This window comes from Colossoma macropomum, unplaced genomic scaffold, assembly GCF_904425465.1.
Source record: "Colossoma macropomum unplaced genomic scaffold, Colossoma_macropomum, whole genome shotgun sequence".
Taxonomy (NCBI): Eukaryota; Metazoa; Chordata; class Actinopteri; order Characiformes; family Serrasalmidae; genus Colossoma; species Colossoma macropomum.
Window position 1 is genome coordinate 36623752 of NW_023494805.1, and position 144179 is coordinate 36767930.

Consider the following 144179-nt stretch of genomic DNA (forward strand, 5'->3'; position numbering starts at 1 on the left):
CATCCATTCTTCCAAACTCTGTCCATTTTTCTGCTCTGAAAAACTACTTGTCCCCCACATCTGACTTTCTGCTTTATCTGCTTTTTGTAAACTTTCAGTTGGCTCGGTTCTCTTTGGGACTTGCAGTGGTAAGCAGAGAATGTCTGAGAGCGAGGGGGAAAAAAACAGTCGTCACATTGTTGTAGAAAAATGAAAAAGCAATTTTCCACAGCAGCCTGTTCAGCTCTAGCTCCATTCCAGTGAACATTCGCTTGACTTAAAATCTACTTGGAGATATCAGGGGATGAAGCTATTTGTTCTATAATGTTCTTGCTATTAGGTAGCGTGAAGCATGTAAAACCAAAGTAGGTCTTGTTTTATGTCTGATTTGTGATTAATTATTCACTTTCCGTGCTCACTCAGGTTCAGATAACAGCGTCTAATAGTTTTGATGAAAATTCTCTCAGAATTGTCACTTCAGCGTCTCCAACTAACCTTTCCCCCACCTCGATCTGTGTTCACTTAACACATCCATCTCAATCTCACCACCTCCCACTCAACCCCCAACCGCAATCTCTCTGTTCAGGTACGGCGCGATCATCACCTTGCCCACGTCTCCAGAGAGGATCAGGCCTACAGGTTTCTTGCAGCTAATGGTGCACTTATGCACAGTTAGCATAACACTGTACCACAAAACAACAAAAAAAAGTATTGTTATGATGCAACTAGCATTGAAAACACTACTGAAACTTTACCAAATGATTAATCCAGGTTAAGGTACTCAGAGCTGTGATTTATCCAGGTTTCCGATACTCAGTGCTGTGGTTAATCCAGGTTTAGATACTAAATGCTGTGATTAATCCAGGTTTAGATACTCGGTGCTGTGATTAATCCAGGTTTAGATACTCAGTGCTGTGGTTAGTCCAGGATTAGATGATAAGTGCTGTGATTAATCCAGGTTTTGATATTCAGGCTGTGATTAATCCAGGTTTAGAAACTCAGTATTGTGATTAATCCAGGTGTAGACACTCAGTGCTGTAAATAATCCAGGTTTAGAAACTCAGTATTGTGATTAATCCAGGTTTACATACTCAGTGCTGTAAATGATCCATGTTTAGATACTCAGTATTGTGATGAATCCAGGTTCAGATACTCATTGTTGTGAATAATCCAGGTTTAGATATTCAGGCTGTGATTAATCTGGGTTTAGATACTCAGTATTGTGATTAATCCAGATTTAGATACTCAGTATCTTGATTAATCCAGGTTTAGTTACTCAGGCTGTGATTAATCCAGGTTCAGATACTCATTGTTGTGAATAATCCAGGTTCAGATACGCATTGTTGTGAATAATCCAGGTTTAGAATTTATTAGACCCCAAAATAAGCATCCAATTAGAAATACGCAATTGGCCCGTTATAAATGTAGGTAATCTAGACAGCTTGTGGTAGTCAGTTATTAGTTACCTCTAATTTTACAGTGGAACAGCTAGCAAAATGGGTGACCTCCAAAAACATTAGGGCCCCCAAAAGCCTAGAGCCAGCCCCTGGATGCTGTTGTGAAATATAGCACGTTAAGTTTGCTGATTTTGCCCCTATTTAGTCAACAAGTGCATCATTACTACACCAACCAAAGTGGATATGTGACTATAGTCTGACCAAATAAATCCAATTTGCTCAGCAATGTGAACAAAGCCTAGTCTTCCTCCTTGTGGCTGATTTTGCTGTGTTTGGAGAAGTTGTGCTGGGTGAAGTGTTTACCCTCTGGTTTCTAATTAGCCCCTTGTGTAATTCCAGCAGCCCCTGTCATGTGCTGTCTCGCTCCCATAGGTACGCTGTATACAACGTACTGCAATCACTAATGAGACACATCACACTTTCTGAGCAGTGACAGGCTAGCTGAGAAATTCAGGTTACACCTCCAGGCTGCAGGTTAACACCCAGGGAATGAGAGATTCCTACAGATCCATTAAGCCATGTGCCCCCACCAATAAAAGTCTTTCTGCAGCAGAAATAGTAAGACTGGCTGACATACCTTGCACGTGCCAATTATTGGTCATGTCCCTGAAATACTGATTAAGAGTGCAATGTTAATTTTTACCAAAAAAAAAGATACCTCCTTGTTTCTACGCTCATTGTCCATTATTACTGCCGCCTGAGCAACTCTACATTGCAGCTACAAGGCTTTCCGGGCCAGCTGCCTGACTGACACTACGCTAAAGCTATGAAGCTTCATAGGCCAGTCACCTGAGGGATGCTACACTGCAGCCACCTGAGGGACGTTACAATTCAGCGGTGTGAGCAAACTATACTGCATCTACGAGGCTTCCCAGGCCGGCTGCCTATGCAGCACTACATTAAAGCAACAAGGCTTCCCAAATTGGCCACCTGAGCAACGCTACGTTGCAGCTACCAGGCGTACTGGGCCAGTCACCTGAGGGACAATGCAGCTATGAGGCTTCTCAGGCTGACCTCCTGAGGGGCACTACATTACCACTGCCTGAGCAACTCTACATTGCAACTATGAGACTTTCAGGGCCAGCTGATTGAGTGACATTACGCTAAAGATATGAAGCTTCATAGGCCTGCCGTCTGTGGGACACTACACTGCATGTTCGAGGCTTTCCAGGTCAGCTGCCTGAGCAGCACTACATTGCGGCTATGAGTCAGGTGCAGAGTGGGAGCAGAGCAACCTGATTTTGCTCGGAGCACGGAGCAGCTTTTCAGAAAGTCGGCACTTTGCACTAATATCGCTCCATCCCTCAAACTAGACAGTCCTTGTTTTCACTTGATATGAGTGATGCGGCTGTGTCTGCTACAGCTTACACACGATGGCCATTCATACACAGTGTCTGCACTGCGGAGCTGGGCAGCAGCTGGAAATTCTCACCAGTCGCAACAAAGATCTACAGACATTACACAGAGTTAGTCTTGTGTCATCCATTTAGCTGCACGAGTGATAAAGAAGACGGCGTTAGAAGCACATATGTTTGTTTACCCTTGGCAGTTTTCAAGCTTGTAATTGGGCCATCGCTTCAAGACTGTACCTTCCAAAAAAAGGTCGTGCAGTACAGAATGTTTAACTCGTTTTTCATTTAGTAACGGCCATAAATACGAGGAGCGAGGAGCGGAAACGTCTGCTGCTCCACTGCACTCACATGCTCTGATGAGAATGCCATTCAGATAAGTAACTAAGGTGACTGGATATATACTGCCTGTCAAAAGTCTGGGGACTTTTTTTCTTAGAAAAGTTTCTTAGGCTCTTGTGCGCCCCCTCTGGTGCAATACTACCAAAAATACAGCACTGATAATGTTATTAAGAGAGCACGCAATTGATTTATATGTTATTCTAAAATGTTGGCAGTAAAGGGTGCTAATAACATACTAAACCAAGTTTTTGTTTTTGTGAGACTCCAAACTTTCTGCATAAGACCCGGAGACCGGGTCATCGAGCTGTGACATCAGCTTAGTGAGCAATTCAGCTCGGAAAATGACCTAAAATCTTGATATTATTGCTCTGCTGTTTGGCCTTCAAATTCCAACAAAAGGTTAAAACAGCAACATGATTCACACATCAGTTCACTCAGCAGACTCTGTCCCTTACAATCCAGAGTGATTTCATCCACCTGTGACCATCCATCAGCCAGCAACCCAGCTCCAAAATCACCCACAACCCACTCGCTACTGTTATATTACATCTCTGCTTTTAGCTTTCATATTTTCATATTATAAACAAAGGGCTTTGAGTTTACATTGATTTTGAGTATTAAAAATATCTGATTTTTACTCATAATAACCAATAGAATGAATCACCATCAAAATTCTTGCACTTTCAGCTCACAGACACTCCAGACTAACCATTTCTGAAAAAGGTAACTACTATTCCACTTGTTATCAAGATCTCTATAATTAAAAAAATACATAATTTTGCAAGCGCTAGATAGTTTTTTATCAGAAATGACCCAAATTCATAAAGATATCAAATTTCTTTTAGCACTTACATGTCAAACAATGGCATATCTGAGTAGCCCGAGGGTCTCCTGAAAATAACAGCATATGGCATGTGTGACTGTCTCAGGTAAATACTTTATAATTGCACTTGTAACTGTAATTGACCCAAAAAATACCAACAAAAATTCCAAAAAATTTTAGGTTTCTAAGGGTTAAAACAATAAAATGTAAACAAGGCCATTCAGAATGGTTTAGAAACTTAGAAACTAACTGACTCTTTACAGTGATTTCTTTACAGAGGCGGTGATAGGAACCAGACATCTGAACAGTTTAATGCCTCTAAAAGCTCAATTACAGACAGTTATTATACAAAATGATTATGAATACACTGCCTGCTGCCTGAGACATTGTTACACATCAGTTTTGAGTTAAGATTTCATCCTGAAACATTCATTTTAATAATACATCCAAAGTGGACAGGTACATGCAGGGCTTTGAAAGGCAAGGAAATACCCAAAGGAAACATATTTTTTCAGATTTAACAGTATTTTACCATCATCGACATTACATATAAAAAGTCAGTAGGCACATGAAGGTTGACTGGACATTTTGGAGAATATATAAGATATGTATTTACTATAGCCACTGCAACCCCTGCGTTTTATCACCACCATTGTAAAGAGATACACGCCTGGGCCTGGTTGAAAGCACATATTGAAATTTTTCTGACCCAAAGCTTCATGCCAAATTGAAAAGCAATCAGTAAAGTAAAAAAACATTAAGTGCAGTGCACACAAGAGATTACTTTTCCATAGAGATATGCAGAATATGTGCCAAAAAGAAAAACAAAACCTCTATTACATTGTTTTTGCATCACTTGACCTCTTTACTGAGAAACAACACAAGAGGATTTGCATTTTAAAAATGAAACGCTGGATTAATGTCAAAATCCAATGCAATAAACCTTGAAATGAAATGAAGCCACAGCTATTGCTTTGCACTGTACAGTACTTCAGCGTTAATTGATACTTTACTCTTTATTTTGGCATGTTTTCCGTATGTTACTCTTTAAATGCAATCTCAAGTGTGCACTATATACATACTATAAGAGCATGTATGTCCTCATGAATCAGAATTTTCAAACAAATATTGCATATGATACCATGATATAAGAACATAAGTACTCAAATCGACATTCCAGTTCAAAACGAAACACAAACACACAGCTCGATATTGGAATATGTGTCCGAAATCAGTCCCTGGCTGCCCACAAACAGGTTGTACTTCTCTACAATTTACATAAAAGGTCAAGTTCAGTTTGACCCGTGTACTGTTTACTCTGAGCTATTCCACCCCAAACTACAAGCCAAGGTACTTAAACTTCATGTGCAAGGCAAAAACACTCAATTATACCTTTCTTAAGTATATCTCGATCAAATACTTAAGTACAAATATACACCTATCAGGCATTTTGAGCATTATGACTTGTTTCTACGCTCATTGTCCATTTTATCAGCTCCACTTACTATATAGGTGCACTTTGTAGTTCTACAGTTACAGACTGTAGTCCATCTGTTTCTCTGCATACTTTGTTAGCCCCCTTTTACCCTGTTCTTCCGTGGTCAGGACCCCATGGACCCTCACAGAGAAGGTAGTATTTGGGTGGTGGATCATTCTCAGCACTGCAGTAACACTGACGTGGTGGTGGTGTGTTAGTGTGTGTTGTGCTGGTATGAGTGGATCAGACACAGCAGTGCTGCTGGAGTTTTTAAACACCTCAGTGTCACTGCTGGACTGAGAATAGTCCACCAACCAAAAATATCCAGCCGACAGCGTCCTGTGAGCAGCGTCCTGTGACCACTGATGAAGGACTAGAGGATGACTAACACAAACTGTGCAGCAGCAGATGAGCTATCGTCTCTGACTTTACATCTACAAAGTGGACTGACAAGGTAGGAGTGTCTAATAGAGTGGACAGTGAGTGAACACAGTGTTTAAAAACTCCACTCAGACCAGCGCAACACACACTAACACACCACCACCACATCAGTGTTACTGCAGTGCTGAGAATGATCCACCACCCAAATAGTACCTGCTCTGTGAGGGTCCATGGGGGTCCTGACCACTGAAGAAAGGGGGCTAACAAAGTATGCAGAGAAACAGATGGACTACAGTCTGTAATTGTAGAACTACAAAGTGCACCTATATAGTAAGTGGAGCTGATAAAATGGACAATGAGCATAGAAACAAGGAGGTGGTCATAATGTTATGCCTGATCGGTGTAAGTCAAGTATATTCAAGTGTAATTTTATTTAGTACATTTCTGATAAGTGCATAACAAGTAAACTGAATGCATACTCACTTATTTTTTAGTTTAACAGAAGTATATTAATAGCACACTTAAATAAACTTCTTTTTTTTCTAAGGGAGCCAATCGATCCTTCCATCTCTACCGTTTAAAGAACTGCATGGTGGAAACAATACAGCCATGCATTCATTATATTTTAAAGAGGACTGTTTTCAACCCCGACACAAATAGAGTTCACGAAGTCTTGGCCACTGAATCATTCTTTGTGGTAGCTGCTGAGAGTCATGTGAATGATAGCACCAAGTGGCATGTTTATTGAAAGTGATAAAAGCAGTCCAGGGGTGAGCCCTTCAGCTGGCTGGCAGGCTCAACTCCCAGTTGACCAAGGCCTTGTCCCTCCAGGAGAGAAATATGCTGGCATGCCTGCGTCCCTTGTCACTAAGTGACACTCCAGCCAGTTGGTTGTCTGCATTGCAGAAGCGAACAGTTAGCACTCTGAGCTCACTGCGTGGGCAGTTGCTCGAGAAAACGGGGTGACAGCCTTCAGGCTTCATTCGTGCTGGAGAAGGCATGTGCAGCCAAAAGTGATGTGAGTAGCTGCAACCCTCATGGGAAAGGAAATCAGATGCTGTTAGCTTTTAAGGTAGATAAAGTCCTGTTTTATGGCTATTCGTTCCTCCCCAGATCAGAAATGTGGTAAATTATTTATCTAGAAAAGTTAGTGGATAAAGAGCTACCACTTCCCTAATGGCTCTGGATTTTCTCAAGATGTTTTGAAACATGTTGGAATTCGTATTTTGATGGGCAGAGCAATAGCGTAAAATATTTAAATGCTCTAAATGGTTTGTTTCACCTACTGATTTGTACTACAGGCAAGTATAATAGCAGTAGAAGTAAAGCTAAAGGTCTTTAAAGTGGAACTCGAGCCACCATTGATTCCTCTTTTGTGAACAGGCCTACTCACTTACTACCCTGCTGACAAAGCCCATAGAAACCATGAAGTGTTTATGTTGATTTCCGATGGTTTTGTAATGTCTTTTGGCCTTTTTGATGGCTTATTATCACAATGTAAAGGATCCTAATGGTTAAACCAGGAAACTAGTGGTCTCTATTAAAAATCATTAAGCCAATTCCCATCAGAAAACATAACTATTAGGTTTTAACAGTCTAATCGTCCTTTCTTAGCAGGGTACAGTGGTGCACCAACAGACTCTAGTGAGACTTTCTGGTTAAAAACTACAAAAACCATCTTTCGGCTGATGTATCTTGAAAGTGGGAGGAACTTTTGAAAGACTAGAACGAAACCAGATACCTTTACAACTGCATTCATTTGCGTCTTCATCCGTGGCCATGCTAGCGGTAGGATTTCTTTATGGCCATTAGAGGATTCCCAATGGTTTTGCGACATATTTGTGCAATGAATGCTGGGTATTGTAGTGAGAGAATATCAATGGACAAATACACAAAAAGGATAAAAAACACTACAAAAAAATAAGAGCATACCTCAGTTTTATAGAGTAAACAGTAAACTGCATGCATAACATAAATGAATAGCTGCATTTCTTTCGATATGCATAAAGATCTCTCTTTATACTGTGTATATAGCCTTGAACTCAACCAAGGTGGTCCTGACCACAGCCCTACATTTTGATCTATACACCAAGTGTATGTATATATTCCAATATCCTTGCACATTTGCATGCTTTAAACATATTTGTCTTGGTCTATACTGCCTATATACCCAAAATATTCAATTTACAATCTGTTTATAATATACAGTCAGCAGTTATTGGCACCCCTCAAAAAACTGGGCAAAAAAGATCATGTAAAATAAACAATATACATAATGACTCAAATGTTAGAAAGCATTTCTACAAGAATATTGTTTTATTTTAAGAATAGCATGTTCTTCCAAAAACATATAAGGCAACATTATTGGCACCCCTAAAATCATTTAAATAAAACCAAGGAAATTTACATCTTTTGGGGGGGAAATCTTTCTTTCAGTGCCCCTAGTCTGCAGGAGCCTATTGTCTATATGAGATTGCACAGATGTAAAATCTTTACTTCATCAACATGAGTAAAACCAAAGAGCTTTCAACTCAAACAAGACAGGAGGTTGTGGAGCTGTGCAGATTACGAAATGGATGTAAATAAAATGAGTAGTTGAAATGATCATTAAGCACAATCAAGATGAAAACAAAATGATTGAAATGCTGGGAACACTTGACAATTTGCCAGGAAGAGGATGCATGAGCATACTGCCCTCAGGGATGCGAGAGCGACAACAAGGAACCCAAAAATCGCAGTTTCAGAACTGCACAGTTTAAGCCACCGTCAGACGCCACCTCCATGACCAGAAGCTAAATGTTGTAGGAACTGCAAATGGAATTGTGTGGGCAGAACTTTTTGGTCATGCAAACCATTGTGTTGTTTGGCAAAAAAAAGGACTGCATGCAATGAAAACTCCTGACACCCGCTGTTAAATATGGTGATGGATCATTGATGCTTTAGGGCTGTTTTGCTGCTAGAGGTCCAGGAGCTCTTGAAACTCAGTGGCATAGTGGATTCCACTGAAGAACAATAGTTCAAAATCTGTCTGCCTCTGCCACACGGCTGAAACTTGGCCATGTGGGGATCTTTCAGCATGATAATGACCCTAAACACACATCAAAATCAACACAGAAATGGTTGCAGGAACACAAAATCAAAGCTTCCATATCTCTAGATTTAAACCAAACTGAAAACCTGTGCTGTTTGTTGAAGGGGGCTGTCCACAAGTGGAGACCCAAAAATATAAAGGAACTGGAGATGTTCTGTATGAAGGAGGGGTCCAAGCATTGATGAAAACAGTTCAGTTATTCTTGTCAGGTGAAAAGAAAGTGTTACTAAAGACAAACTTCCAAAAGACAATGTAAAAATAAAAAATTCAGCTTGCCTGAAATTTGTATATTTAATATATTGATTTTAGCTCATTTTCATGAATATGCCAAACATTCTGGAATTGACTATATAGCTGTGACACCTCATGTGCTTCTAATTGGGATTTATTTGTATTGTTTTATTAATAATTCTAATCTGTCCATTTATGTATGCACCAATTCCACCTCAACAATGAACACCAATAAAATGATTCTGAAGCCGGTCCTGATGCAAAAGTTTTGGCGCCCCTGGTCAAATCACATGTTTTGTTGATTTTCAAAGTGAAAATAAGTGAACACATCCTCTACAAAGAACTGCACATTTTAATATGCAATTAGTGTTTGTTTACTGACTTTAACATATTGAAAAGAAAAAAAAACATAAAATGTGGCCTGTGCAAAGTTTATACTGTATTTTTATACTGTATGATTTAAATTGTGCACTAAAAATTTCACGAAAAAATGCCAAATTTAAGTTTGCTCACTGTAGAGGACGTGTTAAATGAACAACACATGTAATTTGACCAGGAGGGTTCAAACTTTTCCATCATAACTCCAAATACTGTAAATACAAAGTAACCAGTAGAAGTAAGAACCCAGAGATGTAGTGTAAGAAGCAAACAATGTGTTTCGAATTCATCAAGTCTGGATAAAGGAAGATGTTGCTCTGCATCTGCATCTGACCTTTAAATCACACATCAGCAGTCTCAGCAACGCGGCTTCCTTTTATCTTAGGCCTTGCAAAACTTAACCTTTGCCTCATGGTGCTCTTTCATGTGTACAACGCCTTTGACTGGATTACTAAAAACACAGGCTGCAGATTTTCCAGACGATTAAGACAGACTATTAGGGGGAACTAGAAAAGGAGAGCATACCACATGCCAATCTTTGTGCTTTTACTTGCCCTGTTCTGCAGCGTTTGAGTTACCGCTGCCCATAAATGGCCAAGAGGGCTTAGAAAAGAAGGCCCCGGTTCTCCTTGCAGTACAGCTTTGCATTAAATTTTCATGGCCGAGCCATGATGGACTTACTGGGGTCCATCCCTCAGGAATGACATCTAATAATGCCACCGTGCAACATTTATCACGTCACAACCGTTCATTAAATCTGCGAGGCGATGTCCTCCCTCTCTCTCTCTCTCTCTCTCTCTCTCTCTCACTCGACCCCAGGTGGGACAGGGATTATTAAAGTGGCTAAAAACAGCCGGGCACAGAGTGGCCTGGATGTGTGCGAGCTCTTCGAAAGGCAGTACTGGAAGCTACAGTATCAAAAAAAAGGAACGAGATCTGAGCTATGTAGGCCACTCGCTGCTTTTATGTCATTTGTAATTGCGGATCTGAGCATCAACATGGCCACCGAATCCCTGGGCGGCGCTCAGTTGGAATCGGGAGGGGGTTGTTGTGACAGAATTTATAGAGTATATCAACAGAAATCATTGGGAGATGTGTCAGAGTTGTGTTTTAAAGGAAGCAATCTTGTCCTTCAGGTCTGACAGAGAGAATCTAGAAGTTTAAGGGCTTTTAGCAAAGATTTTTTCAGATATCTTGTAGTTAGCCAACTGCATTCTAAAACCATGGCAGCATTTGATGAAGTTTTCATGGTCAAGACTCAAAAGCACAGAGCCTAGAACCACAGTGGTGAGCCCTGAATGATAGAGCCAGGCCTACAGTTCAGGCCATAAAAGACAACCCTCGGTTAACCAAACAAGAACAAAGCTAATCTCTACCATAATGCTAATGATTGCTGGCATCCTGTTGGGGGTTTTAATATTATGTCCCAACTTGGTCCTCAGGGACCCCCAGGTGGTCCACATTTTTTCTTCATCCCTATGTGTTGTGAGTTAGGTTGGAGCCAAAATGTGGCCCTGAGGACCGGGTTGGGAAACACTATGCTAAGCTTATGCTGATGCCAGAGATGGGACCTCAAGTCAGCAACTTGATGCAGACTCATGCTTAACTTACTTGTGTCTTGACTCGGATTTACACTTAACTGACCTAGACTTGACTCAGACTCATGCTTAACTGACACATGGCTTGACTGGGATTTACATATAACTGACTCTTCACTTGACTCGGACTTGCTCCCACAGATGCTAAATTCAGACTCGCACCTCAGAGACTCAGGACTCAACTTGGACTCGCACCTCAGAGACCCAAGACTCAACTTGGGCTTACAACTCAGAGACCCAACTTGGTCCTTCGAGACTTGGAGTCACACCTCAGAGACTCAAGACTCAAATCAGACTCACACTGCAGAGACTCGAGGCTCAACTCAAACTCTTACCTTAGAGACTCGACTCAGACTCACACCTCAGAGACTCGGTTTAGACCTCAGAGACTCAAGACTTGACCCAAATTTGCACCTTAGATTCGACTTGCACTCCAGAAACTCAATTTGGACACCCCAGACACTTGAGACTCAACACAGATTCATATCTCGGAGACTCTTGAGAACTTGCACCCTACAGACTCAAGATTTGACTCAAGCTCACACCTTGATTGGGACTCCCACCCCAGATATTTGAGACTCGACTTAGGCTTCCATCCCTGAAGCTTGATTTAGACTCACACTCCAGAGACTTGAGTCAGACTTGCACACCAGAGACTCAAACAAGCACCCCAGACACTTGACTTGGCCTCACACTCCACAGGCTCAAGACTCAACTCATGCCCCAGAGGCTCAACTCAAGGCCCATACCCCAGAAACGCAATTCAGACTCGCATGCCAGTGGCTTGAGACTCGACTCGGACTTGAAATAATCATATTACTACAATATTTACAGACTTTAAATGATGATTCTATTAAACAAAATTGAACTACAAATTACAGACATGTATTTTTAGCTCATGAAAATCATTAGGCCTTCAGGGTTCCCAACTAGCCAAATGTCCTCAGTCCACAAATCTATGATTCCTGTACTTTTACCTCTGCGATTCTTGGGCCCAAGAGTTGTAGTGGAATGTTCTTGGTTGTATCAAATTCAGGATGTTCATCCAGTAGCAATGTACAGAGTCTGTGTCCACATTCTACTGCTTTTTTAAGACAAATTCACATCAAGAATCACTGGTGATTTTATAAAGCAGGGAAAATTCTTCCTAGACTGGATGGTTGAGAGTTTCAGCAGAGAAACTGTTGTCAAATGCATTGGACCTATTTCATTTTGGCATTAGCATATGGTTGTAGGATAATGGCAAAGTAAAATATTACATATTGGACAAAAAACCAATAATACTTTCATTTTATACACCTGTTAAGACCTGGAACTACAGATGTTCTTTGGCATGTCTTATCTATCAATAACACAAAAGGCTTTAGCTCAGGTGCGCGGACTCAAATAAATCAGCAGTTTTATTCCGCTTATCAATCCGCAAATTAGCAGATGTAATCGCTGTAATTGAATTTCGCCGTGATAAAAAACGCCTGGGGAGAAATAACTTTCCACCATTCAATTATTTATTATCTCATTACCTTAGATTTCCACTATCTTAAGTTGAGGCATTGATGACCAAAAGGAAACCCAAAGATTCATTTATCTCCTATATTGAGAGATAAACTCCATATCCACTTTCACCTGCCGCAATTAATCATGGCTCAGAAGATCTCTCTCTCATAGTTTCATTATTGCTCTTGCCTTTACAGCTGTTGAGGACTTCTTGACCACAACAAAAGGCTCCAAACTGTTTTATGAACTCAGGAACTTAGATGTATGATTATTTCATGATTACTTGGCCATTTGAAACTCTCTATGTTAATCTATGTGTGGTGCATTCAGATATTATGGGTATATGGGAGAGTGGGTTAGGCCATATTGAACATTCCTGTCCTGAAAGATAAAGCCATTCTTTATTGAATTTCCCACTAAATAATACTACTAATACTTTACAGTATTTTCTTTTGCTAATTTGGAAAGTTCACACCATCCATTGATTTAATTTCCAGTCAAAAAGGCTAATAAGTACAAATTATTCATTCTTCAATCTCAGGAGAAAAACAGTTGTTTATCAGGTGTAAAGAGCTGTTTATCTGGGCTGTATGTGATTATTTGCTCAGAATATTAAAATAAATATTGTTAATATTAGAATACATATACACATATTAGAATATACACATATTAGAATAAACACATGTAATATTAACATAGTACGTGATTCTTTGTGTGTCAAAATATTTGCTTAACCATTTCCAAACCTCTCCTGGATGAAGCTCAGTATGATTTATAGTTGTCATCCAATACCTGGTTTTTAATAATCCATACTTCATCATATTAAATTAGGTGTGCTTCAGATGGAATTGAAGAAATCCACGCACTGTAAAAAAATATTTAGTGTTTTAACTTGAAAAGTAAGAAACCTGGTTGTCTTAAATTTTGAGGTTACTAAACTTCAAATAAGTTAACAGAACGAAAAACAGAATATTGTTCTGCTAACTTACTATTAAAAGTTCCACTAACTTAAAATTTTAAGGCAACCAGGTCATTTACTTTTTTAATTTAAAACAATGAATCATTTTTATAGTGTTAATGGCCTGGAGCATTGAGAAGAAAGTCTAGAACCCAATTTTGTTTTTCAAACAGCTCACAATAATTCTTGAACACAAGAAATTCTTGCTACTTTTCACTTCATTCATATTTATTTGCATCTAATCTAATGATATGTGGTGTTTTCACAAGCAAATACACATTTACTCCCAAGATAAATGGTTTAAAACATTGTGCTTAAGAGCCTATTGAGCAATATTTTATTCCACAAAAAATACCCAACAATTTGACATAATACCATAGTTTTGTGTCCCGTTTGCCTTTATTACAGCTGTTACATCTATTCTTTTCAGGAAACCTGCTTTTAGTTTTCGATGAAATCTGCATAGAGATTTTTCCACACCTCCAAAGTTCAGTCTTAGAAGTTTGTTGCGTTTTCTGCCTCTCACAATCCGAGTGGTGAGTCCATCAGTTTTTGTCTTTCTTGTTCATTTCTTTCTCTCAGTGAGATTCTTCTTGACAGCTACAGATCCTTTCAGACCCATAGCATTTAGTTGTCTTCTCACAGTGGATGGACAGAAACAAAGAGTAGAGCTTGATTTTCTCCTCTCTCTCTTCATTAAAGATGAAAGCTTTAAGTGCTGTTTATCTGATGGGGACAGTTTTGGTGTCTAACGGGTCTTGCAGGTGGTTGTTAGGAAGCCTATTTTCTCTGTACCTTTTAATCATTTTTGAATTCCGCATTTGGAAACTCCTGCTTTTTCCACTTATTTACCTTTGACTTTCCCCTTATGCAAGTAGATTATCTTAAATCCAATCTCCTACATCCAGGGACAGGGACTGTGCTGGCCACTGAAGAAATGAAAACTCAACGCATGTTCTTAGAGTCATTCAGTGACAATACTTAGCTGGTGATGTGGTGAATTATTATACTGGAAACGTACCTGAGTAAACTGAAGCAATTCAGATGTGCCAGAAAAGCAATATCTACTCCACACTCATACCACTGCCATATAATATTCACAACACGATGACGTACAAAATCATATTGGTTGAGTCAAAAGATTTTTTCACCAGCATAGCAAGGAACCCAGATTTGTTTGGCCAGGTAACTTTGTCCATTCCACAAGGGTCCAGGTGACATCCTTGTGCCCACTAGAGATGCACTTTCTTGTTCTTTCAGGATGAAATCAGCACCCAACATAGTCTTTGTCTATTGCAATCCATTCGAGAAAAAATGAGATAATTTGTTGATTTCTGAGATAACTTGTAAGGACTCCTGCAACCGTCTAAGTCAGGGGTGTCCAATCTCTTGCTGTGGTTTCAGGTTTGCATTCCTGTCAAGCAGAATTACACCTAATTCCACTTGTTTAATCAGTTAGTCTCAGTCTTCAAACAATTGATTACATGAGTTATCCTCCTTTTTGGTTGGAATGAATACGTGCAGCCACACAAGCCCTTTAAGGATAAGATTGGTGACCTCTGGTCCAAGCATTGGCCTATCAATTCAGGAGATCACGAGTCTGATCCCCTGCATTGCCACAGTTATCCATGGCCAGGAGTCCAACAGAGCATAATTGGCTTTGTTCTCTCTGGGTGTGTAGGATGGTCCCCTCAGTGCAATTCTAGCCAATGTGGGCTGATGTAACAGTGAATGTTTTCCCTAGCACATGGTAGCCTTCATCCTGCCAGCATCATGGGATAAGGGAAGACCTATATAGTGAGGCAACTGGACATGGCTAAATTGGGGAGAAAATTGGGTGTGTAAAAAATAATTTGCCTTGTTGTGGCCTATTTGTTTGCTTGCATGATTCTTGCCATTCTTCTTTGACCTCTCTGATCCACCAGCTGTCTTTGACCATGTGACCACAAAACTACCACTGGTAGTTTTTGCTTTCCATACCATTTTTGGCAAACCCTTGAAACTGCTATGTGGAAAAAGCCCATGAATCATTAGGGATAGACAATTAATCTATCATTTCCTGTATATTCTGTAACACTTTACTTGAACCCTGCTAAATAACATTGACATAACCATGGCATAAACATGTCGTAGCAGATATCATAGGTTATATATAAGTTGTTCAAATTTAGTACAGGAAAGGACTTTTAGGTATTAAATATGTATTTTAACATTACCTAAATTATATAATTTAAATAAATGAAGTATACATAAGTTGTATTTAGTTATTCTAAGATGATGAATTTAAAAGAATGCTTAATTATGCTTTATAAAAGTACACTTAAGTGCATTTTTATTGGTTAAATGTATCTTTCATTTAGTGATATTTAAGATATTTAAGGTATATATATATATATGGCAGCACGGTGGTGCAGTGGGTAGCACTGTTGCCTCACAACAAGAATGGCCTGGGTTCGATTGCCGGGCGACCAGGGTCGTTTCTGTGTGGAGTTTGATTGGACTTGCTAAATTGCCCCTAGGTGTGAATGTGTATGTCTGTCCATCTGCCCTGCAATGGACTGGAGACCTGTCCAGGGTGTATCCTACCTTCCGCCCAATGACAGCTTGGATAGGCTCCAGCACCCCACCGCAACCCAGAAGGATAAGCGGTTTAGATGATGTATGTATGTATGTATATACACATATATGTATGTATATAGTCCATTCCAATTGTAAGTTATCTCTACAAGTTATGTATTTAAAACTAATTAAGTGCAAATTTATTTGTTCAGTGCCATTCTAGCCAACATAGGCTGATGTAACAGAATTGGCAGTTAATGTTTTCCCCCAAGCATATCTCAGAAAAGGCATGTGGTAGCCTTCATCCTGCCAGCTTGGTTGCACTGTGGGATCAGGGAGGACCTATATAGTGGGGGAATTGGACATGGCTAAATTGGGGAGAAAATTGGGCATATAAAAAATCATTTGCCCTGTTGTGGCCCATTTGTTAGCTTGCCATTCTTTTTCTTCACATTTTATTTGCAGTATAACTCAATAAAAAGCGATGAAGTTTCAAAAAAGCACTCAAAAGTACCACTAAATGTATAAACTATCCATATACCACTAAATGTATAAACATAAAATATATCTACTTTTATATTGAATACCTGTTTGAAAAGTACACTTAAATGCATTTTTCTTTCACAAAGGAAACTGTTACCATATATTCAAACCATAATGTGCTCACCCTGTTGATGTCTTGAACCCCAACAGCGATGACTTATTACAGCACTCCTTTACCCAAGTGTATACAGTCCAAGATGGAATGCAGTCCGATCAAAAATGATCAGCAACATCTCTCTGACAGCCACAGTGCGATCAATATCCCCCTGGCACTACTGTAACTCCTTCCAGTCAGCCCACATTACAAAATGGATCATTTCCTCTGCAGCCCAGAGGAACATGAGAGAGAAATTCACATCTGGAGAACCAGCTAAAACCCAGCCAGCTGTTTTTCTCACTGGAACATGTGGAATGGGCTCATTTTAACAAAGACGCACTGTGGTCCCTCAACAAGCCGCATTATTTTTTTACCTAAATGTTCCTGCTTAAGGCAAAAGAGGTCCACTGCCTGCCGCTTGATGAATCATTCAAAGATGAGCGTGGATGGGGCACAGCAATACCAACTGCTGTAATTGGCCTTGAGTTTGGGCATATATGAAAGAATTCATGTTTTTATAACCTTAGAAACATTTTTGTTTAAGGGCCTCATGATAAAATGCTTGAAATTCCTATTTTAAATCTATTGTGGATGCCTAAGTAAAGTACTGTGCAAAAGCCAATCTACATTTATTTAATATCCAGTCAAAACACCCATTAAGTATAAATTATTTTTCAGCATCAGGAAAAAAGACAAAAACATATTTAACACAGAATTACACAGAAGACTAATATTTTTGGTATTTATTGTGTCCATCTTTTGCCTTTATTACAGCTCCTGAATGGAAGCTGTAATAAAGGCAAAAGATGGACACAAGAAATACCAAAAATATTAGTATTAGTATTACTTGGTATTACTTGGTTTCAGTTTTCAAAAAAAGGGATATTTTTCCAAGCGTCCAAAGTTCAGTGTTAGAAGTTGGTTGCATCCCAAATACATTTAATGACAGTGAGGTCTGGACTGTCCTGTTGAGGTTTGGATTGAGAACACCAGTAGCTTCTTCATTTGATTTACAAGTTTTCCTCTCCTCTTTCTTAGTAATGGCATCTTGACAGCTACACATCCTTTCAGACCCATAGCATTTGTCTTCTAATAGTAGGGTGGACGAAACAGTGGACAGTGATTCCAGCCAATGCAGACATCTGTTAGCTGATGTGGCAGGTTTGGCAGTTATCATTTTCTCCTATCCCTCAAAGATGAAAGGTTTAAGTATTGTTACGGAGTTTTTCCTTTTGAGTATTGGTTCACCTCAGTGGTTCTTTCTGTCTTCCTGCTGCTTCCTCATTGCAAGGTGTAGGCCTGCATTTTTGGAAAGCTGCTTTGGGACAATAGCCACGTTTACATGCTGCAATAATCCGTTAATAATCCGACTAATAGGTCGGGTCAGTCATAATCAGTCGGAATAGAATACGTCCAAGTAAACACCTCAATCAAAATAGACTAGTCCAACTGAGGCCATTTGGCCAATTCTGATTGTGGGTAATCCTGTAAATAATCAGTTAAATAGAATAATAATATCCATGTAAACACCTGTATCTGATTACATTCCCTATCAGAAAGTTTAAGTACGTTCTGATCATGTTCGTCACGTCATAGTGAAAGTGTATAATGTTCAACATGGCGAAGCAGAAACTGGTCTGCAGAGGAGACGAAGTTTATGCTCTGCTCTTTAAAAGACGGCGGTGGGACGGAAGTCCAGCTTATGTGTCTCAGAACACGACGTCTTCCTCTCGGCCTTCTTTAATAAGGACATGTGAAGGATGTTTTCCTGAGTCTGACATCATTCTAAAGCAATTAAAAACAAAAGCACTGCTCACTGCTGCTCATCTCACTTTGACTGGACTCACATGATGCTCGCTGTCGTGGTAACATCTACGGTAAGTGGTACTCTACACATGTGCGCAAGTTTGGATCAGATTACTTGAAGTGAGCATGTAAACAGAGATTTTCCATCAGACTGTTGAGCAGAGTGAGCATAAACACCTCAGTCTTAATCTATAATCGGAATGTGTTCAATCAGTTTGGCAAACATCTTTGCATGTAAACACAGACACTGACTGTTGTAAAAATAGATTCATCTGATCTGAGTACTGTTCTTGTTGCTTGAGACAGCACATGAGACTGACCATAAGCCAAGGAATGGAAATATCACTGCAGAAAATATTCAGATAAGAAAAGCAGTTTAAGTTTCAGCCATTATGAACTGTGTAAAATATCATATCTCCCACCATTAGCTGATTGCCAGTTGTCTCTCAGCGGCACACAAAATAATGACTTCATCATGGTCTAAAATTTCATCATTCTTTTTGTGTGCATGTGTGTGTGTGAACATTTTCATTGATGTCCTGCTTACTTCATCTCCTCAGGGGGTTGCAGGTCATGCCAGGCCATGTTACAATCAAAGTCAGACTGCCCAGTTGGAGAACACTCAGCAGTTCTCCAGTCAAACGATGGGATGCCAGACCTCACATCTGAATTCATGTATCTCGATATTCGTTAGCAACATTGATACTGTGAAATGGACAGCATGCAAATGTGTATGGATGTGAAGATTTTGCAAAGCCTGACTGGCAGATTTTTACATGAGTGTCAAAACAGCTACAGTTAATCTTTTACACTCACTGGCCACTGTATTAGAAACACCTACCCTGTAGCTCTTCTGCTGTTGTGCAATCCTTGTGTCCTCTAGTCCTATATTAAGGGTTTCTGACCACTGATCACTGGTAGCCAGGTACCTAGCACAGATATGCCAGTCTGAGTCAAGTCTCGAGTCCCTAAGGTGCGAGTCTGAGTCTTGAGTCTCTATGGTGCGAGTTGAGTCTCGAGTCTCTGAGGTGCAGGTATGAGTCGAGTCTCAAGTCTCTGAGGTGTAAGTTCAAGTTGGGTCTCTGAGGTGTGAGTGTGAGCCATGAGTCTCTGAGGTGTGAGTCTGAGTTGAGTCTCCGAAGTGTGAGTCTGAGTTGAGTCTCAAGTCTCTGAGGTGCAAATCGAATCTCAAATCTCTGAGGTGTGGGTTTGTGTCAAGTCTTAAGTCTCTAAAGTGTGAGTCTGAGTCAAGTCTCAAGTCTGTGAGGTACGAGTCTAAGTTGAGTCTCGAATCTCTGAGATGTGAGTCTGAGTCTTCAGTCTCTGAGGTGTGGGTTCAAGTCGAGTCTGGAATCTCTGAAGTGTGAGTCTGAGTTGAATCTCAAGTCTCTGAGGTGTGGGTCTGAGTCAAGTCTTGAGTCTCTGATTTGTGAGTCTGAGTCAAGTCTGAGTCTCTGAGGTGCAAGTCTGAGTCGAGTCTTAAATCTCTGACTTGTGAGTCTGAGTCAAGTCTTAAGGCTCTGCAGTGCAAGTCTCAGTTTCGAGTCTCTAAGTTGTGAGTTTGAGTCTCTGAGGTGTGAGTCGAGTCTCAAGTCTCTGATTTGCGATTCTGAGTCTTAAGTCTCTGAGGTGCTTCTCTTGTCCTTTTCACGCATTCTTGGTAGCTCCCTCCCTTTCTGGTTTTACATTCTGTTGGATTTTGATTTGCTAGTAATTTGGCAATTGATGATTTGTGCCTGAATTTACAATAAGCCTGATTTAAAAATAAAAAATTAAAAAAGAAGTAATGCAACCGTCTAAGCGTTGGCCCTATCATCAGGAGATCGCGAGTTTCGATCCCTGGTGATGCTACAGCCGTCCGTAGCCGGGAGTCCGAGAGAGCACAATTGGCCTCGCTCTCTCTGGGTGGGTAGGATGGCCCCTCCTTCTCCCCCCATCACTCAGCGCGATGCTAGTCAGCGCAGGCGTCTGTTAGCTGACGTAACAGATCTGGCGGTTGGCGCTTTCCTCCGAGCGCGTTCAGCTGTCCAGTGACGTTGCGTGAGCAGCAGTTCGAAAAGAAGCGGTGGCGCTTCACAGGTCTCGGAGGAAGCCTGTGTTAGCCTTCACCCTCCTAGCGTTGATAGTATCGTGTGATTGGGGGAGTCCTAACTAGCGGGTGGAATTGGAGATGACTAAATTGGGGAGAAAAATCGGGTAATAATTAGAAGTAACAAGCTTGGTTTGAAAATATAGTGAGCAGAATATACGGATTTTTCTTTTGAAATGTAGTGAGAAAAAATTCAAAAGAACTGAGTGACAGCAAGACTGGTAAACTACCTAAGATACCTAAACTTTTGCAGATTTCTACTTTGTTACTTCCCACCCCTGGTACAGTGGTCTTATATGTTTATTCCATGGTACAATGCTGCAAATAAAATCTTAGCCAAACTCCACATCAGACTCTGCAAATTCAGTTATGCTGCTTTTATGAAAATGATGTTCTGGTAATAGATTTACAGTGCAAGAAAGTGATGGCATTCTGCGTGTGTTTTCTTCTTTTGCCAAAAAAGGAGAGCCACGCTAACAAAAATTGCTAAAAATATAGCTAAAAAAATGCTTTACTGCAAGCTGTGATTGGCTGCAGAGGCAGCAAATCAGTCAACATGGAGCATGCCTTATTAAACATTCACAAAACACTGATTTAAAAAAAAAATTTAAAAGAATTTCTTCACGATTTGAGATTTTTGCCTGTGACAGCATGATTGTGATGTGTATCGCACAGTAAACTTAGTGTTTAAAGGAACATAAATAAGTTAATTAATCTGTAGTTTGTATAGCATAATAGCTAATCTAACTGAAGCCTTAGGAAGTTTTAATGGACTGCATTCTGTAACTTAGTACAACTTCAGCTAGATTGGCTATTGGCACTAGCTTGCAAACTTGCTGTCGAAAGTGCTTGCTAGCTGCAAAGTCCCAGATGTAAGGTTTTAAAACTAAAGGCTTTTTTCCTCGTACTTCATTAAGGTTGACAGTCTTAATCAGTTTTTTTCGTGTTTTTTCTCACGCTAAAAATGCACGCGTCGTAAGTCTCAAGCCAAGTCGAGTCACGAGTTAAGGCCAGGTCTGACTTGAGTCCCCATCTCTGGTGCCAACATGCCTCATACACTCATACCAGCAAGATGATATATTAAAAGAAAATTACAGCCAAAAATACTATGAAAGCTAGTAGAGATGCATTTACAAATAAACCACAATATATTGTTGGATAAAGTGTTCATTTATAGTTCAGTCCATTAAAGCATTTGTAATGGCCATTTGAATCTGGCTGACCAATTCACTGCCTCCATGACTGAAGGACAGAAGCTCTCTTCTTTCAAACCTACATAAATTATTTACTCCCTAAGAAACTGTTCTAAACGACGATGCACCTATCCCAGAATCATATAAGACTGACTTCAAAAAGGCAGAAAAAGATACCAGCTTACTGTTCACATGGGCAAAGGTAGTGCATTGCAACATTTTCAGTCAGGAAACTAGAAAAAAAACATCACAGAACGGTAACCTTGAGCTTGGCGCTGAGTTTAGAGACAGCGCCCGAGGCCGTCCCTCTTCACCGGGGCGATCGCTTAAACCAAATGATGGACCAGGAGTCGCTTCATTAGGCCTGTCTCTGTCCCTTGATGCCACACACATCTTTGGATAATCAGAGCCACACGCATGGACAGATTTTTTCTGGATAGCGAATGGCGTTGCCAATTCATGCATCCACTGTTAAGAGTTTTAGGCATGTCCAAACGTGAATTATAAGGATAGAGATGGATGGAATGAGCTGCAATAGCCACAACTGGCTATTGTCTAGCAAGCATTCCCCCAAAATGTAACAGGAAAGGCCAAATTAGCCTGAATCTCATCTCCCTTTAGAGGGAATTGACATTATTGGGCCTATTTCTTTTGGACGCTTTATCCCTCACCTTGTTAAATGGAGATAACAGTCATGCCTGGCTCTTAAAACCGATACAAATGAGAACTGTAATCCTTCATGGCTGCGGCCAAGCAGATGCGCAATAATATGGTAAAATTAGCCAAATGTTGTGTCCAGTTCTTTTTTTTAATTTACCTTTTCATGTTTTGCTATAGGTTGACGTTGTGACAGGACGCCAGTAAGAACATTCAAGCCACTGGGACAAACTACAGCAAGTAGCAGCTGTGATTTTATTTCCAAAGAAGGTCATTGGAACGTCAATGCAGCATGTTATGATGGTCAGGTTCAGGCTTGTGTCACCAAAACAAGCACGATCCCAATCAAGCCCATGCAAAGACAGGCAACAGCTCAGAGTAAAAATACAAGGCACCTTCCTTGCCTGACGGCCCCTGACGGGAGCCATTCTTGGTTGGATATTTTCGGTTGGTGGACCACTCTCAGTGACATTGATGTGTGTAAAACGCCCAGCAATGCCACTGTGCCATGTCTCTACCATGATAGTGTCATTGCTGTCCTGAAAATGGTCCATCACCCAAATAATATCTGGTCAGCATTAGGGTTGGGCAGTCTACACTTGTTTCGTACCCTTAGATCATCTCAAAATATTACCACTGGATATGGTACTACTGGATGGGGTGTACAAGCATAAAAGCATTGTAAGTGACATAAAAGCATACATGTCGCTATTCTCATCCTGCGTTACACCAAAATCGAAAATAATCAAAAAGTTGAGTTCACTTTCACTTATAGGTCACCAAATAAGTGAACCCAGTTGAAGATTTTCAAACAATTGTTCATTAAATGTCAAACCATTTATCTATCAATAGCTACATTTTAAGCAGTGCTGCCTACTACGAGAGAGGAATTGGTTAGCATTAGCTTAGCATGATATCAGCTAGTTAAGTAGAGGACTGACACAAACTTAGACCATAACAATTCAAATCTGAGGGAGTAAAGTCAAGCAACTGGCAATGAAGTGACAGGAAGGTGAAATTAAACCTGTTTCATGGTGTTTGGATGTGTAGCCTTAACATTAGCTTAGCGACCAGCCTACAGATGTAAACAGTGACACACACCAAAGTACAGGCTAGCTTCTGACTAACTGCTGCTCTGCTGGAACAAGTGTAGATGATAAAGACTAATTTCTGAGACAGTAAATGTCACATGACTGGTGTTGGAGTGGCAGAACGATGAAATCAAAACTGTTCTGAGGTGTTTCGGACTGTAGCATTTTGGCGACGCTAACAATAGCTTGGTTAGGGGACGTGCGAAACACCACAGCACAGGTTCAGTTCCAACTCACATCCGTTTAGATGATATCTGAGAGTGCAAAGTCGAGTGACTGGTGTTAGAGTGCAAGCTGAAATCGAATGTGTTTATATATTGAATGTAGATCTTAGCGATCGCTGTGCCGCTATCATGCTACCAGGCCCTGATTTTTCCTCTCTTTCTATCAGCTCCACTTATTGCTGTACTCCCATACCACCAATCAGTGACCCCTCTAAATTACAAATGAGTGAAATCAGTGAGTGTTTATTTAGGTTTTCAGACATGCAGAAATTTGATGGATGATAAATTTGAAATATCGTCATCATTTTTGAACATCGCCATATACCTTATTACTGTCATACCACCCGACCCTAGTCGAAATAGTGCAAACAGTCCTATGTAATGGACTTATAAGGTAGCTCTGACCCCTCTGCACTGGCCTTATGAAGAATTATGTAAATAATTACATGAATTCTCATGACAATACTGGAATATATTATCACTGTCCAGACAAAACTTCTCCATTTTGTTTTTTTTTTGGCCATTTACAGTGTTTTAAAATGTCATTGCTAATCTTGTGTTCTTTTAGAATTTTTTCCATTTTATTGCTTTAGAACAGGGGTTCCCAGCCTTTTTCATGGCAAGAACCACTTGTAGGAGTACTGTTTGTCCCAATAACCACCCAAAATTTTATAAAGTGGAATAAGACACAATCAGAAAAGTCCTTAAAAGTTCAGTTTAATTTTATATATATCTCATTAATATTGTTCTTTCCATTAGTGCAATAGCATACCATGATGAAAGAAGGAAACATGTATGAGCCTACAATGTTGCATGCTTAGTGCAATAATGAATATATAAATTAAAAAAAAATAATAAATTAATTAATTAAATTAAATTTAAAAATCACAAATTTAAAAATCCAAGATTTTTGGCTGCTTTTCCACCACAATATGCAAAGAACAGGATTCATCAAAAATTGTGAATGTTTGTTTTACTGGAATATTTAAAATGAATAGGCCTCTGTCTTTGCATTACACTTAATTACTAATGTGGTTAGCTTACTGTTAGCCTACTACAAGCTGTCATTCAGCATAAAACATGAACAGCACACATACTGGCTAAAGCAAGCTTGATTTATTCCAGAAGTGATGCAGTACAGTTTCTCTGAAGTGACAAATGGGAGAGTCCGGACTCCTAGCCTTGCAGAAAAACAGTACAGACCAGCATGCCATGCTGGTCTAAGCTGGTTTATGTTAGTTTTTTCCTGGTCTGGTGCTGGTTTAACTGGTCATGCCAGATAGTCAGCATCCAACAAGCATCCAAAACGCAATATATTCTGGTTTTGCTGGTGACCAAGCGTGCTGATCTATACTGGTCTTTCTAGGAGGGAGTAGCCTGCAGCCAGCGGCAAACACCATAGCTTTGAAGCATTTTTGCTGTTTACATGACACTTGCAACTGCTTTTTGTGCACACAGGAGAGCCTTCGAAGTAGCAGCATTCTAAACTAAACTGACCTTCTGAACTAAACTGACCTTCATTTAGCTCTGATCTTGTGGAACACCCAAAATAAAAAAAAAGGTTTCTTGCCATCCGTCTCCACTCTGTGTTTTAGTAAATCACGGCCCTTTAAGAAACCCAAAGCTGTCGCTAATTTAATGAGCATGCAGTTGTATGTAAAAGTCTGGCCACTCCCAGTGAATTCATGTTTTGTTGATTTTCTAAGTGCACTGCAAAAAATGGCATCTTGTCCAGAGAAATGATCTTAAATCTAGACAAAACATCTAATATTTCCAATTTTGAGATGGTGGTGCTCTAAGTGTAAGATTATCTAATTTATTTATAGATACGTTTACTTGTTTTAGGTAATTTTACGAAGTGAAATCTTCTCACTATACTGGCAGGTAATTTTGCTGGTTTCAAGCACATTTCTCAAAACAAGCAAAACTATCTGCCAACATAGTGAGATCATTTTACTTGATAAAATGACTTAAAACAAGTAAATAAAGTCCAGAAATAAGGCAAATAATAAAATTATGCTTACAACAGTCTCAACAGGGGAAATATAAGATTTATCAACTATATTTATTTATATAAATACATTTTTATATATTTATATAAAAAGATAATTTTACTTGACAAGACACACAAGGTAAGACACCCTCTACAGGAAACTTAAATATGGCATTTTTCTGTACATTTTAGTGTACAATTTCTTTTTAAACATGGAAAATAACCACAGGATGCATTTATTATTTTGTCTTCTCAGTATGTTAAATATAGCATGAACAAAAAAGTCATTTGACTAGGGTACCCAAACTTTTGCAAAGAACTGTATGGTAATGATCTAGGCAAAATAATGGGAAGCTAATTAGGCAATAAATGTAGTGAAACCCTTTCTGTAAGGCGAATATGAACGTAATTACTCGGGTAGTTTTTCAATAATACACTTATTTCTGCTCACGTGGGTGTTTTTAACTACTTTCAGGCCACTGTGTATCGTCACTACAGTAGTATTAGCAGTGCTCTTACCTAAAGAGGGATTTTCTGCACTCCTTCCACCTCACCTTGACAAATTGCTGAAGGGATGTTTACAATTCTCCTAACAAAGCTGCTTCCGAGATTTAGATTTATATGCTCTCTCCCTCTCTCTCCCTTTCCTATAGTAATGATCGGGCAGGTGGAGAGGGTGAAGGAATGATGAATGCCGGCCGGTCGGCTGCCTCCCATCCCCTCTATGACGGAGCACAAAAAGTCAGCGTTCGCCCGCGGATTGAGCTGCGGGTGATTAAATAGTCCAGTTAGTCTACAAAGTCGTTAAAAACATTAAGTGTTGGGTAATTAATCAGAGGCGCCGCGCAAATGAGTAATTGATTTGCCATTAAAAAGGAAGGGGGGGGAGGGAGGGCCTCCTTCCAGTCGCTTCGCCCAGGCTGCCATCGTTTGGCATGCTCAGCCCACATACTGCTGCCCGCTAATTCCACATCAATTAAGGCATCTGTCATCGCCGAAAATATCCGCCGCTTATTTGCTGATGGGCACTGCTGGTTTCCTCCAGTTTGGAGCTGTGAGAGTAATTATTAAGATTAGTTTTGAGTTGAGGCCGTGGTCCAGTCGTGAGTTTGTTAGCGAAATGGGAAGGTGATCAAAAAAATGGGGTCTCATTTCAAATGGATGGGCGTCTATAGGTAATAGACAGTTGCTCTGCTATATAGGTGTACAATGAACTGTAGCCCATCTCTTGTCATGCACAATTTATCAGCCTTCCTCTACCCCATTCATCATTGACCAGTTTCTGACCACAGAACAGGTATTATTTGGGTGGTGGGCCATTCTTAACACCCAAAATATCCAATCAAGAGCGGCTCTGGGGTCAGAAACTGACCAATCATGAAAGACAAGAGGGTTAACCCAAACTGTGGATCAGCAAGGAGGAGCTACAATGGAATCTGAAGTGGAACTAAACACGAAAGAGTAGACTACCTAAAGAGGCACTAATTACAGATGGTCTACAGACAGTTTGCACTGGTCAGGGTGGCCACGTTGTACTACGAACCGTCATGGAAATGAAGACAGTACTACTTTGTAGCAAGCATACGAACAACGCAACAGAAAACTTTTTTGTGTATGTTCTATTTGGTATAAAGCCCATTTCTGCCATGGAGAACAAAAAAAATATTGTTTGTGGTTGTTGTTTTTTTTCCATCACTGTTTCTAGCAGAAGGATGTCCATATTTTGATATATTGTCAAAAGTCATTATTTCAACATACAATGTTAAAATATCAAGAAACTATGACATCCTAAAATACTCAGAATTTATTTTAACATATTAAGTCAAAATATAGACAATGTAAGTAATTTCTATGATATACTAAGTCAAAATACAAAGACAATAAGTCAAAACATTGAGAAAATTAGTCAATTTTTTGACATGCTAAGAAAAATATCAATACAATAAGTCATTATTGTGGCATATTATGTCAAAATATCATGTAAATTAGTTATTATGACATTCTAAGTCAAAATATTGAGACAATAAGTTCAATCATTAATATGACATTAAATCAAAATATTGAGAAAATAAGTTGTTATGACATGCTAAGTCAAATTATCAAGAAAATAGGTCATTATTTCAAAATACCAGTCAAAATGGTGAGAAAATAGGTTTAAACATTATTATGACATATGGCATCAAAATATCTAGAAAATGAGTTATTATGACATAACTCAGCAAAATATTGGTAATTATCATGACATATTAAGTCAAAATATTTAGAAAAAATCATTATTCCAACATACAAAGTCCAAATGTTGAGAAAATGAGTAATTACTATGACATGCTAAGTCAAAAGGTTGAGAAAATATGACACTGTTATGACATACTGTGTCAAAATATACGGAAAGTAATTATTATGACATGCTAAGTCAAAATATTGGGGAATAAGTCATTATTTCAACATAGTAAGTCAAAATGTTGAGAAATTATGACGCTGTTATGACACACTATGTCAAAATATTCCGAAAGTAATTCTTATGACATGCTAAGTCAAAATATTAAGGAACTGAGTAATTATTTTCATCATCATCAGCCAAAATTTGACATACTGCTGCCAAAAATGAGGGAAAACATTTCTGCCTTGTCCTCTTAAGTTATTATTTTAGAGATACCTTTTTGTTTGTTTGGGTTTTTTTGGACAGAGATGATGCAATGAGGCAAAAACGCACAATAGCAGCAACACCCCACACACACACACACACACACCACCACCACCACTTGATCTTATTATGTGCACTGATGGGCAGTTACTACACAGTAAATCACATAATAAGTTACTTTTTAAAAACAGGGTTTTCAACAATGCCAAACGTTAGAAGATCTGCTCCAAACACTGAAACAGCATTTGACCAGCAGGAACCAAATCAGACAGTTTAAACTCAGTTAGGGCCGAGCGGACAGCCAGTGGTCTTGGTAATGACCGGGAGAGGTTGGGTTTGGGTAAAGGACTGTGACAGTTTAGGCCTGCGCACAAAAGGAAGGAAGATCAATTACGACAATTCCTTTCATTCGAGAACTAAGCCGAGCCTGGCGGAACGGCTGTGGGATTTTCGAGTCCTTATTACCTCCCTGTCCGCGCTTGGTTTGATCTGCAGCGCATGATAATCATGTTCAAGCGGCAGGGTCCGGCGCCTCCGAGCCCGATTGATCCTCTCATTTGGGGCGAGCGTGTCTTATATTGATTATGCAAATGGGCACACGGCGCAGATTAGTCTCCTCGTCGGGCCGAACGGATGTATGTCCCTGTAATTTAGAGCCGTGGAATGTAAAACCTTTCACGGAGTGGAAGGCGGCCAGCGTGAACATGATTACCTTCAAATAATACGCTCTGTCTTTTGTGTCCTTTACTGTGGAACATGGTGTGTATTTATGTGTGCGTGTGAGGAGGCGTGTATTTAGCTCTTTGTGGGTACCATCATTCTACCATTGTGGGGGCAAACTATAAAGCCATGAAAATGAGCTCAAAATAAGCATAAACCACAGCTGATGTCTGTGTATTCTATGTTCTATTCCTCAATGAGCCAGCAAAAAGCTATGGTAAATCTGGTAGTATTTTATTTTATAAATTGGTAATAAAGAGGTAATTATATGGTAATAATCTGGTAACAAGTTCTACTAACCTATAAACGACATGCTAATTTTGTAGTTGCTATTAAATAATAAGTTAGTAATTGTAGTGGTAACAAGTTAGTAATAAAATGGTAAAGTAATGGCAGCAAGTTATTCTAACCTAAAAAATTACATGAAAATTGTCTAGTTGATGACAAATAATAAATTAGTAATTGTAGTTGTAACAAATTGGCAACAAAACATAAAAATATTGTTAACATGTTATACTAAATTAAAAAAATTACAGGATATTCTTCTAATTGTTAATAAATAATAAATCGGAAATAATAAGTGGTAAGTAGTTGGTAATAAAATGGAAAAATAATGGTAATTATCATTACAAACCTGCTTGCTGTTGCTACACAAGAACAGATTAGGTAAATACACTGAGATTATTTAGAATCAGGGCTGGGAAATGTATCACATGTTTCTTTTATGTTGCCTGTTAACAAAACACTGTTACTCTTCTCTCTATATATATTTTTATACAACATATTTATCTTTCTTTATCTTAATTTATTATTTGTTAACAGCTACAAGATTGGCATAGAATTTTTGACCTTTTTATTATCGACCTGTTACTGTTTCAGTAACTTAGCTTGTCATTTTTTGCTGAGTACTGCTTGTTACCATAATATTACCATGTTATTATACTGTTGTTACTGATCTGTAGCATAAAATGCATAAATCTTCTTTTTACTTTTTTTGTGATTTTTGATCATGTTATGTATAAAAATTATCAGTCACATACACAATGACTTCACAGATGCCCAAGTATTATTTATGTGAAACAACTATTTTGATGCTTGTTTTTTAATGCAAATTGTAAAAATGCATTAAAATTATTGTCTAATTATTGTTTTATTTTTAATATACTTTAAATATATAAATATTGTGTTATTTAACAAAAATCTTGCCCCAATATTTTTTATCAGCAAGGTTACAGAAACGAAAATGTCATTTTAAAAAGTAATATTAAAAAAAAAACAAGATCTTTTTTAATTTGATCTTATAGATATTCTCATCGTATGGATCTCTCCTAGATAGAAGAAAGACTAAGTCAACAGGTCTAAAATACTGACAGATTCATGTGCTAAAAAATTATTGTGTCAGTGGTGTAACTCATGAAACATTAAGAGATTTCAAAATAGAACAAAATGGAACATCAATGCCATATTTGTAATATATTGTCCAAAAATGTAACAGATTTTAGTCATTTTGTCAGTGGTGTTGCATTCAGTGGTGTTACAGTTCACTGAAGTTCAATACCATGCAATGTAAACAACATATCAACACCCCATTTGTCAATGACCTGGACTACAAGAAATTGTGTGACATAGGCTCAAAGTTAGTTAGAGCTCAAAGATTTCCTTTTCATTGCAGAGGTCAAAGCCATAATTCATAACTCATAATTTGTACTTAATTATAATTTCCTCCTCACCCCAAATGTTGTAGAACTGTTGCTTCTTTAGTTGTGCACTTAGCTATGTGACACACTTTTGTCCATTTTACAACAGCACATCATACATTCTTTTGTTTAGAACTGTAGCTGCGAGGCTAATATTGCTAACAAACACTAGAAGTCAATAGTCACCCAAACAGACCAAATCATTTCTGTAAAAATATTTCATCATAAATTTTCTCAAAACTCAGGTCTTCATTTAGGTAACATAGATGTGGATTAGAGTGCAGTATGACTTACTGTGAACTATAAAATAAACAGAACATCACCTGTAGCTGAATAATGCAGGCAACCATTTTAGAGAAAAGTAATTAAAAATCTGTATTCAAAAATCTCAGGAGTAGGAATACTGATCTAATGAAGGTCATAAACACAGAGGGGTAACACTTTCTATGAATGTTGCATTTGTAAGCATCTATAAACACATTTATAACATGTTATAATGTATTCATAAGGCATTATAAACGTGGTTATAAATATTTATAAAAAAGAATTACACTGAATTACACTTTATAGCCATGCTTATTATACATTATGAATTGTTAGTATAATGCATTATAAATAGTGTTAATAACATGTTATAATGTCAGTGCCAAAGAAGTCAGTCCCAGCTTACAGAGCGTAAAGTAAAGACAAATACCAAGCTAACGGTGGTGTACATTACCTTTCCCACATTGGGTAAAACACTGATAACAGCACTAGTTTAAACTCTGACATTTGGAGCCTGTAATGTGCTTTACTGTGTATGTTTTACTGTTTCAGTAAATCCTTCAGTAAATACTTCAACTTGAAGCCTCACTCTGAACACTGGAGGAGGCTTTAGTACAGTACGCTTCACTTTACTTAGAGTGGACAAATACAACTTATGAGCTCTTATAACTTGTTATGATCAGTACTTATAATGTATTATGTTAACAATTCATAATGCATAATAAGCATGGCTATAACGTGTAATGCATTTTTATAAATATTTATAGCTATGCTTATAATGTCTTATGAATGCATTATAACATGTTATGAATGTGCTTATAGATGCTTACAAAGGTGACATTCATAGAAAGTGTTTCCCACAGAGGAAAAACCGAACAGCAGAGTCTCTCGCGGTCTTCAAACGCAGACTGAAGACACATCTCTGTATACAGCACTTAAATGAGCACTGAGTTAAATAACTAATTGTAATGTATTGTACTGCACTTATTGAAATGTATTGTATTGTATTGCACTGCACTGTGTTTAACTCTGTTTCTTTTCTCTGGATATCAACATGGACTTTTGTTTCTAGCAGTATCTGAACTCAGGACTGGTTTTCTCACTAACCTATTTGTAACTAGTAAAGATACTTTCTCTAGATAGACAAAGCACTTTTTGTAAGTCGCTCTGGATAAGAGCGTCTGCTAAATGCTGTAACTGTAAATGTGGGAATATGATCCAAGACCTGTCTTGCTTCCTGAATACCAGCCTTGTTGTTGTCTAAAATTGCTGTCTGTAGTTTTGTTCATTTTCATAGCTCACAATAAATTATACAGTGTCCTAAAAACATCAACAAGTCTGGACAGCCTTAAGGAAGAATTGGATAGGGTTTGAGCAGATTGAGAGACATTTTGGTAAAGGTATTTACAGAAAAGATTGGGTTCTAATGTTTGTTAGCAACATTAGCCTTGCATATGCAAACCTAAACTAAAGAAGTAAACTTTAGACACTCAACATGTCTCAACTGATTGACTGTATTTGAGTACATTGTAAATTGTGTATATTAGATTCCTTTAAGGGTTGATGGGTTAGGTGGAGCACAGTTACATACATGCAAACTTGTTGCCTTATGGCAAAATGTCATTTACATGAATAGAAAGAGAGCCATTTTTTTCAGGATCAGCCAAGTTGGCTTCATTTTCACATATTTGGATTTCTTTCTTCAGTAACTTTGGATGGAAAGAGTTAATATGTGTTAATTAGCTTTGTCAGCAACCAAGACAACCAGTTTTCTTTTTTGTTTGCACCTGAAATTGATGTAGAGCATGGTGATTTCTATAGACTGTAGACACAATAAAAACTAAACGGCCATCTACGTATTGCATTGTAAGTGGCAATCATCAGGGGTCCAAGCACTCCAAACACTTATGAGGCCAATAGAACACAAATGATGGACAATGTTTTAGAATGGCCTCTATTTATAATAGATGTGGGGCCACAAAAGAAGATAACTGCCAAATTTTGTATATATTGATCATGTAATCTTGACAGTAAACAGCAGATTGTAATAACTCAAAATTTGAAATTTGTCCTGTAGTTGTATAGTTATTGAACATCTCATTGTGTTCAATAACTATACAACTACAGGACAAATTTCAAATTTGTATATATACAGCAGTTAGCTATGTATTTTAGCTTCAGTGTGTAAATGTACAAATACAAATCATCATATTGTTCTCCTAGGAATGATGCCACCAGATTCTGCTGAAGAGGGTTACGGGTCATTTTTTCACTGATTATTAGTTTTCATGTTTGCAGTTAGCTACATTTATAAATAAGGCAGTGGAAATTCCTTACAAAGATAGGAATACAAACTTATGTTTGTGTGTGAGAGAGAGACAGAGAAAAAGAGAGAGAGAGGGAGAGAGAGAGTAATCAGCAGTGGGACTGGTTTCGGCCTGCCTACTTGGTTCTGCAAGCATTCTGTACAGGCTCCAGAGATGCAGCACAAAGGCTGGCAGTCTCACACTTCGTTTACTGTCTCATCACACACACACACACACACACACACACACAATAGCCAAGCCAGACAAACACACGCACACACACACCCTTCACACACATCCACAAAAGGCTGCAGATGATAAATTCCACACACTGTATGTGGACCCAAATGTTTACATTTGCACACATACGCTCACACACCTACACACACTGTCACACACACACTGTTCAAGGCAGTAACAAGGAGGCCAGCAGCACAGCCGCTCCAACTGGTCAGACAGCGGGAGGCTGTTGCCCTTTACTGAATCTCCCCTCTGCTGTTGTCCACATGACCTACTAATCACCATTAACACTCAAATCCTTAAAGCCATAGTTTGAGAAAAAATCTTACCTCAGATGTAATCGATCTGCCAAGACTCTGATATGACAGTCTCTGAAACTAGAGCTACAAGGCTAATGTAGCTAACATGTTGAACTTGAAATACACTATATTGCCAAAAGTATTCGCTCGTCTGCCTTCACACGCATATGAACTTGAGTGTCATTTCATTCTTAATCCATAGGGTTTAATATGATGTCGGCCCACGCTTTGCAGCTACAACAGTTTCAACTCTTCTGGAAAGGCTTTCCACAAGGTTTAGGAGTGTTTATGGGAATTTTTGACCATTCTTCCAGAAGCGCATTTGTGAGTTCAGACACTGATGTTGGACGAGTCGGCCTGGCTCGCAGTCTCCACTCTAATTCATCCCAAAGGTGTTCTATCGGGTTGAGGTCAGGACTCTGTGCAGGCCAGTCAAGTTCTTCCACACCAAAAGTCGCTCATCCATGTCTTTATGGACCTTGCTTTGTGCACTGGTGCGCAGTCATGTTGGAACAGGAAGGGGCCGTCCCCAAACTGTTCCCACAAAGTTGGGAGCATGAAATTGTCCAAAATCTCTTGGTCTGCTGAAGCATTAGGAGTTCCTTTCACTGGAACTAAGGGGCCGAGCCCAACTCCTGAAAAACAACCCCACACCATAATCCCCCCTCCACCAAACTTTACACTTGTCACAATGCAGTCAGACAAGTACTGTTCTCCTGGCAACTGCCAAACCCAGACTCGTCCTTTGGCTTGCCAGATGGAAAAACGTGATTGGTCACTCCAGAGAACAAGTCTCCACTGCTCTAGAGTCCAGTGGAGGCACTTTATACCACTGCATTCGACGCTTTGCATTGCGCTTGGTGATGTAAGGCTTGGATGCAGCTGCTCGGCCATGGAAACCCATTCCATGAAGCTCTCTACGCTGTTCTTGAGCTAATCTGAAGGCCACATGAAGTTTGGAGGTCTGTAGCGATTGACTCTGCAGAAAGTTGGTGACCTCTGCTTCAATGATTCAATGATTTGGATGGATGAGTGAATACTTTTGGCAATATAGTGTATCTGTCTGAATCTGATGGCACCTGACCGCTCATGTTGGGTTCGGTCTTAATTTCTTACATGTTTAAAAAAAATTCACTTTCATATTCTCACAGCTTCCCACTTTTAATAGCAGTTCCCCCTGCTTTAGTCTTACTCTTTACTGTATTCTTCACTGTTTTGACCACCTTAGATTGTTTTTCAAACTAGAATACTGGAGTCACATGCTCAGCAATAAGCTCCATGAGACCCACACTCAAGAGAAAATAAAATATAAACAGTCAATTCAGGAAAGTACAGTTTAGTGCAGCCCAGGAATGTTTGGGCAAAAAGCATTATATATGTGCAAAATGTTCTATGTGCAGAAATAGAGTGACAGGTGAAGCGAACATCTCACTAGATCAGCATTGCACAGTGCATGAACAGCACAGTTTATCCAGACTATATTTGTTAAAGCAGAATTGAAATTTAAAATTGTTTTGTATGAAATTTTGTATTGTTCTGCATGGAAACTGATATCCTGTGATGCAGGTCACTTTCAGACTCAAAATGCAATGCTGTGTATCAAGTCAGGTCAAGCTCGGAGAGAAAATTCTGAACTTGCATTTGGGTTCAGACTGAAATTTCAGAATTTCAAGACCTATTAAAGCTCTACTTGCAAGCTTAAGCTTAATTAAAGCTCTACTTGCAAGCTTGTATCTTCAAAATGGTAACTTTACAGGAGAAGGAAAAAACCTTCCTTACTTTTAATGTAAGTCAGTGGAACCAGACTTTTTTGAAAAATGACAAAAATGGAGATACAAGGTTTTGTGTATATATATATATATATATATATATATATATATATATATATATATATATATATATGCAGCCTAAGGACATTGTTTACAACCACTTATCTTGGCAGTAATGTGTTTTGCCCATAAAAACACCATATATCATTAGAATGGTTACAAATAAACATTAATACAGTAAAATGTAACAAGAATTTTGTATTTTGAATATATATATGAAAGGCTCCTTATAACATGAGTGTGAATGGGCAGGGCTTAACTGCTGTAGATGTGGATATACATAAATGTACCAGTTGTGACATCAGAAAAATTCAAATGGGGTTGTTAGCTCCCACATATGGACTGTATAGATTGGGGGATGAACAGTATGTTTTGAAGCTTCAACACATTTTATATACCAAATCAAACTCTTTTTAAATCTTAGTTTTTTCATTTTAGGGGCCACTTAAACTGTAGAGAGCGAGCATATTTTGGCTGATGAACTACATTTGCAGGAAGGGGAAAGTTGAGCTCCTCTTTCATCTCCTTTCCTGTAGTCAATACGGAGGCAATATTACACTGTCTCTCTGACATTTGACTGATTTTCCTGCAGGACGACGCTGGTGGCCATGTAGTTAGGGACTACCTGACACCGGACAGAACAGAGGGATGGTCTACGAGCTGACTGATTGGACACACCGATTTGTCTTCAATTGTCTGAGGCGTGTAGCACTGAAAGTCTGCTGGAGAGGTGAGCCAGATTCCTGCTGTGAAGCAAAATGGCAAGCTAGCGCCATCTACTGAGGAAACATGCAGTCAAATGATGGACAGAACACTGGTTAATCGGTTTGACACAGGCATGTGACTGTTTTTATAATGTGCACTACTAATACTGTTATTATAGTAGTGATTTTGGGCTGTTTTCTAATATACAGATGTTAGTAGGAGTGAAATGATAGTGATGTCCATCTAGTAAGTGGTACAGATCATTAACTAGTCAGCTGAGGGGGGGTGCATGTGGTCAAATTAAGATACTATCCCCCCTATTCTTCACCTGGCAGTTCTTTCAGGATGATATCCAGTACACTGTTCATATTTCATCATTTATAAATTAATTATTTGGGTTTTTTTCTGATTCAGGGTTCAATATGCTCAACTCATATTAGCATCTCTTCACATATTCATGTTTATTACTTGCTGAAATTCCTTTGTGTGTATATTCAGTCCAAAAATACACTGCAGTTGAGCGGTTAAAGGGCTCATATCATGGAAAACCAAATTTTCCCCACATTTTTAACATAATATGTTACTATTAATGTCTCAAAATGTACCCTCCGCTCCTCACTCCAAACAGTCCATATATGGAAACAAGCCTCCCAAAACAGCACGGTTTTAATTCACTGTTGTGACATCACAAAAACCATGAATTTGCATATACCCATCTATTCAACCTGCTGTAGTTTAACTCTGTCCACTGAAGCTCAGGAGTGTTTCAGGCTGGAATGCTTTTTGAATGAGGCACAATATAGGACTGCCAATCAGAACAGAGCTCATTTACATATTTCAGTCTCAAAGATACAGCCTATTTAATTCTAAGAGATAAAAAGAGGTTGAAAAATGGTCATGTAAAAATGAATTATCACTCTTTGGAACATAAACCCACACAAATATTCAAATATTATGAGAGGAAAAAATGAAATGCAAAAAAACTGTAATATATGGGCCTCTTAAATTCTGTTATTAATCTTTAAGGGTCCATTTACTGGAAAAACACATTTTTCTTATTTTTTGTTTCTCTGCATACTTTGTTACCCTGTTCTTCAATGGTCAGGACCCCCCCCCGAAGGAGGTTATTTGGGTGGTGGATCATTCTCACACATTATTTGGGTGGTGGATCATTCTCAGCTTTGCAGTGACACTGTTGTAGTGATGGGGTGTTATTGTGTGTTGTGCTGGTACGAGTGGATCAGACACAGCAGTGCTGCTGGAGTTCTTAAACACTGTGTCCACTCACTGTCCACTCTATTAGACACTCCTACCTTGTCGGTCCACCTTGGAGATGTAAAGTCAGAGACAGTACGTCATCTGTTGCATCTCTTTGTGTTGTCACTTGATGCTGCACCCCGGACGCTGTTGGCTGGATATTTTTTCCACTCAGATCCCAGCGCAACACACACTAACATGCCAGCCAGATTTAGAGATAAATTATAAGCTGTTCTGTGGGCCAGACATGGCCTACAGGCTGGTAGTTAGAGATCCCTGGTCCAGAGCATGGCTAACAAAAACTGTGCATCAGTTCATCAGGTTGAGGCACATAGTAGAGGTTTCTAATAAAGTGGCCATCGACTGGAGTCATCCAGCTCTATGTGGCTGTGAATCACTGGGGCAAAAATGACCGATGTAGCTCAAGAAGAAGGGCTGATTCCACAGTGGTGGTTCTGTAAATCAAGCCAATATAACAAGACCAGCAATTTGAGGCCATATGTCAACTGACCCATAACTGGTTAATTGCAGCTAATTGATTGTGGGCAAGACTCACACCAGATTACAAGAAGCTGTGCATTTGAACACGTTGAGACGCAACAGTGCACCATTTATCCCACCATTCACCCCTCCAAGCTGCATCTATTGCTTGGATGTAGGAACGTTTGATGGATGGTATCACTGCCAGAAGCTGTCATCTGCCAATTGGCATCTCTGGGAGCGGGTAATAGGTCTGAAAGAAGTTGTGTACCTCGGCTTATTTTTTATAGCGCAGCACGATTCATGACGGGATTTGTCACTTTTAGTCAAAGGCAATCTGTATCACCGAGTTGGGACACGGTTCCCGTCTTTATTCTTCCCTCCATCGTCCATTCAGAACATACAGCGTCCACTTTGCTCTCCTGATCCTTATCTCGTTCATTCTTTCATACACTTGGGACTCAAGTGGATACCCTTGTCATGTTTATTTCAATGGAGAGATGATAAGCAAAATTAAAACAAAAAGAACATTATGAACTATAATGAACTATAGAGTGTTACATCATTGATCAGCATCTGAGCTCAACATCTGGGTGTCTGTAATAATTATGTAGTTACACATTAACAATAACTGCAACAACAATGTAATTACATGTACCGTATTCACTGTTACACATGGATTACAGTAGTACATCTTAAGGAAGTATACATAGGTATCAAATTCAGTTTAGCAAGCTGTAGCAATATTTGCTCACTGTAGTAGTATATTAACTAGCTGTAGTAGTACATTAGCTATCTGTAGTAGTACATTAACTAGCTGTAATAGTATATTAACCAGCTGTAATAGTATATTAACTAGCTGTAATAGTATATTAACCAGCTGTAATAGTATATTAACTAGCTGTAATAGTATATTAACTAGCTGTAATAGTGCATTAGCTATCTGTAGTAGTACAATAACCAGCTGTAATAGTATATTAACTAGTTGTAATAGTATATTAACTAGCTGTAATAGTGCATTAGTTATCTGAAGTAGTACATTAACTAGCTGTAATAGTATATTAACTAGCTGTAATAGTATATTAGCTATAGTGTATATTAGCATAATAGTGTATTGTCTTGCTGTGGTTGTACATAAGCTAACTGTAGTAGCATATTAGCTGTAGTAGTATATGAGCTGTATGTTAGCTAGCTGTTGTAGTACATTATCTAGCTAAAGTAGTGCATAGCTACATCAGCTAGCTGTGGTAGCATTTATTATCTAACTAAAGTAGTATATTAGTTAGCTGTAGTAGTTTATCATCTAGCTAAAGTGGTACATTAGCAGCTGTGATAGCTTATTATCTAGCTGAAATAGTACTTTAGCTAGCTGTAGTTCTTGTGTTGTGACATGGCAACCAAAGTTCAAACTATTCTGTAATGTGACTTGATCAGGTTACCCTGTATTACCCCAAATATTTCACAGTATTTATGTAAAAATTGCATTTTAAAATAAGTAGACCGTTTTCCATGTAGTTGTTAAGTAGGTACAATAAATACTCTCAGCATAATGGGTTCTATGTAGTATTGAAAGAGGGTTCTTTGACTTGTAACAATAGTGGAACCCTTTTTTGGTGCTATATAGAGTCATTTTAAAAGGGTTTTTTTTCAAGAACCACATACAACTAGTTTTCAATCATAGGGAAGAACCATTTCACCATGCAAAGAAGCATTTTTCACACAAATTTAATTACTCCTATTGTATTGCACATGTGTAATTACATAAGAGAAATGGTATTGTTTCTATCAAGATATATGTGTGTAATTACATCAGTAAAAGCTGAAGTTGATACACAGTGTATTTACTGTAATACATCTGTTACAGGGAATGAATCATTAGTAGTTACATTGCTGTTGCATGTATTGTTAATATGTAACTGGACAGGTATTACAGACACTATAAATTGGCTATGTCCTTACTTGGATACATTTCTACCTCTTTCTGTGTCTTTTTCTTTTTCTCTACTATAGCAAAAGGAAATTCTATTGTTTTCTTGCATAATTCAGTTGTTTAGATTGTTAAATGTGAAATGGTTAATTGCAGAGAAACTTACTGACTCTGATTTCTTTACAGTGGTGCTGGTAGAAACCAGTGATAACAATGTCCACAACACAAATATAGCCATTTTATTTACTATCCAAAACTCTGAAAAATTCCTATTTAAGCACTAAGGCCAGGACAAAATAAGCAGGTAAGAGGGAGTGGAGTCTGTAGCATCTATAGCAGTTGTGCTAACAGGTTAAAAACATTCAGTAGCATAGTGCATTTTAAAATATTCTATAACTTAATCTTTAATTATTTAAACTGGATTTTCCATGCTGACATTGGGAAATATGTATGTGCACCAATGTAAATGCCACAGGACATTAACATGGCAGGTTTACATGTGGGATGGCTTCAGATGAGCTACAATGCTGCAGCTCAAAGATGCAATGTCATGCTGAAGATGACAATTTTGTACACAAAGTTGCAATGAAACCTCAATGATAGCAAGAAATGACATGCATATAAGTGCATTAATATGTATCACTGCATAATAATGCTTTTTAATGGCAAATACAAGGACTGTACAGTCATGTTTAATGAGACTAATTGTCTATATAATCTAGCTGTCAATGGCCAGTTAGCATGCTATCTGATATTACTGCACTAGCTGTGTTTTGTATCATGTTTTTGGGCAGAGTCAGTAGTATAAAACAAAAGCACAGTGTAATATGTTATTGATATGTTATTGATAGACAATATTGATAAATGTTTTGGTTAGTTAACCACATATCAATCATTTTTCCAGGTTGTTAAACTACTATGCTTGAATTTACACCAGACATAAGTTTGATTATTCAAAAACACCAAAGATGAAACTGATGAATAACAAAACTGTTGGTGAAATTTACATGCACTCATTTTACAATCAGATTTGACCGTATACAACTTTGAAGAATAAGTGCCGTTGAGAGCAAACACTATCCTAATTGGGTTGGTTTCCATTAGGCCATTGGACAGGCCAGGGCCTCCTCTACCCAACTCCAAAGTATGGTGATGGTACAAGCTTCCCTTGCCAAGTTAGGAGGCTCATAATCAATAGGAAATGTGGCCCTTTATCTCAGGTTCCCCAGGGGATAGAGGGTCAGGTTGGTCTTGCTTTAAAGCCCAGAGCTTTCTCTATCTAACCCTAAAGTTTGGTGTTGGTACAAGCTTTATTTGCTGAGGAACAAGGATCAGAGCAAGTGGAGCAAGAGGGCCTACATAAAAAGAGGCCACAGTATTGCAACAAATATTTACACAAAAGGATCATACAACAATGTCTGAAACATCATTCATCATATTCATCTTCCTGTGAGGTAGCTTTCACAGACATCAAAGGCTTCAGTCATCCTTTCACTGCCACTGTGGTCTCTCTATAATGGTACATTTCACATATAACCACTCTGAATGACTGTTTACGTTATAACCATTAAATTATGCAGAAACTTTGAAAAAAATCTGTAGAGTTCCCCTTTAACCAGCCTGTGTGTGGCCCCTATAGCTGATATGCAGTGTGAGTATGTTCTCAGGGTCAGGTGCAGTCACGTGTACAGACTCTTTGTGCCGTAACTGATACCCTTCAGGTCCAACAAGAGCCCTTTGATAAGCAGCCGGATGAAGCGAATCCCGCGCCAGTCATTTTCCCAGCGCATATATCCCTTATCAAGCCCTGTACTTCTGCTGGATGGATGTGTGAGAGAGAGACCTATCACCCGTTCTCTTATGTAACATGCAGTACATGATAGTTCTGAGCCTGTTATCAGAGGGTAAGACTCCGCTGAGGGTTATACATGGAACCGCAGCCTGGTGGAGGTAACTGAAAGCCCAGTAAGCCAGTAGGGCAAGGCTTTTCTCCCACAGAGATGGGAAGTAGGTCTCAAAGGTGTACTGAGCAGAGTGGTTTAGGGTGTGGGGTGCCAATGAGATGACCCCCCCCCACCACAATCCCTTCTACACAGAGATGGCTTTGTGTCAGTGTAACCCGTCCAGCCATGAGGGACTTAATTGCAAATCTACAAGCTCAAGAGGTTGCTTCTGTAAGAAAGTCAAAGACAGCAATGTCCTTGGGACTTGAATTAACATTGAGAATAAACATTCTAGATTTTAGTAATGTTACATTTTCAGGCTTATTTTTGTCCTGACCATCGCAAATCCACAATATATTTCCCCATTTTAAACTAGGACTGCAATAAATAGTTGACAGAAGTACTATTTGGACAAGGTTTTACATGAGACAGTGGAGTAATGGCATTATGACCATTTGTTAACATTCATAAAATATTACACACAATCTCCATTTCCCCCCCAAATCTTTTTAATGTTGACATCAATTCAAGCAAAAAAAGTTTTTTTAATGTATTGAATTTGACAAACAATTGACAAAAAGTGCAAAGTGCACTAATTCTTGATCAATCCTTGCAGGCACTCAAACAAAAAGGTGCCACAAAGGGTTTTTTTGAGCGATGCCACAGAAGGACAAATTTTGGTTCCTTAAAGAACCACATCCGAAAAAAGAGATTCATGAAAAGTTTAAAGAACCTTCACAAAAGGTAATGGTTCTATGCCAATTTCCAAGTTCTTCCTAAAATCTTTACAACACGGGTGCCCAATCCTGATCCTGGAGATCCACTCACTGCAAAGTTTAGTTTTACACCTATTCAAACACACCTGGTCAAGATATCGAAGGCCTTCAGGAGCATCAGATTATTATGTATTGGATCTGAATTCTCCATGGTGGTAGATTCCAGGATTGGGCACCCTGGTTGTATTTTATGTGAAGGTTCTTAAAAACTTCAGAAATGGCCCTGCTTTTACCTTTGGATATGCAACAAGAAAGGTAAGAACAGGCCCCTGCTGTCCTTCCTACCCAAGGACACCAAGGTCAGCTGTGTTCTCATGGAGTCCTGGCCACAGACAGCACAAGGCACAATAGGGATTGCGAGCTCCAGGGCACAACAATCAACTGCTAAGTAGAGTTTCAGATGGTTGCACCTGTCAGGGACTTTCATCTCTGTAGCATGAGCACAGTTCAGCATGATTCTTTCAACGTTGGGCCTCTGCGATATCAAAGAGGCACTGAATAATGACAGCACAGACCTCAAATGGATAGCTTGTCACTCCACTGTCCTCGTGTTCTCTGTCACTGTCAGTTTGTTGCGAATCTCGTGCAACAACTCGGCTTACGATGTATGTCTTTATCTGTAGTTGCAGTGTGGCCCAGTTTTGTTGACATTGATCATTTTTCTTTCACAAAGCACTTAGGAGGAGCTCAAGTAAAAGGCTTGATGTGGATTATTTCTAAATTTTTGGGACAAATGTTGCTAAGCCTCCAAATGATATGGCAAGTAGTTATATTTGATTGTATTTCGAGTGTTGAGATGGGGTTGGCTTTGCCCTCCGGAGCACTGTTATCAACTGGGCATAGTCTGTAATTCTACTACCAAACTCCAGGGGAGCTAAATAGAGCCTGGATGGTGATACCTAGGGCTGGGTTTCATTCACATTTTTCAATACTAATCCCTTGACTCTGATATAGATTCCAAAACAGGGATGATTTTAGTCTAAATTCCAAGTGAGTTAAAGCATGAAATGTGTTGGTTTCTGATTTTGAACCAATTAAATGATCTGTATATGATAAATTACAAGCCATTTAGCAACTCAGCAGCAGTTCCTGCTATAGGCAGTATAGTCCATTAGGCTACACCAGTGCTTCAGAAATAGTCTTGGTTATAAGTTACTGCTTTTTGGTTACTGTCCCTGACTCTCCAATAAGTTCTTAACATGCATTGTGCACGTTACTGGCTAGTCGTTGAATGAATCTTCCTTTTCTATCAACTTTCCTTGATTTTGTCTGATCTGTAGCTCATGATCTCACTATTATGGGCAGAGCTGACCAATATGGGGATCCACATGGCTACCAAATCAGGCGAAATCAAAGAAAGCAGATCATAAAGGGAAAGTTTCAGAAACTGATGCAGCCCTTGTCAAGGTTGAGAGAAACATGGCTTTGGCCACAACCAACCTCCCTGAGTCTTTTCCATTTTAACTCAAGACAAAGAGAAATGAGGTCATTTAAAATTGCTAGTAATGTAATCAAAACCTTGACTGGACACAATAAAACAACAATCACATGTTATCAGGACTGGTAAATGTAGACAAAGTATGATTCACCACCCACAAATACAGGCATTCTACCCCGCATATATTTAATAATCTTTAATAATAGTGAACAGTTCAACTTATTTGGGTAATAAATAATTGTGATGCCTCAGTTTGCCAAAAATAGGTAGGAACACAAATTAAACACTTTTAAGTGATTTATTCATTATGCTTCAAGCATTATTCATTATAACTTGTATTAGCTCATAACTGGAGGTCTTATATCTTTATATGACAGTCACTAATAATTCCATTATTAATTGAAAAACATTTTTTATGCATCTTCTTAGTATGCAATTGGTAGAATTCAATTCCTATAAATTTTAGGTGGTGTCAAGTGACTTATAAACAATATCATGAATAAGTACTGAATTTGTGATGCAAATTTATATGTTAAAAACTAGTTTTACTTGATGCTACCAAAAATTATTATACACTAATGTTCTAATTTAGGTGATTAATTCATTCTCAATAATATGCCTAACAATGTCTTACAGTGTTTTTGTACATTATTACAACTGATAATGAAATTACTATTGATTTTTACAAAACAGACGTCCAATTATGTACTAAAACAAGTTATAGAAAGTGTAATGAAAAGCATAGTGAATATTTGGGTCTTACTGAACAAAGAATTAGACCTTAATAAACCCTCAATATGTGTTAAAATTAAGTGTTACCGAAAGATGGTCTCTGCATTGGTGAGATGCTTCTGGTGTTGGGTTTTCTTCTTTTTCAATTACACACACAAAAGCTTTTTTCAAGCTAATAGCACCCCTTGTGGAGAATCTTCAGCCTGCTAAATATAAGCATGTTTTAAATCAAGGTCCATGTGGTTTGCTAGATTAGATGCAAATTAATTTTATTTGCACAACTGCACTGATCTGAATCAATGGGACACTTAATGCTATAGTGAAAATGCTTTAAATTCTGATCAGATAACAAGTAATTTTCTCGAAAAAGCAGACAATAGGGAATATGGATTGTAGGTGCCAAATTGTTTATGGCTGCCACTGTAACAACAGACTGTAATAATAATAAATAATAAGCAGCCTAGATTTGGAGCACGCATGCTTTTGGCTCTCTGATGCTGATAATACTAATTAGGTGTTGAAATTTGGTACTAAATGACACTGAATTGTTCACTAATCTGTATTATAGAAATAATTCGGTTGGTACCAAAGAAATATAGAATTTCAGTACCCAGTATTGGAGAATACTTCCAATACTCCAAAATGCGAACATGACTAAGAATGAGCGAGAGCTGGTGGTCCCCAGTCAGCATGATCTCGCGATGATGAATGGCCTCTACTGACTTTCATTTATTGCTACCAATGTAAGAATTTCTGGTTGAAAGATTCTTTTGAAGTATGTCTCCTACCCTCGGGGAACGTCAACATTGAGACTCTCCTGCAATAAGAGGTGAGGAATGTGCCAGCGTCTGCTAAGGATTCATGAATCTATTCAAATTTGCAGAGATTTGGGGGAAGATGGAGGTCAGTCCACATTTAAAACCTCCCTCAGAGCAGCATCAGTCAAGTTTTAATCCCTGTTAAAAAAGAATCCCTCTCCCCTCTTCCCACAGTGCTGCCACTATGCTGACATTTCCTAAGAACAGGTGACAGAAAGACATATTAAGACCAGCAAATATTCTCCAAGAGCATGGACGTCTAGTAAAAGAAATGACAACTGCATCGTTTATGCTAGGCACAATATAATTTTCTGTTATCTGTTCAAGAGATGACTATTAGTGCAGATGACCAGGGAACATCCTTGACAAATATGTTTAGCAACAGGAAGAAAAAGATTAGAGATGCATCATATGGCCCAAAGTATGTGGACACTCCTTCTATTTATTGAGTTCAGGTGTTTCAGCTTCACTCATTGCTCACAGGTGTATGAAATCAAGCACATAGCCATGCAATCTCCATAGGCAAATACTGGCAGTAGAATGGATTGTACTGATGAGCTCAGTGACTTTAAACAAGGCATTGTCATAGGAAGCCACCTCTGCCACAAGTTCCTGAAATGTATGCCATTCTAGATCTGCCTCAATCAATTGTAAGAGCTATTATTGTGAAATGGAAGCATCTAGAAGCAACAACAGCTCAGCCAGAAGTGCTAGACCATGCAAACTCATAGAGTAGGGTCACCGAGTGCTGATACACATAGTACATAAAATTGGCCTATCCTCTGTTGCATCACTAACTGAGTTCCAAAATGCCTCTGGAAGCAACATCAGCACAAGAACTTTGTGTCAGGAGCTTCATGAAATGGGTATCCATGGCCGAGCAGCTGCACACAAGTTCAGGTGTTCAGACACACTAAAAAGTGTATAAAATTAAGCATTCTTAATAGATAAACATTGGCAGTAGAATGGGTGATACTGAAGAGCACTTTAAATGTGGCACTCTCATAGGATGACACCTTTCCACAAGTCACTTTGTCAAATTTCTGCTCTGCTAGATCTGCCCTGGTCAACTGTAAGTGCTATTTGTGTGAAATGAAAGCATCTATAAGCAACAACAGCTCAGCCGTGAAGGGGTAGACCACGCAAAACTTGAGCAGAGCTGGCGAGTGCTGAAGTAGATAGAACATAAAAACCACCCATCTTCTGTTGCATTGTTTGCTATAAAGTTCCAAACTGCTCCTGGAAGCAAAATCAGCACAAGAGAACCAGGAGAACGCTACCTACTGGAATGCATAGTGCAAACAGTAAAGTTTGTTGGAGGAGGGATAATGGGCTGGGGCTGTTTTTAGGGTTCGCGCCCCTTAGTTCCAGTGAAGAGTGATGCTTCCAACTTTGTGGCAACGGTTTAGGGAAGGCCCTTTCCTGTTCCAGCATGACTGAACACTGCACACTGAACACCTTTGGGATGAATTGGAACGTCGATTGTGAGGCAGGCCTTCTCGTCCAACATCAGTGCCTGGCCTCACAAATGCTCTTTTGACAGAATGGACACCAATTCCCACAGACACACTCCAAAAGCTTCACTCTTGTGGGAGGCTGTTATAGCTGCAAAGTGGCCAACCCCATATTTTTGGATTGAAATATAAAGAAACTACAAAATTTGAAAGTAAATAAGATTAAGAACCCCGATTTAATATGTATAAACAATCTTATCCTAAACAAAATAGAATGGAACCTAAGCCCTTAAATTATATCACGGTTCACATAATAATAATTCATAATGTGTATTGTTATGTTTGTAGAAAAAGAGTTGAAAAACACTCTACCCACATTAAAGTATAAAGGTGGGAGCATTATAATGTGGGGCTGCTTCTCTGCTAATGGTACTGGAGCATTACAAGCCATCAAAGGAAACACAAATGAAAAGATGTACTGGGAGATATTACATGAGAATATAAACTAATCAGCCAAGAAAGGGGACATTTCAGCAAGACAACCCCAAACATCCAGCCAAAATACCTCAAGGCAGGTTTCTAAAGAAGGAAAGGAGATGTAGGTGCTGGCACAGCCTTGACTATCCCTTGGCTTGAATACCTTTGAAAGTTTATGGAGGATTTTGAAATTGTGGGTCCACCAGAGGGATCCTCGTAACCTTGGAGAACTGAAGACAGTTTGCCATAACTAAGAGGCCAAACATTCAACCACAATCCTGCAAAAAGCGAATGATTGCCAAAAAAGTGTCTGCATGCTTTTCCCAATGAATAAAGGTTTTAAAATACATTTTTGTTTATGCTTACGAATATATACCTTTTGTGCATATTTATAGTATGAAAAATACACATTGCATACAGCAGTTGAGTATAATGTGAGATGCCTTCTTATTTATTTATTCATTTTTTTTGTTTCTGTGGAAAAGAGGTATTGAGACATTTGTATCAGCCCTTGCATTTCAACGTACTTGAAAAGCCTGGATCCATCATGGATCACTGGATGCTGTACACTGGAAGTCTTGTAATAATTTGCAACTTCAAAGGTAACGTCAGCTGTCAGACAGGCATATGTGGGGATACATGGGCGTTAACAATTCTGGGGTGCAATTTATAGTAGGTTACCATGCCTTTGCTGTCCATCAGAGCTCTCACTACAGTGGCAGCTTCTGTCACACTGCAGTCAAAGATACCATCATTACAGCATGTCATCTCTCTCGCTCGCTCTCCCACTACTGTCAAGCCATATATTCACTGGAAATCCTGACAAATAGCATACATTTCACAGACCCGGACGTGGATCAAAATAGTTCAGTCAAAGGCACATCAGTATGACAGTAATGATTTGCAAATGCTTTTTGACCTGTATTCACTTGAAAGGAATACAAAGACAAGATATTTAATGTTTCAAATAATGAAATGTATTGTTTTTTTTTTCAAATATACATATATGCTTATGTAACCCACCCATAAAGTGGCTTTATTTTATTATTATTTCTTATTATTTTATTATTGTCTCTTTTATTTGTACAGGACTTTTAATTTATTTTCCGACATATACTTAGGCCAAATTCTCTCCACATACTGTTTTGCAGTTCCTTAAGATGAACCACAGCGCCCTCTCTGGGTCATATGTGTAACGCAGTTTGGCGTCAGGAGGGTAGAAAGGTCTGGTGGCTGCTCGTAAAGACTCACGTCCAGCATGAAAGTTATGTTCACTGCTTTCTTCAGCAAGCCTACTCATTGTGTCTGAAATCGTATAATTCTTTATATTAGGTAAGAAAACCGAAGTTATTTTTTTGTAAATCTACACTTTATTCTTCATATAAGAAAGTCATTTCGTCAAACTGCCACCGTCCATCGCACAACTGGACTTGCCTTCTGCTCCAGCGTGGTCCCTTACCTCCAAAGGGACCTCAGCTAGCTTACATCTCCACAGTAAGACTGTTCTGTACTGCAAACTGATTCAGGATGCAATTCGAACTAAATACACTTGCTCAACTTTAAACCAAGAAGCTTAAGCTGCAGCAATTTGTTTTTTCTTTTTTTTGAATGGCCATTCATACATCTATTGTTTATATTCGTGTTGCCACAGTTAGTGAGTAATAGTACTGTTTGGTACATTGAGGGTAACGGATTCAGGAGTGAGAAATACTTACCTTGAAAAAAAAAATGGAAAATGGAGGTATGACCTGTTATTATTGATCTCTTAATAATAATAAGTTTACAAAATTCATGCTGTGTGCTATTGTGCAAATTAGGACTTCTCCATCAGTCGTGAAAGAAATACCAGAGCCAAATAAGTTATTTATTGTGTCTTTAATTTAATTTCTTTTGGTGAGTACGAACCCGGGCTGCCTAATTAAATGGTAGTGAGCCTAGACCCTGAAGATTACTTTTCTAATAGCATGCTACCTATGGTTAATTATACTGTGTTACACTAAATTTGATGCATGTAACATGTTCCAAAAAAGCTGGGACAAGGGCATGTTTACCACTGTGTTACTTTGCCTTTCCTTACAACAATGTTCAGTAGTTGCTGCTTGATATAACACTTCAGCTGCTGAACAGTCCAGGGTCTCCATTGTTGTATATTGCTCTTCAGAATACAGCACACATTTTCAATGGGAGACAGATCTGTACTGCAGGCAGGCCATCTACATCTAGCATCTACATTCTCTTATGATGAAGCCATGCTGTTGTAACACGTGCAGAATGTGACTTGACATTGTCTTGCTGAAACAAGCAAGGGACGTCCCTGAAAAAGACGTCATCTAGATGGCAGAATATGTTGCTCCATAATGCATATGTACCTCTCAGCATTAATGTTGCTTTCACAGATGTGAAAGTTACCCACTAACACACCCCATACCATGTCACATGCTAGCTTTTAAACTTTATGTTGGTGAAATCAGGATGGTCCTTTTCCTTTTTGGCCAGGAAAGTATGACATCAATTATTTCCAAAATAATTTGAAAGTTAGACTCATTACACCACAGCACATGTTTCCACTTTCCATCAATCCATCTCAGAGGAGGCTCAGCCCAGAGAAGTCGGTGGCATTTCTGCATGTTGTTGATATACGGCTTTTTTTTTTGCACAGTAGAGTCTTAACTTGCATTTTTAAATGCACCCACAAACTGTGTTTATTGACAAGGGTTTTCAGAAGCCAAGCCCACGTGATAATACTCATTACAGAAGCATACCGGTCTTGAAGGTCACAGACTTTCAATATTGGTATTCAGTGTTGCCCTTTACGCACAGACATTTCTCCAGGATCACTGAATCTTTTAAAAATGTTATGGACTATAATTGGGGAATTCCTTGCAATCGTGTGTTGAGTAATGTTCTCAAACTTGGACTATTCACTCATGCAGTATTTTGCATATAGTTTGTAGCTTTTTATAGATAGTTTTTATAGTTAATTTGTCAAGAAACTTGTCACTGATGTGATATGCCAGTCTTGTGAAGCACCAAAAGCTATAGTCCTATGCAAAGGTTTGGGCACCTCTGGTCAAATGACATCTTTTGAAGGTTTTCTAAGTGAAAAAACATTAACACATCCTCTAACACACTTCTGCACATACTGTTCATTAACTGAATTTGGCGTATTGGAAAAAGAAATCCAATATGCTAACCTCAGCAAATAAATAGAAATTCTACCCTAAAATGTGCAGAAGTGTTTCCCATGTAGAGAAGATGTTAATTTTTTTTTTTCCCTTAAAAAATGAACAAAACACATTGACTGGGATGTTCAAACCTTTGCATATGACTGCACTTGAGTGCTATTAGTACCCCTTTGTGGAGAATCTTCAGCCTGCTAAATGTGAATGAGGAAGTGAATGAGTCAGGTCCATAAGGGGCTTTTCACTCACAAACAAGAAGTACAAAGATAAAATAAACAGTAATGAACAGTAAATTCTTTAACGTCACTAAGGAAACAAAAAATCATGGAAATTTTTAAGTACATTACATTACTGTGCTTTTTCTGTCTTAATAACTTTAAGGTTCAAGTGTTATAAGGTTAAAGTGTTGCCTGAATTATTGAATTCTTGATCAGAAACATAGCCTGTCGCTGTAATTCCTGCACTGTTATCGCCCATAGGTCACTCTGATGGCGTTAGCCTGTTAGTGTCCTTTATTAGTTCTGAGATAAGCATTTTGGGATCAAGCCATACAGGAGTGCAATCTTATCCTTGCTACATTTACATCAGTGGCAAACCATAACATGATCCAACCGAAAGCCTGCAAGAAGCAGATAAATCCTCTGCCTTGTTTCTGGGTTGTTCAGCCTTCTCACTTTTTCAAGTCTCCCAAAGGTGGGGTCAGTATGAGCTTTGGACATATCCAGAAGGACTGGACGTGACTTTGTGTGGCCCACGCTCCACTGCCCACAGCCTTTCTGTATACCTGCATTGTACTGGACTTGCCCTCTGTGACCCTCGCTTGCCAAAGCGCCCCGGCCCACTCCGATAAGCCCGTGAAACGTGATCACATGGGCTGAGAGGGACTCGGACTGCCGCCCACAGCTTATGTGTGGCCCACAGACCTCCGCAGCATCAGAGGAGGAAAGATTATCCCAAGGAACGAATGGTTCTGCCAATCCTTTACCTGTGGGGCTGCCAGCCAGACCATGAGAGAGCATAACATGCTGTGCGTGCAGGTTATTTTTCTTCTGCCAAAGGGCAAAAGGTCATATTGAGTCACTGAAACAAGGAACAAACACAGCATTCAGAAACAACCGCACACTAATTTTAGTCCTCAACTAGTTAGCTAGCAATTATAGCTTAGACACTGCAGTGAACTCAGCCACAGTCTGGATTGGTTGGCACCACAGGGATTTCCAATGGTTGAATTATGTTTTTTGTGTAATGCATGCTGGGTATTGTAGGGAGAACACATTAATGGATGATATAAAACCATCAAAAGCCAGTTGAGGTGGTACAGGCATCTGATCAGGATGCCCCTGGCTGCCTATCGGTGAAGGTTTACCAGGCACAGTCTACTGGGATGAAACCCTGGGGTCATCCTAGGACCTACTGGAGGGATTGTATCTCCAAGTTGGCCTGGGAGTGGCTCAGGGTCCCCTGGAATGGGCCTGAGGAAGTTGTAGGGAACAGGGTCGTCTGGAATTCTCTGCTCTCCCAACTGCTACCACGACCCTAGTCTGGATTAAGCGGTTTAAGATGATGTTGATGATGATAAAACCATTAATATTGTCAAATGAACGAAGCTGAGAGATACAACGCTGCTCTATAGTGTTCTGCATTGCATGAAGAATACAATTAAACTAGTTTTTAAACTAGTTTTATGGCAAAGTGACTATCCCCCCAAAATGATGTAGTTATTAGCATGCAACAGCCTTCAGCCACAGCAGTACTGAAGGCTGACACTTCATGTGTTGTCACCGGGGAGTGTGTTATATAAAGCTCAGATTAATGAAGCCTGGTGCCTCTCAGACACACACACACACTGATTCTGCAGTGTGGCACCAGAAAGGCCATCTGCCGCTGAACACCTCCCCAGGAAATTTCTAGAAAAGCCTCTCTCCCTCTTTAGCTCTCCCAAGCAAACTGGTCTGAGCGATAATACATCCATAAGTAACCAAGTCCAGTAATGTTCTACAACAGGGCCTTGTATTCAAACAGCAATAAGCTGAGATCATTCCAACATCTCAGAGAGCAAAAGTTAATTGCGGCGATACAAAAGCAGCTCCGACGCACTGAACGAGTGCGTAATTAATGCTGAGCTGCTAAATTGTGAAAAATAGACTGCGCATGAAAACACACGGTTAAATGGTAATTACATATATGGCTTTGTGTCTATGTGCCGCTTCGCAAGTGCGTGTCAACTTTCTCAAGGTCATTTGAACATGTGCCCGTAAATGCTTAATTAACCCGTAATCAAAATCACTAATGTTCATTAGCTGTGTCAGCACGCTGAAACCAATCCATTACGAGCCCTGTATTAGATGCCATTATCATTTATAATACATTACCGTATGTTCAGGAAAGCACATATGCTTGAGCGTCCTGGGAATTAGATATGCTCGCGAGTGCTGTAGATGCTTCATTAACCCATTCTCACTGCTGTTATCCTTAACATTGTGTCATACAAAACAGTACACAAGACCACATTTTTGTTGGGGGGTTTTTTATTGATAATAGGAGATTGTTCTACAAATAGCGACACAAGACTATTTACATGAAACATTGTTCAAGTCGGTATAGTGTTATCCTGGAGACAAGCCAGGAAACAGCACCATACGAGCACCTATGTTGAGTTCCATCCACGTAGAAGCAAAAACGGGCCGACATGGAGAACATTTTCCAGAGAAGTTGTTGAGTATTTTAATCGTTTTCAATAAAAAAAAGACTAGCGGTGTGTTCTAGTAGATATATTCAAGTTAAGAATTCTCTTAAACAAGCCAAGGTCAGTCAACTGCTCCTGCCATACTTTCACATCAGAGGCTCAAATGGTGTATAGCCATTCAAACTGGCAATTATCTTCAATTCTAAATTTTTCAAGATAGTAAATATCAAGCATTCATTACAAATTAGGCCGGATGCCATAATCACTTAAATAAACCCTAGTTTATTTAAAGTCTAGACTTTTGTTTAACACCTTCTATAACATAGTTCAGTGCTGGAGACCCATTGCCTAGCACAGTTTAGTGTTTGCCACATTCTAACACGCCTAATTAAATGTATCAGCTACTAGGCCGAATGAGGTGTAGGAAGCCCTTTTGGTGCTGGATTAGTTTTATTAGAGATTTTTTACAGGTATCCCAGGTTAAAAGGTCATAAAGTGTTTTAAAAGGCGTTCTGCAAGGAAGTTTGGTGGCAAGAACTTTGGAATCGACAGGCTGGTATCTGATTCGGACCAATGGCTCCCATTGCTTCCAATCAGATTCCACTCTGAAGATGATCAAGAGTCCAACTTATTCGAATGCATGGAGTATCTGTCCCTCAAACAAGCCTCTGTAACTAGTTAGCTTTAGCTAGTATATATACTTTGACTGCTTTGAATAGAATGAATTGGAAGGTATCCTTTTAGAGATATGTTGGATTCACTGAATGAAAAAATCTAGCAAATTTGTTTATGGTTACTGATTTCCAAACAAGATGTACTTGTGGATTTCCTTTTAAATTCCAAATAATTGTATTAAATTGCAAAAAAAAACAGATAAGTTTCAAGAAGGAGGGCTAAATCCAATGCAAATCACTATATTAGGTGATATTATATCATCTGAAAGGCGATATAACCTGGATTTTGATGCTAACATCAGCATTAAGCAGTTGACGCCACACTCAATGACAATAACAACACGGAAGACATGGCAGAAAAAATGGCTCTGCTACAGGGGCTGATGAGGGGGCCAATTAGAGAAGCCCATTCACTCTGCAATTATTACTGTCTGAATGTAACAACTACACACATTGCAGATTAATACTAGATTAAAATCTTAGGTAATCACTGAAATGAGAGTGTTCCCCCCAGGTAAAACTAATCCAGCTCCAATAAGGCTTTAGATCTTTTTCAGTGGATGGCAGTGGGCCCCCAGGACCAGAGTCGAGAACCACTGGTTCAGCAGGCCACCATTAGCATTAGCCGAAGATATTGAATTGCATGGATTTGAAGCACATGTAACACAGTATTGGCTCAAAAGAATGAATCCCTTCATGATGTGGTGGCTGCTCCCCCTCCCTGGAAATCATGGCCTGCTGGCGTGGACCTTCTTCCATCATGAAATAGCAGATCAAGTGGCCTAGATCGGCAACAGTATAGCTAATGTGCTGCATTTAGTCGCTAGCAGAAGAGAGAAGAAAGGAGGGAGGCTATGAAGCATGGGAGCTAACTGGCCTTTGGCCTAGGTACAGCCTGCGGCACTCTTTAAGCAGGGCGGAGGGGTCGGTGTAAGAGAGAGGAAGAATACGGGAGATATGGGAGGTGGGAGAGAATGAGAGTGCGGAGGTGTGCAGGCTTTCGATCACATCAGCACAAACCTGTGAATGAGAGGAGAAGGTCAGTGCAGCGTGCTATTTAATGAAGCATCTTACAGTAGCTTAGCTTAACGTATGGGCAAATAATGGCACGCTTGAGTAAAGACCTTGCAAAGTACACAATGCATCACAAAGCATTTTTCAAAGGGTGGAGAAAAGCTTCAGCTTCAGTCTGCTTGCCAAACCATTGCAGTCAAAAAGCCAGGAATGTTGTAAATATAGTCAAGTGCAAGTACCGAGTGGGATGAGCACATAGCATTTAGATATTCAAGATGTTCCAACCTATTTCATCATGTTATTCATTCTTACAGCTGGTGCGGCATTCTGAAGCGAACTATGATCTTCAGTTGGAAGCACTGCAGGGAAGATTTCTTGTATTCCTTTCTGCATTGGCTAAAGCATCTGCTGATGATTTGCTGGAGTGTAATAGTTTCCTAGAGTTGTGTTGTTCAACCTTGTCAAACATCTAAAAGCACAGGCTCCCAACTCCGGACCTGGAATCAGGCCTGTCATTGTAGGCCCAGTTAGGTTGTTATGTCTTGTCCATGGGTTACTAGGCCTGGTTGGCATAAAGTCAGCATATAAATGTTAAATAGACTGTAATTTGTAAAAATAACTGGAACATATTATAAATATACTGTTAAAGGGACTAATACACTTAATTGCATTTACTTGCATAACTCAAGTAGTAGCACTGAAGCTAGAAACCAAATTAGATTTTCAGTATCATTAAATAAAATACATTGAATGTATACATGTATTTATAGAAAAATAGACTTAGTGTTTTCTATACACTATTCATGTACTTTGAAATGCTTCTTTTTGACAAGGGTAGTTGGATCAGGTGTTTTGGGAGCAAGAAAGATGCTTAAATGTGCAGAAAAGGGGGTTCTCCAGGACCAGGCCTGGGAACCACTGATCCAAAGTGTGGGGATGTTTCTCTACCACCAGTATTCAAATTGACTGAAGGTTGTTAGTATTGCTATACCTTCATAATCAAATTCAAATCAAATTGGTGGTGTTGGTGGGCTCAAACATTAGCTTCACACTCAAACATCTGAAGCATGATGGTCTACTCCATTCTACTCTTTTGTACTCAAACTACTAAAGCATGGTAGTGTAACTTTACCTTCGCATTCAAATGCCTGAAGCATAGTGTTGTAGCTGGGTCCCAGCCAGGATGGGTAGGTGCCCATGACCCTCAGCAGCTTCTGAGTGGAGTCACTGAACATCACATCTGGCTGACCGTACCCCGCCGAACTGAAGAGGGAGAAACCCTGCGTAGCGTTGGCAAACGCATTCTGGAAGAAATGCAGCAAATAAAGATTGGTTCACACTGAGATGGATGTCATTCAGTCATTTGCAGTGTAAATGGTGGTCTCCAACCCTGGTCCTGAAGAGCTACCTTCCTGCAGAGCCTAGTTCCAACCACAGTTTGCCACACCTGCTCCAGCTAATCAACATCTTCTAAGACCCTGATTGGCTGGATCAGATGTATTAGAGTTAAGTAAGGGGCAGAGAAGCTTATTGGGTACAAGTTGGAACTAAACGCTGGAGGGACGGTAGCTCTCCAGGACCAGGGTTGGAGACCACTGTGCTAAGGACAAAAAGCTAAGCTAACTGTGCACCATAGCTTATAGATGATAGAGAGATGATGTAAGGAGCTATGATATAAGCCTTAGAGGTGAGAAAACAGTGAGGGGATGCTCATACAAACACCCCCACACATCTGAACGTGTTTGATACACATCTTCTGTTGTATCTTTGAGTGCAATGTCATTGCGCTGGGCCTTAGAGTAATTTTGCTGTTTATTCAACTTATATAACTATTTAAATGCAATTACACAGTTAGACACATAATACGTTTGAGTCTTCACTTGGCAAAGATGTAAAGTAGGGATCTCAAATTACCAACAGCTTCATAAGGCTTGTCACATACTTACAATTTATTGTTAAATCCACTGCAGCTGGTTACCCAACATAAACTGTGTAAAATTAGCTGTGGCTGATGTTTGCGACGTTAAAAGCAAAAATAGAGCACTACATGCAAGAGGATCGATTCAAACAAAAAGATGAACATGAACGCTGCACAATAAGCAAGAATGGCAGGAATTTAACCACAACTAACTTAATTGTTATTCTAATTTAGACTGATAGTTAAATCCACCTTCATGGATTCATTCATGACACGGTAGATGTAGCAAGTCAGAATTAAGAAATGAATGTAATTACCAAACGATCCAATGAGAACCCAGAATTAAGGCCTAGTGACACAGACGAAAAAAAACAGACGTTTTGTTTAGAAAATGAACATATCGTCGCTATCCAATGAAAAACAAGTCAACAAATCTCCAAGATAGTAACTTTACAGGAGAAGGCAAAAACACTCTTACCTTTCAATGTAAGTCAAGGTAAAGAGATTTTGTTCCAAGTGATTTTAGAGCGTTTCTATTGATCCATGCATCATGAAATGTGTTGGTGTGTTGAAATGATGTAGAAAATTAAAAATTGGCAAAAATGGAGATGCATGGTTTCTCTGGACAGTGACGATATGTAGATTAATACCATCTTTCAGAGTCTGAAACTGACGCACTGTGCCGCTGCATCATTCTTAAATCAGAGAATGCACAATTTCCTGCATTGTACGAAGAATCAGAGCTCTGTTGTCATGGTTGCAGCCCAAACAAATGTGCATCAAGAGGGCGGGCAGAACAGCTCATGTTGCTTGTATCAGAGCACAAAAGCTTATCAGAAAAGCAGCATGTTGACTATAAAATGTGGAGGGTAAAGAAAATATATGGAGGACTACAGCTGAAAATGAATGTTCTATTTATTAGTTTGTCCTTGTGGCTTTGGCTATGTGGGCAAAATGAAAAGACAATCAAAAACGAGAATCTGTGAATATAGATGTGCAATTGGAAGATCTCCAGTAGCTAGACACTTAGTAAGGTGGGCCATGATGCCAATTCCTTGCATTTCATGAGTTTGGAAGTGGTGAATCAGTTACTGAGAGGTGGAGATCAGGAGAGACACTTTATGTAGAGAGAGGTCTGGTACGTTTTCTCTCTGAATAAAGTGACGCCATATGGCATGAATGAAGAGTTCTCATTGACGTGTTTTTTATAGTTTGATTGAGCATTTTATGTACATTATTATTGAGTAATAATTGACTTTTTGGTTTAAAATGATTTATTTTTTTAATTTATTTTGGAATTGGTCAAAGATAGGTCTTGTTGGTACTTGTGTGTCACGCCTCCCCTGAAACTACAGCCAACTGGGGCCTCCCAGGACTCCAATTCCCAGAACTCCTTGCTGCATCACATGACTATGGACTCTCACCAATCCACCTATCAGCACTCCTCATCTCCAGACTACTGATGGGGAGTGATGTTGGGTACGTTACGGTGAGCTTTCAGCCGCTGTTTAATTAATGTAGGTGTGTCCTAGACCATTCATGCCCGATGAAGAACCACAAACGTAGCTTCCCTTGCTAAGGAATGCTCATGTCCTTAATTTTTTTTGGAGGTGATATTCAAAAAAAAAAAACCAAAACAAATTGTCCACGACACATTTATCAAATCACTTCAGATCTTTAAAAATCAACAGTTATGTGTTCAGTGTCGAGTCGATGTGGACAAATCACTGATGATGTAAAACCACAGGAGAAGGGAAATATTTTGCGCAAGCGACTTTGATATAGGATTTCAGCTGCTCAACAGTTCAGGGTCTCCTTTGTCGTATTTTTCATTTCATAATGCGCAAAATGTTTTCGATAATGACAGTTCTGGACTGCAAGCAGGTCAGTTTAGCACCTGGACTCTTTGAGTACAGAGCAGTGCTGTTGTAATACATGCAGAATGTGGTTTGGCATTGTCTTGCTGACATAAAACCTTCCCTGAAAAAGACATCATCTGGATGGCAGCGTAAGCCAAAACATAAACATCATTCAGCATTAATGGTGCCTTCACAGATGTGCAGAAGTGTATCAGAAGTGTTTCCTGAGCCCATGCAGTGATTTCCTCTACAGAATCTTTTGTATGTCTTTTTTTAATGCAGTGCCGCCTGAGGGCCCAGAGATAACGGCCAGCAAATACTGGTTTTTGGCCTTGTGCCCTGCATACAGAGATTTTTCCACATTCTCTGAATCTTTTAATGTTATTATGTACCGTAGTTGAAGAAAAGTTTTTGTTTTTTATGGTGAGAAACGTTATTCTTGAATTGTTGCACTATTTGCTCGTGCAGTCTTTCACAGAGTAGTGAATCCCTCCTCATCTTTACTTCTGAAAGACTCCGCCTCTCTGAGATGCTCTTTTTATACCCAATCATGTTACTGACCTGTTGCTAATCAACCACCAGGTGTTTTTTAGCATTACACAACTTTACCAGCCTTTTGTTGCCCCATCCCAACTTTTTTTGGAACGTGTTGTTGGCATCAAATTCAAAATGGGCATATATATTTTAAAAAACAATAAAATTTCTCAGTTTCAACATTTGATATGTTGTGTTTGTACTGTTTTCAATGAAATATAGGGATTTGCACATCATTGCATTTTGTTTTCATTTACATTTTGCACAGCATTCCAACTTTTTTGGAAATGGGGTTGTAGTTTTTAGGAAACTAGAGATATGGACACTGAAATCACCAGGCTCCTCACCTGTTGCCTTTTTCTGAGGTGTCCGTGTTGTTGGTGTCATAGTCATGTGAACAGCGACATCAAGCTTAAAGTGTAATCGCTGAGCAGTAAAGACAAGTCAACAAGTCGACTACTCTGTACAACCCTAAGTGCATCATTAACTTGCAGTGTTTAAAAAAATCATTATTGCTGCTGGTCAAGAAATCCAGTTCTTCTTCCTCACTTTTTTTCTCTCCATTGTTTAACCAACCCCCCCCCTTTGGAGAAGGCTGAATGGCTAGTGGTCCCAGGATAATTTTCAGTTTGAGACCCCTGACATAAAGGATAACTATACACAGTAATTTTCCATCAAATTCAGATCATAATAAAATATCTATTCTTCCACTTCCAAACACAAATGTGGTATTGATCACAAGTTTGGAATTAGGCCATGTTTTTACTATCACTGTTGATAACTGCAATTTCAAAGCATCATGAGAGACTGTATCAAGAAAAAAAAACATGAAAGGACAACACGATGTGTGCACTACTCCTAGAAAGGTTAACGTTGACTATAGCAGAGTGAGTTTAACTGTTCTCTTGCTCTCCTGCCGTTTGCCACTGTGAGTGACCTCTCCTATTCCAAAGGGCATGACATCGAACTGATATTAGCAGACCGAGACATTTCATTACAGTTAAATAGTGTACATATCAGTGTAAATGTATGTTAGAGTGTGTGTGTGTGTGTGTGTGTGTGTGTGTGTGTGTGTGTGTGTGTGTGTGAGAGTGTGTGCTCATTCCAGCAGGTCACTTAGTGTATCTGCCAGCTGGCATACAGTGTCCAGCGCTGCTCGTGTCTTGGCTGACCTGCACACGTTCCAGGAACTTGTAAACGCGGCACTTATCCTCCAGGCGCACCACCACAGCGTTGGCGGGCACCACAGCCAGGTGGCAGTGCTTGTGCTGGAAGGGCGAGGCCTCGCCTCCGTCCGGGCAAAGCAGCTTCAGGTCCTCCAGTTCCAGGTCCAGAGCCCACGACTCCTGATTTTTACCTTACAGTTACAGCAGTGTTATAGTTAGCAAACTGCACAGTGTATATGGACCATTCTACCAAATGAGTTCAAACTGCAGTCCCACAGTAAAACAACGCTATTTAAAAAAGTATCCAGACCCAAGATATGTATAAAGATCATTTATGATCTGTTTAAACCAAAGGCATTAATTCGGATGGTAATAAGCTAAATACATACAAAACCATCACTTTTAGGGTACTTTCTATTTGGAGGTAGCTGTCCCAAACCCTAACCCCTAAATATTTACCCTTATGAAAATAATACTTATTTTTTCCGTTTATTTCCATGTTGCTTTTTTTTAGATCCTTTTAAATTTCTTTTAAAGTGAAGATGAAAGATTTATATTTATTGTAAGTTTAATTTTTACATAACAAAATTTTATAAACAAAAAATGATCTCCCACACTTTCATGTCACCAGTGAAACACAAAGAGTTTTACGTCTGTAGGCGGAGACTTATTTGTAGCCACCGCCCTGCATTTTAGAGCAGGAAGTGAGACTGCGTCCCTGCCCCTCATGGCCACATGGTGAGCAGTTAGATTGTGTTGAAGTAAAAATGTCACAAAGTCTGAAAATCAGTGTGGAACATTAAGAATTGTCACTACTGAAACACATTTTCTGCAATTAAGTAAACTTTTTTGTGTTTTCATGAAAAAATATCAGATTTTATGTGTGTACTGTGTTTGCTAGTCATGTACTGGTTAGCGTTTTTGAGTTCCTGTCAAAATGAGCTAAAATTGTCACTACCGAAAACAGTCACTACTAAAACATTTGGTAAAGTTTTGGTAGTGTTATGATTGTTTTATTAGTGAGAAAAATGGAATGGAATCATTTGTTTTAATAAAATGAACATGATTAAGGAGTAGAGTCACTGAAAGCAAAAGGATTTCAGTCTAAAGTCCAAGTCAGTTAAAAATCTGAAATGTGTTTTGAACTCTGACTTTGAACCAATTTGGCAGAATGATTTTTATCTGCTGTCTAACCTTTTACTTTACAGTGAAGGTTACCTTTTGCAATTACGTCTCATATTAATAACTGTTATTATATTATATTATTCAGTAGTAAATTTCACAATGAAAATCTAATTATAAAATAGGGCTGAACAATCAGGAAAATATCTCATTGCAATATTTCTGTTGTGATTTAAATTGTGGTCATTTTCTACAAATTAAGGTCCAGGCTTGTTGTTTTGGCCAAGAATTTCCACCAGCATATCCACTTTTTCTAGTTTAAGGCTTAAACATAAGGTAGTGTGCCAGTCTACCAGTTAGTCACCAGTTAGTGGTTGTAATGTCACAGCACAGAGTGTTTGGTTGCTTCTGATCTCACCAGCTCAGTGTTATTAGGTTCACAACTTAAGACAGTGACAGTTGACAGTGTTCTTGGAAATATAGGCTATAATTCTAGCCTATACTTCTTGCGATTTGAAAATAGCACTATTTCAATATACAATTTTGACGTAAAAACGATTAATCTAGCATTCCTATTATAAACCCGAATACATTTGACATTTTTCTTTCAATATTCCAATATGTTGGTTTTTTTTTGGTAACAAGAAAGAGAATGATAAAAAACATACTGCTATTTTCTAGTAATGTCATATCCAGTTATCAGCCTGAGATTTGATCACCACTTATTGTTTATTATAACTTCATTCTCAAGGTTATACACCTTTGTCCATTAATATAGAATTATCTACTGCTTTGATCGTCATTCTGGACAAACCCGAAAATTTCATTTTGTTTATATACTCATTGATTATTTTATTGTCATCACCTTAGCATTGATTACACTTTTTTTCCTAAAGAAAATTAACTATCAACTGTGGTGGGCAGCTGGCCCCCAAGCAGCATGTTGTTTAGGGCCCCAAAATGTTCAGAAATGACCTTACTGTTGTGCATGGATTTTATATCTGCAACGAAAATGGTTTAATATTGTTAAAATCATTGCTTTCAAATGTATAAATGATGATTCCAAAATTTTCAACAATGATGACATGTTGGGCCTGATCTGAGATCAACACTTACACTTTAAAATGCCTGAATAATAGTCGCCACTACAGAGCTTCACATTCACAAATGTGCATATAAACACAGGGAATAACTAACCATATGATAACAGCAAAACCTGACACACTTTCTCATATATACACTATATGGAAAAGTTCAGGTGTTTCAGCCACATTTACAGCTGTAAAACATTAAGCACACAGTCATGGAATTGAGCAGTAGAATGGGTCGTACTGAAGAGCTCTTTAAACGTGGCACTCCGTCATAGGACGCCACCTTTGCCACAAGTCAGTTACATACAATTTTTGCCATGCTAGATCTGCCCCAGACAACTGTAAGTGAAGTGCTGTGAAATGGAAGCACAACAGCTCAACCCTATGAAGCAGTAGACCAACTGAAGTACGTAGTGCTTAAAAATGACCTATTCTTTGTTTCATTACTCACTGCAAAGTTACAAACTGCCTCTGGAAGCAACATCAGCACAAGAACTGTACATCTGGAGTTTCATCAAATCGGGCTTGCATGGCTGAGAAGCTGCACACAAGCCTAAGAACACTATGTGCAATGCCAAGCGTCGTCTGGAGTGGTGTAAAGCACCCCATCACTGGACTCTGAAGCAGTGGAAATAGGTTCTCTGAAGTGATGAATCACGCTTCATTATCTAGCAGTCTGATGGATAAATCTGGGTTCGGTGGATGCCAGAAAAGCACTACATACCCAGAATGCATAATACCAACAGTAAAGTGTGGTGGAGGAGGGATAATGGGCTGGGGCTGTTTTTCAGGCCCCTTAGTTCCAGTGAAGGGTGATGTTAATGCTACAGCATACAAAGACATTTTAGACAATAATATGCTTCCAACTTCCAACCTCAACCCAAAACCTTTGGGATGAATTGGAACATCATTTGCAAGCCAGCCTTTCTCGTCGAAACATCAGTGCCTGACCTCACAAATGCTCTTTTGACTGAATGGACAAAAGATTCCCACAGACACACTTCAACATCTTGGAAAGCCTTCCCAGAAGAGTGAAGGCTGTTATAGCCACAACGGAGAGGGGGCAAAGCCATATTAATCCCCATGGAGCTGGTATAGGATGTCCGACAAGCTCATATAGGTGTGATGGTCAGGTGTCCACATACTTTTGGCCACATAGTGTATATATTAATACGTTCTTAATTATAATGTGATTGGAAGTATTTAACAACATCCTTATTTAAACATCTCCAGCCTACTGTATATGGAGGGTCTACCTGAATTCCCAAGCAACAAAAACTCAGTTCTGATGCTTGATGGGCAGACATGATTTACTGTGTCTCATCAGCTCTCTCTCTATCGAGCATGAATAGCTGCACTGTTGTGAAATACTGCCCCCTGGTGTCCAACAGTAGGTGAAAGTAATAGGAGATGGTTTGTGGTGCTTTTCGAGGTGGTTGGCAGTGATTGTACTGGCTGAAATCTTAGGGATTATAATCATGCGGCCTCACTGTAGCTTTCAGATATTCACTTTCTTAAGACGCAAACATGAAACCTCCAAGGTTCTCATGCAGCTGCTCCTCTCTCAACCCCCTTAGTTGAAACGAGAAAGATCAAATGTGGGCTTACCGTTCATGTTGTCAAAGACTGTGGTGTGCTTTACGAAGGCCACATCTCCAAGGTTCTCTGCCACACATCTGCAGAACACAGCACAGTTTAAGCACAGTGGGGTTAGAACCCCTAGAACAGGCTCAAAGGTTTTTCTTTGGTGTATATCCACAATACTGCGCAAAAGTCAAAGAGCACCCATTCATTCCCACTCATTTTTAAAAAAGATTGTTCTTCAAGGGTTCTTCAGTGAAGAAAATGGTTCTATATAGAACAATGAGCGCTTTAATGAACGATTTGCATGATTTAGGATTCTTTGCATTGTGAAAGTTCTTCAGATTGATTGAAAATGTGCTGTAGATGGTCCTATATTAAACCTTTTTGAAAAGGGTTCTATATAGTACCAAAAAAGGTTCTGCTATTGTTATGATGTCAAGCTTGTAACAGTAGAAGAACCCTTTTTTGGTGCAAAGAACGTTTAATCATGCAAAGGTGTTTAAGTGTTCATGATTATGCATAGAACTGTTTTCTTTACACTCTTAAAAAAGAAGATTCATCAAAGGTTCCTTAGTAAAAAATATGCTCCTTTATAGAACCATGAACACTCAAAGAACCCTTTGATGGAAAATGTGCATGAATGTGCTGTAGATGGTTCTATATAGAGCCTTTTGGAAAAGGGTTCTGTATAGCACCCTAAAGAACTCTTTTTGGGTGCTATGTAGAACTCTTTTTCAATATAGAACCATCTACAGCACATTGTCTATCAACCTGAAGAACCTTTTCATGATGCAAAGAACCCTTTCATTATGCAAAGGGTTCTGTGAGTGTCCATGGTTCTATATAGAACCATTTTCTTTACTGCAGAACCCTTGAAGAACCATCTTTTTAAAGTGTTTTAAGTATATAGCCTCAATAACAAACACTTGCTTTTTTTAAAGTTTTTCAAAGAAATCTGCAGCGATATTTTCCCAAACCTCCCAAGTTCAGTCCAAGAAGCTGGTTGTACTTTTTCTCATGTTCCAAGCAATCCCAAATTTAGAGTCATCAGACGTTCCGTGTAACGTTCTTGTGCAAATCTCCTTCTTGACAGCTACACGCCCTGTCAGACCCATAGTGCTGAGTCGTCCTCTCAAAGTGGAAGGATGGACAGAAACACCTGTGGATTTTTCAGATCTGAAGCAGCTTGATTTTCTCTTCTATCTCAGAGGTAAAAATTTCAAATGCTGTTTGTCTGATGGGGACAGTTTTGGTGTCCACCAGGTCTTCCAGGTGGTTGTTAGTAGTCACATTTTCTCAAAAGCTTTTAATAAGTTTTTTACTCCAGTTTTTGGAGACTTTTAATTTTCCTTTCACTTCTTTTAGCACACAAATATCTCCATAATGTTGAAATGTCCCATCATCCTGGGAACATTTGGTCCCTACAAAGAGCTAAATACACATACACACTGTACCTGAGGGCCCCTGCCTCTCCGTAGTGGCGTTCTCGAGGATTGTTGGCACAGATGTGTCGGTCATTCTCGTCCCCTATGCAGGCTTCACACAGGTTTCTGGGATTGGTGCCTTTGGGGTCGTGCTCTGGGTCCTTTGCTCCTGGGACACAGCTATAACCAAAGAAATCCCCCACCGCTGTGGACCACCAGGAACAAGAAATAGAGTTGAAGTTGCAGATGAAGCGTGTGATCACATCCTCCATTGGCATTGAACATATGCACACACATGTACACTGACCAGCTTCTTTATTAGAAACCTTTACCCTGTAGCTTCACTTTGCTGGCGTTAGTGAGACTGTAGCTCATCTGTCGATGCAAAGTTTGTGTTACCATCTTCTTGCCCTCCAGCGGTTAGTTTCTGACCACAGAGCCTTTCTTGGATGGTTATTTTTGGATGGCGGACCACTCTCAACCTAGCAGTGAAACTGGCTGGACAACAGTGGTCCTGTGGTCAGAAACTGACCAATGATAAATGAGGGAGAGGACAGCTATGCCTGAACAGATGGGCTACAGTCTTTAATTGTGCACTTATATAGTGAACCTATAAGGTAAGTTGAGCTCATAAAGTTGATAGGGAGTGGAAAAACAATGTAGGGTCATCATCATCATCATCATCATCATCATCATCACACATTCCTCATTGCATGGTCCCATCTTTGAGCTTTTAGCACTATAAATTGTGTTAGTCTTTGTTTGCTTTTCAAGACATCGATGTGTTGGAGTTTAAGCCTAACTACTGATTTTACTGTGGAGGTCTCTTACCATGGGGGAAATTGCACTGTTCGTTCACGCTGATCTGCGATGTGTTGACCAGGAAGCCAATGGGCACAGTCCAGCCCACAGTGGTCCGGATCCCAGGGTGACATGAACTCCGCTCATGCATCTCCAGCAGCGACAGGTCACCGGATGATCTTCGGGCCAAGGCCACTACGTAGTAATTAATGCCATCTAAAGAAAGGATTGCAGACCCTTAACCCTTAATTTGGCAAATTAGTTCAATTTTCAAAATTAATTATTTGGAAAAGCAGTTTTATCTATACAAAATTAAATTGTCTTTTTAAGTTTTTTGCTTTTACTGGAAATTAATGGAATGACCTTAAAATTTATTTAAATGCTGAAATTGCCCTAAACCTTAAGATCAACCCAAGTGCTGAAACGGACCCAGACCATACTAATTTATCCAATGTTAAACTGGCCAAATCTTAACATTTATCCAAACTTTAAATTGTCTGAAACCTTAAAACTGACCAAAATGTTAAACTGGCCCAAACCTTAAAAATAACCCAAATGCTGAAATTGGCCCAAACCATGAAATTCACCCACATGCTGAATAGATCAAAATGTTAAATTAGTCCAAACCTTAAAAATAACCCAAATGCTGAAATTGGCCCAAACTACAAAATTGACCCAAATGCTGAATAGATCAACATGTTAAATTGGTCCACACCTAAAACTGTCCCAGATGCTGAAATTGGCTCAAAACTTAAAATGGGCCAAAATGTTAAATTGGTCACAACCTTAAACTGAACCAAATGCTGAAACTGACCAAAATGTTAAAATAACAACCCAAACCTTACAGTTAATCTAAATTCAGAAATTGGCCCAAACAAGAAAATCTGGACCAAAAAATCCAGATTGACCCAAATGCTGAAATTGACTGAATTGCTAAAATAGCCCCAAACCTTCAATTGGCCCAAACCTGAGGACTGTCCCAAAAACTGAAATTGGCCTGAAACATAACATCAACCCAAACTTAAAACTGGCATAAATCATAAAATTGGCCGAAACCCTTGATACTGGCCAAAACTTTAAAACTGGTCTAATCCTCAAAAAACTGATATTATGGTCGTTGAGGTAACTTTTAGACCGCATTGTAAATATGAGGCACTTTTACTTTTTGAGAGAACGTCTCTTTGTCTGTGCACTTACCCACTCCATTGTAAGACTCTCCTACTGCAACGTCCAACCCATAGCAAACTCCAGCAGTATAGATCTCATCAGGGTACATAGAGGCTGCATCAGCTGTGCCATTCTGGTGAAAGAAGAGAGCACGGTCATGACTATTATCCTAATACAGAGTTGAGTAACATCTCACCATCTCCTTCAAGCTCCACTTCACTTCTGTCTTTGAAAACCTAACAGTGGATGAGTGATGTGAACATTATATCCTGGTTGGTGTGCAGCGGGATAAAACAACAGCCTCTACAGCAACTCAGGAAATCACACTCAACCAAATTAACCATAATTTATAAACGTATCAAGCAAAGATGTCTAAAAAAACGATGGTGCATATTGTTATCCTGAGTTTAGTTTGTCTTTGGACTGGATTTCCACCCACCTTAATTCTCTGCATGCAGTCTGTAGGGCTCTGGCCGCGAACACAGTGCAATTTTCCGCGAATATTCCGGGCTGTGGCGTTCCCAGCCAGATCCAGACACTTCTGCTCCTCCGCATCGGACACCGCACACCAAGTGACTGTGCAAGGAGAGCAGGACCGTCTTCACATTTGACGTATTCGCATATATATTCACTGGCCACTTTATTACAAAAGCTGTAGCTCATCTGTTGATGCACGATTCTGGTTAGCCATCTTCTAGCACTTTACCAAAAGTTCTGACCACAGACCTGCTCTTGCCTGGATATATTTGGGTGATGGACCATTTTCAACTTGTACAAGCCACCACCACTACCGTGCCGGTGTCACCTTTTTGCTAAGAACTGACCACCACTCAAATTATATCCAAGTCAACAGTGGTCCCATAGTTAGAAACTTACCAATAATTAACGGGGTAAAAGGTGACCTATAAAGTGGACCTACAGCTATAATAGTGGAAATAGCTCAAATTTCAAATTGCCTTTTTCAACTGTTATTGAATCTCAGCAATAAAATCCAAGTAAAACCACACTAACAGCACACAGCAATGACACTGAGATGCTCATTAGCATGGAAATATTAAATACTCACTGATGTTGTTCTGACTGGACATGCTGACTTTTACAAGCAGGAGGAAAGCCAGAGCCAGCAGGTGTCCAGTTGTTTGGTCCATGTTACCTTTGAGCAGCAGCGTCCAGAATGCTCTCAGAGCCACAAGGGTACTGTGGGAAGTAACGATGAAAAAAACAAAACCTCTCCAGGCTCACATTGCCTGCTCTTACGCTCCCAATGACCAGAAAGCCGAAGTGGGGGGGCATAGGGGTTGGATCAGAGGAGAACCTTCCATTAGGCCCTTACTGGTGGCACTATCTCCCTATTTTTTTCCCAATTCTAACGTCCGGCAGTTATTTTCCACTTAAAGGTCTAGTGTTTCCTTCTCCATCCAGCGGGACTGGATGGCATGCGGCTTTCTTGCACACTTCACCTCCCCTGGTCATGGCAGGTCAGATAGCGGAGGTTATAATTAAGTAAGGCACAAAGGCTTTTTGTGGGACAGTCACTAAAGCCCCGGGGGATTAACCTGAGGGCCTGGAACAGGGGCCAAGCACGGCTGAGATTATCGATAGAGAGACAGGAGATGCTTTTGTTCCAGCGGCCGGCAACTTTAAGAAACATATAGGTCGCTTGATACTAGATCTGCTTCCTAATTCCCTTGTTTCCTACCCTATAATCAATGCGTTATTAGAGGGGAATCGTAGGAGATTTGGTTTTAGGAGCTGAACACACATATGTGTAAACTTATACACTCACAAATAGACAGAAAGAGAAGGTTTACACTTCTGTGGTTACACCCATTACACTTACTGGAAACACCTACCTTGCACTTCCACTCACTGGCCACTTTATTAGAAACACCTGCTTTGTACTTGAACTCACTGGCCACTTTATTGGAAACACCTACCTCGTACTTCCACTCACTGGTCACTTTATTGGAAACACCTACCTTGTACTTCAACTTACTGGCCACTTTATTGGAAACTCCTACCTTGTATTTCTACTCACTGGCCACTTAATTAGAAACACTTAACCTGTATTTTTTACTCACTGGCCACTTTATTAGAAACACCCACCTTGTACTTCCACATTTACTGGCCACTTTATTAGAAAGACCTACCTTGTACTTCCACTCACTGGCCACTTTATTAGAAACACCCACCTTACACTTCCCCTCACTGGCCAGTTCACTAGAAATGTCTACGTTCTACTTCAACTTACTGGCCACTTTATTGGAAACACCTACCTTGCACTTCCACTCACTGGCCGCTTTATTAGAAACACCTACCTTGTACTTCCACTCACTGGCCACTTTATTAGAAACACCTACCTTGTACTTCCACTCACTGGCCACTTTATTAGAAACACCCACCTTACACTTCCCCTCACTGGCCACTTCATTAGAAATGTCTACGTTCTACTTCGACTTACTGGCCACTTTATTACACCTACCTTGGACAAACAGCTATTCAACCATCATCGAGTGCTGTTGAATCAACGTTGGATCAGTGTTCAACACGATAGGAGACATACTTTGTACATGAATATTATGTGCCCACATGAGCAAGGTTTACCTATTTAGAAAGAAAAGACAGATTGAGGTTCTCTGGGATATTACCTGTGAATTAAATTTGAAACCTCCCATCTCCTCTACATGGAGCTGAGGAAATGGAACTAGTCACCAGCCCCTTCTGCTAAAATAAGTCCTATTATGTCAGCTCCAGCAAAAAAATGTATGGACTACATTAAATTTATCATTACTGCAAGAAAGTGGTAACTCTCTTTGTGAAGCTAGCGCTCATAATCCCACAAAGCAGAGCGGCCTGTTTGGAGCAGTATGTATCCCACGGTGCACCTGAGGCCTGTCAGCGGCCTTATCTTTTTGCCCTTCTGCGCCTCTGACATCATTTCCCTTTCTCCCCACACAGAAAATGACATTGCCATTAATCAACGGGCTATTTTAGAACAAAAACTGTCGGGCCACAGGCTCCTTGAGTCTTATCACTACAAGGACATTTTGCTTTCTTAAATCATCTGTGTGTGTGTGTGTGTGTGTGTGTGTGTGTGTGTGTGTGTGCACATGTGAATTCATAAAGCTGTGCTGCTATTGTTGTGTAAAAATTATTCAAGAAAACCTATTAAAACAAACAAAAAAATGTCTTTAGCATATACAGTCCCAACACACCAAGTTTCTTCATGTTTCTGGCCAGTTAACAACCAGCTCATTTAATCCTAATGGAGATTTTACCATATGCAGCTTTGAAGTGGTCTTGATTTTACCTGAAAAATAAGTGTCCCACCAGGTAGCATCACATCTTCCAAGTCAGATATCAAAACTGGCCGAGTTGTGACATTAACGTTATTTCCATCACGGTGGAGGAAACAACTGAACAGGCTATCAATGTAATCATTGTGTTCAAAAACACTAATACAATGGGTAAAATCAATAGATCACAATATATGCTAGCTCATTAGCTCATGTGTTCTGTCAGAGTTTTTGTTGTAGCTCATTAGCTAGTTGGCTAACATCAGTAAAAAAAGGCCAGAACTGATAGCTCACCGATAATGCTAGTTCATTAGCATCTACTATGTGTTCTGTCAGTTTTGCTTCTGTTGTAGCTCATTAGCTAGTTAGCTAACATTTGTAAAACAGGTAAAAAGATAGGTGCTAGCTCATTAGCTCATGTGTTCTATCAAAGCTCTTGTTGTAGTTCATTAGCTAGTTAGCTAACGTCTGTAAAACAGGCCAAAACTGATAGATCACATGATCGATGCTAGCTCATTAGCATCTTATGTGTTCTATCAGTTTTGCTTTTGTTGTAGCTCATTAGCTAGTTAGCTAACATCTAAACAGGTAAAACAGGTAAAAAATGTAAGATCGCAATAGATGCTAGCTAGCTAATGAGCTACAACGACCATTTTAACCAACAACCATCCCATCCATGTTTTTTGTTTACCTCAAACATAAACCATAGGAACCTGCACATCATATAAACGAGCCTAATACCACCTGACGCATTAAAACGCAGCATTAGGGCACTCAGAAATACTCTTAATGTTACCCTAAATGGCCTCTTAAAATCTAGGATACATATACTCACATCTCTGACTGCATTCAAACTAATAGACTACAAAATATTGAATTCAAGACAACCTATCCAACATTTGTGTATACACTGATCAGCCATAACATTGAAACCACCTCCTTGTCTCTACACTCATTGTCCATTTTACCAGCTCCACTTACTATATAAGAGCACTTTGTAGTTCTACAGTTACAGATTGTAGTCCATCTGTTTCTCTTTGTTGCCCTGTTCTTCGATGGTCAGGACCCTCCCAGAGCAGGTACTATTTGGGTGGTGGATCATTCTCTGCACTGCAGTGACACTGATGTGGTGGTGGCCCAATTTCAGTTATTCTGTAACTCCATTTTGTACATGTGGGGGCATATAATGGCGTATGATGTTACAAAGCTTACATGATCCGGTAAGGCTGTATTTTCAGTACGGTTATATAGATCACTTAGTGCTTGTCAACTTTTGTCTGCTTTCCAATAAGTTTGTGGTCTAAAGCATATTTTAAAAAAAAATCCATTTGTGGCAGAGGCATCAGTCAAAATAGTACCCAAATAAAACAATTTTTTTCTACCAATTTTTAATAACATTACATAAAAAAGTAAGAAAACGTTGTAAGTTCACGGGTCACTTTGAATAATAAATGAAATTGCATTTTTTGTGTTGCCCCCTGTTTCCTGTCACCACCACTGTATAGAAATCGGAGTCAATACGTTTCTCTACAGTAAACCGTTCCACATCGAACCGCTCTGAATGACTCTTTCATTTCAGCTGTTGAATTGTGTAAAACTTTTGACAGTTTGTTGAAGTTTAACTTAATTAAAAATAACGTTTTTACCTTCCTTTTTCCTTCACACAGCTAGTACCGCAGCAGAACTACAATACCCACAATGCACTCCTCCGTCGAAGTTGTTTACGGTGACGTCTTTGTCCCTGATCTCCGTCCAGTGTCCGTGGGTGGCGCTCCATCTGCTAACTGCCAAAGCAGCTCCAACCTTTCCCCAAAAAGGCTCAGAGCTCACAAATTTGGGACAAAATGTGTCTGTTTCTCTAGCTGAGGTAAGAATAAACTCGGAGGTGTGTTATTTGTGCAGTAATGTGAACCGCAGCTAGTCAGGACTAGGATATAGTTAGCTGTAGGCTAGGCTAGCTGGTTAAGTCAGTCTAGGGCGCAGCGACGGCTGGCTAACGCTAACGCTACATTACCGAGCCGTGTGAGGTGTTTACGGGATGTTTAGTGTTTGGCTGGGGTTGGACTGTGTTGGACTGGGTTGGACTGTGTTGGACTGGGTTGGACTGTGTTAGACTGTGTTAGCCGGCAGTGCTGGAGGTGAGACCGAGATATTAACAGGCTTTATTAACGGAACGGCTCCTTATTAGCGACGATTAGCGGCGCTGGCTAACTTCTCTAGATAACTTCGTTCTCTGAGGTTCGTGACCGTTAAACAGCCACAAATTCACACATTTAGACCGCTGCACTTAAAAAGATGCTGCTGCAAGGGGGTTTTAGTAAATGCAGTGGTTCTATTTAGAACCAGGAGTTCTATATAGAACCATTTCGTGCTTAAATGTGCACTCTTAAAAAAGATGGTTCTGTAAGGGGTCTTTGGTAAAGACCGTGGTTCTCTTTAGTACCAGGAGTTCTATATAGAACCATTTCATGCTTAAATGTGCATTCTTAAAAAAAGATGGTTCTTCAAGGGTTTTTTAGTAAAGACTGTGGTTCTGTTTAGAACCAGGTTTTTCATATAGAATCATTTCGTGCTTAAATGTACGCGTTTAAAAAGATGGTTCTTCAAGAGTTCTTTAGTAAATGCAGTGGTTCTATTTATTACCGTGGGTTTTACGTAGAACCATTTCTTGCTTAAATGTACACTCTTCACGGGTTCTCTGTTAAAGACAATGAATCTGTTTAGTACCTTGAGTTCAATGTAGAACCATGTCATGCTTAAATGCACACTATTAAAAAAAAAGATGGTTCTTCAAGGGTTCTTTAGTAAAGATAGTGTTTCTCTTTATTACCACAAGTTCTATATAAACCCCAGTTCATGCTTGAATGTACACTTTTAAAGATGGATCTTCAGTGGGTTCTTAGTAAAGACGACGGTTCTGTTTAGGACCTTGAGTTCTGGGTAGTACCATTTCATGCTTGAATGTACACTCTTTAAAAAAATGGTTCTTTAAGGGCTCTTTGGCAAAGACAATGGTTCTATTTAGTACCTTCAGTTCTATATAGAATCATTTCACGCTTAATTTGTTTGCATGGTGTAATGGTTCTTCATCGGTTCTTTAGTAAAGACAGTGTTTCTGTTTAGTACCTTGAGTTCTATATAAAACCATTTCATGCTTGAATGTGCACTCTTAAAAAGGATGGTTCTTCAGTGGTTCTTCATTAAAGACAATGGTTCTATTTAGTACCTTGAGTTCTGTATGTAATCATTTCATGCTTAAATGATACTTAGCATTGATGGTTTTTCAGATTGATGGAGAATGTGTTCTATATGGAACCTCTATATCGCACCAAAAAGGGTTCCTCTACTGTTACAATCTTGACATTGTAACAACAGCAGGACCCTTTTTGGTGCTACATAGAACCATTTTCAAAAAGGGTCTATGCAGGACCATCTAACACATTCCCTCATCCATTTGAAGAACCATTCCATCCTGCAGAAAAAAACATTTAAGCGTGAAATGGTTCTATATAGAAATTGAACCATTGCCTTTACTAAAGAACCCTTGAAGAACCATCTTTTTTAAAGTGTCTACTGTTCAGCGTCTAACTCAGTATTTTGAGGAAACGTGTTCACTGTATCGTTAACCATGTTGCAAGAGTCCTTTTATTCCTTTGTCTTTTGTACTGCCTGTTTTTTGTTTGTTTGTTTGTTTGTTTACTAGATAGCTATTTAATTAAAAGTAGTTAATTACAGAGCGTAACCATATGACCTATTACCTGTCTACTGGTAAGAATATGTAAGAAAACGTTTTTTAAAATCTGCTCAGGATCATTTGTGGCCGTTAATATGTAGCCAATATTTAGCTTAAGTAACTAAGTTAACACTAAAAGGCTCACTTACTATTAAAGGGCAATTCCACCCATTTTTCAAAATTTCTGCAGACTTCAGGGTTTAGATTTTTAAACAGAATCATTCACAGTTTGTTTGATATGTGATGGTTTTGTGTAGGAAAACACTTGCAGACATTTACAATTTACAGTGATGGTGATGGGAACCAGGGGTCCCGTTCACCATTTTATGTTCAATCCAACATGTCCATTGAACCCTACACATGACCTGAGGGTAAATGCAATGGTAAGAGTAGTACAGTAGTGGTAAAGCTGAAAAATTGTTTCAATGTTTTCCTGGGGGATTATAGTGCCTTTTAGCGCCCTGCGTGTACCTCGCCGCCACTGATATATATGTTTAGTGTAAAGCTCTGTTGTAAAACGATGCTTTAGGCATCAGACAGAATATTTGTAATCATTTTGTGTAATAACCTTCTGTGAGGAGCAATAAACTTCATAGACGTCTGGTTCTTATCACCACCACAGTGAAAAATTGTGACCATAGAACAAACTGTTACAAAACAAACCACTCTGAATGTCTTTGTTTACATCTTAATAATTGAATTATGAAGAATAATGATTCACTTCACTCGTGCCTGCTGTTTTATCACCCAAAGGGACCAGACTATCATCTGCAAGGACGATTTAGATGAATATTTGTGGGAAAGAAGACACAGCTCCAGTAACGCTTCTCTACCTTTCATTTTCAGACGATGACTGTGCTGGTGAGGCCTGGTGGCTATGCAGATGTATAAAGGCGGTGTTGAGAGTCACATCAGGATTTGTACCAGTAAGACGATCTGCTTAATTCGACTTGTTATCTTTGCATGCACAGGTGTTGTTTTCCCTCCATCCGAATTTGCTTCTCAGCACGAGCATCAATCACTGAATAAGCATCAAAAATGGGTCCAGGTGTTGAGACTTTAAGTGCTTTAAATTGTTCCCAGATGGTTTTACTGTTTCATAAGTGTGACCGCGTCGCAGGTCCGTCTTCCTCGCCCGCCAGAAATATTCAGGCTTTTTGTTCCGACATACTGAGAAACCACCAGGAATTACAGTCCACTTGGCTCTAATGTGTAAGGAATCAATTTGGCGAGAGACTGGGACAATAATTGCGCTGTGTTCTGAGTGAATGATGAAATCTATCCACATAAAAGCTTGATGGTGCCCCTCCACCCCCCAAATCAACCATTTCTATCTTTTTGTGACGCACTGCTCCGCTCCAGTCGCTTTCATGTCATTCGGCGGCAGGCCCTTTGCTTCCTGGTTGCCATGGAGACTGTGCCCGGGTACCAGCCTGCGCTGGCTCTGTCCGAACAGCCTGAAACTTGGTTCAGATCCTCAGCCTGCACCGCCATCTGATTGATATTTATTACAAATGGGATGACATGTGAATCATTATTTATTGGGTGCTCATCACTAATGAATGAAATATGGGCCAATTATCTTCAGTTTTCACACCAGTGCATCCTTACCTGACCTAATAAAACAAATGCATGATGAAATGCAAATCTATTATTAATACCTTTTAAACAGTCTCCAAATATTCCAGTGTTGTAAGTGTTGTAAAAGCATTGCTGCTCAAGTGTAGATGATAAAAACTAACGTCTGAGAGAACAAAAGTCCTGTGAGTGGTGTTGGAGTGACAGAAAGCTGGAATAGAACCTGTTTTGTGGTGTTTGGGACTGTAGTGTTTTGGCTAAGCTAACTATAGCTTGGTTAGCAGGTCAAACATGCCAGACAGCACAGAAAAGGCTTGGTTCTAGCTAACTGATGCTAAAATGGACACCAGTTTAGAGGATATCGGAGAGCGCAAATTCGAGTGACTGGCTACAGTCTTTCTATGTTTCCTTCTTAGGCCAAATAAATTAGAAGCTCTGACCAAAATGTCACATGCAGGCTCTTCACTGCCCTCTGGTGGAGTATATCTCATGGTTCCTATGATGTATAACATTTCTGAGAAGCTAATTTGCATATCAAAAATTCTGATTTACTGTCCGATTTTTTTTAAACTTTCATGACTCTTAATGTTTGAAATTCTAACTCATCTCTAATTAATTTCCATCTAAAAAATTGCAATTAGCTGTCAACACAGTAGCTCTGTACTGATGACAGATAGAGCTTGAGCTCAAATAATCAAACGTTACTCACCGTCACCCTCTAAAGGTGTTAACAAACATCAAATAAACAGACATTACTCACTGTCGCCCTCTAAAGGTATCCTTAACAACATCAAATCAACAATTACTCACTGTCGCCCTCTAAAGGCGTTAACAAATATCAAATAAACAAACTTTACTTACTGCTGCTCTCTAGTGTTATTAATAAAAACACCAAATAAAAAACATTACTCACCGCCGCCCTCTAAAGGTGTCAACAAAGGTAAAAAAACAAACATTACTCACCGCTGCCCTCTAAAGGTGTTAATAACAAACATCAAATAAACAAACATTTTTCCCCACCCACTGTTGCATGGTGACATCACCATAAGAGATGTTCTAGAAGCAGAGCAAAAGTCATTACCTTGTAATTAAACATTATGGTAAAACAACAATGTTGATAATACTTAATCATGCTTAATATGACCAGTAACATGAACTAACAAAGAAAAACGGGTTCAGTTGATTTCAGATTGACGTTAACAGTTATATTTGTTCGTTGATGTCTCACAGTGCACTGTAGTTCAGCAGACAATCCCCTCGCAGGTTGTGGATCTAGGCTAAGCATGTGCATTTCTAACACTTCGTGTCTCTTTTCTAGTGCAGTGAACCAAATGGGTCATTGCTGCACCCGAGTCATTTTCCTCCTGCTGCTCCAGGCGTTGCAGACTTTAGCTGAAGGTAAGTATTCACTGTATGCACTGCATTCTGTAGCTATGAATCCCCACCTTCTGTAGGGTATTTTACCATGTGCCAACAGATGTCTCACAAGAGCCTCGCAAACAGTATTAAAACAAAAAATTTAGGCGTATCTTAGAGGCTCTCTCAACTTTGCTTTCTAATCTGTAAACCAGGAAAATGGAAGCAGGAGAGAGGAAGAAAACAGCCTCAATTATCTGTCAGGAAGACACTTATCTATAAGTATTTGCGTCATTCAATTCGGTTCCATCTTCCTATATTGATTGCTTTGTTTCTTCTATGTTTGTTTGTATGTCCAGATGGGTCCATTGACTGTGTGTGCGTGGGCAGTGACTGCATGTCGCAGCAGTGTAAGGGAGACCAGTGCTATGCCTCCGTGACCGTTAGCAACGATGTACCCTCGTTCAGGCGCGGGTGTTTGATTGGCCCAGAGAGCAGGCGGATGACCTGCTCGGCTGCCCCCTCGGCCAGTCATGTAGTGGAGTGCTGCTCTCAGCCAATGTGCAACGTCAACGCCTCGGTGGAGTCACTGCTGCAGCTGCTGCCCAAGAGTAAGAATCACTTGAGTGCAAGATATTGTCTTCTCAAACTAAGCATGTCCTTAATTTGCTGCAATAGGAATCAATTCCATGTAGATGCAGCAACTAATTCATATAATAATCATTGTTGGGGATTTGGAGACCTCTCTGGTGAAAATTTGTAATTACATGCAACATGCAGAAGATTATTTTGTAATGTCAATGATCATTTTTGCTGCTGCTTGTCAGCCTACGCCACTGGGGTGTTAAGGTCCCCTTCGCCGATACCACATTTAAGTGCCAGTATTGGAGTAGATAGCAGTACGGTATCGATATGGCTTCCACTCTAATTGTTGCATCCTAATTTTTTGGTATCATCTGTGCTGAAATAATTTTTGATAATCCCAGCGATTGAACATTGTACTCTTGACAAAAGCTCCAGTTGACTACATGTGCTTCTGTGATCAGGTCCAGAGGGGGAGCCTGTGCGCTACCGTGTGGAGACCCTGGTGCTTTTTGTACTGGGACCCTTCGTAGTGCTGGCCCTGCTGGCCACTCTGGCAGTGCTGGTCTGCCGCAGGCTCCATCCAGGCCGCCTGGAGAGACTGCACGAGTTTGATCCGGAGCAGGGCGCCATTGACGGCCTCATCGCTCCCAACGTGGGAGACAGCACCTTGGCGGTACGAGATTAGCCTTCCGTGTTTGGTGTCAGAAGTTTGTTTCTTTAGTCTTTTTACTAGAGCCACAAGGCTAATATAGGCTAAAAAGTAATGGAAGCTCATGTTTGCTAATTAGCATTGTGCCTACTTTAAACCAGGGGTGTCAGACTCAACCACTAAAAAGGCCATAGTAAAGTGCTCAACAAATCTGTGGGTCAGCTGTGTTTTATTTCATTTTTACTTAACATTGTGCCATGACCCCAACTGGCCATTTTTTATTCAAAATATGCCAAACCTGCAACAGCAAAATAAGCACTGGATACTTAAACTATTCAAAAATCATTTTAAGTAAAAAAAAAAAGTTTTATATAAAACAATAGGCTACATTAGCTGTTAAGCCACTTTATAGGCTACATTAGCTACAGGGAACTGTTAAGCCACTTTAAATATCCCCAGAAGGTAGGTTTTTGGAAACTGCCTATTTGCTTGAACTAGACACCAGGCATCTTTTCTTTTTGGGTAACCGCGGACTCATAGATCGTTGTGGAGGAAGGGGGTCGGGGCACACAGTATGTTATAGTGCATATTGCGGACTGCGGTGCCCAGCTAATTATAATAGAAAATTAAAATAATTTTGCGGGCCGAATAGGATTGTACCACGGGCCTGACTTGGCCTGCAGGCCTTGTGTTTTACACATGGGCCTTAAACCATGTTGAGTTATAATATAAGTAGTCTTGCTTGTGTGATTTCTGAAACTGTACGACTCTCATTTTTGTTTGTTACATTGGTTGTCTTTTCTCTGTTTAGTATTTGGAAGCTTCATCCTTTTTAAGCCATAAAAATTGTAGCCTGAAATAAATTTTAGCCTTAGATAGAACAGTTACTGCTAATATATGAAAAATCTTAAGTTATAGCTGATTTGGTTGATGCCTCGAATTCAGAGTGCAACAAACTGCGCTGTTTTTCACATGGCTAGAGGAAGAAATATGCCTAAGAAATCACATGTGGGGTCATTTTAAATGAGCTGATGCTCAGCTCTGTCGTGTAACCACTTGAGGTGGGAAAATTAGCTGTTTTTCTGTCTTTCACTTCTAATTAAAACTTGCTAGCACAAACAGCAGATATTTTGAGGAAGTCCTAATCACAATTGCTGCATCAAACAATGTATTTTAAAAACGTTAAAATATACAAACGTATCTGTTTTGTCAGATAAACAACTAAAAAAAAAAAGCTTCAAACTTGAATTTAAGGGTGATTTTGAGAATGAGCATTCGAGTTACTCGTTTGGCAAGTATTTAAATCCTGTAAAATGCAGTTCAGGGCAGCCCTGGTTGTCTACAACAATGGGCAAAAGTACATAAACGTTGCATAGGTAAAAAGGGTCATACAGCCATTTTCAAGCCTGAATTTTGTTCATACTTCTGTCTATGTATTGGTTGATGAACTGCAGTTACGGTAGAGGTAGTGTGTTTTTTAAACTCTCTTTTTTTAAAATATCTTTGTTTTGCATTATTAAGTCAGACCTTAATAGATCATTAGTAGTGAAACCATAACTAAAAGGTTATTATGAATACACTAAAGTAATTTTCAAGACATATTTAAATATTTGTATAACCTACTGGCACAAAGGCGCAAACATATTACTCGGTGTGCCTTTAATTTGTTTTCTTGACGTGTAACGGTTGTCATTTTTGATTTGTAGGATCTACTTGATCACTCCTGCACATCTGGCAGTGGGTCTGGGCTGCCCTTCCTGGTGCAGAGGACGGTGGCCCGTCAGATCAGCCTGGTGGAGTGTGTCGGTTAGTGGGGCAGACTGCTGTTGCATTCATCTGAAATCTAGATCCCCAGTACCCAACCACTAATATCAGCTGCTTCTTTCAGAGCCAGTGGCTTGCTCTCTGATTTCTATATGAACAGTGTTGTTTTCTCTTCTTTTCCCAGGAAAAGGGCGATACGGGGAGGTGTGGAGGGGACAGTGGCAGGGAGAGAACGTGGCTGTGAAAATCTTCTCCTCCAGAGACGAGAAGTCCTGGTTTCGGGAAACGGAGATCTACAACACTGTTCTACTGCGGCATGAAAACATATTAGGTGAGGCATATTTCCTTTTTTCTTTTTTCCACTCTTTCACTGGGTCTCATAAATTGTGGGTGAAATACATCAAGTTTCCAGGGCACAGTTCATAGATCAACCCAAGCACAGAATAAAAAATGTATTAAGTGGAGAACTCCTGCTAACTCAGGTTGTGTGCTAAAACTAAAAGGCTGGAGTAGCTTTGAAGGTATCAGTTCAAAAGTATAAAGTTTTAAAAAGGGAGTTTTAGGCCAGAAAATATTATTTAATTTGTTCATTTTCATGGTATACATCAGAGGTCACTAATAGGCGGACCGCGGTCCGAGTCCGGACCCAGACGCTGTCCTATGTGGACCTGGACCTATAACGGATAAACTATGGGGAATTATTTAATTTCGATGGGGTGGTCCTATTTTAGTCGGCGTAACTGTTCTAGTCTTTACGGTAGCTTTAGGGGCCCGGGACACTCACAGACCAATCACATGCGTTGTAGATATCATGTTACGCCAATCAGATCTGTGTATCTGTGTATTTCTCATCAGAATACACAGCATGCGTTATGCAAATGCACAAATATGTCATACAACCATTGGAAATACCCTACATAGCGATAAAGAAAGGTACTGATGTAGAGGCTAACAAACACAGACGTGATATTCGACTTCTTAGCAGTAGCATTAGCTGTCTTGCTTCCACTTGCTTCAACAATCTAGCAGAAAAAAAAACATTTTAAACAGCCCACCCTAAAAATCGCCCCCAAAGCACTTCTTGTTTTTCAAAAATTCCACCCATCTTCAAGATACATCTTAAAAAATGTTTTTTCCTAGTTTTTAAATTAGAAAATTTCACTCTCAGGACTGTTGTGGCGCCACTGTCGGAGGTGAGTAGGAAGATGCAGCAGTGGTTACATTTCTCATTTTGACCAGAACGCCCCTTTAAAATTCCTACAGCACTGAAACTGAAGCATTCAATGTTTTAACATCCTTTAAACATCCCACACTCAGGGTTCATGGCGTCGGACATGACCTCACGGAACTCCAGCACTCAGCTGTGGCTGATCACGCATTACCATGAGAACGGTTCACTGTACGATTACCTGCAGCGGGTGGCCGTGGACATGTCTGACGGCCTGCAGATGGCCGCCTCGGTGGCCAGCGGCCTCGTTCACCTGCACACGGAGATTTTCGGCACCGAGGGTAAACCGGCCATCGCCCACCGCGACCTGAAGAGCAAGAACATCCTGGTGAAGAAGGACCTGCGCTGCTGCATCGCGGACCTCGGTTAGTGGCCCCACCTGCCCAGCGCTTCAGCGTTTTTTTAATAAAAATTTCACTAGTGCCTGACGATTTTGAGGATTTTAGCCAATGTCAGCTAAACATTCAATATCAGCTTATGTAATATTATGTTTGTTTTTTACATTTTAAATTTATACTCCAGTAGATTTAGTTAAACAGTGCCTGGCAGACACGGTTGTCAGTTCTAAACTGTCTTATTTCTTAAATGACATAAATAAACTCATAGTTTGTAAAGTCACTAATTATCAGTAAAACCCATGAGTTGCCAATATTGGCTGCAATCGTCCTTATAGATTTGGTCCCTGGTCTAGATGGTTTTTTCATTGTACAGTGTTGATCCGTCTATTCTGTAGAGACTATGGGAACATTTTTCATAAGTATTACGCTAACATTGTAACATGATGTAAAATTTTTATTTAGGCTCTTGGTCAGTGCCCATACATTTTTAGCCTTTATTCAGTCCTTTCATTCATTTCTCAAACTTCCTCTTCTTCTTTCCAGGCCTGGCGGTCACTCACTCTCAGGCAGACAATCAGCTGAATGTGGGGAATAACCCCAAAGTGGGCACTAAGCGCTACATGGCCCCCGAGGTGCTGGATGAGTCCATTCAGACGGACTGCTTCGATGCCTACAAGAGGGTGGACATCTGGGCCTTTGGCCTGGTGCTGTGGGAGATCGCCCGCCGCACTTACAGCAACGGTCAGTTCCATGAAACGAACAGGCGTTTGGGTGGGATGAACACCTTTTAAGACCATTCAGTCACTTCAGAAATATGAAAATATAAAAAAAAAGGCTGCCCCCCCACATCCTGTTCATTTTCAGTGGTTTGGCAATATACGGCTGTTGGTGATTGAACCAGTTTGGTGAATAACTGTCCAATGTCTGTTGTAGGGATTGTGGAGGAGTACAAGCCTCCATTCTATGACCTGGTGCCTAATGACCCCAGCTTCGAGGACATGCGTAAAGTGGTGTGCGTGGAGCAGCAGAGGCCATTCATCCCCAACCGCTGGTTCTCTGATCCTGTACGTATCACTTCAAACTCTCAGAAATAAAGGTATAAACTGTCTCTGGGGCAGTACCCCTCACTGGGGTGGTACCCTAAAGGGAACATAACTGTACCATAATCCACTGAAATAATATTTTCTAAGTTGTGTCAACTCCACACACCCCGTCTCGTCTCCAGGCTTTTTATTTTACTGTTCTGTTTTAAAGCATTGGGTTATAAAAAGGTACAAATATGTACTTTTCACCCAGGAGAAACTTAGTTAAGGTGCACAACTGGACCTCAAAACCACTGTTGTAATTTTCTGGATAAATTTACATTGTTTGTACCTTAATGAGTGAAAAATGTATCTGCACAGAACCTTTATTTCTAACAGTGTATTAGGGTACATGCTATAGCTTTATAAACTGCTGTGGTGGACGGCAAAGGTTGGGAAAACTGAACGTTGGTACTGGCCGAATTATCCCTCACGGCTCCATTGCATTGAGAACAATAGAATATCCGGTTTGTCGCCACCAACATGTGAACACAGCATTAGACTGGTTAGAACCTCACAGAGCCTGTATATTTGCTTGTGTCTCATAGACGCTGTCTGCTCTGGTGAAGCTGATGAAGGAGTGCTGGTACCAGAACCCATCGGCTCGCCTCACGGCCCTGCGCATCAAAAAGACTCTAGACAAAATCCACAGCTCCTTGGAGAAGGGCAAGCCGGACTGCTGAGCCCCCAGGAACAGAGCGAAAGCCCTTCTAGCAGGACCCCACAGATGCTGGCAGTGGTGTCTGTATTACGGTCCTGGATGTTCATCTTGCTGGTCTAGGAACAGCTCCCCCATCGCCTCTGTAGGAAACACTGATCCTGGATCTGCACCCTTGCTCTTCTCCAAGACCTTCTGATCATTCTCTGCAATATTTTGTGAATCCAGTTTTACATCCCCCTTTCTTTTATGACTCTGACTGACAGCATCAGACCGGACAGCGGCCGTGCAATACAAGCAAAGCCGGTTTTGTGGGCTGTATCGGACTGAAACCTCAACATTTGCGCTGGGGCTTGTTTTGTACCTGGTCTCAGAGACTCATATAGACCCCCCGGCCAGCGTAAAGATTTATGCATCAACACGCCTCAGAATCGCTACCCATAATGGAGAGCCAGTGCAGTGTGATCATCCAAATCACTTAAGAAGTTCTGCTGTTCAAATTAGACTACTTAGTCATAGGGGAGCTGATCCTGGATCAGCATTTTGGACTTTGAGACTCTTCAACGTTTTTAAACGTCGTTTTTCCAGACAATCTCACCACACAAGAGTGAACGGACAACACTGGATAGATTCTAAGACACTAATCCTGGTATCCTCCAGACTGCTACACTACCACAGTAGATTTTGGAAAGAAAGTCAGCCTGACGAAACATCCTTCTTTATCCCTCTTTAGAAACACTAAAGACACTTTTTCATGTTTTCAGTCATCTTATCGTTGGCCCAGTGCGGTCAGTGTTGGTTCGGTTCAGCATTTAGTGCCCTGCTGTAGTTTTTGCCTGTGACTGAAGCCATCCTGGCACTAAAGCCTTTCTCGCGCTCTCTTCATCTTCCTTTATCTCTCGTGCAGCCCTTGCGCTGGGCAGTCCCACTAAAACTTAAGTGACAATCATTTGCTGCTCGGTCAGTCCTGCATTACTAGGCTGCGTTTTATGGACGTCCTTTGTCATATTGCTATAATGCAAATCTTTGTAGGTTAACCTTTATGCCTTTTTCTGTCAGCATCGACACACATTCACCGTCATGTACGCTGTAGTCATTTTAAGTGTTCCCAGTGCTTTTTGCTCTTGAATTGCATAGTAAGCAGAGCAAGTGCAACTGAAACATGTATTGGTTCGCATCTGCTTTATAAAAGACACAGTTCGGAGGCTGTTGAGGAGGCAGATTGCGTCTCGTTTGAGAAGCTTTTGGGCTCTAGACGTGGACACGAAGACACTGATGTATTTATAATGAATGAGGACAAAGAAGTAGGAATACCGCTAGACACTGCATTGTAAACTGTGACCGTAATAGAATGTAATATATTGTATTTAAAGATAGGAATACTAAAAGTAACGTAGCTCGGATAAGGCTTCCTCGCTTTGCCAAGGCGCACCTGCTCTGGTTTTATTACCTTTTACTCAAGCACGTTTTACACTTACGGGGGAGTTCCACTAATTTTCTTTTGCAAAATTTCTGCATAATTCAGAGCGGTTTAATGTGAAATGGTGCACTGCAGGGAAACTGATCGACTCAAGATTCCTGGACAGTGGTAGTGATAGGAACCAGAAGGCACCGTACAATAATATAGCCATTTTATACTATTATACTATCCAGAATGACAAATGAACCTACATGTGTGCTCATTGTACAGCTGTAAAGACATATTCTGTCCAAAATCTTCTAAAAAATATCTGAAAAACATGTCTGACATCAGGCAGTGTCTTCATAACCATTTCATGTAATGACTTTCTGTGAGAGAGCTTTTAGAGGTGGATGTCTGGTTCCTATCACCACCACTGTGAACAGTTCTGACTCAGTAAGTTTCTCTAGAACAGAGCGTTTCACCCCAGACCACTCTGAATGACTTTACAGCTTAATAATTTAATTATGCAAAAATTTTAGAAATTTTGAAAACTTGGTGGAATTCCCTTTCAAAACAGCTTCCGCTTATCCACACTGTGAGAATGATCTGTTTCTGGTCTCTGAACAAAAAGGGTCCACGCTGATGGAATCGTGAGGACCCTGAAGCTTTTGTCTTCCTGCGCATAAAGTCAAGCTAAACAATGCCTTATGAAGCAGGAGCCGCTTCAGGTTCTGCCCACCCCAGCATACGTGGCGGGGTGGGGGGGGTGGGGGGAGCACAAAGCAGACCAAAAGTCAACCGTACCCAGTAGATGATGAAGATGAAGTAAGGATCATTCCTGTTGGGCGGTGCTCATTTTGGGGTTAAATTATCTGGCTAACAGAGATACAGATATACTCCCCTGATTCAGCTCATTATTAAAGGGGAATTCCACCAAATTTTCTAAATTTCCACATGATTCAATCATTGAGACAACAACATTCTGAGTGGTTTGATGTGAAGTGGTTTATTGTAGAGACACTATGGCTGAGTTCGCACTGCAGGTAAAAGTGGCCCAAATCAGGGGCCAGTTTCATGAAATGTTTTAAGAAAGAAAATCTTCTTAAATGTGGTTTTTTTTTGTTTTGTTTTGTTTTGTTTTTTTTTGTTTTTTACTTCATTCTAAAGAAAAAAGTTATGAGAAATTCTTATTCAGATAACTTCTTAAGAATGATCTTATTTTTTTCTTAACTATTGTCTTAAAAACAACTCTAAGAACAAGTGTTATTCTTGAAAACATTGTTCTCACAGCTGTAAGAGTCGACAAGGTCAGCCTCTAAATTTATCACGGACACTGTCTTTGCTCCTCCTGTCCATCCTCGTCTGTCACCCCATAATGTTCATATTTCCAGTGAGGATTTTTTTCTCTGTTGTCTGTTTCTTCCACCATCATCTCTTGTTCTTGTTTGCTAAATTTTTTTGAACGCTGGGTTTGATGTTTTTCCCCCCATTTTGCTCCTCTGAGCGGATTAAACTAAACAATGGAAATAACACAATACAAATTCAGAATGCATCTTGCATTGTTTATGGTACGGGGTACTTGTTTTAAAAAAACAATTAAGATTATCTTCAGAGAAGTTTGTGTTTTTCGAGAATTACATTTAGGAACGTTCTTATGAACCTCTTAGTGTTTGTCGTAAGAACCTTCACGGGTTTTTTCCTAAGAAAGCTTTCGTGAATCCGGCCCCTGATCTTTTTATTCATATGTGAGACACCTTTGTTTTTGTGTGACAGTGTGAACAACAAAAAAGACACACTGGCACTTATTCATCAAAGCTGCGTTTAAAAGAACACACAGTCTTTAATGATGTGCAAATTCTGTGTCTGAAACAAGCAGAGCTTTTAGCGCATATAAGAAATCGGCCTCAGTGCGTGAAATCAAGCGCTGGCCCACCAGCACCTCATTTACATATGATGTACATGAAACGTTCTAATTCGTGCAGATGTTTCAGGACTAAGGTGTAAGGAGCCCATTCAAAGGCTCGTGAGCCAATGTTTGTGGTCATGGCCGGAGGAAAACTGTGTTGGATGAGCATGTGGGGCGACCTTCTCTAGATGATGTCCAATACAGGCCACGTTACAAATCAGATCTGAATGTCCGAGTTCTTTACAGTGGTGCTGACAGGAACCAGGGGTCACAATGCCTACAGTACAAATATAATCACTTTATTTACTACCCAAAATGACCAGTGGACCTACAGGGTCTTCTGAGCTTTTATATGTAACATTGATGATGGTAAAATAGTGATAAATCTGACTTAAAACTGTTCCTCACTATGCTCTGCATTTACTCCTCCACCATGAATGAATAAAAGATTAATAGCTAAAATCCTTTTTTCAAAACTGTAAAAAAACATTTTAGATATTAGGCAGCGTCTGTCATGCAATAACTTTGTGAGGGAGCTTTTAAAGGCATTCAGACGTCTGGTTCCTATCACCACCACTGTGAACAATTCTGATCCTCTAAGTTTCTCTAGAACAGAGCACTTCACACCAAACCGCTCTGAATGACTTTGTTTACATCTCAACCATTTAAATATGCAGATAAAAAAAAAAAACAGAGAAATGTCCCTTTAAGCCCGTCATCAGGAGTGTTGAGATGGCAAATACTTGAAATCAGACGACAGGCAGAATCTGCAAACGTGCTTGCCAGACCACCTCTAGTGTTAAAGAGTGTCCGAATCCTTTTTCCGTTCAGCAATACTTGTTACGCAGTTTAGAAAGAAGAAAAATTCATAGTAGAAGGCAAGTTTGGTGCTTATGAGTTGTTTTTTTTTCCCCAGCAATGTTTTTTTATTTTTAAGATGCGTTTACAATTAGCTGTGTTTCTTTTAAGGACGTTGTTTGAATTTATGCACATTTTTACATGCCAGAAAAAAATGCCCACTGTTAACCAAAATAATTGCCTACATGGATTTAAATAAATTCATAGGAAAGGAACTTGTTAGATGGAATCCAGTGTATTTAACTGACGAGTTACAATAAAATGTCATGCTGGGTTAATAAAACGCCTTCAGTAATTCCCACTGTGGCTGTTTTAAATGATTATTTGGAGAAATAATTAACTCCAGGCTCTGTAAGTGACGTTCGTCGTGACTGCAGCGCTACATTAGGAATAATGTCAGATTTTAATAGGAAATTTTACATCCAGCAATTTCACATGTCTCACGTTTCATGATTTGCAATCAGAATTATTCAAAACCATTTGGAGTCCATCATTACAAAACATCTGCTCTCTGGAGTCAGCAGTGCTTCATTTTTATTCTATCCACTAGAGATGTTTATCAAATCGTGCACCAGTGGAAGTTCGTGATGAGAACCAGACGCATCAACGTTTGCATCCTAACATTAGAAAACTCTTCTCAAACCATTTGTAAAAGCTCTCCCTGAGGCTCAGCTGGACTCAGCGTCAGCGAATGTCGTCCGGCAGCGTCTTATAAGGGTTAAGAATCCCTTTGGGGTCCAGCATGGCCTTGATGTTGCCCATGAGGGTCACTGCTTCAGGGGTCTTGCTGTAGTAGATGTAGTTCCTCTTCTTCAGGCCCAGGCCGTGCTCTGCGCTGATGCTGCCCTGGTATCGCGACGTCCACTCGTACACGTACGGCTCAATGGCAGCCAGCAGGGCCGGGTCTTTGGAGGGAGAGGTGATGTTCAAGTGAAGGTTGCCGTCGCCTGAAGGAAGCCAGAGAAGCCAGTTATGATGGTTTTAAAACTTTAAAACTGCAGTTTGGCAAGAAAGTAATATGTACACATCTCCCAGGTCAAGTTTGCTTCTGTAGTTCTGCACTGGAGCTATGAGGCTAATGTAGCTAACTAGCCGCAGGCCTACGTGATCACTCATTTGCCTCAAATCACACCAAGTTGTTAAGTAATCTCAAACAGACTTGCTTATGTAGTATCTGATAATAATAATGACTGATCTTCATTATTTATGGTTGATTCCAATTTCATTACAGCCAGATTTTTTTTGTCTGATTTTCGTTAACTTTTTTAAATGCGAAGCTCACACTGTGTGGGTTAAAGAACATCTGAAATACACTCAGGTGTTTCCAGTACTTTCTATACACCAAAGTTGCAAAATATTCAACACTATTTGATCTTTAAAAATTTCAATTTAAACTGAAACGCTACTGAGTGCTGATTGGTTGGCGAGCTGGTCAGCTCATTGGCTGACTGAAGCGGTTCGCTCTCACCGACATCATCAAGCACCGTTACTCAGTGCCATAAATGGAATTTAAAAGCACTCAAAAATATAACAGCAGTGAAATATTTTATGCTGTTCTGCAAAAAACAGAATTTTAGGATTTTGCCCCAATTTTCTCCCCAATTTAGTCGTTTCCAGTTCCACCTACTAGTTAGGACTCCCCCAATCACACAATACTACCAGTGCTGGGAGGACGAAGGCTAACACAGGCTTCCTCCGTCACCTGTGAAGCACCATTGCATCTTTTAGAACTGACGTTAACGCAACGTCATTGGACAGCTGAACTCGCTCGCAGGAAAGCACCAACCGCCAGATCGGTTACACCAGCTAACAGACACCTGCGCTGACTAGCATCACGCTGAGTGATGGGGGGAGAGGGGGGAGAGGGGAGAGGGGTCTGTGATGAAGCGTTTATGAATTATTTTGCACAAAAGCTCCATGTGAACACACTCGTTTTGGACTTGCTCAGGAGAGCCTTCTAGCGTCAAACCTAGAAGACATCATATAGTGGTAATTCTCCTCACTACACATTCTCTGACGTCCACGGAATTTCATTAAAACGAGAAATAATCATACCAACGTGTCCATAGCCAACGACATTTTTCGCCCTGTCTCCCAGACGCTCCCTCATGTGAGTGACCAAGTCATAGATCTTCTCCACGGGCAGGGAGATGTCGTACTTGTAGGTGTATCCGTCGTTCCTCAGAGCCTCAGTGATCCTCTCCCTCATAGACCAAAGAGTCTGCAGTATACAATACAAAATAAATACAAATAATAAATATTAATAATAATAATAATAAATACAAACAAAAACAGAAAGCTGCAACTTATAAATCTACGTGGGTCTGTACTCGAACAAAAAACAGTACAATATAAGTGATGTTTTATCTTATCAACTTCATTGTTTCAGATAAATATACACTCCATCTTTAAAAATAATGTTCTTCAGCCAGAGGTAGCAATAATTTAAGGCATTTCAGTCTCTACGCATAAAGAGCAAGGCTGAAACCACAACTGGATGGCTGAAACTTTTATTTTTACTGCTTCCAAACTTCCAAACTGGACTGCAACATCGACTCACTAGCTCAGAATTAGAGATACCTTTATTTTTGCCTCTTCTGTCGCAACCGTGCCGTCCGTAACCAGTGACGACGTCATGACTTTATCTAAGAAGTTGTGAAGTTTCTCTTCGTCGTGGGCAGCGTTCGACCCAGCGGTCTCGATGACGATGTAGAAGGGACTCTCTGAAAAACAAAACCTGTTCTGAATCTCATCTGTTTTCCTTACACACATGAAAACTCAGGAGCAGCGGAAAAGGTGGTAATTTCAGAAACCACCTGTAGCAGAGTCCAGCAGCATCGTTCCTAGGTCAGTTTTTTTTAGTGATTTAACATACAGTTCTCATATACTCTGAGACTAAAATACAGGGGTAATGATGATGATGTGGGATGATTAGTTCATTGAGTTCAACAGCTACTCAAATGCAGGTCAAGTTTAAATACTTTTTTATAGGTATTTTGACTTCAGTTGCAAGGTCAGACTGTCAGTGTGTACAGAAGTGACTACATGTATTATGAATAAAAGTCATTCTAAAAAACATTAATGTGTTCTATTGGCTCCATTAGGTGCATAGTGCTTGGACCCCGATGATTGCCACTTGCAATATAGACGGTCATTTAGCTCTGACAGCAGTTACGCCACGTCTACAGAGGTACATGTGTTCTATCAGTTTCAGATGGATAGAAAAATGGAACCTGACTGTCTTCGTTGCAAACAATGACAATTTACACATTCATCTTTTTTTTGCCCACCATTCGAAAGCTATTGAAGAAAGACGTCCGAAATTGAAAGGGACAACATCTTGGTTCTGACTGGACAATGAAAACTGAATACTGTATCTGTGGGTTGGCTGATGCGACTAAACAGCTGAAGTCCACTGTGCTGAAATGGACATAACAGAGCAAAGAAAACACTAAAATCTACAGAACCAGGAATGAGACTGTATTTACCATAATGTAGAATAATGCAAGGAAGCGAGAGGGCAGAGTGTGAATATCTGTCCAGTCTTCGCTGTCCAGCCTTACATATAAGCAATGTGGAACCCTCTGGGCCTTCCAGGCTTTCAGAGCAAGCCTAATGATTTCTGAGAACTCTATATAGTTTATAGTGCAGTTTGTTTTTATTTAATTGAATCAGTCAGCTTCTAGTATTGTTGTGATACTCTTATTTCACTGTTAAGCTTTGGCTTGGGAACAGAAGTCATTTGAAATGCCCGACGGTAAATTATCCAATCAGAATTTATTTCTTTGTGGTATCTTGGTAGACAGCCAAGCGAGTTTCCCCATTGGTTAGAACCTCAGGGGCTGAACTGAAGGTCTTGTACATTAGATTAACTACCAACATAACTGGATAGTGGAATCAACCAGTCATGTTTTGATGTACAATAGGTAGGATCAATTTCATGAGGCAAAAAAACCATATTGGAAGTTCTAGATACGTCAATGACTGTGAATACAAGCTGTAGTCTAACCGGGTTTCCTTGCATTATTCTACATTATGGTAAATACAGTAAATGTTCAAATACAGTAAATACAGTAGACTTTAGTGTTTTCCTTGCTCTATTAATTGTTAATCAGCTGTTTAGTCAGATCAGCCAGGACTCTTTACTGAAGAATTCACTGTAAAACTGAGGTAAAGGTAGAATATATGTTAATATGTTACATTATGATCAACTAAAACATGAGATATTTTACAAGCTCCAAATATCTGTGTTTAATCTACAATGACCTAAAATGTTTATGCGCATCAGTGTTAGCTTAGTGCTAACATACTATTAGATATCCTATAGAGGAGCTAGTAGAAATTAGCATTATTGTAGTTTTTTTCTCAGTTTGTGAACAACTTTTTGATATTTATGGCCTGAACTAAAACCTAGCTGTAGCTTGGGCTGAACGATTTGTGGAAAATGTCTAACTGCAATTTTTCCGACAAATATTGCGACTGGGATTTGCGTTTTTTTTGTTTTGTTTTTTTTAATTGAGATTCTGAGGCTCGACCCCTGAACATAGTGTATCAAACTGCCAGTAAGTTGTGGTTGTGATGTCACAACACATGGAGGTTTTGTTGCCTCTGATTGGTCTAACTCACCTACAGGCAGTTCACAAACTCTAACTAGGTTCTGTTTCCCCTCTTAAAACTTAAAAAAATGTTTTTGCTAATGTACCCACATAATAAAGATGGTTCTCCAAGAGTTCTTTAATAAAGACAATGATTCTAGAACCATAAGGACTCAGCAACACATTTGCATGCATGAAAAGTTCTCTGCTTGTTGAAATGGTTCTTCAGATTGATAGAGAATGTGATGTATGTGGTTCTATACAGAACCTTTTTGAAAAGAGTTCTCTACAGGACCAAAATGTTCTTCAATTGTTATAAGCTTAACATCAACAAGCAACAAAGTAATAGTACCAACCCTTTTTGATGCTATACAGAACCACATACAACACATTCTCCAATCTGAAGAACCATTTCACCATGGAAAGAACTTTTCATGCATGCAAATGGGTCTGAGTGTTCAAGTTCTGTGTAGAATGACTGTGTTTATGAAAGAACCATCTTTTTTAAGAACCTTGAAGAGCTACATTTTTAAGAGTGTAGACTATAATTAAAGAAAATTGCAGCTCTTGCGATTTGAAAATTGCACTGTCCTAAATTGCGATTTCGATATAAAAAGGATGAATCTTTCAGCCTCAGCTGTAGCTGTAATCATCAATGTTCAGCACTGTATGTGAGGCGAGTAGAGCAGTTACACAGTTCGGTTAAGTTTAGTTATCATTAGTTGACAAGGCTGATTAGCCATCAATGTGAATTATGGATAAACCAAAGGCTTCACGTAACTTAAAAACAAAAGCACTTCATAATCTTCTCTAATGTTCACCATTATGATGGACAGTTATACACTATGCGAAGTGTAGGGGGCGATATATCTTCTATTGTTGCACCATAACAAAAGTGAGCAAAAACAGCACAAGGCATAATAGTTTTATGAGGCCGTTAATTATGTAACATGAGCTTCCGCATTACTCCTGTACCAGTGATGGGGTTGGTGAGCTTGAGATGTTTCACCAGCAGGCTCATGCAGGAGGCGTCCAGGAACTCGAAAGCAGAGAGGATTTCTCCCAGCATGCCCCCGGCAGGCCTGAAACGTCTCCAGCAGGTTCTGGAAGCTGGAGCACCCTGCAGGAACCAAGCAGTACTCATGTAATGTTCTGAAATATATGCTGGAATATCTAGTATATATTAAGAAATACATATTGGAACATCCTTTAGAACAAAGAACCGAATGCTTCAGTGAGACACTGAGAGGGTAAAGCACCTAAAAAGGCTACGTTGACCGATTTGGGTTTATGAGGGCACAGGATGGACACAGCAGTGATGACCCCAAGTGTTCCCTCAGAACCGATGAAGAGCTGCTTCAGGTCATAGCCAGTGTTGTCCTTACGTAATGTAGCCAGACAGTTCAATACCCTGCCATCAGCCAGCACCTAGAGACAGGACATAGCAGTGTTATTAATGGTCATTATGGTCCAGGGCAGGGGTTCCCAACCACCAGGCGTCAGACTGGTACCAGGGCTGTGGATTGTTTGATATGGGGCTGAAACAGTGTGTCAGTGAGCAGGGTGAGTAATCCACTGTTTTATTATTATAATTAGCGTAATTAATATTATTATGATGGTCTTTTTTATTTTCAAATTAAATGTTCAGGAATTTTAAGCATATTGTCATACATCACACTGTGTTTGATCTCATGAGTGCATGCAGGTTATTACTGTTTTCAGATGAAGGCTGATGAAAGTAAAGAAGTAAATAAAAATAAATAAACCAATTTAGGAAACGTTTGCTTATTTATCTTCCCACAACATACAGTGAACTACTACAATACAGGCAATACAAAGAGGCATGGATGGACTGACCACCCCAGAGTCCATACCTCAACATCAGTGAATGTGTCTGATTACTGACAGTGGACACACTGAATACTGAAAATGTGGTATTATATTTAGCTGTTAAGGTTTTTGTGTAAATATATGTTCACTGCTTTTTTCACAAAACTGAAAAATGAATAACTTATTCTTGTTGTGGCTGTTTTTACTGGAAATGAAATAACTGAAGGGTGGTCTCTGACTTTTGTACAGTACTGTATCTGGGGCTGAAAGATTAATTGTTTTATATTGAAATCCCAATTAGAAAGAGTGCAATATTCAAATCGCAAGAGCTGCTCTACATTATCACTAACAAGTTGTAAGAGGGGAAATTTAAGCAAATAACACAGTTTGCTGTGACATCATAAAACAACTAACTGGCAGTCTGGCGTAGTACATTCAGCGTTCCAGCTTCATTCTGGAAAAAGTGGAATTTCTGGTCTTTCTGGCCAAAAAAAAGGCCTGGATGTAAATTTATCGCTGTTGTCGGAAGAAAACCTTTTTCAGTTTTTGACATGATTTGAAAATACCTTTACATTGTGTGTAAATTTCATGATGAATGGACCAAAAGAAACGACCCAAAATGACTTGGAAAAAAGTCTGGTGCCATCGACTTACATTAAAAGTAAAGTACGTTTTTCCTTCTCCTGTAAAGTTACCATTTTGGAGATACGAGGTTTTCTTCAGCAGCGATATAGAAAAGAATTACAATTTAAATCGCACTTGCAAAATTGGAAAATGATCAGAAATATATTTTTCTCAAATCGTTCAGCCTTAACTGTATATGTTGATGCCAATGCATAAACATTTATAAAGCTTAGAAATTCTCTAACAGAATTACAGAGAAATATAACAAATAAAGGGTTTCAGATTATTTAAATTACGGGTTGAGAGAAAATCCTCTTCCTCATTCTGTCTCTGGAAAAACTGACCATTTTGTGTAGTTTACTGATTTATTCATAACATGTATGCTGTGGCTGCTCTCGGGTCACTCATGTTGGCTGCGTTGCCTTTTCGCTAGAAGGCTCACTCACCACTTCCAGGCCCAGAACTGTCCCTCTGAGGGAGCCGTAGCGCAGAAGCCGCAAGCCACCCGCATTGGTGGACACGTTCCCCCCGATGTGGCAGCTGCCCTTCGCCCCGAGGTCCAGCGGCATGATGAAGTCTCGCTCCTCCAGATACTGAGACAGACTCTCCAACACGCAGCCAGCCTGACACGTCAGGATACCTGTTACAGCACACAGGTAAAGCAATAGTTCAGATATTTACTGGAACTACGAGGCTAACGTTGCTAATGAACACTAGAAGTCAATAGTCACCCAAATAGCCCAAATCGTTTCTGTAAAAATGCTTACAGAGTGGGTAGATAAGATGAAACTGTGGCCTGAACAGCCGTGTATGCTTGACATGTCATACAAAATGATTTGCCTTTTTTTTTTGATTATTTATGTCAGAACGTCATTTTTTGCTACAATGTAGTGAGAATACAATATTTTGTCGCCGTCCAAAGGAAAACAAGTATCTCCAAAAAAGGCAACTTTACAAAAGAGGGTGAAAACTTTCTTTACTTCTAATGTAAAGTTAATGCAAAGAGATTTTATTCCATGCAATTTTTGGAGCATTTTATAGGTCCATTCATTCAGCTTCTGTGCTCAAATGATGTAGAACAAAAATGGAGATGCGTGATTTTCTTTGGACAGTGACGATCAACCCACTGATGCACACCCTGCTCACTCAGGTGAACTTTAACTCATTCAAATCTCAGGCTTATTACATACTTAGGCTTATTATTCAGTAACTACAGGGACTTCAATGCAAACCGGCTGAGCTATTTTTATGTTATAGAAGTGTGTAATAAAACCTTAGGCCTTGGCCTTTTAAGGGGTTTTAAACAAGACCTGGATGTGATTTGAGCGGGTTGAAGGAAGTTCTGTGTATTTTTACAGAAACGATCTGGGATATCTGGGTGACTACTGACTTCTAGTGTTTGTTAGCAATGACCGGCTTGTAGCTCCAGTTCTAATGCCTTGGTTGATCGGCAACATCTGGGTTAAGTGGAAAACTGTGACGGTTTGATTTTTCACAGAACCCTTCCTTTAAACTCTGAAGAGCCATAAGTGAGACCAGACTTACTCTCTTAACTACATATCATCCATAAAAGCTTCATAGTGGTTACTGAATAGATCACGTTGTAAAACAGATCCAGTTCTAAAATCTGATTGGCTGAGCCAGACTAAGAACTATCGTAAAATACTCAATATACTCACAAATGCACAACTGGATTGTGTTCCTGGAGTAACCTTTGCTCGTTATTTTGCTTGGCATTTGCTTTTGCATTGGTTCATTTTTTTAATGGAGACAAGTGGAAGTGCGAATGATTGTTTGAATGGCAGTGTAGTGAAGCCAGTTTCTTCTCTTGGTAATTAAGCAGTTTCTAAGGAAGAATTCTTAAGTTTATGCAAACTGAAAGATGTAGCATTATTACAACAAGAGGAAAAATGGCAAAATAATAAATTAAAGTCAGAGACTTCGGGTTGGGAGTTTTTCCCGACCACGTCATACATCTTTACGTATAAACGTCCCATGCACAGTCTCAATGAGAAGGTCCGGCTCGATGTTTAGGTCTCAAAAGCAAAATCAACATTATACTGAAGAAGATATGATGACAATAGTGGACAATTCACTCACATCCTTGGAAGAAACGTCCCTCACCAAGTTTTGACTGAGTTCTCTGTAAATACTCTTTCAAGATACTTGTAATCATGAAGATTTATCTGCTCACAATGTGTGCAATTACACGCTTCCACCAGAGGGGTCTCCAAATCCCCAAATCTTACACAGTGCAGCTTTAAGTTTGTGCAAACTTGCTAGCGGCCAATCAGGCACGGCAAGCGTTTTCTTCAGGTGTCATATGGTAAAAGCAGTGTTGAAAATATTAAAAGTAATGTTTTCAAAATGCATACAAACAGTGAGCAGAAGATAAAAGCATTTTTTATTTTTAAAAACAATATTGCGAATCATCCTATAACCCTAAATGCCTCAGCTATCTGTCTAAGAGAGGATGCCCACCCCTACCCCCCCATCGAGTGTAACGATAGCAAACGAGAATTAGCACTTAGCATTCTCCACCCAGCATGATGAGCTCTCTCATGATGTTTAAAAGGATGTCTGGCTTGACAGGACTTGGAGAAAGCACATGCTAGCCTTCACCCTCCTAGCTGGGTAGCATCATGTGATAGAGGGGGACCTGGTTAGCAGGAACTGGACACGACTAAATTGGGAAAAAACTGGTTTAAAAATATAAAGTAAAGGAGATGATTTGAGTCGTTGTAATGAAAGTGGAGCATAAACATACAGACATACCTGAGATGCCGTCGAAGGTTAGGATCTGGTTCATGAGGGCGGTGGACAGGATGATCTCATCAAACACAGGAACGCTGCCTCCCACCAGCCCAGTGTTGCCACCCTGAGGACTCACTGCCAGGTTCCGCTCGTTACAGTACCTGGAGCGAGTACAACAAACTAAAATACGACTGACGGCTAGTGTTTATGGACAAAACAGCAAAGTAAATGATACCTGAGTATCTGAGAGACCTCGTCTGTAGTCTTGGGTCTTAACAGAACTTCACTGTTACCTGTACACAAAAAAGTTATGCATCTCATTTCATATTTTCTTAAAACAGAATTTAATTCTGCATAATTAATTATGTGAGATGTAAACAAAGTTAATGGTGGTGACAGGAATCAGCTACAGTGGTAGACATCCAAACCACAGCCAATGTATTTATCAACCATGCAAGTCCCTTTTATTTATTATCCAAAACAGCCAGTGAACCTAAACGTGCATGGTTTTATATGTAACGTTGATCATGGTCCAAAAAACCACATCATATCAGACGTCAGGCACCTGTATAACTTTCTGTGAGGGAGACTTTAAAGACATTAGACTCTTCAGACGTCCGGTTCCTATCACCACCACTGTGGACGATTTAGTTTCTCTAGAATTTTAATGACTTCAAATGACTTTGTTTACATCTTTAACAATTTAATTATGCAGAAATTTTGGAAAATCAACGGATCACTCAGCACAAATCAAATGTAAACAGTTGCCCGGTTACACCAAACGCATGTGGATCAGTCAAACCGTGGTGTCTGAACTTTGCCTCTTTAGGTTTGCGCTGAAGCTGTGAGGCTAACGTAGCCGACAAATAATGGAAGCTTTTTTAATTAGCATGTCTGAACTCTAAAATAGACCTGCTTATGTGGTTTCTGACACTGTATGGTATACAGGCATCTATCTGTACAAAAGGAGGGACAAAGCTCAGGCCTCCAGATGGCTGCTACGACTATTTTGTTAGCAATGTGACAAACCACTATCTATAAAAATGAAAAATAGTATGTCATACAATGTTAAGCGCAAAAGTGGGAGTAGCATTTCTGAGTCAAAAGGGAAAAAACATGCTAAATCATGGTGTGGGTGCACTGCTGCGAGTCACCCTAAAAGCCTGCAGTAATCATTTTAAAGTCAGAGGCGTCGGGTCGGGAGTTTTTCACAACACATAACATCTCTTTACATGTTAAGGTCATAGACACAGGCTCAAAAAGATGGTCCAGCTCGATGTTTAGGCCTCAAATGCAAAATTAACATTATATTGATATATATTATATTGCTTTCATCTTGAGTTATGACTGAGTTCTCTTTCAGCATGTTCGCAATCATCGGATTCATCTGCTTGGGGAAGGGGGCCGAAGCACAACCCACAGTACAAAATGTTTTGTGCAATTACACAAATCCACCAGAGAGGTCTCCAAATCCCCAAAACAGACCTAGTGTAGCTTTAAGTACATACAGGTAGGAGTGCTAAGCACATTATTATTAATAGATAACCCGGACATCCTCATACCCACCTTTCACTGACTTCAGCCAGTCAACATTGCTGGACTCCAGCACGTCTGGGTCCGTGATGGCCCTCCCCGGCAGCAGCTGTCTGAAGAAGTCCAGGTCACCTGGGGTCACCTGAGAAAAAGGCCTCCGAGGGGGAGCAGCATCTGAGGCCTCGGATCCTCCACCGTGGACACATCTATGCTGGATCCACCCTGCTGACCGCAGCAGTGGGCCTCTCTCAGGTGCCCATGAGTGCGTTGGACACAGAGCTGTGGTGTACTGCAGGAATCTGGACGCAGACTTCAGCCGGGTGAATCTCTCAAAGATGGCCATGACTGTGAGGGATAAAGGTGAAGGAAGCAGGTCAGCAGTTACAGACACAGACGTCTAACTTCAAACATGGGGATGTTGATCAGTTTACTCAGTTACATGAAACTGAGGACAATTTTAAAGGAATAATTCATTTTCTACTAAAGTGTATCTGACCCTTCTGGGTCGCGGTGGGGTGCTGGAGCCAATCCCAGCTGTCATTGGCCGAAAGGCTGGAGATATATATATATATATACATATATATATATATATGTGTGTGTGTGTGTGTGGGTATAGATGGTTCTTCAAGGAAATGGTTCACTATAGGTCCTACTATAAACCCTATAAAGGGTTCTTCAGATTGATTGACAATGTGCTGTAGGTGGTTTTCAAAAGGGTTCTATATAGCACCAACAACGGTTCTGCTACTGTTTTGATGCCAAGCTTGTAGCAACAGAAGAACCCATTTTGGTGCTACATATAACGCTTTCGTGAAAGGTTCTATATAGAACCATATACAACACGTTCTCCATCAATCTGAAGAACCATTTCCCCATGCAAAGAACCATTTAAGCATGAAATGGTCCTATATAGAACTCAGGGTTCTGAACAGAACCATCTTTTTTAAGAGTGTAGCAATTTCGAGCTTCATATTCGCCTCACCAGCTTCTAGTTCGAACTTTTCCGTTCCACCTTAAATGGTGCAGCAGTGACGTTCTGCTGAATGCTGTACAGGGGTCAGAATGTCGCCGGCGCACCGTTTAAGGTGGAACGGAAAAGTTGGAACAAGACGCTGGTGAGGCGAATAAGAAACGGACTTCAGCCGTGTAGAAAACCGTGTCACAGCCGTCAAAACCGCTCATCCATTATTTTGTACACGTAATGAACGTCATGGACTCGATCTTAACCCAGTTAGAGCCTCCTGATAACCTCTGTATCAGACAGCCGCCCCCGCTGAAACCCTGCAGCTCCGCAGGCACTCTGACAACAAACCAGTGGCTGCGTTCCAATTTGCATACGTGCGCTCTAACTAGGGCGCCAGTGAACTTGACCGATTTTTCTTTTAGAAATGGGATTAACGTTACCGAGATGACCCGTGCTGCTTCAGAAATGACAGCTACAATGACATTCACTTGATGCTGTGCGCTTTTAGAAGGGTTTAAGGTCAGTGCTGTTGAAAATAAAACGCGGTCCTGTAGTTTTCGTGTAATGTTTACCTTCGTTTTCCCGCTTGTTTATAGTAGCTCACCAGTTGGCTGCACACAACGAGGAAGACGAACTGCGCCCTGGCTGCAGTAGTGAACCGTGAACCATAGTGAAAAGTGTACCCTAACTAGGGAACTGAACGACAATTGGAACACAAGCGATGTCGTGTCTCTCTCCTGCTTTAACGTACTCTTATTGTTACTGAACGTAAACATCGCCACCTACCGTATTGGAGCAAACGTTTGAAAGGGAACTCCACCGCTTTTTCAAAATTTGTAATTTTATAATAATATAATATTCAGAGTGGTTTGGTGTGTAAAATGCTCTGTTCTGAAGAAACTCACAGAGCCCGAACTGTCCACAGTGGTGGTGATAGGAACCAGATGTCCACCTCTAAAAGCTCCCTCACATAAAGTTATCACACAACATGGTTATGAGGACTCAGCCACATGTCTGAGTTTTGTGATAACGTTTAATCAATTTGTTTTGATCTATTTATGGTGGAGGGATAGATGAAGGGTGTTCTGAAGCAGAACAGACCCCAAAGAAAGATATTCCACTTTTTTTATCATCATCAACGTTACTTTTAGCTCGGAAGACACGTGTAGGTTCAACTGGTGGTTTTAGATAGTAAATAAAATGGCTATATTTGTGTTGTAGTCATGACCACCCCTGGTTCCCATCACCACCACTGTAAAGAAATCAGAATCTGTAAGTTTCTCTAACTTTAAACACAGGTATGTAATCAGTTTACTCAGTTACATGAAACAGAAATAATTTTACAGGAAAAATTCATTTATACTGTATCTGTGATGGATGTAGTTCACTTTTATTCCACAATATTCCATAATTCCTACACACACACACTCTTAAAAAAGATGGTTCTTCAAAGAAATGGTTCTCTATAGGCACTATAAACCCTATAAAGGGTTCTTCAGATTGATTGAGAATGTACTGTAGATGGTTTTCAAAAGGCTTCTATATAGCACCAACGGTTCTGCTACTGTTTTGATGTCAAGCTCAGCCAGATGTCTGAGTTTTGTGATAACGTTTTGGCCTGAAGTGTATTTTAATCAATTTGTTCTAATCTATTTATGGTGGAGGTCTAGTTGAAGGCTGTTCTGAAGCAAAACAGACCCCAAAGAAAGATATTCCACTATTTAACCAGCATCAAACATTACTTTAAACTCAGAAGACTCGTGTAGGTTCAACTGGTGGTTCTGGGTAGTAAATAAAATGGCTATATTTGTGTTGTAGTCATGGCGACCCCTGGTTTCTATCACCACCACTGTAAAGAAAGAGTTTAACAGTGAACCATTTAGCAACAAACCACTCTGAATGGCTCTGTTTACATCTCAAATCACTGAATTAGACAGACATTTTGAAATACTGGTGGAGTTCTCCTTTAATAGACCGAAGCATTTCGGCTTCCTTATCTTCACTTCATTAGTCTTTTTTATAAAAGCATCAAACAACAATATAATCTGATCACAATTCTGTTTTATTAGATAAAGATGAAAGCTAGTGCTTTAATCACTAAAGCTCTTATAACTTCATTAGAAAAGTGGTACGTCTGAAAACTCCCAAATCAAGCTGGGTTTCAATCAGTCAACTGTGTTAAAGGGGAATTTAGAGTGGTTTGATGTGAAACGCCTCATTGTAGAGACTCTAATTTCCTTACAATGGTGGTGAATGGAACCAGGGGTCACCATGTCTACAACACAAATATACATTTTATTTACGCTCCGAACCCACCAGCGAACCTACAGGCGTATTCTGAGGTTTCATATGTGATCATTATGGTGGTGAAATAGCATTTAATCCGCAAAAATACAAATAGAAGCCGTATTCCTCCATCATGTGTGGCTTTCAAAAATGTGTTTTAGGCCAAAATCCTCTCAAAACTACTGTAAACAAAATCTCAGACATCAGGCAGCACTTATATGTAATCATTTCATGTAATAACCTCCTGTGAGGGAGCTTTTAGGCATTAAACTCTTCAGACGTCTGGTTCCTATCACCACCACTGTGAACGGTTCTGACTCTAAGTTTCTCTAGAATGGAGCATTTCACACCAAACCACTCTGGACGACTCTGTTTACATCTTAAACATTTAAATATGCAGAAATGCAGAAAAATCCTCGATCCAGCTTTTAATCAGAATCAGTTTACTGTTCATACAATCTAGTCTGGGAACAGCTGGACAACAAGCTGTTCTGTAACTTTATAAATGCTGTACTTTATGAACATCATAAAGTAAAGGGCAAGGATTTACATTATCAATGGTTCATTCTCCATTTATCAAAGCCATTTCAATCCCAAAGTCCTCATTATATCTTCAGCAGCAGCATTTCCACCTCGCAGTGTCATCAGAGTTTGCCCCGATGTAGAACTTCAGAAGGTCCTTCAACAGAACTGGAGCAGATGAGCCCAAACGCTGTGGGTTATACCGGTTTCACTCCGGTGGGGTTCTTTAGGGAGGTGTTTAGAACATGACTTGGGCTCTGAAGTGAGCCTGCTTGGTGACGTTGTTGTTCACGCTCATCTTCAACATCCACTTGGACTTCATCCTCTGCACGTACTGCATGTCCTTCTGCTGCTGGCTCACAAAGCCTTTACCTGAAATACACAAAGCGACAGCACCTTTAAAGAGCTACGGCAACACAGTTCAAGTAAGAAGCAGATACTTGTATTATATAATAAAGCAGGATTTCTCAGATTTTTCAAAATTTCTGCATAATTAAATCAATAAGATGTAAAAAATAATTCAGAGTGGTTTGGTGTGAAACGCTCAGTTCCAGAGAAACTTAGAGTCTGAACTGTTCACAGTGGTGGTGATAGGAACCAGACGTCTGAAGAGCTTTATGTCTCTGAAAGCTCCCTCACTTAAAGCTATTAGACCAAACGCTTTTGAATATGTTGCCTGAAGCCGGAGACACTGTTTTATGATACTTTTGAGATACAGTTTTGGCCTAAAGCATTTATTTTTTAAATTCATTCATAGTGGAGAGGTGCATGGAGGCTGTTGTGAGGCAAAATAGCAAAATAGTCCCCAAAGAAAACTTCTCTCCAAATTTACCACTATTTTACCATCAACATATAAAAACTTAAGCTGTGTAAGTTCGCTGGACATTTCTGACAGTAAATAAAGTGACTAGCGTAGATACCGTGACTCCTGGTTCCCTGTGACCACCACTGTGAAGAATCAGAGTCTGTAAGTTTCCATACGATGAACCATTTCACATCAAACCACTCAATGCTTTTGTCTCAACGTCTAATACGAGCCAAAAAGTTTTCACACCTGTCCAAATATATCTTTAAATGGGTCTTAGCCAAACACGGCCAGGCATTTTAGATACAATAAAAAATAAAAAAACAGTTAATTTGCCCACCATCTCTCAATATGCTATTTCCTCTAATATAGAAATAAATAATCCCAATCCCAAATAATCTGTCCACATCTGTCAGACCTGTGCAAGCAAACCACACTAACTATATTAGCTTCATTCACTGTTAACCACGTCTGCATTTTTTGGGTAAAGCGTAATTTTGCTGGGCCAGATTGTTCTTTAACATTTGTAAAGAATTTAATATTCATTTTTAATTAACATCAGCTCAGCAAAGCTGTTGAACAGTGAGGGAGGTGAAGCTAATTTACAGCTGAAGCCAAAACGGAGCTCCTAAAATAGGCGAAAGCTTAATCTGAAGCTGAAATACACAGCTGAGCGGAAATGACATCGTTAGCTAATTCGTGTAGTGATTGTGTGGTGTGAAGAACATGAGCCCCGTCAGACCACTGATGATGTCAAACCCCACACACGGTGCTGGATTGCAATGAAATCCACAAGCAGATAACCTAGCTAGCAAAATGCTATCAATAGCTAAAAATAACTGTTTTTCCTTTTTCAAGATGTTTTTATTTTTACCACATTTAACGTGTTCTCCGCACACGCCTACATTCCTGACTTGAGTTTTTTGGGGGACTTTTCAGCCACGTTAACATACGTTACATGCATTAGCTAACGACAGGCTGACTGTTCGTCAGACAATACTGACCAGCACACCGTCGCCCCCTCCTGTGAGCTCCACCTTCGTGAGGTGTTCAGTTGGTTTACAGATTTCTCCACCCAGGGGTTCGTTCCCACCCAAGCCTACACTCTCACCCACATTTAGCTCAGAACGTCTCCTGCCTGTCTCCAGACGTTCTCATCACGAGATCATATCTGACCTCGTGAGACTCGGCAAAGTGTTTCTTGAAAGTGGTGTCATCATCATGATGCAGCCACGCATCAAGTTCCTTACCAGACTCTCCTCCCCAGCCCAGGGCCCGGTACTGTTTCAGGACTCGTCCCACTGCCCGCTGGTTGTGGGCCACAACCACTGCCCTCTGCGTCCCGAAACGCTGCTTATAGTAGCGCATCAATGAACGATGGCCAATCTTAGCCCCTGCAAACAGAAACAAGCTTGAGAACAGAAACCAGTAACAGTATAACCAGAGGTGTGTAGAGCAGCTTAAAATCAATACTCGAGTTAAAGTATTCGGAACTTAGGTGACACTTTCACTTAGAAAATGAACAAAACGTGAGCTTCTTCCCACAAGCCATCACTCTTGAACAGTTAAAATATTACACAGAAACAATATTCCAGCTTCAAACTGCACTTCATAAATACTGGTATAGTATCTAATTCAACTCCATCCTCTGGAACTGCCGCCTCAAACCAGTGTTTATTCTAGCATCTTACTTACCTGCCTTATTACCCCACTTATCAGACTGTTACCTCACTTACCTGCCTTATTACCCCACTTATCAGACTGTTACCTCACTTACCTGCCTTATTACCCCACTTATCAGACTGTTACCTCACTTACCTGCCTTATTACCCCACTTATCGGACTGTCACCTCACTCTTTCTCTGCCACTATACACCCTTTAACTGCTGCTGCACTCAGCACTTTAACTTTAGACCCACACTTTGCACAATGTAAGGTTTACAGGTAGGACTGTGTGTGTGTGTTTGAGTGAGTGATGGTAGGAAGGCATGTTTTATTTTATTTTTTTATATTTTATATTTATTTAATTTTATTCACTACATGTAAATGTCTGTCTGGTACTGTGCACTGTGAGCTCCTGTAACCAAAACCATATTCCTTGTTTGCGTAAGCATACCTGACCAATAAAGCTTGATTCTGATTTGACCGGGGACATCCAAACTTTTGCATACAAGTGTACCTACTCTGATCAGCCACAACATTCAAATCCTTTCCTTGTTTTTACACTGTCCATTTTATCAGCTCCACTTACTATATAGGAGCACTTTGTCTGTAATTGTAGAACTACACTAACACACCACCACCACCACATCAGTGCCACTGCAGTGCTGAGAATGACCCACCACCCAAATAATACCTGCTCTACCCTGGTCCTGTGGGGGTCAGGGTAACAGAGAAACAGATGGACTACAGTCTGTAACTGCAGAACAACAAAGTGCTCCTATATGGTCAGTGGAGCTGATAAAATGGACAATGAGTGTAGAAACAAGGATGCTTTTAACGGAGTTACAAACAGATCCATAAGTCATTCCTCAAACAGTACAATACCCGTACCTGACGGCAGCGTGAGCTCTAGTGTTTCATCATCAAACTCCACCGTCTTCCCTTCAGGCAGCTCTCCGTCCTTCATCTCAACGTCGTCTCCCTCTTTAGCATCCGGGTAGCTGCTCCTAATCGCAAACACAAACACAGAACTGTCTCAGAACAAGCTGCATTACTCTTACCACAAATAAATCCTGATTCTATCAGCATCTGAAATAAATCCTTCCTGTTCTACAAAACTAGAGTCTTATATCACAGAGCTCATTTAGGGTTCAGTAAAGGTAGCACCATGCTCTATCAAAGAGCATTAAGTTCACTGGTCACTAACTAATGATTCTAGCACTGTGATAGCCTAAGCAAGGAAAAACAAAAGAGAGATTCTCTGCCTCGGCATGGTCTCAAATGCCTCGCTCGGTATTCTTGAATCTCATGACGTATTATAGGAGAAAACCCAGGGTGTTAGCAAAGGCAGGCTGCACCAAGTACTACATTCAAAGGTGCCAACAATTGTGACACATACACTGATCAGCCATAACATTATGACCACCTCCTTGTTTCTACGCTCATTGTCCATTTTATCAGCTCCACTTACTATATAGGTGCACTTTGTAGTTCTACAGTTACAGACTGTAGTCCATCTGTTTCTCTGCATACTTTGTTAGCCCCCTTTACCCTGTTCTTCAGTGGTCAGGACCCCCATGGACCCTCACAGAGCAGGTACTATTTGGGTGGTGGATCATTCTCAGCACTGCAGTAACACTGACGTGGTGGTGGTGTGTTAGTGTGTGTTGTGCTGGTACGAGTGGATCAGACACAGCAGCTGCTGGAGTTTTTAAACACCTCAGTGCCACTGCTGGACTGAGAATAGTCCACCTACCAAAAATATCCAGCCAACAGCGTCCTGTGACCACTGATGAAGGATGACCAACACAAACTGTGCAGCAGCAGATGAGCTATCGTCTCTGACTTTACATCTACAAGGTGGACTGACAAGGTAGGAGTGTCTAATAGAGTGGACAGTGAGTGGACACAGTGTTTAAAAACTCCAGCAGCACTGCTGTGTCTGATCCACTCGTACCAGCGCAACACACAAACACACCACCACCACGTCAGTGTCACTGCAGTGCTGAGAATGATCCACCACCCAAATAGTACCTGCTCTGTGAGGGTCCATGGGGGTCCTGACCACTGAAGAACAGGGTAAAGGGGGCTAACAAAGTATGCAGAGAAACAGATGGACTACAGTCTGTAACTGTAGAACTACAAAGTGCACCTATATAGTAAGTGGAGCTGATAAAATGGACAATGAGCGTAGAAAACAAGGAGGTGGTCATAATGTTATGCCTGATCTGTGTATGGTATGGTGCAAAAGTTGTGGATGGTGAGAAGCAGAAAATGCAACCAACATCTAAGACTGAACTTAGAAAATCCCTGCAGAATGGAAGTTAAATTAAAAGGTAATTTGATATTTGTTTTTTTAAATCTTCTGTATATTTTTCCAGAAGAGTGCTTCCTGAGATGTACATAGTTCTGTATGTTTTGTTAAAATGATGTCTTAATAAGGATTTCTAGACTACACTTTCTTCAATTAAAGATTCCTCATATATTCAGTGCCAGAGCTGATTAATTACAAATTCCTTTTTTCTTATAAGCTTTTTTAAACCCATCTTTACCCAACAATTATAAAGTGGACTACAGTGTGAAGCAACTCATCTGGACCAAGTTAGTGTGTTAATTTGGGGTTATTGTGTCTCGCAAGAGCAAACATTCGGGTGCTAAACTCTTCTGGGCACCTGAAGTCGTAGAAATCGGCGAACTCCAGCGCTGCATCTCCGTCGGTGTAGAGTTTGCAGTGGCTCTTGTCGTTCATGTGCGCCTGCACCGCCTCGGTGGAGTAGAACGATTTGCCTTTTTCATTACACCATAAACACACTTTCCCAAAACCGACCTTCTCTCCTATAAAGAGGAAATGTAATGAATTAGGCAGGAATCCAGGAAGCCAAGTTATTCAAACATAGGTATCGGTGAACAACAGCCGGTGGGGAGGATTTGAGCATCACTCAAGTCTATTATCCATCAATATAATCTATTGTTTTCATTCAAAACCAACACATTTACATATATAATCCTGCTCAGCCTACAGCAGTTTAGCCCCAACCATTTATGCTATAAATTGGGAGTATTTTGGCCTGCTTTTTGACCAAGGCAGGATATGAAGCAGCCAAAAGAGAACTAATTTACATACATCAGTCTTTAAAGGCATAATGACCAAGTGGTCTAAGGCGCTGCGTTCTGGTCGCAGTCTCCCCTGCAGGCGTGGGTTCAAATCCCATTTCTGACACAATGACAACCAGCCTGTTTAATTCTAAGAGATAAGGAGAGGCTGTGAAAGGGTCATGTAAAAATAAATGAGTGTTTTTAGTACATAAACCCACAGAAATATCAGTGGATCTAATTTTAAAAAATTAAATACGTGAAAAATGTAGGACATTAATTTATTCCTTATTTTATTCAATAATAAGTACAGACCAATGATATATTGGCTGGCCGATAAAGCCGCCTGATGACGATAAAGCGATAGAGCTTGATGGCCATCGGTGAAAATATCAGCATTAACGCCCTGATAATTAGCAGCCTTTTTGGTTGCGTCACCGGTTTATGAACCTTAGACCTGAGAATAACATGTAACAAACTACCTTTTTAAAAGAAGAGAACTGATATGAATGAATGAATGAATGAAAGAAAGAAAGAAAATATGAGGCAATTAACAGAAACCAAAAGTGCATATAGTTCTCGTTAACTCCATCCTCAGGGCTAAAATATTTCTATTATTTCTGAGGTACTTATATTAATCAAATAAGTATTAAGTATTATTTATATGACTTATAATTTATTTACACTGTTAATCTAAACTTAATGGAATAAAAAAAATAAAATCTAAAATATTAACATTTAATTTTATCTTCTATTATTTTCAATTAGTGCAATTTTTAGACAGAAATTTTGTATATTGGCCAAATATTGGCCACACACTGGAAAATATTGTTTACTTTTACTTAATGTACTTTAATGTATGTTTAGGGAACAACATAAAAGCTATTTTTAGTTTACTTTAGTAACCTTTAGTACCATGTATCTGGAACAAAATTGGTTTTATACTACTGAAGCAGTTCTTTACAGACTTTTGAACAGTGATGTAAAGCTAGAACCTCCACACTCGTAGTCTTACCCAGATATCTGATGAGGCCCCTCAGGTCCACCAGGTACTCTATGTCAGGGACGAAGAAGCTGTGAGTTTTGGTCATGTGGGTCATGTTCTTGCTCAGCGAGCGGGAGTGGTGAGAGCAGAACAGACAGTCCGTTACAGGAACGGCCCCGGGAGAGGACGCCGACGCAGCCGGACCGTCCTCCTCCTCCATCTGCTCGTCTTCGTCGTCATCCTCCATCTCATCATAGTCATCATCATCGTCATCGTCATTGTCAACATCCTCCCACTCTTCTGAAACAGAGGCTGGATTTCAGTACCAACTTTAATATTGGTTTAACACATAAAACTCTATCTTTATTTGTACAGCATCTCATTTATAGTGTCATACTTTAACACTGTAACTAATAATATACATCTCTCTGTTGCTGTGGCTTTATTTAAAAAAATAAATAAATAAATAAATGAAAAATAAACAAACACCCCTGCAAACATCATCGCCCATAAAAGTATTACACAATGTAAATCCAACGTAAATGCAACTAATCGCGTAGGTAAATTTGTATTTAATTATGTGAGCATATTATTTAAACAGTATAGCAAAACTGGCCGTTCCATTAAGTGCACCTCCTTGTTTCTACGCTCATTGTCCATTTTATGAGCTCCACTGACCACATAGGAGCACTTTGTAGTTCCACAGTTACAGACTGTAGTCCATCTGTTTCTCTGCATACTTACCCTGTTCTTCAATGGTCAGGACCCCCACAGGACCACCACAGAGCAGGTACTATTTGGGTGGTGGATCATTCTCAGCACTGCAGTAACACTGATGTGGTGGTGGTGTGTTAGTGTGTGCTGTGCTGGTACGAGTGGATCAGACACAGCAGTGCTGCTGGAGTTTTTAAACACCTCAAGAGTCTCTGCTGGACTGAGAACCTAAAATATCCAGCCAGCAGCATCCTGTGGGCAGCATCCTGTGACCACTGATGAAGGACTACAGGATGACCAACACAAACTGTGACTTTACATCTATAAAGTGGATCAACAATGTAGGAAAGTCTACAGTGAGTGGACGCAGTGTTTAAAAACTCCAGTAGCACTGTTGTGTCTGATCCACTCGTACCAGCACGACACACACTAATACGCCACCACCATGTCAGTGCCACCGCAGTGCTGAGAATGATCACCTCTGTGGTGGTCCTGAAAGTATTACCATAATAGCAATGATAATAATAATAATAATAATAAAAAACCTACAACTGAAATGATTCTTATTCAATGTTTTACAAATTACACTGCACTAAACCCATTTAAAACAGGCCTCTTATATGCTCACTCTGTAATGAAATGTAGTTAGTTACAGACAATATCCACAATATGCTCCGAAAATGAAAACGAAATATCATACTGGCCAGCCTTAATGTCATTTAATACTAAATTTCAAATACTAAGTAGTCAGCCAACAGGTATGGTTCTTCCAGTATTGAGAGTGCTGGTTGGCTGTCTATAGTGCACTCCATATGCACGTTTATCAAATACATCCAAATACAGCACCTTCTCATTCCTGGTTCAAGCCACACCTACTTTCTGTCTGTAATTTTAAAGAAGTTATTGAAAAAAAATGAATCAGTGTTGAAATCAAGGTATCGGTTAGATGTTACTGCTGCTTCATTTAAGGTGGAATGAAAAATTTCAGAAGCTGGCGAACAGGAAGCCAACATCAGACTTGAAGAGATAACCAGGCTCTACACACGATTCAAGCAGCCGGTAATTGCCGATTCTGACACTACTCAGTTATGGATTCTGCAGTTTGTTAAGCCATGTTAGAAAATCCCCTCTTGCACTCATTTGAGCCAAAAAATGAGACCCAAAAAACACATATAAACAAAAGATCAGATTGTAAATTCACTTGTAAAGCTCAGTTCATTTATTACTGAGACGCAGCCTTATAGTTTGTACTTTTTGTTTACTTTTGTATAGATATTACACTTTTGTTTAATATATTTTTTATGCCTTCTAAGAAAATGGCTTGTGCCAATTATCCATCACCAAGCACTGTTTTTTAGAGGCAATAGTGGAAACTAGCAGGGGAAAAATTGGGAAAATTACTGAAAAATAAATAAATGCAAAAATAAACGTTCAAGTTATCTTGGCATTTCTTTTCTTTATCAAAAATATCGTATTGTGATGCAAAAACAAAAAAAAGATGTAGCGGATCAAGAAATTTGTGTAAATGTTACAACTCTAGTATCAATATTTAACGTATAAGCAATACGTCGCCTTCGGCTCGTGCCTGAGACCAAATCACAGCCGTGATGTTAGTTGGCGATAACACACGACCTCGAGTGTTCTACTGCTTTTATACAACAGTTAAATAAATAAAGTAATAAATTAATAAACTGGGCCGTGAACGCGGCGTTTAATATGTTTTAATGTTCGCAGTTCCTTCACCAAATTATAGTTCCTTAACAAGCAGCTTGTAGCTACGTCAGAGTAACAGACTGCGCTCACTCGCTGCTCAGTCTGCTGTAAGCCTCGCCTTTTGAAGATCGGACTGAGCCATAAAGCTTGTCATATTTTACCAGATCAGTATTAATCTTGTTTTGTTCCAGCCAGTCTGTAAAGCATCTTACAGCCCATTTTGTTTGGTTAATGATATTCGGTTAATTTCTGGCTGATTCCAGGTTGTTCAGCTGTTCTTCTGTCACAGCTGCCGACTGAAAAGCTGCTCAGTGGTGATGACAGTTTGGGAATTTAGTGTCGTCTCATCTTCAGAGTCTGACCAAATCGGCTGTTGGTCAAATGTGATCTTAAACGTGTCCATTTTCTGTTTGTGGCCCAGTAAGAAGTTAAAACGTTCATATGGCTCGAGTGTCCCCTACAGCTGAGTGGAGTGGAGTGATACAGTGTTTGTGGAAAAACGGTGATGTTATGGTGAAATAACAGCACGGTTAGAATGATTCCCAACCAATCAGCTTGCGTGGCCGGAACTAACTGTCGTATAACTTATAATAAAGCCCAGCCCTAATCGTCACATTTATACCATGACCCAGCACTAGAAACACTAACCACACAGTCCCTAGTAAAGACCTGAAACATGTTTCAGAATCACTCTTTAGCACCCACCGTCCTCCTCCTCTCCCTCCTCTGCCGCGATCTTCTTGGCCTGCTGCTCGTACCACTGCAGCCGGGGCGCTTTGTCCGGCCGCTGCCTGTCGTGTCCCTCTGTGGGCGTGGCTTTGGAGGGGGTGTGTCTCTGCTGCTCCCTCAGCGCTTTCTGAAGAGCCTCGTTCTGAGCGTCCTTGTCGAGCTCCGTCCCCTTCTCCAGGTTCTTCTCGTTCATCCGCTGGACCGTCTCCTGAGCGGCGGCCAGGGCCTTCTTCTCGGCCTGCAGGTGTTTGTGTGACTGCAGGTGGTTGTTGTAGGCGTTGGCGCTGGAGAACTTCTTGTTGCAGGTGGAGCAGGCGCTGAGGCCGTGGCCGGTCTGGTTCTGCTGCTGCTCGGCCGCCGCTCGCTGAGCCAGGACGCGCTCCTGGAAGTTCTCGGCCGTGACCGGAGGCATGTCGGCCACTTTGCGCTTCAGGTTGTAGCGGTGCCAGTCCGTCTTGTAGTGCGCCCGCTGCACCTCGCCGTCCGTGAACTGCACACGGCAGCTGATGCAGGTGTAGGAGGACATGACTGTGAAGAGAGAGGACAGTGAACAGCTTTATTCTACAGTCTACACCTATAAACCTATAAAGCTTGATTCCTACATCTCCCAGAGTTCATCTTGACTGTTCATCTTAGCATCACTATGGTTGGTAAAGAGCTACGTTTTATATGTAAAGTTGATTATGATAAAATTGTGGCAAATCTGGGACATAAAATGTTTTTTGGGGACTATTTTGCTTTATAACACCCTGTATGCAGCTCTACACCACCGAAAAGCTTATTCAGGCAAAAATCTTATCTGAAAAATACTGCAAAACAATGTTTCATGCATCAAGCAGCATAACTGTTTTGTATAACAACTTTCTGTGAGGGAGGCATTTAAGTCTTCAGACGTCTGGTTCCTATCACCATCACTGTGAACAATTTGGACCCAGCAAGACTGGAAGATTTCACATCAAATCTCTCTGTAGGACATCTTAACGATTTAACAATGCAGAATAGATGCAATTTCCCTTTAATAGTCAGCTAAATTAACTAACCTGCCTGTTTCTCTCCGGATAAGTACAGGATTCAAGCATAAGTTTTCCAATTAAAAGTGAATCCCACCAATTATATTCTGTATAACTCAGTGGCTGAGATGTAACCAAAGTCATTCGGACTGGTTTGACTTGAAATGGTTCTTTACAGTGGGGTTGACAAGAACCAGGAGTCGGCATGTCTACAACACAAATACAGCCATTTTATTTACTACCCCAAACCAACAATGAACCTGTACGTATCTTCTGAGCTTTTTATGTAACGCTGATGATGGTAAAATATTGGAAAATCTGAACAGAAGAGTTTTCTTTGGACAATATTTTTCCTTACAATGACCTTCACCATGAATTGATTACATTAACTGATTAAAATACATGTTAGACCAAAACTTTAGCAAATTGATGTCTCAGGCATCAGGCAGTGTCTTCATAACTTCATAATTTCATGTAACAATTTTATATCATGTAGATTTTAGGGGCATTAAACTCTTCCGCCGTCTGGTTCCTATCACCACCACTGTGAACAGTTCTGACTCTGTAAGTTACTCTAGAACGGAGCATTTCACACCAAACCCCCCTGAATGACTTTGCTAATATGTTAACCATTTAATCATGCGGAAATTTGGAAAAATTGGTGGAGTTCCCCTTCAAAAGAATCCAATCAGCTCGGACCATGAACTTGCCTTTTTATTAGAATTCCCCGTTCCACCTTAAATGGCTGTGCAGGCGGCAGAATGTAACAGCTACACTACTTAAGGTGGAACGGAAAATTCGAAGAGAACTCGACTTCAACCAATGTTCTCCAGTTAAAAGAACCCAGTTAGGTTAGCTAGATCCCTCTGAAGGGACCATGACTAAGAGCACAGGGCTCCACTAACGTTAGCCAAGTCCCCTTCAGAAGACACGGCGATTATTTTTCAATAACGGGCGGCCACAAATCAATATATTGAGGCCACGAGTTAGCACATGGAGGCCACTAATTAGGAGAAACATACTTCGAGGCCTCAATATCGTAATTCGTGCCCACACCTTATTTAAAAATGTCACTTTCGAGGCTCCGTGAAGCTGTGTTAGCTAAGCTAACTAAGCTAGAGGGTCTATTTTAGAGAGAAAAACAAGAAAATATCACGAAGTTTTTCAGGAATTTCGTAGTAGTTTCAACACAAAACGTTCGTTTTAGGTTCAAGGTGGATAAACATCTTTTTATTCAGCGTCTAACCGGATATTTTAATGAATTAGTCGCTGTTTTTTTTATCGTTTTTCTGGTCGTAGTTTGGCTGCGCTGACAGGAGCTGCGTTAGCTTGCTGGCTAACAGCTCAGCCCGGTAACCGCTCATCTGAAACCGGGCGGGCTGTGAGTTTAAGGCCGCAGTGATGTGGGTTGTAGGTGTAGTTATTGATCTGTCCTCACCTGATTATCGGCTCTCCTCTCCCTGTAAAGATGTTCTTCTCCTCTCCAGCTGATCACACGAGGACCGCAGACCCGCTGAACCCGATGTAAAACAACACAAAACTAAGACCGAGTTGCCCTTAAAGCGCCTCTACCGGCCGAACGGACCAACAACACCCTCAGCTGCCACAAACAGTGCCCCCAAAGGGCATTTGGGCCCGTGTGCCACGCTGACAAACACCTGTTAACAAAATCAGTTTTAAACAGACCATTTAAAGTCTGGGATTTACTTCTTGGCAAAGTATTCTTTCCAAACATGGCTTTCAGTTCCAGATCATCAGTTTCTTCGCCAATTTACATCATTTACACTCTTAAAAGAGCTGCTTCTTCAAGTGTTAGAGACACTTTAGAAACAACAGTACTTCTATACAGAACCCTGAACACTCAACAACAATTTGCGATGCTAAAATGGTTCTTTGCCTGGTGAAACGGTTCTTCAGACTGACTGAGAATGTGTTGTATACGGTTCTATATTGCACCCAAAAAGGTTCTTCTATTGTTACAAGCTTGACATTTAAAACTCTTTTTTTGGTGCTATTTAGAACTATTTTTCCAATCTACAACAGATTCCCTGTCTATCTGAAGAACCGTTTCATCATGCGAAGAACAATTTAAGCTTGCCAATGTTTTTTTGAAAGTTCACGGTTCTACATAGAACCAGTCTTTACTATAGAACACTTGAAGAACCATCCTTTTTAAGAGTGTAGATGTAAATTTGCAAAGAAACTGCTCAAACAATGACCTGGAGCTCAACAGCCGCTTTCGGAAAAAAATACTTTGCCAAGAAGTAAACGACAGACTTGGAAAGTTCATGGTTCTATATAGAACCATACATATTTATCCATCTTTTTTAAGAGTGTACCCATACAGAAATCTGATAAATGGCCATATATAGACTCATATATAAAGAGTCAGACATCTTTTTAAATGTATATGTCATATGTGTATATAACACACACACAGACATTTTCTCTTGAATATAAAAATTATTTAAATGTGTCAGGGACAATATTTCAATTTACTTCATATTTTAGTGTTTTAATAACTTTCAGAGTTTAGTCATGTAGCTATTCAACTACCTTTCACTTCATTAGGAAGTATGTTGAAGAAACAAAGAAGGACAAAACTTTATATAACATGAAGCTATTAAATATGCATAATATATATATGCCGTCCTTCCATTAATGTTTTCTGTCATGTACTGTTATATACATGTGTTACACATATATGTCTGTATATATTGATATATGGCTGAAATGTATGTCCCATAATGAAAATTGCCAGTTTCAAATAAGTTGGCATGCATGTCACACATATGCCCATATGTGACTAATATAAGTTGCATATGAGGGAAATCCATAAATGCTAATAGATGTCATATATCTGAAATCTATATTGCCATATGCCATGTTAGATTTCCATATAGGGTAAAATGCCTTTGTACACTTCACTCTCAAACTGGGGTTTCAGAAGTTTTACCTCTACTTAGTCATTTGTTGCTACTATTTCATTATATTATTTCTACTTATGTACTATTTTGTACTTAGTCAATGTAGTCACTACATCTGCTTTGGCCGTATCTAAATAAAACAATACTTCAATACCTCAGAGCCACATTGCACCTGCTTTACAAGTCATCTGTAACGTCATTGAACAGGGCCGTTTTGATGAGCAGGTCAGCGGTTCTTCAGTGAAGACGAGCGCGTTTGCACGCACTTCATAATCCGCTCACTATTGGATTCCGGCAGTTAACTGATTATTCAAGTCATGATGTGAACATCTAACTCCAATTTCTTCGATCAGATTAAGGCCTAGAAATCTGATTAAGAAATCCAATGACGAGAGCTGGATTATAGCTCAGTAATTGGCATGTGTACCCTTACTCTGATTTCTTTCACTTTTCTCAGTCTGTCCGAAAACGGAGCACTCTCCCGGATGCTGAAACCGATGACATGCTTGATGGAATAAAGAATTTATATATTCATCTTCCAGATGATGTATGTTCATATTTTCCACTAAAGTGGGAGCATTACAATGAGTTTTCCGTGGCTTATTCTGTGAATTTATTGGCTGGTTGCAAAATAGAAATCCAATTACAGCCTGACTGATGTAGACCCGGAGGGTTCCCATTATCTGATTACCCAAGTGCATGTAAACGCATCCAATGAATTACCGACAAAATATGATTTTCTGCAGTTATGGGATTACTAAGTGCATGTAATCGCACTCACTGAGCGTCATGCTGGTGTTCTTTTGGACAAGATCGTCCAGCTGGAGAGTTGATCTCAATGTAACGGATGTTGTTTACTTCATTTGCATATACCCCAACATCTGCCAGATGTATAATCTTTCCAAGCGGTGTTCAAAGTATGTATGTCTGTAGTTAACAAGCTGAAGATACTGTTTATATACGCTATAATTAAGTGCAGTCTTTTCTCTCGTATACATATTTGAATTTAGAACGACTGTACAAAGGGAAATTGTGGCATGTGAACGAGGATGGAAAAATAATTTGCATAATATCTGCACTTCTTTAAATTATCTTCATATTGGATAAATGATAGTATCAGCCCATGGATACACTCAACCTTCAGATTTTCAGCAAAGGGGATCCAACTTTCCAGCACAAAACCTGTGAAGCCTTAGTTCTTTAAGGTCTTTCCCATTTCTCCAGTTCTGCACTCAGCCCTCAGACCACAACTACATCAGTGGTCACCAACCCTCCTCCTGGAGATCTTTGTTCCCGCGTAGTTCCAACCTGCATCTACATGCCAACCAATTAAGGACTTCTGAAGAAGTTCATTAGCTGGAGCAGATATGGCAGATTGTGGTTGGACCTAGGCTCCACTGGATGGTAGATTTCCAGGTCCAGGGTTGGTGACCACTGCATGACATGAACTGGCCTGCATGTACAAAATAACCATCAGATGTACTGTTATTTTGTAGACTGTCTAGGTAAACTGAGCTAACCCTAGCTCCTACGCCATGTCTTCATCACAAACTTGAGAACTCAGTAAACACCGTTTAAATGACCTTGTTGCTTTCACCGCATTTGTGATTAATTGCAGGTTGATTAATTGCAGCTTCACCAAATCAATCACCATGAAAACACTTCCTATGGAGGAGAAAAGGAGCTGCGATTCAGAATCTCAACTCCACAAGGACACATCCTCTCCACATGCGCCTGGGAGACTGATGTTCGTGATGTGCTGGACTCTCTGGGCAGCAGATGAAACCAGAAACCTTCAGCACATTAGAACTAAAAGTTCGGCCAACATGGGACCACAGTCTAACATCTTCGGCCAACACAGGGGTTTTATAGCATGTACAGCCAACATGGTTAGTGACACTACAGGGAATATAGTGGTTAAAACATTAGTATGAACAAAGCAAAAGATATTGAAACGATGTTTGTGTCAGTGTACATTGGCAGGCATGTAAGGCTTTTTAATAGATATTACAAAGACGCTTTGTTCAGTATTAGAAAATGCAGGCTAGAGAAAGCAAGCATGCAGTTCCAAAAAGATCCTTTAATAAATAAAAGGCAGGGAAAAAAAGCAAGAGTTCTTGGTAAAAGGGGTTACGTTATTTTATTAGTCTTAAATTTGTATCTACAACGAAGGGACACGAGCAAAAATAAGTGACGACTCCATGAAAAAAAAGAAAACAACCAAAAAAAAATACATTTATTATTGATGCAGTTTTCCCATCTTTTCAATAAACGACTTTTTTCAGTCTAAAGAAACTTTACAATATAAAGAAACATACAAAGGACTTCGTTAACTACACGAGACACGAAAAAAGTCCCTAAGACGAGGATCCAAACTAGCCTAACATGAAATACAAAGCAAAACCGAGGAGGCCACTGCTTCATACTCAATACTGCTTTTTTGTTGTTTTGTTTCTCGGAAAGAACGATGAAACGGCGCAGGAGAAAAATGATCTCACCCCCGACCCCTTTTACGCATCCTCACCTCCCTGCCATTCCTGCTAATGGTACATCATACAGCACGACGGTGGAACGGAAACGGCCGATGTGACAAGTTTTACACGGAGAACAAGGGCGAGGACAACGGCAACCTAGAAAAACAGCTTCTCCCGATGCTTCCTCCCTTTTTATTACTACTTTTTACAAGTTGTAGACACGCTTTTTCTTAATTTTCTTCCTTTTTTTATACATTTTTAGTTTAAATAGATTTAAAAAAAAAGAGAAATCCTTCATAGCAAAGTCTGTGGTCCCTTCACGTTTCGGAGACGCGCAAGTTTTCGCGAGAATGTGAAACGTGTTTGTGTAATGGGCTGTTTTTGTCGTTTTTGAAAACGTGACGTGGTTTCCCTGGAGACAGTGCCCAAAAAAAAACAAAAAACAAAAAAGGACACAAGGCTTTAAAAGGTAGACCAGCGTTCAATTAACATGAGTGACCAAAAAAAAAATGGACAAAGAGAAAAACAAACAAAAAAACCCAAAATAGCAAAAAGCCTCGCTATATCTCCTGCGGTTTCTGGCTCTGGCGAACAGTATGACGTAACTGTGGAGAAAACGAACAAAGCCCGTGATTGGTCAGTGCAAACGGACCAAAAACGAAGCCAAAACGAAACCGCAGAAAGTATTCAAGCTTGTAAGCTTGGTTTCGGCTTTGCGCAACCCTCGTGAGCCTCTTTCTGCTGAAAGTATACTAAGGCCTTAACGCTCACATCTTCTTTTCCTGTCTCCAGGGGAACCACGTAACGTCGTCTTTCCTAAAAGACGAACGCTGATCCTGAGCACTGAAGTCTGAAACACGTTTGCCAGAGTGTGTGAGGAGGGACCGTGTGTTTTTTCTGCTACAGAGCTGCCTCTCACCACCTGGTACCTTTTCACAAATCAAACTTTCATCTTTACATTATTATTATCTTTTAAATAAATGTGTCAGTACAAAAAGGGGTTCACCAAATGTTCCCTCCTTTTCCACTTGTCTTGTGTTGGTTGTACAGTGGGGGAATGGCCAGGGACTGAGAGTTTGCTGTCTGTTCAGCTATAAAGGTGAATTGTTTTTTTTTCCTTTACATCTTTTTTTTACCAGCGCTGTGTACATTGGTAGTGACGGAAATATCAAAACATGTCAATGATATCAAAATGCATTTTACAGTATTTACAACAGCCAAACAGAACAGAAACAGAAGAGACACGTTGTGTTTAGAGGGGGGGGGGCGACAGACTGAAAGCTGAAGAGGCTTTGGGAGTACGCTGAAGTGAAAGAGTGAAACGAGAGGCTCCTAGCATTGAGGGCCCCGTCCATCACTCATTACCTCTTACTGACCATTTCACACGCCTCTCCTCGGTGGTTTATTCGGCTGAGGATAGTTTCCTTAGCGCAAGACTGAATCCTAAAACACATTTTGCTTAAATGCAACACAAACAGGTGGGAAAAGAAAATAAAACAGGAGGAACTCTGCACCGACGCTGAGTGATGAGGAGACCGTACGTTGATGTGGGTTCACAGCCACAGTGTGTTGTGTCGAGGGCCTCGAGACACAAGAAGATTGAGAAAGTCAGTTTTCAACGAGAAGCACCCATCGTGGAGCCGGTCACGTCGATGGTTTTGAGACATGAATGTCTGTTAGAAACCTGGATGGAGGTTCAGGGTGGCAGTTCTAGGTAGTCTTCCAAAGCAGTGTGTTCCAACAGGGAAAATATAAAAGTCACAGTCAGATTAGTTTGGCTAGTAACAACACAGTAGCCGGGGAGTATTTACAAGCAGCGTTCGACCATGATTTCAACCACACAGTTTTGCAGAACGTCTGTACAACAGACTTGGGAACAGACACTGTGACAGTACCTTGCAGGAACATCAGCAAATGTACTGAAGATCTGCAGATTTTTAGGGGGATTCAAACAAAATGTGTTCCAGGAGCCGAAGCCGGGGCGAGGCGGAGGACCGGCGGCCTCCTCTGCTACGCGCTGCTGAGCCGAAAGAAGCCTCCGAAAGAAGTTCTTTCCATTCTATCGGAAAGAACAAAAACCACGTGACTGTGTCTCAGCGGGCGCCTGTTTCCCCGAGACGCCTTGTTTTTCGGAACATGCTGGAGGGCGGGGATGAAAAACAGGGCAGAGTATACAGAGGGTACAACGGTACAAATCAGTAGGAGGTATCTTAGACTGGCATATTTACATGTTTACAATATGTCCTGAAGCGTTGCATGTTGCAAGACATACGCACAACAATTCATTAAAAAAAAAAAAGGTAAAATAATAAATAAAATATGACGAGTTATAATAAGAATTATAACCACTATTTATAGTACCACAATAAAATGCCTTTCTTTAAGCGAACAGGTTTTCGGCTAAGGGGCAACAGCATTTTTCCACTCTGTTTAAAAAAACAAAAACAATTAAGCCAAAGAACGACAACCAAAAAAAACAAAAAAAAACCTGAAAATAGACTAGGAGTGAAAATTACGTCCCAGGCCAGGTTATGTTGAGTTACAGTGACCCTGGACTGCTGGATAGAGAACCTGATGACTGCAACAGCTTGGAGTGAAGTTACTGAAATGCTTTACACCCTGGAACGCTTTTCTCAAATGGGACACTGAAGCTATACTGGAATTTCAAAACACAATTAAAAAAAAAAACATACAAAGCTTTCAGCCCCAAAACAATAAAACAGACTAAAATCACAAAAATCATAGGACGTTTCCCGCCATGTATCGAGAATGTGCTTACTCTGTCGGTTTCGTGGTTATTGAGATACAATGTGCCCTTCTGAGGAAAAATACCCTAATCAATAATCATTGCAATATTAATACAAAAAAACAATAATTATTAATAATACAATACATACACAAAAATAATGAAAACTTTCATAGCCCATCACATCTTCATGAGTTCACTCTTGCATTTAAAAATGTACACATTGAAATGAAGGATGGGGGTGAAAAAAAAAAACAGGATCAGAAATCCTGATGTGAAAACTACTGCATTGATAAAGAAAGAACAAAACTCAAAATCGACAAGATAACAAGAGATGGAGTGAGTTTTAAAAGGAGTCGAGCAGCCTAAGTCGAGCGCTGCGGGCTCACGCGTTCCTGCCCATCAGTCCATCCTTTTACATATATATGTGTGTGTGTGTGTGTGTGTGTGTGTGTATATACACGGTCTTGAAGCCCCCCTTCAGTGTCCTGAGCCAGAGAGAAAGCCCGGCAGGCAGGGCGAGTCAGTCAGCAGGCTCTTCCTGTGGCTCGGGGGCTGCTTCCTGTTGCAGGCCATTTTGCACGCCCCGGAATGGGCCGCCTTGGCCTGAGTCCCAGGAGGCTGCGCAGGGGTCCCGGCCCAAAATCCCACGGGCAGGGGTGGGAGCCAGAGTGGAGAGGGTTCAAAAGGAACGAGGGTCGGAAGGGTACAAAACAAATACAAAATAAAATAAAACAAAAAAAAAATTCAAATAATAAAAAAAGAAGAAATCACACACTCATCGTCATGTTGGGTGAATACTGGAAAGAGAAGAAGGGAGGGGGGGCAGATAACTGAGATGAGATTATGAAGACACATACGAGATGGTTATACAAAATACAGCAAAACAAATGCGCTCGGTTTTGTGTAGACGAGGCAGTAAGCGTGAGACAAAGCAGCTTTGCTTTGAAACTCAAAGCTCAAAAGACGTCTCTGTCCCAGTAACTGCTGCTCCGTCACAAGACAAGCCGTTTCCAGCACCCACTCTAAAACTGTTTACCAAAATTTGAATTTCTTTTTCCCCACAATAGCAAATAAATTGTTTTGTAAAACGTTTGTCAGGCTACAAGTGATCAGGCCAGTGGGCGGGGCCTCCAGAGTGCCTGCTGGGCGGAGCTGTATGACTGGCAGGTGGAGGAGTGGCAGGGCTGGGATGGGGCGGGGCTTTACTCACACTTTCGCTTTGGAACGGGTTGAGGAAGTTTCCGCCCATCTCTCCGTCGTCCCGTGGTGTGCCCGGCGGGTTGTTCATACCTGCCATGTTGTTGGGCGAGTTCTGCAGAACAAGCACAGTTTCAAATGTCAACACAAGTTGCAACAGCCCAGTCTGACCTTCTGTGAAGTGCATTCTTCCTATATAATTTTGCCTCCAACAAAAGCAAATCGGAAGTACTGGACTCGTACTGTGTTGAAACACATGTTGACCAATTTTTTCCACTCCACAAAAAAACATCTTTTGGCCACAGAATACAAACTGTTCTTTCTCTACTGGCCATTGGTCCAGTGATTAAGATTTTGGTAACTGCTCCAAACTGGTACCAACAGGATTTCAGGGCATTCTCTCTTGCGCATTTGGTAAGACTTGCTGCTGAAACCAATTACAAACTCTTTCAGGTGAAGATAAAGTTACCAAGCACTAATACACGACCAGTAAAGGCTCCAGAGTATAAACAAGAATAGTTCGCTGATGATTCGATTGCTATTTTGAGAATTATGACCTTGTAAAAAGTTCACTAAGGTGACACAAGCTAGTTAGAAAGCTACTGGTAATGTTTTTAGCACTAGCACAGAAATTCACACTTTTAAGAGAAAAAAATAAAGCTTTGCTTGACACTACACTCGTCTGTAAGCACAGATAATTATGTGAGTGTGTGCCTGTAGTGTATCATGTCAGAACAATCCAGTATAGTTTATTTAACTAGCAAGCAAAGTAGAAAACCAGACAAATTAGACATGTTAGAGCTTTTATTACAGTGGAATAAAATGACCAAAAAGGCAATTAAATCATTTATCATGGTTAATATAACAGCCTCAGCATCTCTCAATCAGTCAACTCTGCAAATTGTTAGTGTGGCCATTATTGTGGCTAAAATTATTTAGATGCTGGATCTTGTAAATGTCTTGATTCATCAAAACATCCACGGAACGCTCCTTCTTTCAGCTCTGAAATGTGTACAGTACTATTTGGACAGGATTAGTTTTATATGGGGAGGTGGGATGATGTAATTTTACCACAGGATGTCTGTAATGTTTATGAAGAGTTCGCACAGGATAAGAAATCTCAGTAAAACCATGAGAGAGATGAGATGGATTCATCATGGCTACACGATTTACTCCAAAAAAGAGAAGAAAAGGCATCAACACATTTAATTTAGCCGTTATTCTGTTTACCGTAACATCTGTCTCACTGTCTTCAGTAAAAGCACTGTGTCACCAGCATTTTCATATGCTTGGAATTTCTCAGTCAACAGCCAACATCAACAGATAATTCTTATGTGTTTTAATGTTCTGTTTGCATTTGAGGACAATACATATCGGCTTGATTTTAGCCAAAGAGAACGCGAGTAAATGCTTCTTCAGGTGCCTCCATACTTAAGAAACTCCTTCTCCACAGGATATGATAGCGGTTTTACACTACATGCAGTGTATGCAGATTCACATGGGATTAATATAATCTAGGGTTATTTCTATGGCTCGTTTTATGGAGGGTAATAGGCACCAGAATCTTTGCAGTCCGTAAAAATAATTAAAATTACTTAGAAATGCTGATAAAATTTCCTCACAGAGCGATAATATATATTTTTTAAAAAAAGTCATTTGTTAGGAGGCTAATTTGTTATACACAGGGCTCTCTGCAACACTGGTATTGCAAAGGTCAATATCACAATCACAACATAATAAACAATATATTGCCCCCACATTTAATGTAATCATTCAGCAGGTCACCAACACTCCATACGCAAAAATATTAAGTTTCAGGACTGGAAAAAACTCTAATATTTACCTTTGGCAACCCATCCATGTCACCAGAACCTGTAAATGAAAGTGAAGTTTAGAAAAAAGCAACACATCACCAACAGGGGGAGCTTTAATACAACGAATGAATGTTATGTGATTCAGACGCTCTCTTCATGTTACACAGCTCACCTAATGATCCATTCATATGATGAGGCTCCATGGAGCCCATCCCTCCCATCGGGCCGTCAGGGCCTGGACCCATCGGGAACTGTCGACAGATAAGCTAGAGTTACATTCAGCCGAACAGCACCTCCTCCCATTCAAGCCAGTCATTCAAGCCATTTAACTACATGCAGATGAGAATACATTGGTTTCATTCATAAAGGCAGAGAGAATAAAAGCCTGTGAGGTAAAAAACATGACTAATATGAGACTAGTTTATATCACGTGTGGACATCATACTTAAAACAGAGGTTTACCAAAATATGACCATCAAACTGTCAGGGGATTCAGTACATTGTTGCCTCCAGAAATATGACAGATACCGCCCAACATTAAGGCTACAGCTTAGTCACCATGTTAAACATTGGCCAAAAATGTATACAATTTTCCCACTAAATGTAGTCGATCAGCCAAAACATGTTTACAGACTTAACTTGCTTCTTTGGACAAAAGTATGTTGCATAGATAAGAAGAGTGGCCACCTAGTTTCATTTTTTATACATACTACATTGGAAATTCAATATGATTTGAAGCAATTGATGATTGATGGATTGATGATTTCGGCATGAGATTTGCATGATGTTAACTGTGGTTAACTGGCTTTAAGTCTCCATTACTTGTAAGACTCAGATTCAGTGGAAAAACTAAAGAAGCAAACACTCCTTTGACAACTGACTAATTCTGGGGTGAGTTTGATTTTTCACTGATCAGTTTAAGAGCCGGAAACTCAGGAGGGCCTCCTCGACTGCACTTATTTCTCACGACTGATCAGTGAATCAAGACAATACTCACGCTGGGCCGGTTGCCTCCTGGACCGATGGGGTTCATCATTGTGTAGATATTTTCACTGGAGTTCGTGGAGTCTGCCGAGGAGAAAGAAAGCAGAGGGTCAGTTCTCACAGAGTGGGAAAGTCAGCCCTGAGCACAGTGAGGCTGCACTGTCATTACAATGAAGCAAATCGCTACGCTTGCCAACTTTTGGCTGCTTGGTGGGCGTGTTTCCAAAATGCAAGCAGGTTTAGCTGTCCAGAGTAAAAGTGGTGCATTATTTACCAATGTAATTCATCTTCTACTGAATATTCATACATTTTGTATACATTATTTTTTTTCCACCATTATAATTATCTCCTGCTTGATGCATCTTCAAGTACTGAATCTTCTCAAGTGTAGAATATGGGCGTGACGTACGACAAAAAATACTTGTGCCACATTTCAACAATCTGACTGGTTGCAGCCTGGCAAACTTCGCTTCTCATTTCCATCAAGTTCAGAAATTCTCATCAGCGAGACTCTCATCTTCACTGAAAAAGAGTGGGAGCCTAAATGAAACATGCTTCGCTCCACTGCAATGAAATGCATAACACGTTATATGGATCTAACCCCGAGGACGAGGGTCTCCCCTTTGCTCATTTACACACTTTAACTGCATGCCAGATCGATATGGAGCTCAGGCGAGTTTTCTCAGAAGCTGCCGTGCTCCTCCTGAATGTTTCACGAGTCTCTGGGAGCGAGAGACAGAGTGTCCGAGCCCAGGTTGAGGCGAGGGTGGCTGTGTTAGGATTACGTCACTGTGAATGTGGGGGAAGGGAGGGAATGTAGCACTGCATGTTTTTTTTCCTCTCCTGCTGCTGAAGTGCTGCTGCTGTCCACACAGCCACACTAAGATAATGCAGCAACCTTGTGCTGACATTGGCTGGTGGTACTGAGGGGGAGGGGTTAGGGACGGTGAACGGGAGGCTTTGAGCATCGTTCTGAGGGAAATATGAACAGTTCCCGTCTATGAGGTGGTTACAAGAGGAAGGCAGTGAGATCGTATTAATCCTTCCTTCTGTGTTTGTGTGTATTTGTGTTTGTAAATTGGCAGAACAAAAATATGCTGACATTGTAGGAAAACCAGAAAAACGGGTTTAACCTGCAGGACCAAAAAAATGGTCTTCACTTCGTAAAGTTCTGTCACTTTTTTTAAAAAAACGTAAGAGTTATTGTTACTGAGGTTAAGATTAGTTTAGCGTTAAACTTAGAAAGTCTAATTATATTCAAGTAAATATAGATACTTAAACATATACAGTATAATACATACAGAACACAATTATTATGCATAGATACTTGGCATATCGGCCAACACTGATCTGTTATTTTTTCTTAAAAAACTATTAAGCTTTAAAATGGAAAATGAATTATTTTTAATTGAAGCACTTCACTTATGATGATCATCTAAAAGTAGTCTATCATACTCAATCTAGCCAAACGCTCTACTACCCCACGAAAAGAAATCCACAGCTAACAACTGCTAACAATGCGAGCATGTGCTATTTCAGGACAGATTTGTTACAGGGCTGTATCGGCTTAATTCTTCTTTTCTTCCAGTCCAGCGTTTTCTACTGATATAAGCACAACACTGATACCTGTAATTGGACCGGTGCCACTGCAAATATTTACATATATAGTACATAGGGGGCATTTTTTTTTACATATACATACTTACAGAAAAAGCTATGGGACATTTTCTATTTTTACATTACATTTTTTCCAAATATGTTCAACTCAGCAAATAAATCAAAATTGTGCACTAGAATTTGGACATAAATACCATATTTAGGTTGGCTACTTGTAGAGAATGTGTTAACTTATTTTAGAAAATAAGTTCAAACTTTTGCATATTACTGTCCATTTCAACCTATATAAAATAAATATAGGTGGGGCTGCGTTTAAAATAGCGCTACAGCAAAATATCATGAAATTCACAAACACAAATACATACTGATTTAAATTCTTTTCAATTAATTACTATGATTATTATTAATAATACCATTTGTTATGTTTTTTACTATTTTTTACAAATTGGAAGTCGCTCTTATCCAGAGCGACTTCCAATTTGATCATTTTACAGAGGTAGGCGAAGGCAGTGTTAGGAGTCTTGCCCAAGGATCCAGCATGTGGTAAACATATCGTCACTGTCTAAGATACTGGTCGCTGGTAACTTTACAGGAGAAGTCAAAAACATTCTTTAATTGTGATGTAAGTTAAGGTGACAAGATTGTATTCCAAGCCATTTTGAAGCACATTTATCGGTCCATTCATCATGAAATTGTCACACAGTGTAAAGGGCAGCTTTTGTACTCAAACGAAGTAGAAAAATAAAAACAGAAAAAAATGTATATGTTTGTTTTTTTGGACAGCAACGATTTGCCCTCAGCGTTCTTCCCTTTGTTTACTATTAACTTGCGCTTCAATCTGGTGCGTTAGTGAGTTACTAGTGTGCAGCCTGCTGTGATTAGCGATTAGCAATTAGCTAATTTGTTTACACGTTAGTATTTTATTTACATGTTTGTAGTGCTGCTTCTCGATGAAGCTCTGTTGTTGTTCAGTGATGATTTTTACAGTCTCACACATGTCCTGAAATACATATTACTGCTGTGCTGCTGTCTTTGCTATTAAAACTGCAGAAAGTTCAGTCCTCTGCCTCTCTGTGCTCTAACCAGCACCTCAGAGTGAACCACACCTATAATATAGTTCTCAGAGCTCCCTCAGCATCGTTTATGTATATTAAAAATTAAACAGTTAAGGTAAACATTCATTTAAAAATGTCACCTTATTTACTCTTTATCAATGTAGGTTTTTCTGCTAAACACTGACCAAATATGTCTGTATTGTGATGCTTTTATAATGATGAGTTACACATTGTGAGACTGTCCTACACAGGGAGCCTATGCAAAACTCCTCGTCCTGACATTGTATAATATTGTACAAAAACAAATGTGTTTGTGGATTTCACACACCTCCTGGACTAGGCATGATGGGGGTACCTGGAGGCCCACCTCCTCCTGGAGGACCCTGAGGAAGACACACACAAACACACACACACTCAAATTCCCTTTTTCCATTTTTAGGAACAACATAAACACTCTCCCCGGCCCGAGAAAAGCCGGAGGAGTAATTTTAAACAAAGCTGCCGAAGACACAGGGGAGCTATTATGGCAGTATGACTAATGCCCACATTTTCTGCATGTGCAACCAGCGTCGCCTGCAGCAAAAACAAAAGAATGCTCAAGCAAAAATCAATACGTTTAGAAACTTTAATATGTGCTTAGGCATTCTTTTTGTTCCCGCGTTTTAAAGTTTCTCCCTGGGGGTGAAGCAGGGGAGAGATAACAGACTGAGCTGGCGCTGAGTTGACGAGCCGACAGGGTGGTTATGGCCCTGTTACTTACCACGTAGTTGCCCGGAGATGAAGAGGAGTATGCTATCTGTGAGTGAAGAGAGCAAGAAAGAGCACAGATGAGTTTTTTTTTCCCCTCAATTCTAACCATGGTCACTATATTCTGTTCGTTTAATTAGTCCCAAGTTCAGACTTACAGAGTTAGTGTTGGGATTCGGCCAAGGACCTCGCCCTCCTGGACCCCTGAGAGAAAGAATAAACAAACAGACCAGGGTTGTCAAGACTGCTCCATTAAAAAGAAAAAAAAAATAAGTAAAATTACCTTAGTGAATTGATAATAATTATGTGGCAATTTGCATGACGATAATGTCTTTTAAATTTCCCTACTGGTCTCTGTTACAGTAAGAAATAAAGCACGATGGACATGTTCGTTTAAATGTACTGGCAACTAAAAAAGTTCTGTTTTTTTTTGTAATTCTGTCTTTTAAGTTAATTTTTTCTTTAAACGCCTGGTTAAATGCATGGTTATTGTTCAGTTAAGTCTAACTGTATTATGGACCTTTTTTAAAAACTCATCATTACTAGATTAATCACAATAATCAATCTATAAAACAGACAATCTATTTTATGGAGAGAAATGTGTACGAGAAATGTCGGCCAAACATTTCTGACAAAAACTCAAGCAATAACGATGATGATGATGATGATGATGATGATGATTTGTGGTGGCTACTCACATGTTCATTCCTGGCATGCCAGGCCCACCGAGAGAGTTAGGAGGTGGCCTCATCCCACCATAGTTCTGCAAAGGGGGAAAATACTGTTTATAGCCACACATAACCCAGCACTACAACTGTGTTACAAATCAACTCTTGGAAGTCACTGTTATCACGATTGGTAACCAAAGCATTGTGGAATTTCATATTAATTATTTCTCACTGTCAGCTTATTGAAACAAGCAGAGAAATTCTGTTGAAAGTGCAGATTCTAAACTTCTAATCCATACCAGATTTGTGTTTGTAAGTAGAAGAGATGTTTTATTATGATTTGAACTTGAAGGAAAGGCTTTGGTGTGTGCACAGTTAGGCTTTATAGAGAGGAAAACCACCCTTAACATTTGTGCTATGAAAAACATCAGAAGCGCTGAGTCAATGTTGATGTTACACAATGCAAATCTAAGCTAAATGCAGAGCTGGGATGACAAGCGAATTCGAGAAATCGATAAATCGGAACATTTATTGATAAGTACTGATATTTTTAATATTTAAAACCATGAGCGTACTACACTCACACTACACTTTCTTCACACTCAGAAGAAAAAAGTCAACGTTTGGCAGCTCCTATAGTTTATTCTGTTTGCTAATTTTGGTGTTAGGAGCTCTGAGCTGAATCAGAGCCTGTAGAGCCTTAATCAGCTTTGCAATGCTGCTATGAAAATCACTACAGAGCTTTTTTTTTTATTATTTATGTCTTTTTTACCAGAATAGGCAAACTCCCAGTGTCTGTGTCTCTTCAGTTACATAAGTAAAAAAATGCTAACTTTCACTTGCATTCGAACTGCTTATTAAGAAAAGTCTGATGTGCTTTTTGATTTCAGCATCTGCTGATTTCATCTGTAAAAAACTGACATGGTGTTGAAAATCCCTGCGACGACTACAGATTACACTAAAACTTTTAATGAAAAATACTATTTCTGCTCACATACTCCCTGTGTGGCAAGTCTTACAATGCACAAGCTCTATGTTGTGTAACTGTAGTAAACCAGAACTGGAGCAAACACACATTCAAAACGGAAAGAAAATTTACGATAAACTCCACTTATCGATTTCACCGATGATTAGGGCTAAAACGATAAGTGGTCTCAGCCTTATGTAACTGTAATCCCTTCTCAAACTCACTATATATTAAAATATGTAATTACATAACTACATTTGAACAGCAATGAAACTAAATAGCGACTGTAAACAGTCATTAGACTCTCAACTTGAAAAAAATTAAAGTGGTTTTCAGTTAGTATGAACTTCTTGACGTCAAGCCTCCACTCATTATTGGGAACACCGGCTCTTTTGGGAAAGAACTCGTTAAACCCTGTTGCCAGGGGCTGAGTGTAGACGGGCATCAGACTAATTCGGACCACAGCCCACCTTGGGCCGAGAGCTTAGTGGGCCTTGGAGGGTGTGGGGGTGGGGGGGTTGACGGTGTCCTGACTCTCTCTCTTTGTCTCTCACACACATACATACAAACACACCCTCACCAGCAGCTTTGTTCTGCTCTCAAACCAATTTGTCTAACAGATGCCACACCAGCTGCTGATTTGTAAGCTGCCATGGTTGCCAAACACAAGAAGGAAAGTGTGCGTGTGTGTGTGTGTGTGTGTGTGTTTGTTTGCGTGGGTGGGTGGGATTAAGTAAGAGTAGTGTTTCTGAACAGGGGACAAGAAGCAGGAGGTCGTCAGTCTTGTTCCAGCAAAAACTTTTCTATACATTATACCCTGTAGAATGGACTGTTTAAACTGATCGTACGTGTCTGTTTGTTCATACATTTTCAGAAAAGCGGGACTCTGTTACAATGTCAGGTTAAAAAAACTCCATGTTTTATTTTTTAAGAGCAAGAACTAAATTATTATCTATTGCTCCTTTCATTTTATTGTACTATTCAAAAGGCAGAGTACTCTTTATTTATTCAACTTCCTGTCAAAACAGCTACTGAAAGCTATTCATTTGTTCAACGTCAGTTAAAAGCATAACAAAATAATACACAGAAACCTGAACAACAAAATCTAACATCAAACTCGATTCTATTTTTCCACACTTTCAAAGTTCAGTCTTAGAAGTTTGTTGTATTTTCTGCTTCTCTTGTTTTTTTAATCTATTTTCTTTCTCATTAAGGGCTTCTGGCTAGTTACACCTCCTTTCAGACCCATAGTGTTGAGTCTTCTTACAGGGGAAGGATGGACAGAAACACCTGTGGATTTTTTTCAGATCTGAAGCAAGAGTGAAGACTGATTATCGCCTCTCTCTCTAAGATGAAAGCTTTAAGCATCTTCTTGCAGGTGGTTGTTAGGAGTCTCATTTTTCTGTATCTTTTAATCAATTTTTTGAACTCCAATTTGAAGACTCCTGTTTTTTCACCTTCATTATGGAAATAGATTATAGTATTTAGAAGTATTATAGTATTATATAGTATTTACAGTGTTATAGGATATAAAAAGTATTTTTTCCCATTTATATCTCACCTCTGATGACTTTATGTGCGAAAGTAGACAGTTCGCAAATCACTACAGATAAGGGCGATGCGACTTTTTGTTTAACCAGAGTGGCTGACTCATTAAGAGGGGGTTATTTTCACACCTGTGGGCCAACGCCACCCAGTGGATTATCTTATATCTAACCTTTGAAGAAATATCTCCTAAAAATGACTGACCTGTGCTGAATGGGCGTTTTGACTGGAGATTAAATGAATAAATGGTGGTCCCTGACTTTAGCACAGATCTGTACACATAAAAACCATCTGGAACATATTATAGGTAGACACGTACAAAATATATATCAGACACATGGCGTGACACTGTATACAACTAAAACTGTGTGTGTGTCTTTGTGTGTGTGCATGTGTGTGTGTGTGTGTGTGTGTGTGTGTGTGTGTGTGTGTGTGTGTGCGCGCATCATTAAGAGGAGGCTATTTTCACACCTGTGGGCCCATGCCACCCATCCCTCGAGGCGGATTCATTCTCATTGGGCCGCCCATGTTGGGATGTCCTAAAAAAGGAAACAGAAAGAAACTGACCAAACAGTCTTATTTGCAAAACTGCTGCAGCGAACTGAATCTAACCAAACTCTCCCGACTGTTCGCTGGTGTGAGGCTCTGCGTCAAGGGTTCTGGCTATTCTTTGTTCATGCAGACTGATACCTTGTGGTCTAGTGGGATCCAGACTGTTTGGCAAGAGTGGCTGTGACCCTGGAACTCCAACAGGAGGCTGAGGGAAGGAGAAAAGAAGCTTTTACTTATTGACGTCCAAACCTACCCAGATATGAGGAAAAGCACAATACACAGCAAGCAAAATTGACTCAGTTGGAAAGACAACTCGTCTGATTCGTTTGAAGGACGACTTGCACCCATAAGTACCGACAGATGCTCTGTAGAGTTAATATGACAGCAGTTTTATAGACCGTAAAACAGACTACTGCTGTCTCTATCGAAAACCGATTAATCTGACAATTAATCACTCATAGTTTTAAAAAAGGCAAAACAATAAAAATGGAAAGAACAATAATAAATAGGGATGGACAATGATATTAGAATTATATCAGTGCATGTAGATATTCCCAAAAAAAAAGTTTATTTGTACACACACACACACCATTTTAGATTTGACTGGTATTTCCAACCAATATTTAATATTTGCACACACATTTACTGTACTCCAGAAGAGCAGGACATTTAGGCGATGCTGAGCTACTGTGCAAAAATCTTTACTTATTTTTCTGCATTTGTAACCCTCTACAAATAGACCTCATATTTCTCTGTAAGGCTAATCCAGGTGGATCTACTTCCAATTTCTACATTTTATAAATGTTTACACATCAGAATTGGTTGACGTATAGAACACTCGTCACTGGTCCAGTATTCCAGTGCATCTCTAACGATAAACCATGCAGAGCCTTTAACAGAAGACAGTAACTAAGATGCCTTAAAAAGACACATAAGCCTTAAAAAATACATGAAACACTGTATTATGTAGCAATGCAGAAAATGAGTGTATCCAATAGGTTCTGATTAACCTTGTAAGAGAGAGCAGTAGGAGTATTTAAAATAATGCTGTACTTTAATTTATCCATTAAATGAAGTTCATGAAATGACTACAATGTTCTCTTCCTCTTTCAGCAGTCCATGGTTGCCGACAGCCTACTACAAATACATCACAGATAAACTGTTTTTTTCAATTATTATTAATAATAAATGTAATTATCTATTGAGCAGTTGTGCATTTATCATTTTGTGTGTTGCTGTCATTTTACTGCTTTAATTATCAGAAACTGACAACTAATCACAGCTCAATCACAGAGATGGTCTTTTAATAGACTTCTATTTTTCTCAAAGTAATCGAGTGTAATCAAGTAATTGAAACGGCTCTGACAAAGATATAATTAGACATTACAAGGTTTTATGGAACCGGGGTCTGTACCTGGTTTGGCATACGGAGGGACGGCCGGGGTCCACCTGGGTACCGCGGAGACATGAACGGCTGGGGAGAAGGACGGAGAAGAACAACAGTTTTTTCTTCATTATTATCACTGTGTTACTCTGTCGATAGTGTAAGAGAGTAAAATAAGTAAAATAAAAGGTTGTAAAGAGCAGCTCATTAAGGGCTACATGGATGGCAGCAGCAAAGCCCAGCTGGAGCAGGTGGAATGCAGCAGGCAGATGCACAGAGCGGGGCGAAAATGGGGATGGCACCAAAAATGGACATTTAACATAAAACATCCAGCCTTTCTGCTCAGCAAAACATACACTCTCAAGTGCTGCTCAGAGTAGAATTCTCTCACGCACGCACACATAGTTGAATTCTTTATTAAGCTGCATAATTTAAAACTCAATTTCAAATACATCAGTTGTTCAGTCACACCTACATCATTGAGTACATCAGCAAGAGTTGCACATCCATTTAGATGATTTTGGGGACAAATAATGTGGCAACTTCTCATTCACCTGTCTTGCTCCACCCACAACTGTTGCTACGTTGGACCACCTTTATAGAACGGTGGCCAAAATCCAATTCAACCCAAAGACAAACTGACCAGTCTTGGTTTAGAGTCACTAAATAACGTCACCTGTCACAAGCATACAAAATAACTATGACTGAAATAACTAACGCACCCTAATTAAAGGTATTTAGGTACAACAAAAACTGAGTTGTGCACTTCAGCGTCTCATTAGGTTGAATGAGATATCTGCCAGTGTTCTGTGAAGGTTGTCCAACAACTGGACAAGAGCAAGTGTTGGTCACAGACAGGACATCAAACATTATTTGGTGTAATTTTTTTGCTTTCATGTTTGTAAAACCAAGAATACACACCTGTAAACATAGCGATCTAGTAACCACACAGGTACATGACCTAGGCTTTTGAACATAAATTAAAAGAAGAAACCTCATAGGGTGCATATTCTCTTCCTCGTGTACGCACACACAGAACCACACTCTTCACGAGGAGAGTCTGACATCATGAGATCAACCACCAAATGCACTTTCGTGCGAATTTCATCCGAACAGATAAAAGTCATCCTGAGGAGAAAAGCAGGCCTCGTGTGGTCAAGCCCGCACTCAGACAGCCACGGGGAAACGCAGAATAGCTGACCGCAACAAAGCCGCACGAGCGTCCAGACATGCGAAACCGGTGGACAGACTCTGCCGAGACGGAACTGGAGCCACTTGCGGTCCGGGATTTTGGCTAAGAGCTCAGCCGGGCTCTGCCAGCTCGAGGATCTCAGGAAAAACATGTTGACACAGTGCGGAGAGAAGAGAAGCCACACAGGCTGGAGAGTGTGGGTGTGTGAGTGGATGGGTTTGGCTTTCACAGCTAAGTGGAGTGCTGTTACCACTGAAAAGAGCTGGGCAGGGCAAAGGGAGGATAGCGTAATGGTAGTACTCTCTGATATCCTCTGTGTGAGTGACCGTATGACAGAACTTTTCATGTAATGTTGATTCGTGTGTTGATCTATATGTGCATATATATATATAGGCTACGCTACCTAAAGGTTTTTTACACATCTATGCAGCCAGTATAGGTTTTGCTAAATACTGCAGCACTAACTTTAACCAAGATACAGTAAATTCAATTTTTGGTATGATAGACCACTGAAGTCATGCATGATTCTGTAGTCTGTGTTGTGTCTTTATTAAGAAGTCAGAATTTCTTAATGAAATAAAGAAACCAAACATTTTCAAAAATCACTGGTAAACAAAAATACTGTCCTGTGTACAATTTTCCTTCCGAGTGTCACTGGATCCTCTGAATTATAGGTCCTTTAGCAGCCAAAATACAAACCTTGCTACATCCATGCTACAAGCAGGCTAACACTCCTGTGCAACGAATTGAAGTTGCATAAAAGAAAGTCTAAACTTCTACACTTTCATATAACACCAGCTACTTCTAATGAACTACTGCCAAAGCAAATTAACTACCACACTGGACAAAGCTTGCTTGTTTGTGTGGGCTATTTTGGCACGGTTGCCAGTCTCGTGATGTCAATACATCGTGTAGTAGTGTTAGCTTGCATGTAGAAATCATATTTTGAACCAGCGACATTCTCAGGAAAATGTACACCAGGACAAACGGGATCAGTTTTGGAGCATTTCTGATTAGCACAGGGTGTGAAAGTAAGCGTTCATTTTTTCCACAAAGAAAAAAAAACTCAGACCCGGAGTTCTTTATATGGGTTTAACACCGACTACAGAACAACTGCACAACTTCAGAGGTCTGAAATAGCTGAGATACAGAGTCACTGCTAAGCTTTCACAATACTCCTGTGTGCAAATGCTTCGTAACATAGAATAGTCCAGTAATTTTAACACATGCTCACTTAACTTATGTAAAAGATTGATTCTTTTCTGGATGCTATGGAATAAAATGATCAAGGCTACCCTGTCAGTAACGATTCAACTTAGAAATTAACATCGTTTTACTGCAATTACAGAAAAAGATTTTGGCATGCGAACGTCATCGTGCTAATTGGCAGGCAGATCATTGGTCGCTAAGATCAGCAAGCAACTCCAGTGTAATACTAAAACAGTATGAACTGTAAAGCTGTCTTATTCTGGTTCATTGAGAAAGGTATAAAATGATGTGAATCTTGTCTGACTGTTCCTTTAGAGACTGAGTGTGTGTGTGTGTGTGTGTGTGTGAGTGTGAGTGAGTGTGTGTGTGTGTGTGTGTGTGTGTGTGTGTGTGTGTGTGTGTGTGTGTGTTCTACAGCATCAGGCTGTGCAATATTAATGTGCTACTGATGGTGGGTGGGAGTGAAGGAGCGTCTCCAGCAGTGGGGAGGACCCTGAATTATTCATCTGCTCCAGAGCCAACGACTCTAGGTATGGAGACACTGGGTGTGGGGTGGACAGAGAGACATAGCAGAGGAGAGAGAGAGAGAGGGAGAGGGAGAGAGAGAGGGAGAGAGTAGGTTTGGGCATCTACACAAAGCTTCCTCATCTTACTCGAAGGCCTGGGCAGCAGATGAAACAAGGCAGTGATGTTTCAATTATTAAATGGTTGGTTTGATTTCAGGTTTGTGTACGAGTGTGCACACATTTCAGTGGCCAATTCATTAGAAGCCCCTATCTTGTAGCTCCACCCGTTGATGCTCATGCACACATTGTGTTCGCTTGCGTTGGTTATCTTCTAGCTCTCCATCACTGGTCAGTTTCTGACCAAAGAGCCACTGTTGGCTGAATATTTCTGGGTAATGGTCCACTCTCAACCTAGCCGTGACACAAAAGTGCAGCAACTAAACTGTGTCTGGCATACAACTGCGACCCAACTCCAACAGGACCTGAAAAAACATCAGGTTTCGGGCCGGGTTCGGGTCGATTTTATACATACAACAACAACGGCCTCGGATCTGGCTTGGCTTTGTTTTCTAATGAGTTTTTTTTAACGTAGTAGGTTAGTTTTCATTGGAAAGAATATGCCTGTGTAAATTTTGTGCACTCTCACATGTTTTCTGTGAAAACATGAGTGATGAGAAGGATGTGCTAGGTTGGTAGGGGTCTTTCCCCTAGCTTGTCAATCATTAATCAAGTTTAATATACCGACAATAAAGCCTGATAGTATATTACATATGTGTAAAATACCAGTTTATTCCAGCATGACATTTTCTACTGATCAACTCAAGCGACTAGTAACAAAGCAAAGCACTCTAAAACCATATCTGCCATAATTCATCCATTAGCGCATGCGAGTGGGCTCGAGTTGGGTTCGGGTCGGGTTCAGGTTACAAATTAGGCGTCGGAGTTGGGTCGGGTCTCAAAGTCATCCACACGAGTCGTGTTGGGGCTTGAATTTCAAGGCCATGCAGACCTCTAACATGTGCCAGCACCAAACACACCACCATGTCAGTGCCAGTGCTGTGCTGAGAACGATCCACCACCCAAATAACAGCTGACCAACAGCCGTCCTGTGGTCAGAAACTGATCAATGATGAATGATGCAGATAGCAGCTACAGTCAGTAACTGTAAGCCTATAACATAGTGTTTCTGATCAAATCGTCAATAGTGCAGATGCACTGTTGGTGTTTCTAATGATCTGACAACACAGTGTGCGCATGTGTGTGCATTTTAGGGAAAGGGGGAGGTTCTACACCCGCAGGATTCCAACATCAGCCATAACTAACCATCTAAAGCGCTGCTTCATTCTCTGAATGTGCCTCAGGTCTGTTTCCTGAGCGCCGTCGTTAATCTTAGGGCTCGGCTACTCGCTAATGTGAATGCTACTCCGAAAGGGACAGTTCATTAGAGAGAGAGAGAGAGTGTGTGAGTGTGTCTTACCTGGCCATGGGGTCCCATCATGGGGTTGCTGGGGTTGTGTGGGGGAGGCTGTGCGTGGGGAGACGGCTGCGAGCCGGGAGGGCCCTTTAAGAGAGAAGAGGGAGATGAGACACGAAACGAGGGCGCTGCTGCTGGGGCCTGCTGCTGCTCCAACGACACTCACGCACACACACGCTGCTCTGGAGAAACACCACTACAGGGGTCCGGCCTGCTGTGTGCAACCTACGTCATTTATGTTCTTCTGTTATAAAGGAACATGCTGCTGTTGAAGATGTGAGCGTTTCCCAAAAGCTCCTATGACAGACTGAATCAAGCACGACCATCTCTCTAGAAATCGCACAAAAATTGTGAACTGACTTAACTGCCTTATCCATGCTCCACCCAAAAGGTGTTCTTTTAGAGCAACTGCAAGCTGGTAAGAATGACATTCAACCTAATAAGAACTATGTTTTAGGCAATATATGGAAGTTTTGAGTGCGTCACTAATTTCCATGGAGATATATATATGGATTTATTTATTTATATATGAAATATATAAATAAATTTATCATTTGATAAAGGCATTTAACAACTTTCCCTGTTGAGCCAGGTTTAGATACTCAAGCTATGAATGAAAAAGAAGTACATGTTAATAAAGCAAAGGATTTATGACACTAAAAAGTAGAGCTACTAGAGCTTATCAGAGTAATTACTGAATTATATTGCTGATATCCACATAGTATGACTCGCTTCCGCGGCTAAAAAGCAACACTCTTCACGAGATTGATGCCACAAATATCACAAAATGAAGAAGAGTTCACCAGAGGGGTTCACCTTCATGCCAGTCCCTGATTGGTCAGAAGCTCGTCCTGATTGGTCCAAGAGCCATTTATGATTCTGCCTTATGAAACAGGCCTCTATATTTTATGTTTAGCCAGCTAACTTTAAGCTTAGTTTAATCTAACCCTACAATCTAACCCTACACAGGTGTGGGTACTGCACATTATTAATCAACTCTGAGATCAATCAGGGTGAGCTTCGGACCATTCAGCGACAACCCTTCTGACAGAGGTGGACTCCTCCAGTCCTTTTTGGGTCACAGTTTGTTCTTTGTGAAATCTGTGGCTTTGTTCAAATGAGAAATATCACTTTTCAGTTAAGAAAACAAATCACACCACTTAGATACTGAGAATATAAAGCAATTGTTACTCCAATAAGCACAAAAACAGTGGCAACTGCTGCTTTTTAACACTGTAAATCCTTTACTTTGTACATATTTATGTAGTATGATTACTTTCTTAGAAAAATAATCTGCTCATCTCCTCCTCACGTTTTGCACGATTGACAATTTCCCAAAAAACATCACAGTTTCATGTGCGTGCGGACGAGGATTAATTGTAGTCTAAGCCTCTAAACCTGGGTTTAGAGAAAAAGTTGTAAAAAGAGCATTTTTTAGATTGAGTGAAGCTGAAACTTAGTCAGGAACCCTAAGTTGAACGTGCTTCTTAAGACAGACCACAGGTGTAGTTTTCTGTCATGCAATCGAGCTAATATTAGCATGGCGACAAATGTGTTAGCGTTTTCATCCTGACTAGTTTAGAAATAGTGGTAATGACCAAGTCCAGCTCAGCAGCACCTCAAACTGGAACCTCAATGTAATGCAGAGGCTGTAAACCTCACAATAGTTGTTCAAAAGTACACATTTGTGGGCAGGGCATGGATAGGTTGATGGATCTGTGTTCTGCATAGACAGTAGAATACACAATGTATAGGACGTAACAATAAATACAGAACGTATAGAATGTTATACAGTAGTAATACAGCACATCAAACTACACTCAAATATTTTGAACTATGTACATCAGGCCAAATAGCGTATTTGCTTGCTGTGACTGCTACACAATAAGCAATCCTTGTGGCTCAAATTAAGTTTCACTTGTAGGCCAATTCATCAGATATGTAGGGGCCTCTGAACCGAGCACCTCTATGAGAACTTAAATATATTACTATATGCTGACAACATATATAATGCAACATATATTTTTGTTTGGGTGCTATAGGTTGACTATTACAATTATTTGGATTGTTCATAAATGCGCAAACACCGAAACGAAGAGCTTCGGCTCTAGCAATGCGATGCCCTTCACTCTCTCTCATATCTGAATGAGAAGCATATGGCCTTTACAAGGCCTCAGATGCCAGAGGGAAAGAATATCAGTCTCAGCCAATGGCCTGGGCTCCGGAGTCTCGCATGCACACAGCAAATCGCCAGCGTCCCTTACCAGATAACAGCCGGCGAGGCTATCAAACACAAGGCCCTCCAGTCGCCGTTCCTACAGTCCAGCAGGGACAGTTAGTTCAGCGCCATCCACTTGTACACACTTAATTCATAAAGGGGCCATCTCTGCCAATGCACACAAGTGAGGTCAAAATACATGTATGAGGTGTAATTGCTTGGGCCTACCACTTGGTGGCACTATTGACAAAGCATTACAGGCAGAAGAAACGCTGGCGTATACCACAGTTCCGGTATTCTTCGGTTTGCATGCAACGGCTGATAAAACCGAAGAGGACTGACCACTGCTCTTAACTAAACTCTGAGAAATTCACACATCTGAACAGCAAGACAATGACCACTGAATGACCATTCCACATTTCAGCCAGGTGTTCGTTAACCACTCAAACTGCAGGCGTACTATTCTGTTAGCAGTGCTGCTATTTATTGCTCAGTTTCTATTCAGTCACTGCTACGAAACTAAGACGTCATTTATGTAGTTGAGACAGTAAAAACTGAAGTGTGCACCTATCAACACATCCCTTGCGGTTTAAGCACATGCAGTACATACAGTACACGCACCTACACAACCTACTCCCCCCCCTGCCCGTTTTCTCCCCCTACACCCCCCCCCCACCTCTCTTTCAGCTGTAAAGAGCCTGTACCACGTTCATTTGCATATGACAAACGTACAGGTCCCCTGTCTACGTCCACTAGTCAGACTATGACTCAGCTATGTTAACAGAACTGTTTGTCTTAAGCTCAAGAGACTTTCTCTGCTATGAAGACGATTCTGAAAGTTTGAGGGAAATTCCAGTGCTTTCCAAAATCTCAGCATAATTCAATGGAAATTTAAGTGGCTGATGCGACTCAGACTCTTGATTTCTTTACAGTAGTGGTGAAATCAAGACTGCAACACAAATGCAGTCATTTTATTTACAATCCAAATGATCAATGAAGCTCTTTTCTGAGTTTTTATATATAATGATTACAGTAAAATCTGAAATAAAAGGTTTTCTTTGGGCACTATATATTGCATGTATCTTATAAAATCATTTTAGGCCAAAGTCTTATCTCAAAACTACCGTAAAACAATGTCTCAGCCACCGGGCAGTGTATTCATGACCATTTCATGTAATAACTTTCTGTCAGGGAGCTTTTAGAGGCATTGAACTCTTCAGGCGTCTGGTTCCCATCACCACCACTGAGAGCATTTCTGAATGGGCAAGTTTCTCTTGAATGGAGAATCAGAATTAACAGCAGGTGCAGAGCTGGAATGGGCATTTAAACCAATTTAATGTTTACTGAGTGCAGCTAGCATAGCAGGTAATAGATCTGATTCATCTTTGTGCTTTAGGTATGCGATTTACCAGCCAACCTTTCACACTATTTTTTTTTGGTTTGAAGTATTTCCATTTACAGCTCTGCCTAAGATGTGATTTCGCTTAATGTAAGACGCAAAAATCTGGTTCTTGTGTCCCCACATTCTCTGCAATCACTCAGTCAAAAATACACAATTTATTCCAAATATTTTTATTAAAAACTAATCAACTGAACAAAATTTGAATGAAGAAAAACTATCATCATGTTTTTTCCCCACAATGACACTAGAACTGGGAGGCAGGAGGAGTGCTGGTGCTGACTGGTGATGTTTGCAAACTTATGGTGTTCAAACAACACAGTTGCATTTGATGGCACAATTTATCAAATGTCAATTCTCAAATTTTTACAATGCACAGTCATATTTTTGCAATTGTTTACCATGTCAGGATGCACTGCTCCACCCCTACAAACGACACAAACACAGAGCTCTAGCCCAGAAAAGACAGCTGAATGAAGGCTGAAATACGATCACGAGTTTGATTAACAGGAGCGTCTGAATTATCTGGACTGTGTACAGAGCAGGGCCCCAACAATACATCCACTGGCTGACAGCACTGACCAATATTAGCGACCTGTAGTATTATTACTATCAATGATAATAGACAGTTATGCCACTGGGCAGCTCAATATGAGACTCTTCATTTAACTATATGATAATACAGTTTGAACCTCAACACAAATCTCCATCAGGGTAAGTGTTACAAAACCACAGAGTTGTATGCAAAAGCTTTGGTGCTCTTGGTCAAATTACATGTTTTGTTGATTTAAAAAGTGAAAATAAGTTAACACACCCTCTTCAGGCAAAGGTTTAATGCACATTTACTGTTTATGTGCTGAACTGAACATATTAGGGGAAAAAAACAAAAATAATATATTTAATAATGTATTTTTCCAATAAGTTACCAGCAAACAAATAAAAATTGTGCATAAAACTTTGCAGAAAAGTGCTCTTCAAACTTTTGCATATGACTGCATAGAACTAAACTGTGTCCAAACCTAACATTTAGCATGATAATTAACGTTATAACATTTTTCTTTTAATAAAGAAAACTAATAATAATAAAAAGAGCAATAGAGAGATGATGTACAGAAACCAAAAGCACAAAGCATTCTAGATAACTCCACCACCCAAGGGACACAACATATAATTTAAGACTGCGAGTCTCTTGTCTGTTGTTCACTTGAGTT

The 144179-nt window shown here is 40.0% G+C and overlaps 5 protein-coding genes across 7 annotated transcripts in view; 1 reads left to right on the top strand and 4 right to left on the bottom strand.

Annotated features, from left to right (window-relative positions):
* Positions 1–53519: 53519 nt before the first annotated feature.
* LOC118826510 (otolith matrix protein) lies at positions 53520–69494 on the bottom strand. Its single transcript, XM_036597495.1, has 9 exons — positions 69105–69494; positions 68478–68614; positions 68069–68171; positions 66902–67087; positions 66101–66275; positions 64671–64738; positions 60856–61040; positions 56505–56676; positions 53520–55378 (listed from the first exon to the last, which is right to left on the bottom strand). The coding sequence occupies exons 1-9, from the start codon at positions 69184–69186 to the stop codon at positions 55368–55370; spliced, it is 1119 nt and encodes a 372-aa protein (XP_036453388.1). The 5' UTR covers positions 69187–69494; the 3' UTR covers positions 53520–55367.
* Positions 69495–73051: 3557 nt separating this feature from the next.
* On the top strand, positions 73052–87789 carry acvr1l (activin A receptor, type 1 like). 2 transcript variants are annotated; one of them, XM_036596141.1, is made up of 11 exons: positions 73052–73201; positions 75914–75993; positions 77964–78043; positions 78361–78612; positions 79048–79259; positions 80942–81041; positions 81184–81330; positions 82317–82592; positions 83109–83306; positions 83499–83629; positions 84196–87789. In XM_036596141.1, exons 3-11 carry the CDS (start codon positions 77977–77979, stop codon positions 84328–84330), a joined length of 1518 nt encoding a protein of 505 aa, XP_036452034.1. In that variant the 5' UTR covers positions 73052–73201; positions 75914–75993; positions 77964–77976; the 3' UTR covers positions 84331–87789. The 2 variants fall into 2 exon arrangements, with proteins under 2 accessions (XP_036452034.1, XP_036452035.1); XM_036596142.1 differs by lacking the exon at positions 73052–73201 and adding an exon at positions 73243–73472.
* Positions 87790–88851: 1062 nt separating this feature from the next.
* On the bottom strand, positions 88852–101422 carry d2hgdh (D-2-hydroxyglutarate dehydrogenase). The gene is given in 11 exon segments (XM_036596140.1): positions 88852–89418; positions 90527–90692; positions 91052–91194; positions 94042–94138; positions 94140–94186; positions 94326–94494; positions 95967–96160; positions 98296–98435; positions 98510–98567; positions 99841–100152; positions 101344–101422. Coding segments are annotated over 10 exon segments (1587 nt in total). The 5' UTR covers positions 100151–100152; positions 101344–101422; the 3' UTR covers positions 88852–89155.
* A 1392-nt stretch (positions 101423–102814) lies between these two features.
* znf622 (zinc finger protein 622) lies at positions 102815–115840 on the bottom strand. The gene is made up of 7 exons (XM_036597000.1): positions 115729–115840; positions 113257–113808; positions 110155–110424; positions 108719–108881; positions 106938–107053; positions 105635–105778; positions 102815–103951 (listed from the first exon to the last, which is right to left on the bottom strand). The coding sequence occupies exons 2-7, from the start codon at positions 113804–113806 to the stop codon at positions 103818–103820; spliced, it is 1377 nt and encodes a 458-aa protein (XP_036452893.1). The 5' UTR covers positions 113807–113808; positions 115729–115840; the 3' UTR covers positions 102815–103817.
* A 3498-nt stretch (positions 115841–119338) lies between these two features.
* Positions 119339–144179, bottom strand: part of zgc:110158 (uncharacterized protein LOC553590 homolog) — a 100442-nt gene continuing 75601 nt past the window's right edge. Inside the window, exons 6-18 of one of the 2 annotated variants that reach the window (XM_036597416.1) lie at positions 139355–139438; positions 135001–135060; positions 133725–133791; positions 133506–133573; positions 130553–130617; positions 130013–130058; positions 129868–129903; positions 129436–129490; positions 126449–126519; positions 125624–125702; positions 125481–125509; positions 123651–123752; positions 119339–123237 (exon numbers count right to left, since the gene is read on the bottom strand). In XM_036597416.1, the coding sequence (XP_036453309.1) occupies positions 123208–123237; positions 123651–123752; positions 125481–125509; positions 125624–125702; positions 126449–126519; positions 129436–129490; positions 129868–129903; positions 130013–130058; positions 130553–130617; positions 133506–133573; positions 133725–133791; positions 135001–135060; positions 139355–139438 (792 nt within the window). In that variant the 3' untranslated portion in view covers positions 119339–123207. The remainder of the gene's footprint in view (positions 123238–123650; positions 123753–125480; positions 125510–125623; positions 125703–126448; positions 126520–129435; positions 129491–129867; positions 129904–130012; positions 130059–130552; positions 130618–133505; positions 133574–133724; positions 133792–135000; positions 135061–139354; positions 139439–144179) is intronic. The other variant, XM_036597417.1, reaches the window with a different exon arrangement.

What these genes read in the sequence shown, in the direction of transcription:
- LOC118826510 (XM_036597495.1), bottom strand. Translation starts at nt 69,186, where the DNA reads ATGGACCAAACAACTGGACACCTGCTGGCTCTGGCTTTCCTCCTGCTT. An exon ending in GGAGAGGCAGGGGCCCTCAG is followed by an intron (nt 64,739 to 66,100) that starts GTACAGTGTGTA and finishes TGTGTTCTGCAG; the next exon opens with ATGTGTGGCAGAGAACCTTG. An exon ending in AGTTCCTGGAACGTGTGCAG is followed by an intron (nt 56,677 to 60,855) that starts GTCAGCCAAGAC and finishes CATTTCTTCCAG; the next exon opens with AATGCGTTTGCCAACGCTAC.
- acvr1l (XM_036596141.1), top strand. Translation starts at nt 77,977, where the DNA reads ATGGGTCATTGCTGCACCCGAGTCATTTTCCTCCTGCTGCTCCAGGCG. An exon ending in GTTGCAGACTTTAGCTGAAG is followed by an intron (nt 78,044 to 78,360) that starts GTAAGTATTCAC and finishes TTGTATGTCCAG; the next exon opens with ATGGGTCCATTGACTGTGTG. An exon ending in CCGCCGCACTTACAGCAACG is followed by an intron (nt 83,307 to 83,498) that starts GTCAGTTCCATG and finishes TGTCTGTTGTAG; the next exon opens with GGATTGTGGAGGAGTACAAG.
- znf622 (XM_036597000.1), bottom strand. Translation starts at nt 113,806, where the DNA reads ATGTCCTCCTACACCTGCATCAGCTGCCGTGTGCAGTTCACGGACGGC. An exon ending in GCCGATTTCTACGACTTCAG is followed by an intron (nt 107,054 to 108,718) that starts GTGCCCAGAAGA and finishes GTTTGCGATTAG; the next exon opens with GAGCAGCTACCCGGATGCTA. An exon ending in AGAGCTCACGCTGCCGTCAG is followed by an intron (nt 105,779 to 106,937) that starts GTACGGGTATTG and finishes TTCTGTTTGCAG; the next exon opens with GGGCTAAGATTGGCCATCGT.